This window comes from Micropterus salmoides, unplaced genomic scaffold (genome assembly GCF_014851395.1).
Source record: "Micropterus salmoides isolate LMB-PRFRI ecotype aquatic unplaced genomic scaffold, ASM1485139v1 Ms_hic_scaffold_16, whole genome shotgun sequence".
In the NCBI taxonomy this organism is placed as follows: Eukaryota; Metazoa; Chordata; class Actinopteri; order Centrarchiformes; family Centrarchidae; genus Micropterus; species Micropterus salmoides.
In genome coordinates this window covers 19602612-19730587 of record NW_024040707.1, presented here as the reverse complement: position 1 = coordinate 19730587, position 127976 = coordinate 19602612, and the positions used below count along the sequence as shown (strand labels likewise).

General features: G+C 40.5%; 9 protein-coding genes and 1 long non-coding RNA gene across 17 annotated transcripts; 5 read left to right on the top strand and 5 right to left on the bottom strand.

The window, feature by feature from the left end:
* Window positions 1-16105: 16105 nt before the first annotated feature.
* On the top strand, window positions 16106-27599 carry alx3 (ALX homeobox 3). Its single transcript, XM_038721545.1, has 7 exons — window positions 16106-16310; window positions 16917-17070; window positions 20019-20173; window positions 22023-22338; window positions 26120-26394; window positions 26520-26642; window positions 26830-27599. Exons 3-7 carry the CDS (start codon window positions 20027-20029, stop codon window positions 27175-27177), a joined length of 1209 nt encoding a protein of 402 aa, XP_038577473.1. The 5' UTR covers window positions 16106-16310; window positions 16917-17070; window positions 20019-20026; the 3' UTR covers window positions 27178-27599.
* A 2941-nt stretch (window positions 27600-30540) lies between these two features.
* Window positions 30541-35335, top strand: rbm15 (RNA binding motif protein 15). The gene has a single exon (XM_038722744.1). The coding sequence runs from the start codon at window positions 30698-30700 to the stop codon at window positions 33248-33250; it is 2553 nt and encodes an 850-aa protein (XP_038578672.1). The 5' UTR covers window positions 30541-30697; the 3' UTR covers window positions 33251-35335.
* Window positions 35336-38447: 3112 nt separating this feature from the next.
* Window positions 38448-76836, bottom strand: slc16a4 (solute carrier family 16 member 4). 2 transcript variants are annotated; one of them, XM_038722745.1, is made up of 11 exons: window positions 76494-76836; window positions 76057-76130; window positions 73251-73385; window positions 58798-58930; window positions 57448-57580; window positions 57093-57236; window positions 56767-56928; window positions 55953-56609; window positions 49691-49902; window positions 44335-44428; window positions 38448-41990 (listed from the first exon to the last, which is right to left on the bottom strand). In XM_038722745.1, exons 4-11 carry the CDS (start codon window positions 58912-58914, stop codon window positions 41782-41784), a joined length of 1728 nt encoding a protein of 575 aa, XP_038578673.1. In that variant the 5' UTR covers window positions 58915-58930; window positions 73251-73385; window positions 76057-76130; window positions 76494-76836; the 3' UTR covers window positions 38448-41781. The 2 variants fall into 2 exon arrangements, with proteins under 2 accessions (XP_038578673.1, XP_038578674.1); XM_038722746.1 differs by lacking the exons at window positions 76057-76130; window positions 76494-76836 and adding an exon at window positions 75045-75156.
* Window positions 76837-77265: 429 nt separating this feature from the next.
* On the bottom strand, window positions 77266-86641 carry lamtor5 (late endosomal/lysosomal adaptor, MAPK and MTOR activator 5). The gene is made up of 4 exons (XM_038722747.1): window positions 86483-86641; window positions 86327-86388; window positions 79351-79468; window positions 77266-77683 (listed from the first exon to the last, which is right to left on the bottom strand). Exons 1-4 carry the CDS (start codon window positions 86515-86517, stop codon window positions 77623-77625), a joined length of 276 nt encoding a protein of 91 aa, XP_038578675.1. The 5' UTR covers window positions 86518-86641; the 3' UTR covers window positions 77266-77622.
* On the top strand, window positions 80040-84246 carry LOC119905584. The gene is made up of 3 exons (XR_005444840.1): window positions 80040-80495; window positions 81164-81326; window positions 83300-84246. It is a non-coding gene; the product is annotated as an uncharacterized LOC119905584 (long non-coding RNA).
* Window positions 86642-94209: 7568 nt separating the features above from the next.
* prok1 (prokineticin 1) lies at window positions 94210-96510 on the top strand. The gene is made up of 3 exons (XM_038723667.1): window positions 94210-94336; window positions 95330-95455; window positions 95759-96510. Exons 1-3 carry the CDS (start codon window positions 94262-94264, stop codon window positions 95876-95878), a joined length of 321 nt encoding a protein of 106 aa, XP_038579595.1. The 5' UTR covers window positions 94210-94261; the 3' UTR covers window positions 95879-96510.
* Window positions 96511-98195: 1685 nt separating this feature from the next.
* Window positions 98196-101074, top strand: LOC119905579 (pepsin A-like). Its single transcript, XM_038722741.1, is given in 10 exon segments — window positions 98196-98251; window positions 98434-98476; window positions 98478-98576; window positions 98853-98970; window positions 99346-99464; window positions 99579-99775; window positions 99866-99982; window positions 100078-100222; window positions 100428-100526; window positions 100631-101074. Coding segments are annotated over 10 exon segments (1131 nt in total). The 3' UTR covers window positions 100769-101074.
* Window positions 101075-101581: 507 nt separating this feature from the next.
* On the bottom strand, window positions 101582-103371 carry LOC119905580. The gene is made up of 6 exons (XM_038722742.1): window positions 103146-103371; window positions 102753-103064; window positions 102375-102501; window positions 102161-102279; window positions 102001-102047; window positions 101582-101873 (listed from the first exon to the last, which is right to left on the bottom strand). Exons 1-6 carry the CDS (start codon window positions 103177-103179, stop codon window positions 101703-101705), a joined length of 810 nt encoding a protein of 269 aa, XP_038578670.1. The 5' UTR covers window positions 103180-103371; the 3' UTR covers window positions 101582-101702.
* A 527-nt stretch (window positions 103372-103898) lies between these two features.
* Window positions 103899-115184, bottom strand: LOC119905577 (zinc finger protein 335-like). 7 transcript variants are annotated; one of them, XM_038722737.1, is made up of 28 exons: window positions 114899-115184; window positions 113125-113321; window positions 112686-112962; window positions 112493-112570; window positions 111064-112206; window positions 110770-110952; window positions 110515-110679; window positions 110145-110412; window positions 109875-110052; window positions 109671-109783; window positions 109553-109571; window positions 109260-109376; window positions 108932-109008; window positions 108588-108748; window positions 108250-108470; window positions 108010-108109; window positions 107824-107912; window positions 107458-107714; window positions 107229-107343; window positions 106948-107145; window positions 106506-106648; window positions 106222-106385; window positions 105984-106081; window positions 105764-105850; window positions 105533-105616; window positions 105375-105434; window positions 105124-105229; window positions 103899-104622 (listed from the first exon to the last, which is right to left on the bottom strand). In XM_038722737.1, exons 2-28 carry the CDS (start codon window positions 113317-113319, stop codon window positions 104501-104503), a joined length of 4818 nt encoding a protein of 1605 aa, XP_038578665.1. In that variant the 5' UTR covers window positions 113320-113321; window positions 114899-115184; the 3' UTR covers window positions 103899-104500. The 7 variants fall into 7 exon arrangements, with proteins under 7 accessions (XP_038578665.1, XP_038578662.1, XP_038578666.1 ...); XM_038722734.1 differs by lacking the exon at window positions 114899-115184 and adding an exon at window positions 114282-114753 and having other exon boundaries at window positions 110145-110406; XM_038722738.1 differs by lacking the exon at window positions 114899-115184 and adding an exon at window positions 114270-114752.
* A 270-nt stretch (window positions 115185-115454) lies between these two features.
* On the bottom strand, window positions 115455-119976 carry mmp9 (matrix metallopeptidase 9). The gene is made up of 13 exons (XM_038722740.1): window positions 119634-119976; window positions 119100-119338; window positions 118769-118917; window positions 118499-118627; window positions 118208-118381; window positions 117916-118089; window positions 117655-117828; window positions 117397-117552; window positions 117104-117308; window positions 116867-117003; window positions 116626-116776; window positions 116292-116395; window positions 115455-116185 (listed from the first exon to the last, which is right to left on the bottom strand). Exons 1-13 carry the CDS (start codon window positions 119769-119771, stop codon window positions 116061-116063), a joined length of 2055 nt encoding a protein of 684 aa, XP_038578668.1. The 5' UTR covers window positions 119772-119976; the 3' UTR covers window positions 115455-116060.
* Window positions 119977-127976: the final 8000 nt, after the last annotated feature.

The following is a 127976-nucleotide window of genomic DNA, read 5'->3' as shown; positions in this document are numbered from 1 at the left end:
TAGCGTGTCAGACGATGAAGGATATCCACTGTTTGCTTTTCAACTGATAACATCTTGACTAGCATCATAGAATACAAGCCCAACATTTGAGTTTTGTGTCAGTGTCAAACTACACATCATGTTCCACCCTAAACACTCAAAAATGGAGGAACAAAACAGTTATGTACTTACAGTAAAACTTTTGAAAAGTGTTCCTTCAAAGGTACAATATTGTCTCTCTAAAGAGTACCTCCCAATCAACAAGCATTTGTACTCTTTTAAGTACACACCCGTACTTCTATATCTGAGTATGCAAAGTAACCTACATAAAAAAATAACATAGAGGACATCCTAACCCTGTATGTGCCAGGCAATTCTCTAATTATCTGCTTCCATCACAAGACACCCCTGAAAAACACACTCTCCTCACACACACTCACACACACACACGCACACACACACACGCACGCACGCACGCACGCACGCACGCACGCACACACACACACACACACACACACACACACACACACACACACACATAGGTAAGTAGTACCGCATCAACTGACAACATGCATACACAGTATGCTTCCTGTCTCCTTCAATTCACTCATGTGACTCACTTTCCAAGGGCTGACTGCTGGGATCAGTTGCCATGGCAACCACAGATCATATGATGGTTACTCACCCTGTGAGCATTTTTCTTTCTTTTCTATCCCCCGTCCGCCTCCACTCCTAGCACCTACAGACATTCTGTAGTACGGCTGTGAATGAGCCACTGTAGTACATCCTTCCTCCCCTGTACAACACAACTTATCACTGGGTTGGTTTTCATGCTTGCAGTTCATCAGTTCTGATGTGTGACTTGACTCGTAAACATATAGTTTATCACTCCTTTAAATGATGTAACAGTAGACAAAATGCACCCCGGCCTGCTGTCATAGCCAGAATTCTGCTGCAGTATTACTCACCTTAAAGCTTCATGAATAACCGCAGGTCATAATTCTCAGAGTGAGAGCACTGGATCATTGAGGCAAGCACTGTGGATATGGATTTTATAAATAGTGCCACAGGAAAAAATTCACTCACATATCAACACAGCTCTCCATCAATACAGCTCTGACCTGAAACAACTTGACCTTGAGCTGAGTGATTTTTATTTTTATTCGCCTCACACGGCAGAGAGTGTAGTCGAGGGAAAAGCTGCAGGGCCCTTGGATTCAGCCTTAATATTTCACATGTTGTTAAATTGGAGCACAGAATGGAGGGGTAATGAGCTGTCAGATTGGGTTGTGATTTACTGAGCCATCTATAAGAGTTTAGTTCTGTGGAGTCGGAACTGCTAAGAGCCAGTAAATAGAGAAGAGACAGACAGTCCCCTGAGACTGATTGCAGTCAAATGCAGCAATATAGTCCAAGAGGGCCATTTTATTCTGATGTGAAATCTGGCATTGGAACAGGTGGGAGATAACATGTCTCCCTACCACATTGTTCAATGGGATGGGATGTTATTCTTCAGCTTGAGAGCAAATTGTGAATGGTGGTGATGTTTATACAACTGATAATATTGTGAGAATCCTATTCACCATCAGTGGAGCACCAGCCGTATCTCCAACCTCAGGAGAGCCAGGTTGCCAGGTCACAAATTAAACATGCTGACGAACACCGGCAGGCAAAATCTGATTCGCGTCTCGGGGGGTGTTTCTGTGCAGCTGAGCCTCACAATTCAACTTCCCCTCTCTCTGCTCCCCCCTCTGCCTGCTATTAATGGTGCAGTCCCTTCTCTGTCAACGTACTGGCACCTTTGCCTACTGCCCTTCTGGGTGTGAGAGTGCCGCCACAGGAAATAAATGGACAAATGAGGAGGGAGGGATACTAGTCCCCTGACTGACTACCTGCTGCTTTTCTGTCCGTGAATAAGGGGAAAGAAAAGGCTGCAGGGGAACTGTAACCACGCTTGCTCAGGTGAAACACCAAAAGAGCACAATGACCTAAAGCCACGCTGTCCTCTTTTTGGAAATACTGATGATGCAGCAGCACTGAAAAGGTTGTGTATCTCACATTTGTTCATTAAAACTTTAAAAATCAGTTCACTGTTTAGCATGCTATAATCTTCCAATTCTTCTAATATCTCATTATGTACCTCCCTTGCCCTTTGTGTATTTGCCTTTAATCACCCATCTCTGCTTTTCAAGTGACAACAGGCTCATTAGCACTCTGGTAAAGCATCAGTCCTCTTCCTTAGATAAAGATACATACACAAAAGTCACGACCGCGAGAGGATAAGCAGGAGTATTGACACCTGTGATGGATGTGCAGCGGTAAAATCGATGGCAGAGATTTGGCCCCAAGACAGTGTAATAAACACAGAATTAAGCTGATGATGCACGATGGGCGTGATGGTTCGACACAAGACACCATCGACAGACAGCATTTATTTATTTAGTTTGGTTAAATAGCATCTGAATTTGAGGCTGTTGGATGGATACAAAGACGTCTGGCCTTCACCTAGAAGAACAGACAATAAAAACTGTTAGATAAAATCCGGGAGAGTGAATTTACTACTGAGGTAGCTTTTATGAGCTCAGAGATGTGACAGTTTGATTGATATTGCTGGAAGCAAAAATAAAATCACCATGAAATCCTGACACTAGACTTTTCATGATTCACCAGGCATTTCATCATTCAAACATCTCAAAATCGCTGATGTTTACAGCCCCTCTTGCTACGGTCCTTTCTTTCACATTAATCCAAAATGTAAACATTGTTTCATATTGGTTTAGTTCTTTAATAATGATTATTCACATTATGAGGACTTGTTGCACTGCAAACCACTAATGCCAACTTCATCCATTAGTGCCTTGAGTGCCCTGAGGTTACCCATAGCATGTGTGTATGGGTGTGTGAAGAGAGGGGGCTGCTGAAAATAAATCAGACAACTGATGTCAGCATGAGGACCACATCACGGATCGTTCTGTTCTGGTCCTTGAGGAATATGTGATGCAAGTATTGTGCAGCGTGTTTTGAGCAATTGGTATTATGGCATAAAGGCCTGATTGTGTTTTTGCTTTGCAAAAGGCGGATGCAATTATGAATGTTCATTTCCCGGGGGTAAAATCAACCAATTGTGAAATGAAACAAATGTGTTTATAATAATTGTTTATAGTTTGCAGCGCTTCCACCAGCCGCTTTAACAAATTCTGGTTTTATTGTAGCTGTCAAGGTCATAGCAAAAGAAAAACTCAAAGAGGGTTGAAGTCATCCCTGTAGATTTAGAGGTTGTAGTGTTAACACTGTCCTACTTGTCTTGTCCTCCAGTATACCAGATGGCTGTTCAGACCCCTGCTGTTCGAGGCTGTACAGATATATATATACGCAAGCAGCAAAGACTTCCCGCTAGTTCATAGATCAATGTGCATTCATCCCTATCATGCATAATGAAAACTCATTGAGCCTTGTTGGTATTAATGTGAACGAGACAGATTTCCCTGATATAGAAACAATAAAAAATCAAGTGGGAGCTGTTGTTCGACAGGGTTTTGAACCGTGTGAGTAAATGTTAACTCACATTATTGAAAGTTATGATTACAGTTTTTGCTTTATTAGGCAACATGGCTACATATAGAGCCTTTACTACATCTGCAGTGCAGTGATTGTGACTAGAGGACTATTTCTAAACACGGTGACATGATATACCAAAACTCCACAGACCCTGTGAAAAGTCCACCTCAGACTGGACAGTTCTTAGCCACCTCATGATGACTAATCCACAGCGACTGGTGCCAGAAGGGTATTGCAGCGCTTAAAGAAACAGAGCATGCACCGTGTTTTATGTAACAACATAAAAGAATGAATAAAATGTTTGCACTGTAGCTGTTGTGACCCTGTCAGCAGCATTTTTGTCAAACAACCGGAACTTCCTGAGGACGATCGGGATGTGCTCATTTGTGTGTGTTGTGGGTGTGCATCTATCGTGGCTGATGGTACTTTGTACAGCTGTATTAACCAAACTTCCTGCATTTCTGCTGTCTCTTTCTCTCGGTTAAACAGCCTCCACCACAGCAGATGCTGCAGTACAATTAAGAACAGAGATCTGAAGGAGGTCTTTCTTTGTCATATTTCTCTAAAATCCACTTTCACATCATGTTAATCAAATTTCTATAATCACCCCTACTACAATAGATGTTTACTTAAATTTATATTTTTATACACAAATCTATCTATGTAGCCTATTGTGGTGGCCATGGCCACAGCCACACAAGAAAAGGTTTAAGGTTTCACATACTCACCCACATCATTACCACATGTACAGTTATTTTTATTTGCAGTCAGTTAAAATTACATAAAACTCAATCACTTTGTTTGGCTAAGAGTTTGTTTATTAGCACCTTGAAAGTGCACAGTTTTCTGGATAAGTGCACACATTTAGTTTACATTGTTTGTCATGTTGCTAGTTGGCTTGATTAAGTTGTATTAATTAATTTCTTTCTGCCTTCGAGTTACCTTGCTGCTGAGTTCTTCTTCCTGGTCTGACAAAAGCTGGGGCTGATTGTGGAGTCTGGTTTTAAGCAGAGGCCTAAGCATACCATACCAAGAGTGTGGAGGGGATCGGGGTCTCTTTGTGTTGAGTTTTAGGTATCGACTGTGTTGTCCTCCCCTGTGTGTGTTTATTGGTTTGATCAACCAGTATACATATGTTTCTCTCACATCTCATTCTGTTAGTTAACAGCTTGTTTTGTGAGCTTTAATTTTCAGTAGAGTTATGGTTTGTTGACCTTCTAATGCCGTTAATTTAGTTGGCTTCAGTCACACCATCTAAATTAGGAGTCCAATCTTGGATGACATTATTTCACTCAGCTCCCATGTCTACAGAATTCCTATGGAGTGAGGAATATTTATTCATGGTTGAACTTCTAATGGACCTATGCGATTTTAAGGCCAGTGCTTACAAACAGACCACAGGGTGACGTATGCTCCTGCCTCTAATACCCTAGCCAGCACTCTGTAGGGACTTCATGCTAAAACTAAGCTTATTGTGTTTTTACTTGTGTTAATGTAGAGTGGCCTTTGCAGAAGTCAACTTGACCCAAAGCAAGCTAATTCAAAACCAAAACATTTTTTAAGTAACATGACAGAAATGTAAACAGCCCATTTTCACATTGTCACATTAATTGCTGTTATGTCTGTGCATCATTTATATACACTTCCTGGCCACTTTGTTAGGTTAACCAATGCAATCTTATGCAAACCACCACAAAATCCCTGCCACATATTCTACCTTTACAAAGATTATAATGCCTATATATTTTTTATCAATGTTGTAGTTAGTGCTAGTGTTGTACTAGACTGCATTATATTGAGATGGTAGAAGGTAGAAGGTAGGTTTATTTGTCACATTACAACAGGTTGTACTGAGAATTCAGATTTGTAACTCCCTTGTGCTACGTAGCAGACAATACACAGAAATACAAAAGTAATCATAAAATAGTAACATAGAAATAAATAGAAATATAAAATAAATAGAATAGAAATAAACTATATTCAATGGAGCAGTGCTGAGGATGAATTAAATGTAAAGTTTTTAATATTGAGGGGTGGGTAAAACATTACAAAACACCTTTCAATATAATACAGTCAACAGATACACTCACCTAAAGGATTATTAGGAACACCATACTAATACTGTGTTTGACCCCCTTTCACCTTCAGAACTGCCTTAATTCTATGTGGCATTGATTCAACAAGGTGCTGAAAGCATTCTTTAGAAATGTTGGCCCATATTGATAGGATAGCATCTTGCAGTTGATGGAGATTTGTGGGATGCACATCCAGGGCACGAAGCTCCCGTTCCACCACATCCCAAAGATGCTCCATTGGGTTGAGATCTGGTGACTGTGGGGGCCATTTTAGTACAGTGAACTCATTGTCATGTTCAAGAAACCAATTTGAAATGATTCGAGCTTTGTGACATGGTGCATTATCCTGCTGGAAGTAGCCATCAGAGGATGGGTACATGGTGGCCATAAAGGGATGGACATGGTCAGAAACAATGTTCAGGTAGGCCGTGGCATTTAACGATGCCCAGTTGGCACTAAGGGGCCTAAAGTGTGCCAAGAAAACATCCCCCACACCATTAGACCACCACCACCAGCCTGCACAGTGGTAACAAGGCATGATGGATCCATGTTCTCATTCTGTTTACACCAAATTCTGACTCCATCTGAATGTCTCAACAGACATCGAGACTCATCAGACCAGGCAACATTTTTCCAGTCTTCAACTGTCCAATTTTGGTGAGCTCTTGCAAATTGTAGCCTCTTTTTCCTATTTGTAGTGGAGATGAGTGGTACCCGGTGGGGTCTTCTGCTGTTGTAGCCCATCCGCCTCAAGGTTGTGCGTGTTGTGGCTTCACAAATGCTTTGCTGCATACCTCGGTTGTAACGAGTGGTTATTTCATTCAAAGTTGCTCTTCTATCAGCTTGAATCAGTCGGCCCATTCTCCTCTGACCTCTAGCATCAACAAGGCATTTTCGCCCACAGGACTGCCGCATACTGGATGTTTTTCCCTTTTCACACCATTCTTTGTAAACCCTAGAAATGGTTGTGCGTGAAAATCCCAGTAACTGAGCAGATTGTGAAATACTCAGACCGGCCCGTCTGGCACCAACAACCATGCCACGCTCAAAATTGCTTAAATCACCTTTCTTTCCCATTCTGACATTCAGTTTGGAGTTCAGGAGATTGTCTTGACCAGGACCACACCCCTAAATGCATTGAAGCAACTGTCATGTGATTGGTTGATTAGATAATTGCATTAATGAAAAATTGAACAGGTGTTCCTAATAATCCTTTAGGTGAGTGTATATAGTTAACATGACACCTTTCTGACAGCGTCAATGAAAACTCAACATTATTATCTTTGTAAAGGCAGAATTTATTGCTAAGCTGTTGTATTGGATTGTATTAGACTTTATAATATAATATAATAATAAATTGGCCACTGAATGCAATATCCACCATAACATTGTTGCACCCTCTACTGGTTAGAATTATTCCAGCACCATATAATGTGAATTAAAGACAAACAAGTGCTGAAAGATACTTTCAATACAATTAGGATCCTCTGTATACCTGCAGTGTGAAATAGGGGAAGTGGCCAGATTAAACATGTCCACACTGGTGTTGAATTATAAAAAGGTCCTGTATGCTGTTGTTTCATTTACAGTGGTTTATTTAGACTGCAGTTCTACCTAATAAATAAATGACATGTATTGATTAGCCGTTTTCCACAGATTTGCACAATCAGTCGCATGCCTCAGAACAATTAGTACGGTAATCCTCTCTCCTCCCTCCACCTCCTCTCCGGCTGTCGAGGCAGGCTGCTGAGACCTCTGCTGCGGATGGAGGGCTTCACTGCCATCTGGGCTGCAGCAGGGAGTGGCCACCAAGACATCAGCACCATATACACATGCAAGCTTTATGTACCATCGAAGACATGTGGAGGAAGAAGAGCTTCTTTCTCAAGTCTGCAGAGCTAATGATCGAGGATAACCAGAGAGGGCAAAGAAAAGTAAATTAAATCCATTTAAATAACCACGATGGCATGTGTGGTTAAAATATAAATGAAAGGCATCATCGCTAAAAACATTCAGTTTCAACAAAATAGATGCTTAATTCATTGTTCAAAATGGCCCAGCTTTGCATAGTACCTCCTTCAAGGTCTGTTGTCAATTACTCTAGGATGACAGCACACTGTATCAAAAAAGGGCCTATGTTTACTTTAGGAACCTCAAGAAAAAAAGCTATTCTTCAGTGTGAGTCTGAAAAGCTTGAGTCTTGAATCTTACGTCTCTTGTGTTACAAGAGACGTAAGATGGTAGTGCATTCAGAAAAGCTCAATAAATAAACAAAAACTAGATGATACTCTCTTCTCAAATAGAAGAGAATACAGAGGTTTGTGCCATTAAAATCACGGGTTATGAATCTAATAGCGTGCAGTAAGACTGAAAAAGACTGGATTTTTACAGCTAAGCACATGGCTGATACAACTGCCCTGCTCTCCCAGCCTGCTTCCCTCTCCATGTTCAGATTCATGTCTTTATCAGTAACAACAGTCACTGTGATAAATTCTGCTGTTGTTCAGACATGCTCATACAGAGTCTGGCCAGCTGCCAGCTCCATCAGCAGACATCTCTGTCTGCATACCTCCTCCTCTTTCTCTCTCGCCCTCTCCTGGAGACAAACGACCTCATCTCTGCCATCGCTCTGTGGCCGCCATCGATTAACCCTGCTCGCTGTCTCATTCTCTCCTCGCCTCGCCCGCCCCTTCTGCCTCATTCAATTTCTTGTTTTCTTCACACCCTGTTTCGTTATCGATTCGAATGCAGGGTGACAAGAACTTAATGTCTCTTTTTTAGCGTGCTCTTTTTGTTTTAATACAGCAATAGTAAAGTGTTCCTGCAGGCTAAAAGCATCGATAATAGCTGCAGGAGCCATGGTCTATATATTAACATGCTTTTCACAAGCTGTTGGTTTGACAGGATGGTTCAAATGATTAAGCTAGAGTGTCATTCTTGCTGTAAAGATGCTTAACTTTAGGGTCAGCGGCATGTTTCCTGAGTTAAAAAAAGCCACCGCAGCCATGAAACCTGGCAACAGTCTCCCATTAAAACCATAAACAATAGAGCAAAGGGTGAAATGACCTGGTCATAAAATCTGGCTAGTCACTGGGTTTGATGTACAGTTCTGGGCTCTATAAAAACTGCCTTTGCTCTGAGCTCCACGGCCATTAGTGGGAATGATTATCGCCATATATTTCAAGCTGTAGTCGCCTACTGAAGTTTTTAGGTAATAGCAACTCCAAGGTCTTGCTCGTGACAGTAGAGAAAACAAATGATTATTATAAGAGGGTAAAGGTAATTGGCCATAATTCACAAGGCTCACAAAAGAGTTTCTGGCCATAATCAAAGCTGGTTTCCATACAGTGAAGGTGCCTGTTTGACAGGCCATTTGTCTGGCTGCATGGAGTTATTACACTCCCAGCTCTCGATACATGTGCCAACTTTAAGAAGAAAATGATTTTAAGTTGCATGATTTTGATGATGTTAGTTCAACAGTCGCCACAATGTCTAAACGCACATATAGGCTTCAGGGCATTTATCAATTACAAGACCTTGTTCTAACCATTTACAGGATATAGAAGTGAAATGCAGTGCCAAAGGGAACATGTCGATCCTTCACTCAGGTAAAGTACACCTACCTCAAATTTGCTCTAAAACTGCAGTCTATGGTTAAATGTACTTTTATTTTCCGCTACTGGTGAAATGTTCGAAGCTGATAAAAGTTTCCATTGACTTGATTTTTACCCTTCATATATTATCTAGGCATAACTGTGTACAGTTAAAGACACAGACCAATGGCAAACATTTGTATTCACTCTTTATAAATCAAAAACAATGGATACATGTTCAAGACATTTCATTCTGATTGATATAACCATTAATCACCACTAGGTGGAATCCTTAATGTCACTGGGATCCAGGATGTGACATGATGATGATGATGACTAGCTGGCTTGAAGCTTGAAAGTCCATCCACATTGCAAATGTTAGTCTGTTGCTGCTCACTTCAGAGACACAAGCAGAGGATGGGTTGTCTTGCTCCAAACCAGGATGTCATCATCTCAATACACACAATATATGTGTCAGCTTCTTGTGAAGTTCCTTGTGAATCTTAATTTAATGCCCTGGCTGACTGTAAAGAGACACAGAAAGAAGACTGAAAAATGGGCATACACACTGATATCTGATATCACCTATATCTACAACTTGTATTCCAGCACTGAAGTTAGCCGGCCAGACAAAACAAACAGAGATGTCTGGCTGTAACCACAGATAGCATGAAATTAATTTAAGCAACCGAAGTCAGATTACTTGTGTGTGTGCAGGAAATATATCGCTTCCTACTAAAACAGCATAAAGCAAGCAACACTTTGCTGCAAATCTGCAATAAAACTTAATGGTGACTTCTTTTTTTTTAAGTTTTTTAAAAAACTAAAAAAAACCAACACTTTCTTGAAACACATGGACACACACAGACTTCAAGCACAGTTGCCAATTTGATACACAAAGGTTGCTGCTCTCTAATCTTTTTCCTTGGGGTCAAAGGTAAAGCCCTGACCTGGTGAGGCCAACATGCCCTTGTTAATAAAACAATAAACAGCAGTCTTCTCTCAATAACCCCCCAACAGGAACCCTCACCAGCACTGTTAGCTTTCTGAAACCCATACTTGCATGCATTTACTCTTAACTCAAAATACAACTACAGGCATGCAAGATGTCGTATGCATAAACATGTATTATTTTGTTCATGCATCATCATTCCCACCACAGGAATATAAGGCTCATTATCATGATGCATGCTTAATCCTGTTTACACATGTGTGCTAAAGTGGAGTTTAATAAGACTTTATTTACTCTTTGCCCACCATATGTGATGTTCCCGAGTGTTTGAAATCTAAGATCAGTCACGGGGGGGGCCTGTGGCTCCCAAGACACCCAATACTCTGCGTGCTCCAGGGCCGGTGAGAAGAAAAAGAGCACAATTGGATTAGATACCAAAATAGGGTCAGTGTTTGTTTTAATCAGTCTGGTGACACAGGGAGCTCTTAAAAGCACGGGGGAAAGACAGCCTGGAGAGAGAGAAAACGTGAAGAAGAGGAAGGGAGAGAGTAAAGGAGACAGAGAGGGAAAGAGAAGGAGAAAGGGAAAAAGAGAGGCAAAGAGGGCAGCCGGAGCGATTGGTCCCCAGGCTATGGCTGGATAATGGAGACTAGAGGCAGTAGGGGAAGCTGTCTGGGAGGTGGCTGGCCTTTCAGAGTTCACTGTCAGGTCTCCAAACCATAGCGACAGTGGTCACTTCCACCATCCAACGTTTTCCAAACATGCGGTGTGGCTGGTTTGTTTTCCACACACAACACCAGCAAATCATCTGACAAAAAGTGCCTCTGAAGAAAGGAGCACCCATGAAATTGATGAGTTATCTGTTAACAATGATTTAGATCCACAACAACTCATTGCTTTGTTGGTTTTGTGTTGAGGGGGGATTCAAATGAAGTTGTTGAAATCCGAGACTGGGAACGTCAACTGCCTTGTCTTAGTGTGGGCTATCTGATTACCAAATGTTTTTGTAAACTTAGGCACACTGGAGAAGAAGATTAGAAAGTGAGAGTGCTGAAGCTTAGGATTGAGAAAGATAGTATACACCATCAGGCGGATCAAGATCTAGTGTAAGAGTTAGCCGTTTTTTTTTTTTTTTCATCTAGGTTGATGCAAGTTTACACTCCCTCACCAACTCAGTGAATTCTGGCTCTTGGGGAACGATTTGTGGTCGCAGCTGACTAGACTTTCCATGGCAGGGTTTAAAATCCTTACTGGGATATACCGCTGAATTTCAGATGTCAAAAATGATTTTTCCTGTGTCCAGGGACAAATTCCGTTATCGGGGGAACATTTACTTATTGTTTCCCATGACAGAAACAAAAAGAGCAGCATTCTTGGCCAAAAAATCTGTGATGTCACATCTGCCTGAACAGGAAAAGACAGGAAGGTCAGTGTATTTCTGAATCAAATAGATGTATTTTCTGGTTCATTACCAACCTCAGTCTCCAATTTATGGTCAGTGGAGTAGCTCCAGACTGTGGATCTAAGTGGTATTACAGATTAATGTTTTAGCTGTCTGGCTTTGAGAGTTACTTGGTTATTTAGATCCAAAATATCCAGTGAGCCATGACATATATAAATACTTAAAATGAGCACTATTTCCCTTTCAATGCCACCCATGAATAGTCCACTGACCTAAGAGTTTAGCTACACATACAAGACAGGAAGAAAAAACAAGAGCCCCTAGATCAAAATAGTGGGGAAATACAAATCCTCACATCATTATTCCAGTGTAAAGTTGCACAAAATAAGTTGTAGTGTCATATCTTTTAGTCTGTTGAGTGAGCATGTGCATGTTTGTGGGCATGTCTCTACAAATATACAGTATGTGTCGGAAGCAGGCGAGAGACCAAGAGCGAGAGTGTCCTAACTTCTGCATATTCAGCCTTCTCCGTGGTGTTTGGTAACAGTATCCCCAGGTCGGAAGTGCAAATCCAGCTGCTGCGAAGTGGCCATAAATTCGATTTTCTGAAACTTGGTGCAGACAGGATCTCCAGTGTGTCGTTCACCGGAGCGCGCTCGCCCGCTGCAGCTTTCATTATTATTACCTAAATCCCTTAAACGTCGCTGATCGATTGTCACATACCTCAAATTATCTCTATTGGCAATCAGCTCTTTTGTCTGCTGCAGGGCTGCTTTCCTGCAAGTCAAAGCAAAAAGTTAGTTTCAGTTCAACTTGAACTTCCAGCAGTGCAATTTATCTCTTTTAGAAAAGCAGAGACATGTTGAAAACATTATAACTCATGCTTTTGCTCTCTGAGCCTAGAGGTTAGTGTGATGTGCCTGCTGAAAGCTTTTCCAAATCACAGAGAAATCAACTGAGTAAGTTCAGATTTTTGCAGCTGCTTTCTATTCCTCAACGTGCAGAGTAATTCCAAACAGTTTATTTTCTATCCAGCCACTTCAGCCCCCAAGGTCATTTGCTTTTTCTCTTTCTAAACAGGCAGAATTCTCACATGTCCTGTCTTGGTGGTACTCCACTCAGTCTAATTCGCTATGCTGGTCTGTTCTTCCCCAGAGTTTTCAGATGTGTCAGGGTTCCTTCAATTTACAGACCTCATCTTTTGCCTGAGATCTTCTGATAATGAAATAACAGGGCCGGTTTCAGCTGCATGCAGCCTTTCACACAGACTACACAGCTAACAGCTGAACATTCAGTGTATTATATCTTTTCTAATTTAAGATTCAGAGACTGCACAAACAGTAAAGTGCTTTTAGTGTGAGTTGCATGTGGTTAAATGTTTGTGCATATAAACACTATAATTCTAAATGTCCTACATGATGAAATACAAACTTGAAAGAGGATGATGAGTCAGAGAAGAGACAAAACACCAGCCACCATATCTTCAATTAGCTGGGGGTAAAGGAGGGCATTATGGCCAGTGTCTGTGTGGCTGCTTGGGGGGCCGTGCTTTGTGCCCAGGCCCTCAGGGTACCAGTAGCAGGATGGGCCCGAGCATCCGCTGAGAGGATGACCCCAGCTATCCCTGTGTAGTTTGGCTTGTACAGCTGTATCTTATTGGACAGGAACAAAGGGCTGCACTGCACCAGGGGGTTTAGCATTCAAGAGATAGAAGAACGGATCCTCTTAGACAAGACTCACAACTCCTATATTTTTACTATATAAATAGTCTATATTCACCACACTGAGAATGATGGGGAAAACGTTTGAAAGAACATGTGTTTAAATGTGCAAAATGTTCATTTGTGTTCCTGCAAGACGAGTTAATCTTGACGTTTTACCATCACTGCAATTGTTAATGTACATTTTCAGACTTATTTTCTAGTATAAGAGAGTATAGAGTATTGTGGTTTGTACTGTAGTCCTGTAAGCAACAAGAACAAACTCTTACATTTAATCATTGTACTGGTCAACTGAATAGTCCTTTATGTAAAATCACTAAAAAGAAAAGAAAAAAGGAAAGGAGTTTTGCTCAGAGTCTGTTGAACTTTTAGTTCTTTGTTCATGGTCTGCAGAAATGTTTGTCAATGCAAATGAAAACTTGTATTGTTTATCTGAATTTTTGTTATCAGGCAACAGTGGATGCTGCCTGATAAATTTAAATATCTATCTATCTATCTATCTATCTATCTATCTATCTATCTATCTATCTGTCTATCTGTCTGTCTGTCTGTCTGTCTATTATTTCACGTTGTTTGGGGCTTCTGGAAAATACAGAGAGTACCAATATCCTTCACACTGACTTATTTGTAAAAACCTATTAAATATCATAGTCCAACAAATCCTTCTGACACCCCTGAAAGCAACAGGGAAATATGAGCACGTTAAACTGGATATGATTTCTGCAACTGTCACCCATTCCCTCAGCTGAACTGCAAAAATAGATTGATTTATTGTGAGGAGCTCAGAAAAAAACGCGGTTTTTCTGAGCTCCTCACAATAAATCAAGTAGTTGATTATGGAGTACTTTCATAAGCATTTATCCAGTATATAGCTGACAGGTTCCGTCCAAAAAATGTGAGAAAGCTTGTAGGCTACCGGAGACCTCCTGTGCGTCAGGAGTGTTCTCATCTGATGCGCTGGAGACGGAGGCCGCTGCCAAAGCCGCAGGTCCTGTCTGGAGCCTCAGGATTACAGACCTGTGTGTGTGAGTGTCTGTCTGTACCTCTGTCACAATGCCAGAGCAATCACTGTCACACACGAATGTAAAGGCTGCAACATTTACTAAGAATGATACAATTTATCACCACTATCTTAACAAAAGTCGAATGCGCTGTTAGAAATGTACGTTTTCGCCATCGAACATCCTTTTTTAGTTTTAATAAATGTAGGCTGTATATGGTAGTAGGCTACTTGTTGTTATGGAAAAAGTTCTGTAATATTGCCTTAACTTAAAACGTGAGGGAAAAATATATTATGCGTTATTCCCCCACAATTTTAAAACGGAGACCAAGCTGTTGGCTTGGCGAGGCCTATTTATGATAGGCTAAAGGCTAACGTCTTCAAATATTGTAAACACAAAGGAGTAATTTCACTAATTTTGTAGGCTATTTCGTTTAGCAATAGCTTCATAATCTATTTAAATTAAATTCCTCTCAGACATATCAGAGCGGACATATTTCAGTTCTCTCAATTCTTATCAATTCAAAATAATTAGCCAACAATAATCAGAGTTCAGATAAAAGGCTACATTTGGCCAATAAAAATTAGCCACGCAAATATTTTCTCACTCTAAGTCGTTATTAATAAGCAATGGAAAGATTAAAACCAGAAAAGACGCTTGTTTCCTACAATCACCAGTGAATAACGATCTTATCTCCGGGAAATTGTGCCAAAATGAATCTAGCCTACTGGAGATGTAACTAAGGGTAGTTTATAAGCTAAAACAATAATCTGCTTCTGTTCACTTTGATAGAGACGGTGAAAAAAAGAAACTGGCCACTAATGCGTGTTAAAGTAGCCTATTTATGGCCAAATTTGAAACTGAAAACAATGACAAATTCTGCTGAATTCTGTTTATTTAAATATCCGTTTATTAGTTAGTCCATGCCTGTGTCCAACTTAGGCCTAATTAGGCTACAAACCAAATTTATATGTCTACCTATTTTCACTATTTAGGCATCAATTTCACTGTAATGTCAGGTTTTAACTTGCATGAGTAAAATAATAACAGGCGTTTGTAAATTGGTTAAATGATACAAGCTTTGTTCTATTTGGATATACTAAGTAGGCTTACCATATAAAATAAATAAATACTAAGTTGCAACAACTAATTTAAATTCCCCATCATTATAGCATGATTGATTAATTGTTCTATTTTTTAAATACATTTTTAAATAAAGCTTCACTATTGTGGGCTGACAACTGAACACCCGATTAAACGTTCTTCCTTGAACACAGGCGCAGCATGTGTTGATAACATGAACACATTTAATCTACTCACCGGAAACCCGCAGTGGATGACGATGATGAGGACCCGAGGAGGTTCCTGTTGGTCCTCTGGCTCTGGACAATGACAATTCCATTATCTTAAATCCATGCTGTCCATCCCACAATTAATTTAACTCCTTAGGCCTACATTAGCCGAATATCCCCATTATATCTCTGCGGATATAAAATCAGAATCATAGGCTGATTTATGACCTACCTTGACCTTGGCCAATAATATGTCAGACAAATAGCTGAGGCTACATTTTCCCAAAGAAATGCAGATTAGGCTTTCACCTCAAAAAAACTGCCTTTATTGGCAGTTTCTAATCCAATGCTATCTTATATTAACCTGCGTCAATGATGAGGTTGATTAGGCTATTAGCCAGCTGAATTTTAACTTCAATACTATCTAAGGTCATATGATGATGATCCATAATGAAATAAAGTGTGCTAAAAGTGGGATTTGTGTTTATATGATATAGCTATTAATATGAACAATACAAATTAAATGTGGTCTAATATTTTGTCACACATGCTGACAGTAAACAAAAGGAAATAGCAAGACTATTTTTTAGTGCACTCTATTACGCATGCGTCCACGCGCAGGCCTCTTAGCTTTGTCCGCTACAGTCTCCGACACATTTAGGCATTATTTATTTTTAGCTCTGGCGTGTGTCCGGTGTACCGGGGCCTAGCTGATGCACCCAGGTGGTTTTACTAAGGTGCATGTTTAGGTTTTCCTGGAGATTATGAGTAAGGAGCGTGGCTGTGCTGGTCTGTCCTTCATTAAGAGCTAGTCAGAGCAGAGGCATTTATCACGACAGTCTGAGCTTTCATAAACCGGTGTTCCCGCACACACACAGCATCTCTCTCTGTGAGCTACTGTGCCGAGCAAGCCTCCTCATTCAGCTCTCTGTAACAAATATGAAAGAGGTTATGTGCTCATATGAAAATGCTAAAATGTCTGAGCTTAAGCTAGCACCTGTGGGCTATGGGTCCTTCAGCTTGTTGCTATGACAACCTCAGTCAATGCAATCAAGTCAAGAGCAATTTTTTTTTGTAAGCCTATTTAAAAAAAACTGTTTGATAGGGCTCAAATAATATCTCTCATCTGTATTTATCCTAGGGCTTGGCGATATGGACCAAAAATCATATTCTGTTATTTTTAGGCTGATTTCCGATACATAATTAATATCGGTATTTTCTACAAGTGGGCTAAATGTTCAGTTGTACAAAGCCAAATTTGAGATGTAGTGTCACACATCTGATCATTTAAATCGAAAATGTGCCCAGATAACAGAACCACTGTTTTTCTTTTTACAATCTAGGTCTTCTGTGTCTCTCTCCATGTTGCAAGAGAATTTGTGAGCTAGAGGGGGTCTACGCACAGACGCAGAGGGAGAGACAGAGGACCAAACGATGGCAGGACTTTGTGGGGAAACGAATTACTTAAAGCAACATCAAACTACATTGGTCCAAACGGTATTGTCAATTTTTATATCTCTTTTGAAAACTGGCAATTTTCAGTTTTCGTGTTCTGTAGTTTATCTGTTGCAAGCCTTTTCTGTCTTGGATTTGTGCTCCCAAAGCACAAACTACAGTAAAAGTTCTAAAACTACAATAAGAAAGCACCACATAGCATGTGTTGCAGTATAAAATATTTTATGATAAATCAATCATGCAAGAACTGTGTCCAGATTTAAAATCACGAAGTATGCAGGACATGTCATTGGTCTGTCTACACTGTCAAACATCAAGGTCCTTTGGTTTGAAGATCACCAGGGGGTTAATTAGGTAGCTAAATGTGTCATGATCTTTCCAGCAGTGAAATTAAAGGAAAAACTTTCCCTTTTTAATGTTTTGTGGTTTTGCAGAGCAGTGCAGAAAAAATAATATTTTTGTACAGTAAGATTCTAAGCAAAACAATACCATCGCCCATTTGAAAAACGTTGGTCTGTTCTTCTGAAAGATACGTACCCAGCTCATCTCGTGTGTTGTGGCTGTGGATCTTGACACTCACTGGGCTCCAGTGTGCTCCATGACGCCTCGTACGAGGTCAGACAGAGGACAGCAACCCCACTTCCCATTTCCCTTTCAAAACCTCAACCCCCATCGCTACAGCAGGCCAGCTTAAGTTCCCAGAATGCACCTCTCCAGCCGGCTGACCCCCGGGTCGGCAGCTGTCAATCACATCCTCAGCTGGCTCTGGCAGCTTCTGGACATGGAGCGGAGGATGTGAGGGAGGCCTCTGAGAGGAGCACTGCCTCTGCATAAGGGATCATCTCTGTGCATTCATGGCGGGTAATTGAATTAGCTATCCTTCTCCTATTCTAATGCAAACCTCAGGTTGAATCACCACCCTGTACGTGAGAGGAAAGGCCCCAGGCAGTGATAGCCAGAGACAAAGACAGCCAGCTTGTATGAAGTACAGAGTTGTACTTCATTCTCGCTGGCTGTCTATGTTAGTGTTCATCTGGCAGGTCCATATTAATAACTTTTCCATCTACATGCTATTGGACCATCACACAGATTGTCACTGGAAAAGGTCAGATCTTTGTTTACTCTCTACACACATGACAGATTTTGTTCACTATTATAACATCATCAAATTATTACATAAACTTTTAAAAGTCTGATTTTATGTAATAAAGAAGATTAGTGCCCGATTAGTTAATTTATTTGGATTAGAGTTGTGTCTGTGTGTACACATATTATAAGATTTCCATAGAGTTCCTTTATTGATCACCCGTTGGGGAAATTCAAATTGGCCCAGCAGCAGAGGGGATATAGTGACTTAAAGAAAGAATAAAATACAGAATCAAATATATGAAATGTACAAACTATATACAATTAAAAGTAGAATATGGTATTCTTGTGTATATCTGTACATGTGCAAAGTTTCAGAGGTAGTATATCTCTGCAAGCCGAGGATGTGCCAATAAGTTGTAAGCGAGAGGATGTAAGGTGTAACAGGGTGTGACAAAGCCCTGCAGACTGACAGGCAGGCAGAGAGGATGTAGTGGAGGGAGGGGTGGAAGGCCGCAGGGTCACCTTTATCTACGCTGTCTGTGCCCAGAGCCGGGAGGCGGCAGGGGGAGACCTGGGACTTCCAACAGGCTGAACTGATTTCCTGTGCAGGGTCATGCTCAGGACAGGCTTGGAGGACAAGGGTTTAGGACCATGAGGAGTGGTGAGTGGAGCTGGTCATGGTATGGACAGCGAGTTGATGCTATTTTCTGCCATTTCCCTGCTTTTAACCGTCGCTTCTTTCCCTGTGTGGGTGAAGATAAAATGCACACATCTCCTTCACATGATGTGCTTATTTTATAAAGGACAATACTCATTTTTGTTTGATGTGGCAAAGATTTCAATGTCTATTTTGAAAGATTTGCAAGTCTTGGAAAGTCTTTTCAGTGCCCCCTTCCCCCCTCAAGCATAATTAAGCAAGCCACAGCACACAGACATCCACGCAGACTCATAGGAGACTTTGATTCCTCAGCAAATAACATACCCATAATCCTCTACATCTTATGCTCTCTTGATGCAGTATTCATATAAACACTGGTACCTGCGGCAGCTCTGAGATCATAGCACAGCCGTTCTTCCTTTTGCCCACATTTCTGGAATGCATTTACTCAGCTGGGTCCGTGAATTCAAGAGTGCCCTGCTACCTCAAGCTACAGAGGACATGCTTGTCACGAGATTTGAGAAACATATCCGTGTCCCCCTGTGAGTACATCTTAGAACTTCTACTCCCCTCTAATAGAATTATGAGGTTTTTAAATGTGGATAGCCAGACAGTTTGATAAATGCTGGCAACTACACCTAGGCCGAAGTTTACGGGGATGAATACACTCAGAATGTGGGAGGGTAAAAGGTGGCACTGTGGTTGTGATTAACATGACAGCGTGGCCTTTTTTAGCCTCTACGCTCTACTGACCCAAACATGTTAATCTAAGTCATGTTACTCATGTCATTAGGCCTAATATCTAAGGACACTAATCATTTTAAATTTAAAGGACCTCTTCCTTTCTGCACAAGCAGCCATGTCTTTGCAATTTGTCTCCAGATGCAGACTGGAATTTTCATTTTGTTCATACGCTTTTATGACTCTCTTGGTAAAGAGAGGAATGTAGTTTGAGAGTATTGTCTGCACACTGGAGTATGAATAAGATTGGTTGATTAATGAAGAAAATGGTTTCCTGTTGGTTTATTAATGCCGGTTCATTGACAAGAACATTTGGTAGGTTTGTCAGCTTTTCGCTATTTGTTATTGAAATAATGATGGAAGTTAGACTTCATACCAGTAAAGATTCAAGCAAGATTTTGAGCTCACTTGGAACCATCATTCACATGCCATCTTAACTCTGTATTTCTTTCTTCCTACGCTTGGATCTGTAACATGTACTGTGGACACATTTAAATTTCAGAGCTCAAAATGGAATCAAATGGGGCTTATGAGGCCTCTCAAACCAAATGGACCTCATGTTTACACACTTGTCCTTCAGCTGAACTGCGTGCGGCCTCAGGTATCCTGACAGATGGTGAGATGTCCCCAAAACCAGCGGTACCGTGTCTGAACCTGGTAAGTACACTGTGTTTAGAGGATGTTTGTTGAGATTGGAGATAAGGTGTCAGTCTCAAAAGCCTTTTATCTTAATGCTGAGTCTAACGCTTTCTGAGGGTAGTCAGTCTGTTTTGAGCTGCATGGTATAAAATCGTGTGCTCTGTGTCATGGGCAAAGCAGATTTTTCTGCTTTCACTCTAAATGTTGTTATTATTTTTATATTGACTCTCATCAAAACAGTTGTCAATTGAGTTCAAGGAAAAGCCCCACAAAGATTTAAGAATTATAGTGCATTAATTAAAACTGTATTTCACTGCAAGCAGGGGATGTTATGACCTTCATAGTAATTGTTTTGCTGTTTCCATCATTTTTGAAAGACATTCAGTATTAATTTAGTGCAACCACAGGAAATCAGCAACATAGTTTAAACACAAGGAAATGGTGAACTACTGGCCTATATGTCTGGCAGACGCCTGTAATGTATAGTACCGAAAAGAGTTTGTTTTTTTCCCTTTTTAGACCTCCCATTGGTCCATTATACTTTAGATTGCCGATCGAATATTCATTTTGTTTAAATTAAGATTTTAATTTGAGAGTCCTTGGTTTAAAATTAACGTTAATTTAATATATAATTAGAATACAATTTCTTAAGTTATCTCTATATCTCTGTAGCGTAAATACGATATAGGCCTAGGCCTAACTGCCTCATATGCAATTACATCTATTGATGAATGCCGGCGCATTTTCAACTGACCATTATGGGTCTGGGTCTGTTTAAAAACAAAGCCAGCGAAAAATATAGGCCATCAGGTGGACAGTTAGATAAATGATCTCACTAGATTTTCACATTTTGTTTATAGCAAAGCCTATTCAATTATGATAATTGCGTATGGATTTGGGTCTCAATTAACCTATTATCCAAAATGAGTTTTACCTCTGCTGATTTCCACATGCTATGTAGGCCTAACTGCGTAGTAAGAAATCTTTTGTATTTTTCTCAGATTTTCTTCTCTTTTTAATATGAGTCTTTTCAATAGTTTGATGAGTGTGCTGAATTTTAATGTAAAATGCAATGTCTTCACTTTCTGGTTTAGCGGCAGAAGGACACCTGTAGGCCTGTTTATTGACTTTAGAATAATGCATCGAATTGATAGGAAAAATTTTTTTAAAATCGCTGTTAAACTGATCGAAGACCATAGTTCGTGCAGAAATGTTTAATAGACTAAAAGGAAGAAAGTCTCAGTCTGATAGAGAGAAAAAATCGCGCCCGTTATGCCATGGGGTGTAAAGTTTTAAAAAATAATGTTAAAATGAAATGAAATAGTTATATGAAAAAAGTAAAAAAAAAATAAAAATAGACTGTCATCATGGCATTCAGTAAAAAAGTGTATTTTTAGTCGGTCAGTTTCCCTGCCTAAACTGTTGCGTGTGCCGTCTGCGTCTCCTGTCCTGCTTGATTTGGTGATTAGGCCCATAACAATATATGAAATAGGAATTAAATGGTTAATTGGAGGGACAGAAACCACACGTGATTGAATTTTTGGCGGATTATATCAGACTGCTGGTTGATGTAACAACACCCCGCCACACACACACACACACACACACACTCTCTCTCTCTCTCTCTCTCTCTCTCTCTCTTTCCCTCTGTGTCTCTCGTACACACGCACGCACACACACTCCAATCCCGGTTTCACGGGTCTTTGTTTCTGATCTGTTAAATCCCACCCACTTGACATGAACACAGAAGAGGAAAAAAAAACTCTCACTCAGGCGCCCACACTATCAGCGCCCAGTCGCTGTTGTCTGTGCTGCCTGCTGGACCCGTAAGATGGACACGGAGAGTTGTTTGCCTTTCTCTTCGCAGACCAGCAGGAGGACGCCAGAAAACTCTCCGGGACTGGAGCACGGCGGCTCCGGCTCCTTTCTTTCCTGCGATGAGCTGCAGAAACCCTCGCACCTTCCCCCTCCTCTTCCTCACCGTCTCAGCCTGCGGGGGGATGTGTATGCTGCCGCCATGGGCAGGTTTGGTGATGCTGCGGCGGACTTTACGCACGGCGCTGCGCCGGCGAACCCGCCCGCCTCACCATCCAAACACAGCAAGTTCTTGGACAGTATAAACCAGGATCAAAAGGGGACGGCGATAAGCGGCAAGCCGACGTTTTACGAGAGTAATTCGGAAGGTAAGTTTATAGAGAATGTGTGTGTTACAAAAAGAAAAGAAATGCAACTGACCATATGTAAAAGTAGGCGCAACAACAATATCTTTAATAACAACGATCTTTGCTTGTTTTTCGTATTTGTCTGAACTACAAAGCGCCTTTGTTTGACAGGACACTGTGTTTTTTTATTAAAAGGCATTTAAAAATTAAAGTAGTTTTTATAGCCTACAAAACTTTCTTTTGTGCTGAAGACAATCCCTGCATTACCATATTTCCCCCCTTTTTTGACATTTCCAAAATAAAATAATGGCCATCCCCTACAGGATAAGTAAAAAAAAATCTAAATGAATTGATGAATGGATGAAATAAAATATGAGAACGATAATTATCCTTGGCAATGCCTTGTTAAATTTTATAAGAATTAAATGACACAAATCTAGTGGATCAGTTTTCCAAGCTTTTTTCTTCTTCTTTTTTTTTGCAGTCTTCAATTTGCTGTTTACAGACTTTGTAGCCTAAATGTGTCATTTCAACTAGCAGGCTAATTACAAAAAAGTGTTACTTGATTTTTACTGGTTATGTAAATGAAAGCATGGTTGTGATAAAAATGTCAACAAGATTTCTTTAACTTGACAGTCCATGATGTAAAGTGAGAGAGGTTAAAGGTCAGCCTGGCAGCAAGTTGGGTGTGTCATTAGGCTACTAGTCAGCTATCAGGCTTTCAGGCCAACGTTCAGCTTAATATTTCTGTATTTTAGCCCTTAGACTGATGTTTCTCATTCTCATATTTTTAAATTTTTGGTAGTCTTTACCACATCAGGAGTGAATTTTGCAAGCTGGCGTGCTCCCAAAGGCTGTCAGCCTAGTAGCCTGTAAATGTCCATCTTTGGAAGAAAACTAATGATTGGATATGTTGAACTGCAGCCTGAAGAAATGTTGTTGTCCTTCACTTTATTTATTGGTGTTGATGATTCTGCAAAGCAACAGAGGATATGAGTGCTGATAAGGTCTTTGTGATATCTGTGTCCAGAATAATATACAACAGCTTGATTCATGTTACTGCCAAAGACAGCCAATAGACTTTTTTTCACCATTAGTTATGATAACTATATTCCAGTTTAAAGTGGACTTTTATTACTTTTCCTAGAAATTGTGTTTAAATAAGAGAAGGCATACATGGTTTCCCCATAACTCTGTCGAGCATGCGCTCACCCACACATATGCGCATATGCAAGTTTAATTTAACTTATTATTAAATTACTGGGTATATCACTATAAGCGATTAGGGCTTTGCATGTATGCACGTGCACAGTAGATACTGCGTGTTTGCATGTAACCATACTATTCACTGATGTGTTTTTGAGTTTGGGTTCAGACACCTTCAAAGGCAGACACGTCTTCCTGTTTTGTCTACAGTGAGAGGAAAGTTTAGTGATGGTGGGACAGGCCAACACATTTATAACCCTTGGATCATCTTCACACTTTGAAATTTTAATTTAGTTTTTTAATTTAGTTTTAATCAAGTTTGTTGTTTGCAATCAATTTTGCAATCGTAATACAGATTTTGTCATTTTTTAATCAATGGGATTGACTTTGTTTTCATAGAATTGCTTCTCCATTGAATTTTTATAATGCAAACTTGTATTTTTCCAATGAAAAGGGCCTAAATGTTTCTCACTGTTACAAATAAACGGGTGTCTGAATGTAAAAAATAATAATTTTTTGCGTTTACTTATTTGGGAGATTTTACTCTTCTTGTTTATTAAGATATGTCGTACTGTATTTGCTATATTGCTAAATTCTGGTTTACATGTATGATGTTCCCAGTGTGAGATTTATTTTTTGTCTTTATATTTATGGCATATCTGACACCAAATATTCCAGACTAAATGTATCCATGGGCACAAGAAATCTCTTGCCTTATTTATATTGTCTTGTATAGAAATATGCACAAACAAATACATCTTATTTCTCCAATAAAATAAAATAATCCTTCACTATTTAAATAATTTTGTGAACTCAGCAGCATGAACTCAAGTTCAGATCTTGCAAATCCCCAGCTAGATGCTGAGATTGTTCTTTTTTAATTATCTTCTCTTTTTTTTTTATCTGCTAAAGTAACTACGGCAGATGAATTTAAAGCCGGTGGATGTTCTACATTTATTAAAGAAACAGGATGAAACATATGGTTTAAAGTTTTGCACAAACTGAAAACCTTTATGTATGAAGCAAGAGGTCTGGAAAAGAAGCTTAAATTTCTACCACGACTATTTCCGTGTATTAGAATTGATCCCCTGTGCTCACAGCATGATATCCCTACCTATACATTTTGAATGTATCCTCTATTTGCCTTTTCCCGCATTTCACATAGATCTCCAGTTACGCTGGAGTGGAGGCAGAGCGGATGTGGGTGCTTGACAGCGTAAAAGCTATACAATGTCCTGCAGCCCCAGTTTCCAATTTTAACGGGGAATATTTTCAGCATGAATTGCGGTGTGAGGTGGGATCTAATGGACACGAGGAAATTAATGTTGCAATGAAAAGTGCTCTCTGTTGGGCCCCATATTGAATTAGGAAAATACCAAAGTAGTGTCTCAGCTGCCCCCAGCGAGTGAGTGCCTGCAGATAGATGGAGAATGATTTTGTTTTGGAGCTCAGGGTTAAACATAATGAACATGGACAACAACATCCAAACACTGCAGGAGGGAACAGCCCTTTCCATGGCCTGTTAACAGGAAAGGAAGTAATACTTTCAGATTTCCCCTTACTGCTGAATGTAAAGGCCAGAATGTATATTAATTCAAACAAGCATAGGCTGTATCAACAGATAACTCTGTCATAATAATAATTCAGTGCTGTATCTTGATTGTCTTACTCTTAATGTGAATATTTTGACGTGAACATTGCAATAAGTTTCCCTTGTGTCTGTGTGGAAGGTGACCCTAAAAGTTTCTTTTCTATATTTCCAAATGAAACAAATCAAATTTTGTTTTTCACTTATCGCCCTGTGGGTTTAATTCAAGCCAACAAACAGAGAGTTCACTGCCTAAATATGGGTTGTCTGAGCTAATTAAATTATAACACTGTTGGGTTGAATTAGTGTTGTGTGTTGCTTTTCTCAGGCATCTCACAGGCTCTTATGGCAGTTTGAGTTTGGGAATTAAATAGAGAAGCTTAAAAAAACAAGCGGGAGATTAATGATTTTCAGTGATACCTCACAAACAAAATGGTTGATGTGATACCCTGTTTCATTAACAGCATGCAGGATTATTGTGTGTTGTTATTAAAATATTAAAACCAATGGGTGCCAGAACCATATCCAGGTGAAAATGTGCCAGTTAAAAAAAAACAATTTCTCAGGCGGTGAAAATGGGACTGGTTGATCGTTCAGCTGTTTGCACCGGTGCCTCACATGCAAAGAGATTTGATTTTCAGCACTGACCATTACTATACAACAGTCGTGCGTTTCTCTGGCTCCAATTTCCTCACAATTCTAAAAGATATTTAAGTTGCCTATGGGTGTCAATGTATATCTGTTATATCCTGTAAAAAAAGGCTGCTGATTTGTTTGTGGTGATTCTCGGGGTCCTGCACGATCTTTCTGCAATATTTTCCACAAAAGAAGTACACCAGGGGTATCTTTAATTGATCCTTTATTTAAACACTGAGATCAATAATATTTTTAAAAATGTTTAATCATTTCTAAATTGATGCTTATGAATTTGACAATAACAAATGCTAGAATTTGCATATGAATTTAAAAACACTGTCTGCCTTTTTCTGTGTGCCCCTCATGCCTCAGTCAGAGGGAAAGGAGCTCCAAAGGCCATGGGCTATCCTGGTATTGTCACAGACTGTTGTGGCAAACTCAAAGAGACAGGCATCACTTTACATGGGGACTCTATCGCTGACTCCATCGACTTATCAGGCAAGAACAAGAAGCGGCGCAATCGCACCACCTTCAGCACATTTCAGCTGGAGGAGCTGGAGAAAGTGTTTCAGAAGACGCACTACCCTGACGTGTACGCCCGGGAGCAGCTGGCCCTGAGGACTGAGCTCACAGAGGCTCGGGTTCAGGTCTGTTAGGGCAACAATCTCATATTTTACAACATTTCGTTTTATAACTGTAGGCAGAACAGAGTTAATGGCCTGAACAAGACCTGTAATCTTCTTTTGATACAGTATTTTTTTGTATTTGAAAGGTTTGGTTCCAGAACCGGAGAGCCAAGTGGAGGAAACGGGAACGCTATGGGAAGATCCAGGAGGTCCGCAACCACTTTGCCACCTATGATATCTCTCTTCTCCCTCGCCATGACACATACCAGGTGGGCCACTGCAGATCTTAAATGACGTACATGTTGTGCTACACGTAATGAATGATCCTCCTGTGTGTTTTTTATGCTCAATCCCACCTTTGCTGATATTATATAATGATTTGGTGTGGTGTGGATTTGTTGATATTCATTCCACCAAATTCCAAATGTGATCTGTCCTAAATCTCTCATTGTCCAGATGCAGGGCAACCTGTGGCCAGGGGCGGCTTCAGGAGGAAGCGGTGGCTCAGGTGCTGGCTGTGTCCTGGGAGCTGACTCCATCCCCTCGTCCTGCATGAGTCCATACGCTCACCCCCACAGCAATCTGCAGGGCTTCATGGGCATGCCCACATCCCCAAGCCATCCCCACCACCACCACCCACCACACCATCCGGGCATCAACGGCCTGTACTCGCTCCACAGCTTCCCAGGAGGCCTCGGGTCCCCTTCCATCGAGGGGCCCGACACTGAATATAAGCCGACGGGCCTGGTGGCGCTGCGGATGAAAACCAAAGAGCCAGGCAGCATCCTCTCCTGGCCTACATGACCACAACAGTGCCAGCTCCCCATTATGCACTGACTGAGCCAAAGCATATTACATTTCTGACCCATACACAACCCCCAATGTACACACCCACCTCAGCATATGAATAATATTTCCTCTTAACAATTATATAAGCCAACTCGGTGACGTTAAACATTTCAGAAGATAGTGGAACAGGAATGTCATGAAAATTGAGGGCATTGAGCCTCTTGCGCAAAAACACCCAGCGTATTATTAGGTACTTTATTGTTTCCAGTTTTACTTTGATATCACAATGCTGAGACCAAAGAGGAAAAACTATTTAAGCATGTAAAAATTGTAATTATCATATTAATCATTTTTTTTGTCTGTCGTGCTTTGTAGTGTGACCATTAATAAAGGCCTCAATCTAAATAATCTGTCTTATTCAGTAGGAAACTATTTTTGGGAAAAGAGATGGAACAAAATCAATCTTAGACAGAATTATTCTAGCCTTGACATTAAAAAAAAAACAAAAAAACAAAACGATAACCAAAAGTCTGTGTCACACATTTAACTGGGAATGCGGTGGCGAGGCAAAAATGCTTTGCAGGCTGTGGTTGCCATAAACACAAAGATTTCTGCTGTGCAGGAAGTGAGCTTCTTTGTATTCGGGAAGTGCAGCCTTCTTGGCTTGGCTTCAAGAGGCCTTCAGGTGGCACTTCATGTATCAGGAGCGAGTGGCAGGTTCATTAATGGAAAGCTAACTCAGCGACCACACTTCAGTATTGATGATAAAGTAGAGAGCCTCCCACAGACGGCTGGCTTTCCATTGAGACAGGCATTTCACATTCACATCTGGCGACAGTGGTAAACCCGAACAACTGAGTAATGAGTTACAGTTTAATCGAAGAACTTGGGGTTACCATGGACCAGACCGTATTTTGTTTGGTAATATTATTCACAGAAGCCAGTTCATCTGCTTTCTGCTTTTATTTATAAGTATGTGTGTGTTCATGTGTTGTCTTTTCAAAAAAAACTAATACAAATATAACAAACTAAATATGCTGCTGTAGCTTACTTGGTCTCACATGTATTCTGAATGCATTTCTAATAATTGTTTTCAGGAAAACTCCTTGTTGTGCTTTACCCCAAACTGTTTACTTTATTGTCAAGGAAACACTGAATTGCACGGTACCATCCCATCTGGTGTAAATTACTAAATACCAACATATTCATGTCAGATGTGCAAACATTTCAATCTGTGTGAGATTGAAAATGTAACTTGAATTGAGGTAAAAGTTCCACTGGTGGACAAAGCCCTCCCAAGCTCCATTTACTCCCCGGGAGTGTACATGTCTTATGGGGGAATATTGGCTCTCCTTTCCTTCGCTTGCTTCACAGTGACAGCCAATGCAGGGGCGGATTAGCTGCCATTCCCTTTAGTCTGTGCCGGGGTTTTGTGTGAGCCACTAACATGTGGTTCCAATAGAAGAATGCACAAACCCATCAGAAACAATTTCCACACCCACAGCTTCAAATTCCAGCCAGGCCCTGGGAGATGGCAGTCCTTGCTGCAGTTACATAGCCTCCCTTATTAAATCCCAGATTAAGTGGAGAAGATAAGAAGACCTGTCAGTAGGGATAAGGGATTGAGGCGATGGCCATCTTTAGGAAAGCTGAAGAAATAGCAGATGGATGGATCAGTGCTCAATTGTAATATTTATTCTTAGATAGGGAGCAGGTTAATCAAATGTATCTGTCCAGAAACACAAGAGGAAACTTGGTGGCTTAGTGAATTTGATATATTAACTCTCTAACACTGTCAGGACAGTTGTAATAGAATAACTTACAATATTATAAATCTGGTATTGTTTATTCCACTTTCAAAAAGGAACAATTACCTCTTCAATAGGCAGTCATAAGTTTTAAGTTGTCATTCTAGTTACAGTGGTGTGGCATAAGCTTTTATCTGTATTGACTCAATATATCAGGCTACAAAAGTCTTGTATGATTTGTCAGAAAAGAAATGAAAAAGACTCCACGATGCTGGGGGTATTTATTAACTAAGCATCACTCTGTGTCCCAGGGTCATTGGGTGAAAACTGTCACTAGAGTCTGGAAATTACTATACCCTTAGCCTCCTGGACAAAAAAAAATATGATTTAATGCTCATTAAAATCTGTAAAACTGCCTGCTGGCCACTGTTCTGAGCTTTGATCTCAAGATTTATCTTGGCCTTGAAGTGCAGCTATTTTGACACAACAGATCCTTGTATTTGAAGTAGTCAAACTGCATCAACATGTCCCACTAAGCTAAACAATGTGGTAGCACAGTGTGGCCAACTCAGTAACACAGTCAAACAGTGGAGTGAGGCAAGTTCAACACAATTTGTATTTGGCTGCTACCAGACATACCATCAGTATTTCTTCATTTAGCAGTTCATCAACTACAGATTAATAGGCGCCTATTTGCATTTCATTGTACAGTGTGCACAAAATGTTTTCACACATCCAGAAGTGCAAAAAGTGGTTAATAGGAACAGTAAACTCAGGTGTGTTATTTTATTTTAGCATGATTCAAGTAAAGGTTTTACTCATAAATAGGGGGGAAATAACTAAAATAAAGCACAAGGAAAGGCCAAGTAAGGGTAGTCTGTTTTCATTTTGCCTGCAACTTCAATGGTGTTACCCATTGAAAGGCACCAACAAATGTAGTGACCTAAAATACCTACAGTATTTAACTTATTAACTTAAAAGGCTGTTCATAGCACATTTTATCTACACAAAAGTCCTACAATTATGACTGGAGCCTACATAAGAGAAATTACAACTACTTTGTCAACACCTTGCTTTGTCCACGGAGAAAGGCCATGTGCCTATCCAAGGTCATTTTTAAGGATTAGTTAAGGCCTTATGGGCTACTGTGCCCTTTGAACTGCTGTTCAAGTACTGCCACCTTGTGGTATTAGGTATATCCCTCCACACCATGATAACCCCCCCCCCCCGTCCTCCTGTCAAATTCTAGATTATGGTTTATTATCACAAAATCTAGTCATTACACATGTTTCGTGTGTGCTCTCCATAAAAGGAAATAAAATTGAATGGGGATGGGCAAAAAATTGATACATTCAAATAGCCCTGGGATAAATTGTAAATCTCTCTCTAAATACTACCTTGTTGTGTTCAAAATATTTAGCATTGTGATGTATTGTAGGTGTCATGAAAGTGTTGAATTCAGCATATTGTAAAGCGTTCCAGTTATCTTGTCCACCTCCTTCACTTCGTTACAAAATTTGAAATACAAAACACAAATAAAATTCGTTTACATTTTAACGTGTCAGAGGATGATTGACACCCGTTTTAAAGTTTTCAACCCACTTTTCCAACCAATCAGGTCGAAGGGGCGGGTCCTCACCTAAGTCTTTACAAAATGGCGACTGTTGTTGTTTTGCCGCAGGGTCAGTGAATAAATCCGTTTTTTATTTCAGTAATTTTCTGCAATATTTTGCAGAAACTGCAATAAAAACCCAGACGTCCCAAGGGTCGGCTCCGTGTGGACTGAAATGAAAGGTAAAGAGCGGTCGCCGATTAAAAAACGCTCTCGGGCCTTGGACGATATTCGAGACAGGGGAGGATGCCACCCGACCAGCAAGAAAATGGGGGCTCTCTCCGTTTCCAGTGGGAGTAATAATGGAAATAGCTCGACCAAAAGCGACGGCGGGTCGACGAGAAGGAGTCTGCTCGGTGATAAAAGAGACCGAGATTTTGACGGTCATAGTCGGACTGGAAATAACCACAGCTGTCAGTCTGCCGCTGCTAGCTCCCTCGGTAAAAACCACAACCTAAGCCTGACGCTGGATTTAGCCTCACCGAGGACCACTTCACGGGGGGAGCAGCGGATTCAGCCGCCCAGCGCCGAGAGTGAGTACAAAACCCTCAAAATAAGCGACCTCGGCACCCAGCTGAGCGACGAAGACATAGAGGACGGACTATTTCATGAATTTAAAAAATTCGGCGATGTGAGCGTTAAGATAAGCCGTAGCAACGACGAACGGATAGCGTTCGTGAATTTCAGGAAGCCGGAGGACGCCAGAGCTGCTAAGCACGCCAGGGGACGGCTGGTGCTGTACGACCGTCCGCTGAAAATAGAGGCAGTGTACATAAACAGGAGGAGAAGCCGCTCCCCTGTGGAAAGAGACTTGTATGCTGCAGCACAGAGCCATAGACATTTGCAGAGACCCCTCTCGCCCACCGGGCTTGGATATAGAGACTATCGGCTACAGCAGCTGGCACTGGGGCGGCTCCCTCCCCCCCCGCCGCCCCCTTTGCCCAGAGAACTGGAACGGGACAGGGAGTTTGCTCTGTTTGAAGCCAGGGCACGTCCAGCTTTCATTGCAGAGCGAGCAGCTTTTCGTGAGGAGGATTTTATATCTCCAGAAGATGACCAAAGAGCCAACAGGACATTGTTTTTAGGCAATCTGGACATAACTGTTACAGAAGCAGACCTGCGGAGAGCTTTTGACAGGTTTGGGGTCATAACTGAAGTGGACATTAAAAGACCCACACGAGGACAAATCAGCACATATGGATTTCTGAAATTTGAGAACCTTGACATGGCACACCGTGCTAAGCTTAGTATGTCTGGCAAAATAGTGGGCCACAACCCCATAAAGATAGGCTATGGGAAAGCAACTCCCACCACACGCCTGTGGGTGGGTGGACTTGGACCCTGGGTTCCTTTAGCCGCCCTAGCAAGAGAGTTTGATCGCTTTGGTACTATAAGGACCATTGACTACAGAAAGGGGGACACTTGGGCCTACATTCAGTATGAAAGTTTGGACGCTGCACAAGCGGCATGCACACACATGAGGGGCTTCCCGCTGGGAGGCCCGGAGAGAAGACTTAGAGTGGACTTTGCTGACACTGAGCATCGTTACCAGCAGCAGTTCCTGCAGCCTCTTCCAATCCCACCTTTTGACATGGTAGCTGAGTCATTTGTTCACCGTGCCACTCCTGAACCTCTGAGGGTCAGGGAACGAACTCCACCGCCTCTTCACTTCAGGGAGAGAGAGCTCTTTCCTGGAACTGAGTGGCCCAACCCAGCAATTCGTGATCGGGTACGGGCCTCACCCTTTGAGCCTCTGGAGCACCTGGAACGTGAGCGGCGGGCACGGGAGCCCTGGTCTTTGGAACAAGAGCTGCAGGGACGAGAACCAGCACGCAAGCGGCGTGTAATGGAGGATGGACGCCATATAGACCACTCACCTGACAGCACTGAGAGGACTGTAAGGCGTAGACGGGCTTCTCCAGATGGTAGTCCTGGAGGTAGCAGCAGAGATGGAGGCCGCTTCAGTGACTCAGAGCGCCCGCTGCGGGGTGAGAGACCCTCCCCTGCACGCGAACATCACAGCAGCCTGGAAAGAGCTGGGGCTGAACGGAGACTCAAAAGCCAGAGTCTATCTGACAAAGGACCTTTAAGCAGTAACATTTCAGCAGTTGGGGAGCGCAAGCGCAAAGCAGGCGATGGTGGTAAGGGGCCGGCCAAGAGAGAACGTTCTGAGAGCAGTTCCAAGGGAGGTCAGCCATCGAAACCAGATGGCACCAAACTCAGTTTGGCCTGGCATGGTATGCTATTGCTCAAGAACAGCAACTTCCCGGCCAACATGCACCTGCTGGAGGGCGATCACAACGTAGCCAGCGACCTGCTTGCTGACGGCACAACAGGGAGGCAGGTGAGCGAGCTAAAGATCACCCAGCGTCTCCGTCTGGACCAGCCCAAGCTTGACGAGGTGTCCCGGCGCATCAAGGTGGCGGGGCCAGGAGGCTACGCCATCCTGCTGGCAGTTCCTGGGACCACAGAGGATATATCTTCGTCTGATCCCGCAGTCTCAACTCAGCGGCCGCTTCGCAACCTGGTGTCCTACCTCAACCAAAAACAAGCAGCTGGAGTCATCAGCCTACCTGTGGGAGGGAGCAGAGATAAAGACAACACGGGGGTTCTTCATGCTTTCCCTCCCTGTGATTTCTCCCAGCAGTTCCTGGATTCCTCTGCCAAAGCTCTGGCTAATAGTGAAGAGGACTATCTGGTCATGATTGTGGTTCGTGGAGCATCTTAAAAAAATCAGAACACACAAAGTTCAAGTGGTGTAAAAAAAAAAAAAAAATTCTGTATGTCAGTAACTATTGCATGCTGCGTGTTCTGCATTAGGGGGTACACTAGTATGGTTCCTGAGTGTTTGTATGCTGCCATGTATTCCACTAAAAGGACAAAAAGTGCCCTCCTACAAAACTAAAAGGGTGTGTTTTTTTGAAATTATTTTTTTTAAGTGCTCACAAAGTCATTAACCTTCAGTAATTCAGTCAAATACTGTAAAAGAGTCAAATATGAGGAGCATTTGTTGAACACATTTCAGTTTCATTTAAGAAGAGATAAGTCGTATAGAAAACACATTTTTGTTTTTGATTTACAGTTTTAAAATAATAATAAAATAGATATCAAACTCTACAAGAAAAAAACTAAAACGTTTAGAACTGCCACGAGTGGACACAATAACACCTCCGTTACAATATAACTACAAACAATGGCATCAGAAGCTACAATAGTGTCGAAGACACAGTTTTAACAAAAGCTGAAAATGACAAGCTTAACAAAGGTCATGTTTTTTTCTGGGCTGTTATTCCTTATTGCTTTAGATTGTATTGGTGTTGTTATTTTGTCTACCTCCTATACATGAGGGGGAATCGGAAAACATTCTGTTTCAAAGCTCTGAATTACAGTGCAATAATCTTTTTACTATAATCACTTTTGGATGGAGACACAAGTGAGCATGACATTTTTGAAGTTCTGGTTTTCAGTAAAGGTGTTATGAATGATTTGGTACTGCAGTTACAAAGCTAATTTCTTTGGAGAAAGATTTTGAAGGTCAAAACATATCGCACAGCTCTTCTCCAGGGCACCACATGCCGTGCACCAGACGTAACCACCCCGACAACAACGAGACAGCATTAAAAGTTTGGTGAATGGAGTGTGGCGTACCAAAGAAGAGTTGTGCAATGTGTTTTAATTTTGATGGACTTGCATTGAAGCTCCCACTGGCCTGCCTGTGTGCGTTCTCAAAGTTAAAACATTTTGAAGGTCACTAGTTAAAGCTTCTCTTCACATACCTATGTTGTGAATTCTGTTTGAAATTGAAATTATGTTCAGGTTCATCATGGTTTGCATTTGAGTGTATCTTAATCTTAATGTGTTCCTCAATATTGGAACACCAAATTGCAAGACAGACAATGAACTCAGTGTATGTCCACTGACAAAGTTAAATAGTTACTTCAACTTTATGTGGAATGCTGAATACTAACAGATATGAGATTTCTGCCCAGGGAACAGCCCGTAACACAATATGCATAGCATAGTAAAGCAAATACTAACATGTTTTACAACATTTTTTTACTTCCTATTTTATTTTGTGCATCCCTACCTTAGAAATGGTTGTGTAATGTGATCTATGAAAAACTACAGTAGTAATGGATAAAAAGCTTAGAGAGTTTTGTGTTGTTTCATTTATTGCTCTGAAACCAGTAGGTCCTCCAAGAATAATAATAATCAGTATCAGTAAGGTGTTGGTACCAAGTAACAAAAATATGCTATTTGTTCAGTAAGTAGGTCTGTAATTTTAAAGTTTTAGAAAATACCATAACAGTTAATGTATGAATTTCAATTTTAGAGGTCTAAATTGGACAATATTTTACTCATGCCTGCCAACATGCTCCCAAGGCCTACTTACAGTGCTTTGTTTTGCCATTGTATATTTGTCATGCAATAGTAACCCACCCCGAACTATAATTTGCTGAATTTTGGTTTAATATGTACTGAAAACATTAACATGTTGGAAAATTGTCATGTGTGTGAACATCACACCCACCTCAACGTTGGACTCCTGAGGAGACGAGTGCAGAGCTGAAAAACCTGCAGAGAAGGCTTCCTAGTGTTTGTGAGTCCTCACTAATGAGGCAGCTTTTAAGTTGTGTTATCCCATCTGCACCTGTGATGGCTTCTGTTTTAAATGGAAAATTGAGCAATGTACACTTTGATGTCATGGGAAAGGAAAATCCGTAGAGCCCATGCGAAGCTGTTCACATACCTGCAAGTGCGTTTGGGCACTTAATGTGACCGATTATCAATAAATTGTTCATTTGAAGGGAAACCTGTTTCTTCGATGGAAGTGAAATTGAAGAAACAAGCTGCCTTAGTGTGTCTCGAAGGAGTTGTCACTTGAAATTTTGTTTCTGCACACGAAAAAGGGAGACAATTTGCAATTTTGTTTAGCACCAGTGAAGAGAGACCCCTGTACCGTTTAAGGATCGCTGTTTGCTTACTGGCTTGTTCTGAGCTCCTAAGTTTCCCATCATAAATCACTCCCCCATGATCCCTTATTATACCCTCAACTGTTCCTGCTGGCATGTGAACACCTAATCAGGATGGAGGAGCCTCTGCTGCCCCTTGTTTACAGCCAGAATCCAGTTTGCAGCGTGAGATGCAGATGCAGACAGCGTTGCAGTCCGGGAGTCGAGGGTGGCAGCAGACACCAGCACGCACCAGTATCCTGTTGGTCCTCCCTGGTCATTACACTAAAGAGTTCATGTGCATTGTTCCTGGTTCTGAATAGGACCTGAGGAAATCCCATCACCGCCTGTCACACACTCCACTCGGGAGATTGTGGGTGACGCCGCTCTGAAATTTCCATAGCAGCTACAGTTCAAGCTGAGTCTCACTGCAGAGGCCAAGCTGAACCACTGGGCTGATTTGTCTTTATTACACTTTGCCCAGTTATGATTTAATTTGACTAAATGTTTGGCTCAGGGAAGAGGATTGGCCCAGACCTCAGCTAGGAATATTGTTTGGTCCCATCTTTGTGCTCTCCTCTGTTTGAACCCTCTCCGAGGAGACAAGTGAAGAAGTGTGTTGCTGTGCTGACGCTGTATTCGATCATCATCTGAGGTCTGCTGCAGCATGGAAATGAAATACGAACAGGCCAATTTGTTTACTTGTTTTTTTTTTACAACACTGGAAGGAACCCACACTGAGGACCCCAAGCCTTCCCCCAAATTCTTCTAGGAGACCTGTTTACTTTGCCAATGCCCTTTTTATGTTTATGGCCACTTTACACAGGAAAGAAAGTTTTCCATTTCCTTCTACCATCCATTTTAGTCATATTAGTGTGAAAGCAAATGCTGTGATCTGTGCTGAGACGGACCCCTTACTCCACTAGAAAAACATTGCCATCTTGAGGACCAGGGAGCTCCTGCCTTATCCTCTCACAGTCTACCTGACAAATCACACTCATGCACACCAGACATCCTGGACAGAGTTGGTATCACTGTACGACTACTGTATAGAAACAGCATGAGGGTGAGTAAGGACAAAAAGGGCTGCCTGTCAGGTCTGTATCGTGGCTTAGGCAGCAGTGGTAAGTATAAAGTGTCAACACCACATGTTTTACAATAACATGCTGAATAGCACAGTCAGTTATTTCCACATGCAATTAACACAACAAAATGATAAATTACAAATGTAAGTAATGTAGTAATAGTGAACATTTTAAGACTTTAAAAATTTATACTTTTTTTGATAATCATGCAGAAGCCTTCGTTTACATTCACTGCAAAATTTATGTAAAAGGTTGAAATAAAATTTGCTGAGTTTTTACAGTTAGGCTACTGCAGCTGTTGATCCGCCCGTCCAGATGAGATGTTTTTGCAGCCTTAGTAGAGATGGAAAACCAAATGGGGATTACTGTCATACAAGTATAAAGGCCTAATTGTTTCATGGAAGACCAAAAATAGCTTCAAGCCACTGTATTCTCTCTTAACATTAACATTGTCACTAAGCCACTACCGAACACAGATTCAGTTATTGATCCTGCTAAAAGAAACCTTTTTTAGATAATTTTTTGTTCAAGCCTGAAGGCAAATTTAATTTAAGAGAATTGCAATAACACAAGAAAGCTTCTGGCACAAAATTGTCTTTTGCATTATGATGTGTTAATAAGTATAGGCCACAAATTATAACATCCAGATAATGAAATGGAAAATATTAATGTGAAATTTAAAGGAAGCCCAATCCTGGTGCCTGTATATCCATCACATGCCAACAGTTAGGAATAAAATGTAGCTTGTGAAAATAAAATCAATCTGGTGATACAATACTTGACCACAGAATCTGGCACTTCACTGATACCTGTATGCCTTTTACTCTGCTCCCATAATATTGAGGCTGTATGAGCATGAGCAGCTACATGTGCTGTTTGTCATACTGCCGCAGTGTCAAATAACGCAGCGAGTTAATCAGAACCAGAGAGACATGCAACTAAATATTCACACCACAATATATCAAGCAGCAATATGATGCCTTGCAAGGTGTTATGTTAAAAATTAGATAAAAGCTTCTAACCTTCGAACAAGGAATTTTAAATGTTCACAAATTTTGAAAGGTTACGGGTATACTAAATTTGGTGTAAGTGTCACCAGATTTCCAAATACGAGCTATAATCCTTTGTGAATGTACCATATTATAATTTTGCACCAGTGTTCGTAAGACATCTTAACATTTTGTAAATGTAAACTGGTGTACAATGGCATTGTATAATCACCTCAGTTCAACACATCCCATGTCATAATATTTTCTCATGCATTACTGTTAGAAAGATAATCTGATTCACTGGTGAAAAAACAATAATCTATATAAGCCAAAAATGTTGCAACTACAATTTCACAATTGATGTATGTTCTCCGTGCTGATTGCAATGCAGTTCATTGTAGTATAAAACACTCACTTGGCTATTACGTCGATCACTATGTAGATTTCTAAAAGACAAGCACTAACAAGCATTTTCAAATAATTTACACGATCATAAGTGAACATTTAACACTGTAAAGATTAATACACGTTGTATGTTTCCCATACAGAGTTCCACTGGACAGCTGTTGGTACATCAGTTTGTTTCCAGGCATCAGTAAACACACCACCACGTGTCACCTACTGTGAGTAACCTGTTTGCTTTGATTAACAGCACATTAACTGCCTGAAATTAAATAAAATGTGGTTAAATAATTACAAGCATTTGTTGGGTCTACTTTTAAACTAAAGATGCAAATTAATGTAATGATTGTTTATTCACGTCTGTGTGTCTAAATAATGTGTCAATAAAACATGTTAAAGATGTTTCAACTTGTGAGTGTTATTTGCAGAGAGGTAGAGGTTGGCCTGGTGTCAGTGCATTTATTGCTCTGGGTTGTCTGAATCACACAACAACAGACTTGAGTCATGTGTCAGTTTATTACAGCTGACTGCGCGCCATTACAAGGCATCAAAGCGAACTTTAATGGCTTGGAACAGAATATCTATGATTGGTTAAGGATATTTTCTAAACTATCAGTTCCCAAATCCAGGAGCCAAAGTAGTGACAAAACAGTGCTTTACCCATAAATGCATTTCCTGCAACATAAACACAAGATCAAATGTCATCAAACAGAACTCAGTTCCTTATCAGTGGCATTTGAGACATAACCAAAGGGACATACACATTCTTTCAAGATACAGCTCAAACTTACGTTTCTTTAAATATCCAGATAACTAACAAGAAAAATAATCCCAACCCAATATCTACTTGTAAAGCAAATACTTTTCATATAAGATTTATTATGGTACAAAATAGTGGACCTCTGTCACAAAAGCATACTGGTGGTGAATGCAACTCGTGAGCCAAAAGAGCTTTTGTGCATGACTGTCTGCACTGACTGTTATTGAAGCAAATACAAAAGGCCTTGCTCAGTATTGTGAAAGTGAGTTGAGGAGGAATAATTTGGTACTAATTGAGACAGCATTCTTTGAGTAGAAGCATTCCTCTGCCACAAGAGGGCAGAGTAACAAAACATGTCCATCCCTGGATTCTGGGGTCCTCGGTTAAGACTTGGAAATGATTGAACAATAGGGTGGTTGTAGTGGTTTAAATTATATGAACTTTTTTTTTTTCCAAATATAGTAAGCTTCTAGTTGTAGGTAGGTTTCTAATGTGTCTTTGGCTGACATCACAGGGAAGTTAGTAAAGATACATTACAGTACCTTGTAAGGCAAACTGGTGAAAAACAAGGAATCCACTGAAAACACAAAAACCTCCTCTACATAAAAAAACAGATTCAACATCAAACAGACTCCCATATACAAACACAAAATAATTATAAGTTGCGTTGCCATTAATTGGCTGCCTGCAGGCACTGTAAAGGCTGGGCAGCTGTTTTCCTACCAGTCCAGTTGGGGCACCATGCATCTACATGTATGTGGGAATCATCAACAAAACATCTTTGTAACACAGTTACACCCAGAGATTTACAGACATACAAGGTCGTTAAAATGACACACAATCAAAAAATCTCGACCACACAGGAGCTGGCATCTTTGCTACAGTTAAAATGAGGTGCAAGTGAACTGTTAATGACAGGAAAATCTCTCTCTCTGTGCATTTGCATAGAACAGCTCACCAACAATGAGCAAGGTGTGAACAGTCTCTCATCTATAGTTGCTGCCAAGTACTGCATAATGTCAATGTTTAGTTATTTAAATGTGTATTATCGTTACTGACCTTCAAAAGGAGAAAGGCAGTTTCTAGTTTGTTGTAGTATTTAAAATTCACAGCTAAGGTTTAGATTTTTTTTTTAAAATCTGAAGTAAATTAAACATGCTCGCTTGCACTGAAAACTGCAGGTGCAAACACTGTAAACAGCTTGAAATGTCATTAAATGAGATTTAAGGAGTTAAGGTGTCAGTTGAATCACTGAAATTGTTTGAATTGTTTGTTGAAGTGTGAGCATTGAAAGGTGTTGAGGCGTCGGTTAGGACAGTTAGTGTTAGAGCTGAAATTTCATTTTAAAGTTTGTTCCCTGTCGGCAGCTATTTGTATTCAAGTGCTGAATGTGGATAAACTGACAGCTGACGAGTAAAAGATAAAAGCAACTGAAGTTTATGAGATGAAAACAATTCAAATTTCATGTGTAATGCTGAAAAAGACAGTTCAATTGTCAGATAAACTGTTAACAAAGAAAGCACATACAAATTCAAGTACTAGAGCAAGTTGGAAGTGTGAGCCCTGTAAAAAAAGAGAGAGTTTTGAGTGTTAGCTGGTATGTAAGCAGTGACAGCAGTTGGTTGTCGGTTAAAGTAGTCGAACGGTCAGTTGAAGTGTAAGAGATGAAAGCAGTTGGAATGTCAAACGATATGTTTACTGCTGAAAGTGAGTAAATCGAATTGTCTTTTGAAATTCAAACAATGACACTGAAGGCCGTTGAAATCAGGTTGAAATCAAAGCAGTGAAAGGGTTACTTTATGCGAAAGTAGTTGAAGAGTCTGTTAATGCGCAAGTGCTGAACGAAGCTGAGATTTTAGCTCAACTTCCCACTGCCCTTGAATGCTCCATTGCCAGAAGTCAGTGTCACCAGCACACGCATTATAACTTCTGAAAAGCTCTAAAAAAAAAGTTTAAAGCTTCAACTGTGATTCCAGAAAAACTGAGAGGTATGAAAAACAGAACTCATGTCATTAGGTATAAAGGGTAGTATTTAGATGGCAGTATGAATGAGATGGCTATGAAGGGGTTCCAGAGGAAAAGAAAATGTCAGACTTTGAACATTAAAAATATCAAACTATCTGAAAAGAAGTACAGATGTCCTAAATAGGCTGAACATTTTGATGTTTGAATAGTGTGTGCGTGAGAAAGTGAGCTGATGTAATTAATGGGTAAAAACCGGGCAGAATAGTAATTAGAAGATATAAATACTAGTGTATGAGTGCGCATCGTAATACCTCAAAATACTAGCACATGCCATACAATCTACCCACGTGGCTACAATAATCGTGTTGATACGAAGACTTTTTTTCTATGTTAAACTACTGAAGCAGTTGCTGCTTTTTGGCTTCAAAGAGCAGATTACACATCGTGTCATAGACGCAGGCTGCAATTAAGTGGTTGCTCAGTATCCTAACTATCTGACAGTTAAAGGTCAGAGGAAATGTCATGCAGCATAATGACAACTTGGCCCAAAGTGCATATCAGTGAGTACAGGTTTACAGACACAGGTAAAGGCTTCCAAAGAAATCAGGGGGAAAGTATTCCTTCACGGATATTTGCATCTATTAATGTCATCACAGAAAAAATAGTTGAAGAAAGGACGCTTTGTTTCCAGCCATGTCATGTGCAGTGACATGTTTTGTTGGTGCATTGGAAAACTGATTTATGTATTACGTTTTAATAAGTTATGGTTGCAAATATGCTAATATTAAAATGTGCTGGATGATGTACAGTATGTGGGCAATTATCTTCGGTTTGGATGCATGAGCCGCTGATAAGAACAAAAATAGGGGACAAAACAGTTTGTAGAACAAAATTTTGGCTTTTTAATCATCTATTCACCTCTTCTTAGACCTCGTGTTACTGTGTTCATAACCTTCTTCTCCATGGCCTGTGTTATGCTCCTGCAGAAAATTAAGGGCCACTTGGGTCACTACTTTAAGCTGGAGTCCAAGGTCCAAGGCATGCAGGCACATGGCAAGTTATGAGCATGCTGGTTCAAGATGGAAGGCCTTCCTTGGGTTTCATTCCTACACAGTGCCGTTCTGCAGGCGGTCGGGTGCGAAGCAGCCATTGGTCTTACAGCTGCTCTCTGCTCTCTTGTCCCTGGTTAGTTTGTTCCTGGCTTTCCAGCGTTGAGCCAACGGCTCCATGAACAGGGAGATGGAGGAGAGCAGATAGCAGAGCCCAGCCAGGTAGAAAGAACAGTCGTATGTCTGAGTGTAGTCGTACAGGAACCCTGCAAAACACAAACAACACCGGAACACTTCAAGAGGTAGTCTCTTCATCAGCAAACACAATAAGCATATTTTCATTGATTTCAATGAAAAAGGCACAAAACAAGTTGGGATAAAATCACTTCAGATGTAAATAGACTGCTATATTTGTGTGTATAAATAGTGAAACAATATTTTTTCCAACCCTGAAATGTTCTATTATAGTTTTTTGAGAAAACATTTTGTAAATGTCTGCAAGAGCCTATGTAATTATTCTTGTATTTAAGGTTCTTGGCTTAAGTCGGACCTGTAGCTGAGACTGTGCTGAAAAAGGATGCCATGCATATGGAGTAAGGATAATATTAAAAGGTGCTACACAAAGACAAAAAACAATGCATAGAAAATCAGCAAAAATTAACCAAAATAAACTTGCATTTGAGTTAACATAGAAAACACCATTAAAGAAAAATGAGGTACCACTATCTAACACAGCACACTGTTTAAGCCATTTGTAAATTGTAGCAATAATATATCATTATTAAGCCATCAACAAGTTGCCAGGTTGTGAAAATCCACACGGTTGATGTTTATTGTCTTCTAGCAAAACACTTATCTTTTTGGCTCTTTTGTTCACAACGAAAACCCCAACAAGTGACAGTTTGACCACTGACCTTACAGAAAAATATAGTAGACATTTACAGCTGTGGACTTGATGGATTAATGAAAAAACACTTCATTAATAACTTATTATCATTTATAACTGCAGATTGCATGGCTTATTAGAAAGTGAAAACCCATTAGTATTTATTTATGCTCTACATTTATATCTGCATTATTACAAAATAAAAAAAGAAGACCACCATCAACAGTTTTTTCTCAACCTGGCAATCCAAATCTTCTTATTAATGATCTTATGACTGCTTTATAAAGCATTAGTAAATTGTTTAGTAATTCATTAACCATTTAATAAAGATGGTAGTTAGAACAAAATCCTTTAATAAGGTTGACTTATTAGAAGGCAGTACCAAAAATTACACAGACATTTGTTCATAAAATGATTTTTGAGGAATCATATTCACATATTGTAAACTTAATTTCAGGACTTGTTTTCTTTAAATGAGCAATGTTGAAATTTCACCTCAGTTACTTGCTGTGAGACAAGTTGTTGGACCAGACAAAAAGCAGACATGGCCACACAGCTGCTGAGAGACAGTTAACAAAGAGCTGACTATCCTGAAGAACTGGATGTAACAACAGGAATGTTATCACAACCTGTGGCCTGAAGGAGGACCCATAGCTTGCCTAACATCAGTTTCTTACTTGAACTGCAGGAATGGTAAATAGAGCCACATGCTATTTCCGTACCACCGTCAAGGGGGTCATTAGTCGCATTTCACATAGGGACCATGTCACTTGGTTCAAGGGAACCCCCCCCACTTTAACTGCAGCCAAATGTTATCCATGAGGTCAAGAAGTTTTTTTCCTGGAAATACCTCAGATGTTCACAGAGTGGGAAGAATTGCTCAAATATACGTGTTTATCATGATGAGACATGCTGTATACGTTCTGTGCAAGGTTCAGGGTTCAAACTATTAAAGAAGAAAAATGGTTTGGGTCACATCAGATCATGTGTTAAGCAGATGATTGATGTCTATTTTTTTGGCTGCTCCAGATAAAGGCGTAGTCCATTAGAAGGAATCAACTTGATGTAACAAAATCACTGTAATAAAAAACGGATCCCAGATTAGAAACAGCTCTTCAAGATTAACATAGCCAGTCTGCCATCACTTAAACAAAGTGACTCAAACCCAGCAATAAATGCAACACTGGTATTAAAAGGATTAGACTTGACTAGCTTGTAGGCAAGAGGAAATTTGCCCCAGTAACCCCTGTACGCGATTTCGTCAAAGCAACCCCAAACCCCTGTCTGCAGTGGGGCCTGCACTAACTATAGGTTGTTTTTCTCCTGTGGGTTTCAGTTTTCACACTCCACAGTGACTGCATGCACACAGACAGGCAGACACACATTTGGAGGCATTGCAAGGAATTCAGGGCCCCATGAAAAAATGTGCCGAATCGCCACCCAAAAAAATCTGTGTTCATAAGAAAGACTTATCAACCCATTCACTTATCCCCCCACACACTCAATCCATTTGAAGCGCTTAGGGACAGACCCACACACACACAAAACATTCAGAAACACATGTAAAAATTCACCTTCCCCAGTGTGTAACAAGCCACTTTAAAACAGTGATGTAATGGCTTCAATTCTATGCACATGCAGTGCATATGTACGCGTTTGCATGTGGAAAAGTATGTTAGCTAGATAGGTCAGACTTTTGAAGGTTTTCCATGACATGATCTTACCTGCCAAAGGAGGCCCTGTCAGGCAACCCAGGCCAACAAAGAACATGGAGAAGCCCATGGAGTTGTTGAGTTTCTCTGACCCCACGAGATCTACCTGCAGAGCAGAAAATATTCAAACTGAAGCTTTTCACACACTGGGACTTGTAACTGCAATCTTCTTTCGTATTTGCATTTTAAGCTAACAGTGGTTTGCATGCAATTTATCACTGTACAAATCACATATACATCACATTACTACAATATTATAAGAAAAAGTTTCCTAAACTATATAACAGTTGTAAATAAATACCTACCAGGAATCTGAAAACATTCAGCCATTTAAGTATGGTGTATAAAACATGATGGGGTAACCTGTCCGCAAAAGTTTAAAGCCCTTAATGGTCTGGCACCATCATGTCCTCAAGAGTAACCTATTACCCCACTAGAACACTGTGCTCCCAGAATATAAGGTTACTTGTGGTTCCCTAGAGTCTCCAAAAGTAGAATGGGAGCCAGAGCCTCAGCTATCAAGCTCCTCTCCTGTGGAATCAGGTCCCAATTTGGGTTTGGGAGGCAGACACCAACTCCACATTTAAAAGTTGGCTTAAGACTTTCCTCTTTGATAAAGCTTATAGTTAGGGCTGGCTCTGGTGAGCCCTGAACCATCCCTGCTACGGGCCTAGACAGATGGGAGATGACGCACTGAGCTCTTCTCTCCTTCTCTCCTCCTCTCCTCCTCTCCCTCTCCCTCTCCAGCTGTATACATTCCTATGTCATTAATGCACGTTTCTAACTCTATATCTTTCCTCTCCCTTACTTTTGTGCTTTCTAATCTCTCTCCTCTCCTTCTGTCTCTTTCTGCAGGTGTTTCTGTGGTTGTGGGCCACCTCCTGCCCCCATGTTCCTGCTTAACACCTGCTGCTACAATTATTATTGGTCCTATTATTGTTATTATTTTTATTATGAAAGGAGACCTATTATTGTTCATTTCCAGTCCTATATTGTAGTTCTGTGACTCCTGTACAGCAGCTTTGCATGATTCAAAGTTCATAAAAATAATTTTCTGTCTTATACTGCCTCTTCATGTAGGCCTTCATTTCAGACCCTGTCTGATACAAGCTGTAGATTCTCCTGTCTCTTAAAGCCCCCCTCTCAAAGCCCACTGTCTTCTGATTGGCCAAGCCATGAAGGGGCGAGTTCAATCTCAAAACGTTTTGCAATGGTTTGCAACGTTTTTTGGATTGAATGGCATGTTTCGTTGCAACGTTGTGCAATGTTCCACAACGGGCTTCGAGGTATTTTTTCTTCTGTGTGGTGGGCGTGTCACAGGTGTTACCCAATCAGCGGTGATAAGTTTGTAAACACAACAGTGTTCAGAAATGCAGTGAGGGCGTGTACACAACATGCAGGTCAAGGCACTAACATTTCTGTTGAAAAAAAACTTTTTGTCGACGCTGAACTCGCCCCAGGCTGTTGTTGTCGCTGAGCGGTGCCATAGACGTTTTATAAAGGAGACACACAACTCAATCACAACCTCAGTAAAACTCTATGGGGAAAGCGGTAACCCCCCCCCCCCCCCCCCTAATTTTGGGGCAAAGTTGTCAAACTTTTTCAGTGATATTTATTAGATTTTACTGCTGATTCTATTCATATAGTTTTCATGTCGCAGTGACAAGTAAAACTGAAAAAAAAGTGTTCTGTTTCCCTCCCCATTCATTCAGATAGGAGCCTGGTCTTGTTAGTCCAAAATAGCTGCCCGGAGGCGTTGCCATGATGGCAGCTGAGTGGCATGACTTGCCTATAAGGACTTTGGAAGTACAGACAGACTGAGCGTAGCAAATGACCATATATGGAATACCGACTTCATCTAGCGCTGTATGTCGTAGAACGGAGCTGTTGGTAGAAAAATCAGTTCAAAACAGAGTGTTCAGAACAGGAGAAAATCTGAGAATTTGACTCATTATTTGAAGCTTTGGCCATGTTTAACATGAACATCCAACATTGTAGATAAGTCATAAAATATAGAACAGCATAATAGGTCTCCTTTAATACCACCACAATTACTAATACTTTACAGCTCTATGTAGAACTTCTTTCTCAACCCAACCAGTCGAGGCAGATGGCTGGCCCTCCACCCTGAGTCTGGGTTCTGCTCAATGTTTTTTACCTGTCAAAAGGGAGTTTTTCCTTATTAGATATTTTATTATATAGCACCAAACGTTATGTCTGTTATGACTTGGTGCTATATGATAAAATAACTGAATAGAATTTAAATATCTGTATGTTACTTTATAAACTGTATGGAAAACAATAAAAACTAATACATGGACAATACCTAGGACAAACATCCTAAAAACTAAAAAGTATAATAAGCTTTGGAAAATGGTGGGTGTGAATACTTGACTTGTAATAAATTGTCTAAAACCTGCAAGAAGCATTTGGAGACTTTTAGTTCTGGCACCACACATGGCAGCAGCTTGTTGATGAAGCAATGACCTACACAGAACATAGCTAAAGTTATCGATTCGGCTTTGATTTTTATCATCAGAATAAGTCAATACAACAGAAACTCAAATGGAAAAACTGAATACCTCCAATGGGGAAAAGAACTCAAAACTTTTTCCAACAATGTAAAATTGGAGAATGCTAAAGCTACCCTACGCGATTTAGTGCAGCCATACTGTCAGAAAATGTTCAGAAGGGAGAATAAAAAGAAGCTGGCAGTAGTGACATCGCTTATAACTTCCCTTGAACAGTCGAGAAAAAGGGAGATGGTCTGAACGATGCAGAAAACCTCCCACTATTTATACTTCTTGACTACTTTCTTTATCTTTCTTTATATTTTCTACACACTATGTTTACTGTTATGCACCAAAATACCAAAGCAAATTCCTTGTATGTGTGAACCTACTTGGCAATAAATCTGATTCTCAGTGCCAGCCCGCCCTATACGCTGAATACGCAATTGAGTCCCGCAAATCCTTTTACATACATAGCCAATCGATGGCTCTGACCCAGAAAAGGGGGTCCCCTCCTCAATGGATAGATCATGTCAAGCCAATCAACATCTCTGTTGGTGATAGCACAAGCGCTGGAATCTCTGACTGCATCACCCAAAGCGAGGACAGAGAGAGAGAAAGGAGCATGCAAATTCTTACATTAATCTAAAGATGTATTTTCTGCATACACAAAACAATTACAACGCCATATATAAATGAACCATTCAGACTATTAGTGCAAGAATGATCCTATTTCTTTCGAGATGATTCTGAATTGCATGACAGTGCTGCTGAGACCTCTGATTTAGGTCTGAGAACATAATTTACAATATCAAAGGGTTGTCATATTGTCTCATAAAACAAATTGTTTTATATAATTATATATATTGTTAAACTATATATAGTTAATAGTTTCATTTCAAGGTTCTTGGCTCCAGGCAAGGATTTTGATTCTCATTGTAGGAGATGTAAACAATTATCTGTCCTCCTTTTCAAACGCTCTTTGAGAAAAACTTGGTCAGGAAAATCAGTGTTGAACATCAGAAGGCAGGGACAGAGCAGAGCTTTAATACAGGTTCTTATCTGATTGAAGAAGAAAACTGGTTTGACTGGTTCTTCCATTCACATTCAGATAAAAAAAAATCACAATTGTCAACATGTAGGCCCTGAGGCATGTCCTGGCCTTTGAGACCACGCCATTGGCAAGGGAAATCACACCACATATGTCCTCACGTTTTTGTTTTCAGCTGTGATATGACCTGATGATACTGGATACTCGCTGACTTAATATGTTGTTCCACCCATAAAGGAAGTTGGGAAACATTTCCATTTGTCTGCTTCAAGGATACCTTTCCCTTTCCAGTGTGTGACACAATGACGTAATGAAGCCAATTTTTCATGGTACAAAAGTCCCCGCCACTCAAATAGTTACTGTGAATTTACCAGGTTAGAGTCTGATACTGAAGGGGTCTTCCCTGGTAAATGAACTACAGACTGATAATATACAGACTGGATTGTGGGAAAAGTCAAATAATATTTAGAGGATATCATAGACTGCAACATTTAACTGCCTTCACTGACCTTTATTGACATTTCTAAAAGATTGTTTTCACTTGAAATTTTACACTCTGCCTTGTGTCTGTTTGAGACAATATTTGAATTTGCCAATGAAAGTTAGATAACAGTTTATTTTATGTGTCTGGAATTTCCTAATAATTTACTTGTAAAGAATTATATGATTTGGCACATGATTTTGCCAATGAGCACTTGAGGTAAAATAGATAGTTCTGAGTGATTTGAGTTTAGTTGTGTTGAATACATAGGCGCTGGTTGGTTTCTAGTGGAATTTTATTGAAAGGACTGCTGCATTTTTGTTCAAGTACATATGAATTAATTTTTACCCATGCTGTGTCGGTCCACCACTTTGGTCCATGATCAAATATCTCAGAAACTATATGGTCATGGTCTTCAGAGGATAAATTGGACTGATAAAGACATGTGCTGTCATTCTATTTATCCATATACACTTTGGTTTATGGCCATATATCTCCAAAACTAATAATATTCTAATTAGCCTTACTTACCACCCTTACTTACTTATTGTTAATTTGCAAATGTTTACATTCTAATATGCTAAACTAAGATGGTGAACATGGTAAACACCTGTGCCAAAGTACAACCTCACAGAGTCGCTACCATGGCTGTAGACTCTAAAGGCCCTATTTTCTTGGCGATGCAACAACCAGCACAATCAGCATTCCGACCGTTTGGTATTTTCCCGACCTTAAAATTCGCTTTGAAATTCCAACCGTTTTGATTCTTTTAGTAATTAACGTCCAGGGTTGGATGGATGAAACACTCCCCAGCCAGTAGCAGCCTTTAAATCCGCATTTAAAAAGTTGTGTTTAATGTGATTAAAGCGGGAACATCTGTAAATCGGTTTGCATTTATCTTTAAATTAATATGAGTGATTCTTATACTTGCATCTGTTGTCCACAGCTGCTTTATACTTACTTATACTTATACTTATTAATCACCATACCCTCTGATCTATACTCCACTTTACCCAGCCATTCTGCACTTTGCGCTGCTCCACCTACGTGAACCAAAATAGCATGCATGCTTGGATATGGCCACACAGTGAAATAGTCTTGTCTCCATTTCCCTACAATAAGTACCAAATTAGCCCACTCACTCCATTCCACAAACCTTCCTATGAATTTGAAGTTACATACAAGTTATTTTCTAGGAAATTATACAAAACAATGGGACCTGTAAAGTAAAGCATTGTTAAAAATGACACCCCTACTAGTAATAGAGGTTTGTTTGTTTTAAGAGTACAAATGCATAGCCATGTTCAGATAGTGTGATCTCCTTACTAAAACGGGCAGCAGCAGTGCCATGTATCCACCACAGAAAATTGCAAAGAAAATAGCGTAAACCATCAGCAGGATGTAGGAGGTGGCCAGCGGGGAGAGCAGGTTGACCAGGCCACAGAGGATCAGGTAGGCCTTGTGGTAGTGGTATTTATGAAACAGGTTCCTGTCTGCCACCCAGCCTGAGGCCAGCTGGGCAATGGTCTCTGTGATACCTGCAACGGACAAAGAAAACAGCGTAAACCATCAGGAGAGGCTTATAAATTGGGTGGATGAGAAACTGGGAGAGAGTGAAGAGTGAGATTAAATATTTACCATATTTAAAAAAAATATTCCCTGAGATTAAAGTGGTAACTTTACAAGAAAAACTCAAAGTTCAAAAAATTATACATGACTAAGGTGTGACACATGCTGACTTTGTTGCAGTCCCTCATATCTGCCTAACTGTCTGCACTGACTCTTGTCTTGTATTATTAATGACTTTATCACTTTAATCTCAGAGGGTTTTTTCTCTTAATCTACCACTTTAATCTTGGACATTCTGTGTTTTTCTCTGAATATTACCCCCCTCCCCTGGCTCCGTAATTGATTTATTTATTTTTGCCTACAGTGGCCCAAATAAGCTGTTACAATGCTTTAATATGGTTGTTTGATTTGGGGTTTTTAAATGTATGTACCCAGAACTCCCAAAAAGCAGGATTGATACTATGTAGATTATTCTAGATAAATAAAGTCAAGTAAGATGTTCCTAAAAGGAAGGAAAAAGAGAAGAGAGGCTGACTGGGGAACACATGCAATAAAATATGTAACAGGAAGCTGCTCTTTGGTAATGGAAGTTTTTGATGGAATTCAAAAATTACATGCACATCTCTACTCTCTTCACCTTTAGATAAAAATGTCTTTACTCAAGAACCTTCACATTTACCTTTTAGAAAACAGATCCAGCCTCAATTACCAGAGCAATTAAGTGAATAAAGCAGCACTAGAAATAAATGTCCTTCTGGAAAGCAAAGGTCTAGGGATTTCTTTTAAAGTTACTTATGTTGGTTTTATAGGGTAGATGCATTAAAGAGTAACTTTACCCAAATAAAAACAAAATTAAAAACAGAACCCTAAACGACTCCCCTCCAAGATAATTACATGCAGACATGCTTTCAGTACTATGACATCCATGTCATAAAACAGTAGATACATTTGTTCTTTGAGATAATCCTGATGGGACTTTAGTACAAACACTGCTTCAGCAGACCAAAGTTGTCAGAGGTTGAGAGTTAAATGTCAAAGTCAGCCACAGCCAGGGGTGGACTGGTAATCTGGCATTTAACCAGGTTTCTATAATGACACTAGGCTGGCCCAATCACATCTCTTACTGGGCCGGCCCCAACCCTCCCCCTCTGCCCTCTATACATCTCGTGTCAGATGTCGTGGTTGTGAATGTTATGCAGCAACAGGTAGAAGGAGGAAAGCTGGCAGGTCATGGCCACTGCCAAGCAGAGGAGCAGGAAGAGGTGCGGGTATGTGATAGGGAAGCCAAGGAACAGAGGGAGTGTAGTTGAACCGGTAAGCAGAAGTAGCAAGCATGGAAACAGGGACTCTCAGGGAGGGTGCAGGGAGGTAGTGTGTGTGTCATGCCACCACGACAATGATGAATGAAGATTTATTCAATTATTGATGATGATAATAAGATAAGATAAGTTATCGTAACACTATAAGGTGAGACCGTCTGCTGGTGCTCACTCAAGTCAGTCAATGCCAAATAGCGTAGCAACTTTATTGCTGGCTAACTAGTTATTGACCTAGGTCCATATCGTATCATAATATTATTTAAGTTATTAGACTAAGGGTTCCCTTGATATAAATGTATACATGTATAATAGGTTTCATCTGGTAGCTCTACTGTGCTAAATGCATGCCTGCTTATTTATTAACCTATGCAGGGAAACATAGTTTTCATTTCCAACAACAAGCAACCAAGTTGTCCTGTGTTTATTTTCAGGTAGTTATTAACTAACTGGTAACTTTTATGATACATATTTTATGGATTATTGTTTTTACTATGTGTGGGGTAACGTAGGCCTACATGTAGCCTACTTCAGACCGTTCTCCACCAGTATGTTCAAACTGTTGGGTGCTGCTGTCTAGTAGGCATACATTTGCATGTGGAAGGCACATGAGCAACAGTGCACATGCGGAGAGGTCAACTTTAGTTCAAACTCCCCAAACAAGCACACTCTTGATTCCATTGCCCTATCACATACACAGGTATATTACTCCTCTCAGACCATTAAACACTTCAAAGTCTTTATAGGCAAGTCATGCCACTCAGCCGCCATCTTGGCAACACCTCCAGGCAGCTATTTCGGACTAACAAGACCAGGCTCCTATCCTATGAATGAATGGGGAGAGAGCCAGAACTGCACTCTTACTGGTCACCAGGACATAAAAACTACATTTGTCCACAGCACTTACTACTCAGCTTTGAAGTGGTCTGGTGGAATAGTACAGATAAAAGGGCCGCAAGGATGGTGTTTGACGGATTGTGGGGTGCCAGTCTGGGCCAAAAGTACAGGGGCCAAATTTTTGAAGCCATGGCCACAGCCCTGCAAAGTGTACTTTAAGTTGCAGCTAAGGCAATCAGTGAAGGTATTACCTATGAGTGTATGTTGTTCCTTTAAAATCAAGTTGTTATTTTATGCTTGATGAAAGCTAGGAGTGTGCATCTACACAGGGTGTGTGTGTATGTGACAGACAAAATTACACTTTGCAGCACAAGTACACACGCTGCATTAGTGATGTCTAGACATGTCTATTTCAAGTCCTTGTTGATCCTGTTCGTTGTAATGAGAATGTTGCCAGAAATAGTGTCTGGCAACATATCCATTTGTTAACATGTGCATTAAGCTGGTAACACCCAGTCAAACCATGTGCAAATCACACACTCCATCACAACTGATTGATTGTGTTAATCCAGTCGGGTATGATGACTCGGCAGATATGTGCTGCTCTCTGCTGAGGTCAACTGGAACTCGATAGGCGGTGCAGAATCTGCAGTGGTGTATTGACCGTCGCAGGAATAGCTACAAGCATACGCTGCTGAGCCACTGATCAATGAAACAAGCTGGTTCTATGCAGATCAGAGTGTCCCATACTTTGCTCAGCCTCTGCACCACAACTGCACAGGCTACAGCCGCTGACACTCAACTTGAACTCATAACAGATGGAAATTCTGCTGAATATGGATGAGTTTGCATATAGTATGTATTACCAAGTAAATAATGCATATTCACCTTTACTGTGAATAAAGGTTACATTAATCTACATAAATGAACACAGGGATGTTTTTAACCATGATCAACTACATCTTCACTCTTAAAGGCTTTGAATGAAGTTCAAATGAATAAAGGATGAACATGCCTCTTTAATGAACACTTCTGCTTTTCTTACACAACAGAATCTAAAGAGTTTCTCTCTTCCGAGGTTAGAAGGATGACATGAGGCAGCTGTGCTGTGTTTATGTGTCCTCCTCTAGCGAACCCAAGACAGTATCCTGGGGTGTCCCCTGCTTGCATTCAGACGAGTTTTGAGTTTGTTTGTGTGTTTTAGCCTCAGCAGGTTGGTCCAGGCCTGCAGCTGTTCCTGTTGAAACTAAGCACAATGTAGTTTAACTTTGGCCTCTCCAAGTAGCACCTTAAGGCAACTGCCTCAGGGACATTATTAGTTCTGATCATTTCTGTCTGTTGTGCTGGCAGGTACAGAAGTTGGATGTGAATGTCCATTGACATAAACGGACCTTGGAGGGATGCCATTCCCTTTGCTTCAAAGAGGGAAATTTTGTCACTAGATTCAAGCATAGGGTTATAAAAGGCATATTGGTTTTCCCAGCTTCTCTGAGGTTGCAGTTGGCTTGTCTTGCCTCCTCTTTTGTACAGATTGCTGCCTCAGTGCTCCTCTGCAAAGTATCAGCCACTTTAGAGCTGGATTCGAACAAAATTGGGAGCCCCTCTTGTCACCACGCCAGCAACTTTACTCAGCTAGCTGTTGCTTAGCGACTCCAGTTAGCTCCAGAGTTGGTGACTGAGGGTTGATGAACAGACAGACCCGGGCCATAGTGGCCTCTTTCAAGTCAATGGGCCTCTATGACAAGTGCTGGGTCGGGGAAAGGGGGGCAGCAGGACAGCAGGACACCAGGATGGTGGCTTTGTGGTGTGGGTGGCACCCCCTCTCTCTAGCTCTGTCTCTCTTTCTCTCTCATTACAGGGCACATGACCAGAGAATGTGACAGAACAAACGTGTCTGAGTGAAAAGAATCTGTCAGTCTTGCTGCTCACTCATCGCTGGCATGAAGCTCATAAGTTACCCCACAGACCATCAGGGAAAATTTTGACATCTATCGAAAATAGAAAACTGTAAAGATGGATTCCCTTTTCCTAATTTTCTGTAAATTGTAGTGCATAATAGTGTTTAGTCTGTAACATTTATACAGCATGTTATTATTTGACCCCAATTTCAGTTTTAGCTCAAACCATAAACGTTATAATCACTGCTGTGTTTCTTGTGTTTTCAGTAATTTTCCCCATTTTCGCCAGCAGTGGTGGTGTCCTGCTGCTGTTGCACACCAATGCTGACAAAGAAAAACCTATGTTTACCAGGCCATCTACATACTGTACTTTACAATGACTTGCTTTTCAGAATGCAGAAAATGCTTAGGCAATCTAAAACAATTCCTCAAAAGCAAAACCACTGATGCATAATTTAAACGATTATATGTCATTTTAACACTAAAGAGATGTGATAAAAAAAAAAAAGAGTGGATAAAATCATGAAGCACTTCTTGTGTTAATATGACGGTAGTATCTCTCAAACTCTCTCCTATTATTACATCTTGTGACATAGGTGAATGAGAAACTGTGACATCAAGTGACAACAGATTATTATTCTTATCTAAAATACACCTTTCATCAAAAGGTAATACTTTCTGTCTGCTGAGGACTGATTACCAAGGGAAAGATTACAAAACAGAAGCATGTAACTCATAAACGCACAACCCCATCTGGAGCATTTCAATTATTCACAAAGTCTGACCAAGCACTCTTAAAGAATTACATGCACATGTAGTTGGTGGTCAAAATGTTAATGCTGTTTTCTGTTCATATGTAGTGGCCTCATCAATGGCATACTGCTGAACCCACCCACCCTGGCCAGTGGACCAAAGTTCAGCTTTTATGTAAGCACATTCATTACATAAGACTGCAGCTTACAAATAATTAATGCCTAGAAGTTGACTGAGGATGTTTTTGCATTGCTTCTCAAACACAGTCTTAAAACCTCCCTCTTCTCAGTCACTATGAAATCCACATTTAAAGACAAATAGCAGAAATCTGCTGTCTATTCAATCAGGAGCCTGCAGGTTAATCATTTGGCTACATGCTTTTTCCAAATTTCAGACACAGTGAAATGCATGACTGGTGTATAAAAGATGAACTTTGTGCAACCTTTTGCAATGCGTTTCATTGGTAAAATCCACCAGTTTCAACTTCCATAAGAGACATCAAGCAAAGAAGTGCATTTAAAACGGAGACGTATAACAAAAATGAACCAGTACAATTAACACAACAGCAAACAGGGTCCACTGAAATTCAAACGTGACCACAAATAACTTTGCTATAGGATCATGTGATTTTAGACCAATCAAATTGCTAAGGTGGCAGTCAGGTGAGGGGTGGTACTGGTGGTGGATGTGGGGGACACCATATATGGTCCACAGTCAGTCAGTAAGTACTGTACCTAACAGAGGTACCCAGAAGGGGAGGTATTCAAAAAACAAATGCCTCCAACAATTGTGACATTGAAAATATTCCTAAAACTGTAACTCTGTTAATTGCATTATATATGAGATGACCTTTTTTTTTAATTTGTTCATGCTTCTGTTTAAAAGATGACCTTTATGGTCGAAAAACTTTTTGATTTTGGGAAATACACTCATTTCTTTTTTATTAGTTGGTTGTCTTTTATTTTCAAACACCGTTTTAATTAGTGACCTGTAAAGGTGCTGGTTGGAGGATTTTGTTTGGATCAAGCCAGGATAGCCATAACCACATTTACAGTCTTTATGTTAAGCTACGATAACTAGCTGCAGCTACAGATATGAGAGTGGTATCAATCTTCTCATCTAACTAGAAAGCAAATGAGCTCCATTTCCCAAAATATCAAACCATTCCTTTAAGGTGAATCATAAAAACAAAGTAGGAACTACTGTGTGCCTCACCTGCCACAGAGATGATAAAGGAAGCATCCATGGCATCGATGCCCAGGGTTCTGGCACGGGCAGACAGGTGGAAATAGGGGATGAAGTAGGCCAGCTGACTGAAGACCAAGGACCAAGTGTAGATGCAAAAGAACGGGTCCCTTAGCAGGGAGAAATCCAGTACTTTGGCTTTTCTGACGGTCTCTTCACTTGGTGTGCTGGCATGTGAAGGAAATCCAACAATGGTCGATGCATTCATGCTGCCATTGAGCTCCGCTGAGCGGTCTGGAGTTGTGGGTTTACACTGACCTAAGTCATGGTGGGGCTCATGGCCGTTCACACCATTGAGGACCAGCCTGGTCAGTTCAGGGTTCACTGACTGATCCTTGAGTCCCTGAGTACATTGTTGCCCCAGGTTCTCAGTGTCCCCGTGAGGAGGAGGAGGAGGAGGGGATGGGAAGGAGTCTGATTTAGAGATACCATTGGATAAATGAGAGGAGCCATTCAAGCAGCTCTTAGTGTATTCCTTCTCTGAGGAGCTCTTAAGGGAAACAGCAGGGCTCTTTTGGATGGGAGAAGAGGTAGGGTTAAAATTGGAAGGCTTCACTTTGATGGGTCGCAGAAGCATCCCAGTGGCCACCAGATTCAGCATGAGACCGCCAAGAATCAGCATTGCCCCTGTGGGGGACAAAGAGAGCTCAGAATGTCTGCTTATATGTGCAGTATTTATTCTCACACAAAAAAGAAAATACACCAGACTTACATACATTATACATTGAGCACCAATTAAAGAAATATATTAGGGTCGTCTCATTAATAGATTTTTCCCGCCTACCTTGCCAAGCATATTTGTCCAGGAGCAGCTGAGTGAATGGTGCAAGTGCAAAGGTCAAACCCATCCCAGAACGCCCGATCGCATAAGCTGTTGCGAGCCTCTTTCGGAAGTACAGCGCCGTGACCACTGAGAAGGATTGGTATAGTAGTGCAAAACCCATTCCTAAGAGGAGTAAAGAATGTACTTATTATCTAACATTACTTGTCAAAGCTATGTGGGCAGACAAGAGAGAAAATTGTAACCAATGACCTCAAATAGATTTTCTCATGCGGAGGATGACTTTGGTTTTGCTTTGTGGTTTCAAAGTCATCAGGAAAACTACTCACCAACTATCACTCCCATACTGACGTAGAGGAACACCACACTGTTGGCAAAAATACTGAGGAGGAAGCCTCCGCTAACCAGCACTGCCCCAGCAATGGAGGTCACCCTGGCCCCTAGCTTGGCACAGGCCACAGAGGCAAGGGGTGCTACAGGAGAGGAAGCACAAAGACATAGAATCTAAAAATGTTTCGTGCAGTGGAAGAGTGGCTTCAAATGATAAAACCTTTCCTCTGTCCTTACAAATTGATTGGGCACATGAAGAAGACACAATTATACAAGGAACATTTGAGGAATCGTTATCTTTACATCTCATTGATGGATTCAACACAGAGCTGTGTAGGGGACACAGTTACGAACCTCCAGACAGACGGAGGCTTGACATGATGGAACCGATCCAGCTGATGCTCTCCGACGAGCCTCCAAACTCATCTTGGAATGCCACGAAGAAGATCCCAAAGCTCTTCAGTGTTCCCATCACCAGGACGTTTACCTGCGCAAGCACACACACATAGATGCAAATAATGGGAATGAGATGAGTAACACCTTGACATCCCCCATTGGTTTGTGGACTACCATCTACAAAGTTTGGCATCTCAGTTTTTTGGAACCATCTGTAATTCACATCCATCCATCCATCCATCCTCTTTACCTGCTTATCCGTGCAGTGTAAAAGGGCGACATTGGGTGAACTGGCGTGGAACACCCTGGACAGGTTACCACTTGTAAACCCACATCACAGGGCTGACATAGAGACAAACAGCCTTACACACTCACATTCCCAGGTTTCACAGGTTAAATTTAGAGTCACCAATTAACCTAGCCTGCATGTCTTAGGACGATGGGAGGAAGCCGCAACACCTGGAGAGAACCGACGCAGACACGTATGAACATGCAAACTCCACACAGAAAAGCCTCCGACGACCAAAGTTCGAACCTTCTTGCTGTGAGGCCGCAGTGCTATCCAGTGGGCCACTGCGCTGTCCTAATTCACATTAACTGTGATATTAATTGGTATGCTCATTTTGGCTAGCTTAAAACCATGAACGACAAAAACAGCAACAGAACCCAAAAACAAGTTCACGGCTAGTTGTAGTTAAGTGTACACAGTACAGTGGATACAATTCGCCTCTTTCCTGATTGACAAGTCACCATGGTAGCGACTTGACAGTCACAAGGTAGCCATGCCCTAAAGCAAACCCTGCTTCACGTAATTGACCATCATGCTATATTGAAGAAGACTTGAAACTAGCGATTGAGACCATAAACTCAAGTACTGAAGAAATAAAGTAAGAAGTTGCGAAGTAATAAAGTAAGAAGTTGCGTCATTTTGTCATAGACTACAATGTAATCAGACTTCTTTTTGCGGCTCCACAGGTTGCTGGCTATTAAAAAAAATGCAGGTTTAAGGCACTTCAGCCTTGGCTTCACTTGGTGCTGCAAAGACTGCATGTGAGGTAAAGTAAACGCTCTCATGTTTGATTAGTGTTCCTGCTACAGGATGAGCTCGGTGAAACACATATGGAGACTATGGAAAAGGAAACATGAAAATATTAAACTGACTATTTTATTCTAAGTTTAGTCTCTCGTTAATAGATATGCATTTGATCGCAGTGGTTGGAAAACTAGCAGTGGAAGAGCCGTTGTGTATGGACAAAATATTTGCATGTTTGTGAGATGAGGGATTGTAAACACCCGAGGTGGACCTACCAGGAAGCAATGCAGCACTACCATCCAGCCCCAACCTCCATCTGGAGGGTCCTCATACTGGATCTCTTTTTCTTTCTCCTTCTTAGTGGTCATGGCATCCTTCCTGAACAGGTTCATGGCTGCCTTGGTTTCACTAAGAGACAGAAAAAAAACTATCAATAATAGTAAAATCTCTTGGGCTGCCTAATCAGAAGCATTCATTGCATCACAGGCCAAATATATTCTAAAATGCTGTGGATGTTCACATGTGGATATGAAACACAGTGTGGTTATTACAGGGCGCGAGCATTTTAAGGTATGGCACTGGATTCACTATAAAAGTAAAATACTTGTGTAATGTGTGTTTAAGAGACATTCGATGCATTTGTGTTGTGTGATTAAATCTCCGTCTCAAGCAGATTCTTTCTCAAAAAGAAAAAAAAGCTTGATAATTTTCTAAATAAAGCAACCAGTGATTTTCATCTTCAATACAGTGTTTTTGCTTCTAGCAACTTTACAGGAAACAGTTGACCAAAAAGTAAATCAAATCATTCTGAACCATTCAAGCAGACAATTGAATGTTGACATTCATTTCTTATCTTTATCTCATGGTACAGAATTATCCTATAAGGGTAACTGATAGTAGATAGTAAGGCTGTATTATCGTGTGCAGTCACTGAGCTGTGAAACAGGCCAGTTACAGTACAGCAACCTGGTTACTTTTCCACCTCTTTTGCCCTTATTACAGATGGACTGGACTGAATGTCTCAGCAGTGTTTAAATGATGTGTGTCTATGTCGCAGCAAGTGCAAATATTTAATCGTGTGTATCTCGAAGTTCGGCATCAGCACGTATCAGCATGTCCTCGGCATGAAGGTCTAAAGTTTGCTTTGTTGATGAAGATGATGATGATGTTTTAACTTTGTGATATTTAAATTTGTGAACCAGCAAAAAAAACTCAGAGGCTCATTCCAGGAGGCAGTTTTACTGACTTATCTGGATAACTTTGCAGAGTAAAACCTCTGAAATCTGCTCTGGCTTTGCAAAGTTATCCCTATAACTCAGTAAACATGCTTCTAGGAATTGCCAACTTGATTCCATGCAGTCGAAAAACATGACTGAATTGCTGGAACGTACGCAAGTTGATGTTTTACTTAGATTTAGGATTTAATTATTTTGGATACAAGGATTTGAAGCTACAGTAAGGACGTTACATCCCATGCTGTCAGCTCCACTTTCACTGTCCAGTTCTTTGTCATGCTCATGCCTTCTTTGTAAAAAACTGTGTTAGAAATGCAGTAAAAGGAATTCATGGCCAATAAATACATTTTCTCCAGCAGACATGTAGCTGTCAACCAGGTGTCTTCTAAACCTGACTCACAAGAACCCTTTTTGACCACTGATACTGTAATGGAGCAATGTTTTTTTAGAGTGGGACATGGGTGACATAATACGCAGTCCCGCCGATGGTTTCTTGCTATTCCTCGACTCAACAGTTGGTGGCTGTAACATGTCACAAAATGTACCAACGCACCAACAAAAGCAGGGAAGAAGACTGCTGGCAAACAAACAGAGATAATTAACAATAAAGATTTCAAATTCTTCCAAAAGTCAGGTTTACAAATGCTTCATAAGGAAGGTGACACGTTCCACGTGAGAACAGTTGAAGTAAACGTAACTTTCTTTCTCACAGGGTACCAATGCATTTTGTTGAACCTGATGTTTAGATAGTCAGGTTACTGGAGAAATCAGAAAAAACAGGTTATTTAAGTGCTGGTAAACACACTGATGGTCAATAAGATAATGATTAAAGATGAGGGATTCCAAGATTCCATAAGAGTAGCTGAGGATGAGTTCCTGATCACAAACTTGGATCTAAAAAAGTAGGACTGTTTGCAAAATAATATTCAAATAATCTTCAGAGAGGACTCTAAAGAAGAGGTTACCACATTAATCAACAAGAACAGAAGAGGAAATATCAGAGTTATTCTATGAAGACGAGAAGAAAATTTAAAGGATCCTTATTGGTAACATTAAGATAACTGGTAAGCTGAATATAGTTCAGCTTTTCTGTGAGCTAGAAAAGCTAGCAAAGTAAATGGTTACCCTATCTCCACTGCAGTAAACAAGTGGCCGCCATGGAAACCAGTCAGCAGACATTACAGCAAGGACATTGAGCACCCTGCTAAATGTAAGAGTGGAACAGCTAGGGTGAAACACAAGGAAAAGACACTGTGTAAAAACAGAGAGATCCTCTTCACTGACTACACTGAACACAAAAAAGGAAGGAAGAATAACAACCTCATATTCTTCACTGAGCCCTGCGATGGACTGGCAACCTGTCCAGGGTGTACCCCGCCTTTCGCCTGATGTCAGCTGGGATTGGCTCCAGCCCCCCGCGACCCTGTACGCAGGATAAGCGGTTGACAATGGATGGATGGATAGATGGATGGATATTCTTCACTGATTCCATTAACATCTAGAAAGATACTGTGCCGCAATTATGCATGTGTATCCAGCTAGGGCATGGGCTCAGGGGGCAGATAAAGGATCTGTAAGGATTAACACCCTGACAAGGACGACCCTCCGCTTGTCATCATATACTACACCAAAGGAAAGGCCATGTCCCAAGGGAATGAAGCCTGAGAATCAATGTCCCCTCTGACAGTGAAGATGATGAGAGCCCAGTAGGGAACCCCACCACCTTGTCCATCTCTGTTCCTCCCACACAGGCTGTCTGACCCCCCAGACAATACTGCAGCAGCTTAAAGAGGAGCTCCAGCAGCTCAAGAGAGACAACCAGACCTAGGCATCTGACCTCAGGGGAAGTCTAGAGGCACTCAAACAGGACAACAACACGCTTGGTACGCAGTTAGCATAAGGAGGATCCTGAGAAGAGAAAAAGGAGCTTCACCAAGCAAGTTCAACGCATGACAGACCGACTCTCATCAGTCCCTACAGGGGCAAATACAGAGACACATACTCTCCCCTGCCTTGTTTCTGCCTCATCCTCTCTGCCCTGTACCCAGCCCAACAACACCATGCTACCTTCTGAGACATCCACACAGCCACCTGCCAACAGCCAGCTCTGCCCATGCCAGCTTCCCTCGACTCAGCCTGGAAAGCAAGCCCAAAAGCACACACAAGAAGTCCTGCTGGCCGACTCTAAAGGGAAGTTTCTGGACACAACAGTGTTGTCTAAATGCTGCAGCACCACAGGCCAGGCAATGAAGCTGTTGAAAAAAAGGAGACCCTCAATGCCTGGTGATCCACACAGGAACAGCAGAGCTATGCTGCAGTTGTAGCCCAGCCTACTGCCACAGCCCCTCCCCCCTGCTTCCTCTGAGCTGGTGTGATGCTGCACACCCTGTGCACCCGGCCTCTTTTCAGCTGAGACACATACTCAGAATCCCTTCTCACCTGAGAAACAGAATGATGGCAAAAGTAGTTGTAAGTACAATGGTAATATTGGTGAAAATAGTACATGCCTCCATGGAATTGTCAAATTACACTCACCTAAAGGATTATTAGGAACACCATACTAATACTGTGTTTGACCCCCCTTTCGCCTTCAGAACTGCCTTAATTCTACGTGGCATTGATTCAACAAGGTGCTGAAAGCATTCTTTAGAAATGTTGGCCCATATTGATAGGATAGCATCTTGCAGTTGATTTGTGGGATGCACATCCATTGGCACGAAGCTCCCGTTCCACCACATCCCAAAGATGCTCTATTGGGTTGAGATCTGGTGACTGTGGGGGCCATTTTAGTACAGTGAACTCATTGTCATGTTCAAGAAACCAATTTGAAATAATTCAAGCTTTGTGACATGGTGCATTATCCTGCTGGAAGTAGCCATCAGAGGATGGGTACATGTTGGCCATAAAGGGATGGACATGGTCAGAAACAATGCTCAGGTAGGCCGTGGCATTTAACGATGCCCAGTTGGCACTAAGGGGCCTAAAGTGTGCCAAGAAAACATCCCCCACACCATTAGACCACCACCACCAGCCTGCACAGTGGTAACAAGGCATGATGGATCCATGTTCTCATTCTGTTTACGCCAAATTCTGACTCTACCATCTGAATGTCTCAACAGAAATCGAGACTCATCAGACCAGGCAACATTTTTCCAGTCTTCAACTGTCCAATTTTGGTGAGCTTTTGCAAACTGTAGCCTCTTTTTGTAGTGGAGATGAGTGGTACCCGGTGGGGTCTTCTGCTGTTGTAGCCCATCCGCCTCAAGGTTGTGCGTGTTGTGGCTTCACAAATGCTTTGCTGCATACCTCGGTTGTAACGAGTGGTTATTTCAGGCCCATTCTCCTCTGACATCTAGCATCAACAAGGCATTTTCGCCCACAGGACTGCCGCATACTGGATGTTTTTCCCTTTTCACACCAGTCTTTGTAAACCCAACAACCATGCCACGCTCAAAATTGCTTAAATCACCTTTCTTTCCCATTCTGAAATTCAGTTTGAAGTTCAGGAGATTGTCTTGACCAGGACCACACCCCTAAATGCATTGAAGCAACTGTCATGTGATTGGTTGATTAGATAATTGCATTAATGAGAAATTGAACAGGTGTTCCTAATAATCCTTTAGGTGAGTGTATTTTTTAGTATTGTATATGTATAGTTTCATTTTTATCTCACGTTACAGATTTTGATTATTGTTAAGGCAGTCATTTCATGTAAGTTGCTGGAAAATTCAGGGTCTCAACTCCTCAACCTTCGAGCTGAAGAGAGGAAACCCTGAATTCATGAAATTTATTAAAAACATAGATATAATTGTGTCATAATGATCTGGTCACTTATTGTCCTCTACGATATAATGAAGTCATGGTGCCCTTCATAAAATAAAATAAAAGATACACAAGGGCAGAACATCGAATGGGATCTTGGTACACTCAGATCTCACCAGTAAAACAGGGTAAATCACACATCTGGTTCAGATTAGACCAAACCTGGGCATAACCAGATCCAGACTGACAGTAAATTGTCCTTACATTTTTGAAACTCCCCACTCAGAAATCATCAATTTCCAGACTCAGGGAAACGTGGTTCCTAACTGGAAATCTGAATGGACGAACAAGAATTGAACCTGATGTCATCGACCCACAGGGTAACAACCATATATTTGGTCAGTCTCCCCTGTTTACCACACCAACCATCTCCCATTGGAACAACCTTGACTCTGAGATAAATCAAAAAGGTAGTGCATCTCTGTTGGACCTTAGGCCTGTAGATAGTTAACGGTAGGTTCAGAGCAGACTCTTTCGGGAGATTCACATCCTCCTCAGCTCTTGGGTCTAGTGTAGTACTATGCCATCCCTGACATGGACACTGACCCTCCACTATCAGTGCATTCACTTTCAGAGCAATCCCCCCCTTTCAGACCACAACTAAATAAATGTGTTCTTTAAACTCTCGGGTCAAATGAGTAACACAAAAGGGAACCCAGTAAGCTCTATAAATTAAACCCTATTTAGACAGACAGTGGAGAAAAAATAATCATGACCTTGATCTCTCACCTGATGAATATCAAAATCTGTCCCTACCAGAGATGGTGAAAACAAGGCAATTGATATCAATATCATATATCTATTCAGCTATTACAGTTTTTCCTCGATTGCTTAAACACATTTCTTGAAATGATGCCTCTTTTTCTCAAAACTCTAAACACAAATCCACAACGTCACACCCAATTCCCCAAACATCCTATTTTCAGGTCAAAATGAAGCTCTCCACTCAAAACACAAGCCCTCAAAAACACACACACTACAACACAGTCTTACACACTGGTGAGATACATTCAAAACAATACTACAGAAACTGGTTATTAGTAATGTTGCTTGTGATTCTCCCCCTCGAAAACCTTTTCACATGATGAACACAACAAAGAAATAACAAATGTAAACATTTACACATTTTTTAGTCCTTAGTGCACTGTACAGTACAACACACCAAACAACAAATTATTCTGCCCCAGCGTCTTGGCTTTGGTCTGGGACAGGCCAGAGATTCTCATTCTCCACCTCCTCCTCCCTCCTTCCTCCTCCGCCCTACTCCTTATCTTCCTCCTATCCCATCTCCTCCTCCCCCTCCGCTCTGGTGTCCTCTACCTCTTCCTTCACATTTCTCTGGATCCATTGTTCTATAACTGAATGAACTGACTCTGGCCCTATTATCTATCTATTGAAGGTTTTGATTGGTGTGTTATCAGTTATGATATTAATTATGATGATTCTTTGTGTTTCCACCTGGGTAGCTGTGTGTTAATTGAGTGAACAATATTGAATGTTAGTGTTTTCTCAATGACCACATGGTGCAGGCAATGAGAACTGGAGGGATTTGTGTGTAGAGGAAAATTGGTGTGTTTTTTGAAAAATGGAGTTATGGTTTTGAAATTTTAATTCAAAAGCCTGATAATAGTGTTTAAGCAATTGAGAAAAACTGTAAAGCTGACATTATAAAACAAAAACGGAAGCCTGTTAAAAGGCAAGACGCAGACAAATGGTTTGACCAAGAATGCAAAAAGACCTGAGAAAAATGGCAAGTGAAAGGAACTGCCTTTTAAACAAATATATCAAAATCAATTCTGGGATATGTGGAAACTTTAACACAAAGCAACCACAAGTGCTACCACAAAGACACAACCAATAAATCTGATTAATTCAAATCAATGTGCTATAAAAGCAAAACTCCAAACAAACTGACCACACAAGAAAAATCATTCCAAGGAAGGTTTGTGGCCCAGACTAAATGCTCAAATGCAGCAGTCCAGAGATGCAGGGTGCAGCGTTGAAGTTGTTCAATATCGTATTACAGTCAGGATGTTTTCCTGACATCTGCTGCAAAGGGGTCATTTCCCCCTTCCATAAGAGTCGGGACAAATCAGTCCCTAGTAACTAACGTGACATCTGTGTCAGCAGTTGTCTTAACTTATTCTGTAGTATTCTAAATTAAATAATATCAGATTCCTTGATGTACACTCTTTTTAACATGTTTTAGTGAGAGAATACAGAGCAACTTGACAAAACAGTGTTGAGGTTCTTCCCTTTCCCTCTTTTAAACCAGTCTTAAATAACTCAACCCCGTTGGCCACCTCGGTCCCTCCTCCACCTCTAGTGCCTAGAAGGAGGCAGTCAGTATGTGGGGAAAGAATTCGTAAATCTAAATCTGCAATGTTACAGTACTATATACATCTCTATACATACCATATATATACACATGGAGACACCCCTACATGTATTATATATGTGAGAGACGAAAAAGAACTAGCTAAATAGGTAGACACTGAGTGTGGAGTAGATATAGACACTGAAATGTAGACAAGTAAGACTAGAGGTCCTTGCTGGCACTGACATAGATGGCATAGTAGAGATGCACACAGTATTCAGAAAGCTATGGAGTGCAAGAAAATGGTAGCACTCGGCACCCTTCTCACTTGTTTTATTGTTACCAAGAAAGTTTTCGACTTTGAAGGGCTCCATTATAGACTTCTACATTGCGGTACAGGTGGCGGTAAATCAACATATTTGGAAAATAGGTGTGCTGTTAAAACTGGAGACAAACAAACTGAATTCTTCATTCACAGAAGAGGTGTTGGTCAGGGTTGCAGTTTCAGTCGACTTTATTTAACGTAGATATAAATGAACTTCTTCTCCCTACAGATAGAGATGTTAAGTCTCTGTTTTATGCTAATGACTTTGTTCTACTGTCTCCTACAGAAAAAGGACTACAGCAACAGCTGGACAAAGTAGAAAAGTCCTGTTCAAATATAGGCCCTGGCAGTAAATATGAAGACAGCTAATGTCATGACTTTTCAAAAACACCCCAGATGTAAGAAGAACAAATAACAGTTTACCATAAATAATCATATCATTGAACATAGTATGAGTTACACCCACCCTGGTATAATCATAACAGCATCTGAGAGTTTCACTGAAAGAAAAAGCTTGAAGACAACATTTAATTATTTTCATGTTCCATTTAAAAGTCTAGCTTAAACTATTTGATAATGTCATCCAGCCCATTGCTCTAAGTATGGGGTCCACTCAGTCATCATAACTGTCCAACACAATCTTTACATGCAGAATTCTGCAGATATATTTTACACATACACATAAATACAAATGCATGTAGAGCAGAATTAGGTAGATACCCACTGATAATTAACATTCATCTGAAATCCAGCCTCCTTCTATTCCAAAATCCCTCCTAACCCAAGAGCGAAGCCCAGGAAAGAGTCCCCTATTTCAGCTGGTGCTGCAACTAACTGCCCCCTCCCCGACACACTCTGTACAGGCTCTCAATAATAATGCTTTAGTAAACCACAATATAAAAAACTAACCTATTAAAAATAAGAAGAAACTAGAAACTAAACTCGGTCGAGGCAGATGGCCGCCCACCCTGAGCCATGGTTCTGCTCGAGATTTCTGCCTCTTAAAAGGAAGTTTTTCCTTGCCTCTGTCGCCTAGTGCTGCTCTTGGTGGGAACTGTTGGGCTTCTGTAAATAACATCACAGAGTACGGTCTAGACCTGCTCTTTTATGAAAAGCGCTGTGAGATAACTGTTGTTGTGATTTGGCGCTATATAAATAAAATTGAATTGAATTAAAAGCCACAATTGATTAGAATGTTATCTGGTCTTAAAAATAGAGATTATGAATTGGCAGAAAAGCTATCAGGGTGATAAAGGATTACGGTGTGCATTGATCATAATGCAAACTTATGAAGTTAAGTCGCGAGGGCTTAAGCTACAAGTCTGCAGCTTTGTGAAATGAACCTGTGTTCCTGTTTTGAGAGGATTCACAAGCGTCCTGTTCATGCCTGTGTTGTGAGCCAGCTATACTGCAGGTTTGACATGGCACCCGTGACCTTGAATTACTTTGATCCTTTCTTGTAACATGCTTTGAAAGGATTCTCCTCCTGAGACTTTGACTTATATCAGCAGATATTTACAGTTTTTCTCGATTGCTTAAACACATTTCTTGAAATGATGCCTCTTTTTCTTGAAACTTTAAATAAAAAAACACAACTTCTCACCCAATTCCCCAAACATCATATTTTTAGGTCAAAATGAAGTTATCCACTCAAAACCATTCAGTCTTATTAAAAAACCAAACTTTGGCCTCAGACATGACACACAAGCACTCAATAACACACACACACACTACCACACAGTCTTACACACTGGTGAGATAAATTCAAAACAGTACTACAAAAACTGGTTATTAGTAATGTTGCTTGTGATTCTCCCCCTCAAAAACATTTTCACATGATGAACACAAAAGAAATAACAAATATACATTTGCTCATTTGCACACATTTGTCATTACTTAGTGCACTGTACAGTACAACACACCAAACAACAAATTATTCTGCCCCGTCTTTGGTCTGGGACAGGCCAGAGATTCTTGTTCTGCACCTCCTTCTTCACTTCCTCCTTCTCTAACTGCCCTAGTCCTGCTCTGCCTCATCTTCCTCCTATCCCATCTCCTCCTCTAACTCAAACTGTTCCTCTTCCTTCACCTCTTCTTCCTCTCCGAAATGCTCTTCGTCCTCGTCCTCCTCTTCCTCTTCTTCCTCTCTCATGTCCTACACCTCTTTCTTCAGATTTCTCGAGATCCATTGTTCCAAAACTGAATGAACTGACTCCAGCCCTTTTATCTATTGAAGGTTTTGATTGGTGTTTTATCACTTATGACTCCTTGTGTTTCCACCTGGGTAGCTGTGAGCTAATTGAGCTCACCCTGTGCTGATTGAGTGAAAGTTTAGGGAAACGGGTGTGCTTTTTGAAAAATTGAGTTATGGTTCTGAAATTTTAGTTCAAAAGCCTGCGTATAGTGTTTAAGCAACGGAAATTTTTTTTAATAATCCTTGAATCATTTCTGATGATTGAGTGATGCCTTAAACAGCACTGGCAGTGGCAATAAGCAAACATAGCTATTTACTGTATGTCCTATGGATCAATCATTGCTGCAGATTTAAAGTCAAGCAACTGCAGTGAATCACAAGGTCACAGAAGAATATGCACTGCAGGTGATTAGTGATGACCATTGCTGATGTGCATATGGTGTGGCTTGATAAGAAGATGTGTCCTGTCTGTTCTGCTTTCCGTTTTTTAGGTAAAACCACAGAAATGTAAAACTCCTGCTGTGGTGCCTGTTCACTGTCACAGGCAATCTGGTTTCCACAGTTCTCTGGCACAATGCCACTAAGTGCACTTTCAGTTAGCAAGAATTGATTGAGCAGCACACTTTATCAATCTATTTATATTTACAAGTTTAGTGTCTATGCAAGCTTTGGTTGATGAAGCTAGCACACGCCTTTAAAAAGTCACCTCACCCAATCCACAAAAATATATATTGTATTTTTTCCGCAAAAAGTGTTATCAAGCCATACAGATACTTTTCATTCTATTTAACAGCATTTATGTATCATCTTAAAGGTATTATTATTGCATGCATATCCTCACAAAGCATAAATTCAACTTGCGAAAAGGCAGATCATCTGCACTTTAACATCATGTCACTGTTATTTCACCAGCGTGATGGTTGTTTTGTGAGTAGCTGTACACTTCAATGTTTAAGAATGCCATACTGTTAAATCTGTGGAGCTTCTTCATTTAATAGTTTTACTTTTATACATACCTGTCACGTGACTAAATTCTCATACGCAGCATTTGCATGTTACACACTAAGCAGGTTATTGCAGGTAACCACTCCCACTGCCATGTTCTATCATGCTGCTGTGGTATAGTGTTGTTTTGCCTGTGCAGCAGGGCAGAACTGAATAGTGAACTCAAACCTGCCAGGAGATCGCAGCAAAGCAGGGAATCCTTGAATTTGTCTGTTGTACAGGCTTCAATGGAAAGGAAACAGGAGATGGAGTGAATATTTGCAAGGTCAAACTGTAACTTGACTTTGCTTAAACGCATACAGACAGATAACTATTCACACCCATGGACAATTCACAGTTTTCATATCACTGCGGGAGACAAAACACACAGATACAAAGGGAGAACATTTAAAAAGGCCCCAACCAGCACCATCCGGACAACACATTTGGAACCCACGACCTTCTGGCTGTGTGATGACAGTGTTAAAATCCCATTTACATTTATTCATTAAGCTGGCGCTTTTATCCAAAGTGAGGTCACACGCCTGTGGAACAACTAGGGGTTGCTAAATGTCTTGCTCAGGGACACATCCACTAATGTATGTGTGTGTCTCACACCAAAGGCATGTGTCTTATCCACTGCACCATCACCACCCCACACCATAACCCCATAAAGAAATTAAATATGTTTCATACAATACATGTTGATCTTAATAAAACAGGAAAAAAATCAAGACGTGACACATCTGTAACCAAGGTCTCAGGGAGATAATCAGATCAGATCAGAGTAATAATTGAAAAGGTCCAACAAAATGAAATCTTGGTTGAATGTCTTATTAAAACCTGCCCTTCTTACCCGCATTGTAGACACAAGGAGAGCATTACATATAACCTGGCTTCAGATGCTGGAAAGCAAAGTGACCCTGAAGAAATAAGAGGAAGATGGGGTAGTAAAACTGTGTTTATGACCACTCTTTTGTAACCTGCATCACTAACTCAGTCTGACTTAGACATGTATAAGAAGCCGAGACCAAATTAGGCAGAGAGCACAGAGCGGATTAAAAGGGGAATGAATTGGGCCAGTGTACTGTGAGGAAAGTATTTCCCCCCATGTGCTGTTCACAAGTTGTCCTCAGAGTATGCTTAAGTGAATGTTTGTGAATGTGCCGGGGGTCTGCGGGTTTGAACGATGGAGATCAGCATTTTGAAGTGTGGCATTAACACCATGTTACAGCACACTTCCACCGGGAGATTCTGTCTCCAAGTTTTACATTGTGCTTCTAGTTTAATATTGGATTTTACTAAGGAAACTTGGTGAATGATGTTCTCCAAAATTGTCTGCATTTGACCTACGTACGAATTATAGAGGTATAATTTAAAAAAAAGATACAACAACACCACAACCAGATTTCACCTCCACTATCTGAGGTGGGTGGTTGCTCAGGATGTGTTTAATTGTTCGATGTATTCATATCACATATGTGTGTGTTATATGTGTATATAGTCACTATAACCCATCCAATAACTTGGGGAATAGATCATTTTGACAGAAAACAAGCTTGTGAGAATCCCGACCTTGTAATGAGAAATGCAATATTCATTTCATGAAATGACTAGTGATGCAAAAATGCGATCATGTATTAAACAAAGAATTTCAGGTTTCACTTACAGCCAATCAAATTCAAACTTTTGTTTTCACCTCAATTGTCATACCTCAACAAGTATTTAGATTGTCTTTTAATGGAAGGAGGCCTAGATGATTCATATATAATTTGTCAATAAAGAACCAATAAAAGAGAGAAAACAAGTCCCAGACTATCAGACATCAATCCAAATTTATTATATAGTGCCACCATTTGGGGTATCCATAGCATGTTTACAACTTACTGTTAATAATCCTATAATGCAATGTGCAGTTTATAAATGCAGTAGTTACTGTTTTGTGACATTACACATGTTAGTGATGATACGAAAGGGGATCATTCATAAGTGTCCTCAATTTACTGCTCACTATAAAGGAAACTACTGTTAATTACATAAAGAAAACTGCAAAAACTGCCAGTTGCATTTGTTGGAAAGCACAATCACTGCTTGAAATTGCAGTGGGACGAGCGTTTTGCCACTGCACACCTAATTAATAGTTTCTAGAATTTCAGAGATGGAACTGTGCTTCAGTTAAATTACAATCACATTACTATAAACTTTCCAGTAAATAAAACACCCTGCATACCTGCTGAGGAAGATTCAGACCAGGATTGAGCAAGATCACTTTTAGGGACTATTTAGTAATCAGTTTGTTATTGACTACAATCATTTTTTTTGAGTCTCTCTGCAGTCTCTCTCTCCCATAAATAACAATTCTTAATTATATTCACACCTAAGGTAACTAGTACTGAGAAAGTAAAAATCAAAGGCTGACCTTTTCCAACCATTACGTTTTATAGCAAACAGTGACTCTTAAACCATGGCCCTCTGACCCCTCTTCCCTTAAATAACTACCGGCCCCAACTTCTGTGTCCTCTCATGTAGTACTGCGATAAGATAAATAAGATGCTAACTTAGCCCAACCAATGCAACGAGCAAACAACAAGGAAGTAGCAAGAGTTACCACCAATAGAAAACCCAGCTAATTTCTTAGGCAAAATTTATATCACACAAGCTGTATGTACACTTCAGCAGAATAAGGGTGCATGACAGCCATCCCTCCTATCACACAAAGCCAACAAAAGAGCCTACACATCTCACACACACACACACACACACACACACACACACACACACACACACACACATCACAGCCAACATTAGCGACATGTGCATATTAATGACCATTTTCCAGTGGCAGCAGTGGCCAGAATAATATCAATTTGGATGGCAGTTAAAAAAAATTTAACTGATGACTTTTTAAACAGTAAGAAATAACTGTGTGATTATGTGCATTGCACTCAACTGTACAGTTGATCTGCTGCTAACAAGGCATGTAATTTTTCCTGTCACAGAGTAGCTTACACACTGGTACTTAAACACATCGGGACAAACAGCACAATATTTTTTATACTAAGAAGGAAATAACTTCATTACATTTGCCAGTGTTTCACAGAGTTTCTCCTAATTCAGCAGCTCACAAAACTGTGATTTTTTAAGGCAGTCTGTGGCAGATTTGCTGCCCCTTAAATAGTTCACTTGCAGGTTTTGCTCTGGAGGACAGATATTCAATCTCAAAAGAGAATAACAAGAACACATTGAAAATAACAGGTGTAAACATCTATAAACAAAATCGGATTGCCTATTATCCAGATAACTTCCCTTATACAGATCACAAATAACATCTTCTGTGACACAGAGGGGATCATTGAGCCGCTCTGAAGCAGTGAAGGTGGGCATGAGGTCCAATGAGGTTTAGTTAGGTGTGGTAGTTTTGAAAAGAAAAAAACGTATTTTAAATAAATACAAACATAACCATTTAAAAGTTTTATGTCCCTTCCCTATTGCCAAAATAAAAAACACCAATCCCTCCCCAGTGCTTCAAAAATGATTTGACGTGCCTCTACCGTTTTGCCAGTGACTTATGTGCTGCGTCAGGCTTGTTTATTGGTATAATAAGTATCAGAAAAAGCTACCACTTGTAGAGGCTAGATATGAGCATCTCATACATAATTATCTTTAAACTGTTCCTTAAAGTTGCAAAATTTCACAAATGCAAAATGCCACAGAATTGAGTGAGTAATGTACACAGTTACACAGGTAACAAGAATTGGGACAAGAATTCAGGTGGGTCGTTAACTCGAACAGTGACAGCATCATCAGCATGTTGTAAGAGATATTCTGACTAAACCAGAATGTTGAGTTACCTCTAACAGTGTTTCGGTTGTATGCCTGAAGGTTCTGGAAGTGACGAATAAACTCAGGAGTCCTATTCTCTGAGTGTCATTCTCAGGTTGGTCAAGGGGCACTTGACTACGGCTGCCTCAAGATTAGTGTTAGACCTGCAACAAGAAGTAGACAATGCTCAGTGAAGTAACAAATAACAAAAGATCATTAGAACAAAAAGATAAAAGTCAGGGTAGGTGCACGATGATATCTCTGTCACCTGAAAGCAGAGACATAGGTAGCACTCTCCAGAATCAGAATCAGGTTTATTGACAAGTAAGTTTTCAAATACAAGGAACTTGCTTTGGTACTTCGGTGCATAATCGCATAATAAATCGCAAGTAGACAATTATTTTAAAATTCTTATCAAAATATTATAAAAAGGATGTACAAAAAAAAATCTGTTTTTAGAATTGAATTGAATTTATTCTGCTAATTTGTAACAGAAGTTACCTAAGTGCACTTTTAACCGAGCAGGTCTAATCTCAATCTCCTGCTATAGGTTGATTTATGGGTGTATCATCCGCAAATTTCAGGAGCTTGACAGACTGGAGGTGCAGCTGTTGGTGCGCAGGAAGACAAGCTTTTTGGACACAGTAGTGACATAAGCTAAACGCTAATGCCAGCATGCTAACACACTCGCAATGACAATACTAACATGTTCTTGTTTAGCAGGTTGTCTATAATGTTTATCATGTTAACATTATTAGTTTAATGCGTTATCATGCTAACATTTACTAATCAGCACTAAACACAAAGTATAGGACAAACTGAGATTTTGATCTCAAAAGGTTCATCAAAGCTATTACAATTCATCCTGAGGGAGATTTAAATGTCTGTACCAAATTGCATGGCAAAATTTGTCTGTCAGCATTGGTGGCAGAGATGCAATAGTAATCAGGCTCTTTGCTTGATTTTAATCAGGGTCATTGCTCAAACGTCATTATTATTAGGCAACGGTTCAAAAGATTACCCTGAAGATAAGCAAGAACCTTAAATACTTATCTTGTTTTCAGATAAGAATAAAATGCCCCCTCATTCCCAGCTGTGTTCATGTCTTTTCAGTAACATGGAAACAAAAATTAAAAGCACATATCAATTTGTGATTTTCCTGTTTCTGACTTCTGAGCTCTTGTCACATCCTCACTGAAGAGCAAACCTACCTGAAAGCTTTCAACACCTTCCTGTCCTACATTCTATGTTAGTGTGTTGTACAGCAGGAAAGATTAGCTTTGCAAACAAACACGTATTCTGTCCATGTGTTTTGACAAAAGCACTCACTGACGCCGCTGCATGGATACAGACATTGGCGGATAGCTCAGTGAATTTTTCTTTCAGTTTTAAGACAAGAGCTACCAGAAAAATATGCACAGACATGTCTTCAGGTGAAAAGAAAGTAGTAGATTAGTAGTAGTAGTAGAGATTTTTAATTTGACAGTTTTGTTTTTTAAATGGGCTGTCCGCAGAGGCTTACAATCCAAGAAAATTAGCTTTCGTAGTTGAGCATAAGAATTGTACAAAAGGTGGGTCAAACTAAGACCCCACTTCCAAAATAGTTACAAATTTCACTCTAACACTGTGAAAAACATTCAGTTCTGCATTGTGAAAAAGTCTGAAAAAAGGGGTAGTTTGAGAATACACACTACCTCACGTCTGTTGACGTCACTGTAGAAGTATTATATACAGTATACACCATTACCGCAAAGCAATACTGGGTAAAATGATACATCTGCAGTATTATTGCCTTCAAATGTAGCCTGTAAACATTTACTCACACAGTTGTGATTGGAGATTAATGGTCCTGTTCGGGCTCTCCATGTGACCAGAATAGGAGAACAGGTGCATGCTTTAATACTAACAGCATAGCTGTGAAAAGTTAAAAGGCTCACCAAAAAGATACTTATTTACTTACAAAGTAAAATATCAGGATTGTGGGAATGTTCCAACCCTGCCAATAACCTGCTTTCCCTCCCCTATGACCTTCACTTCATTAGCTTAGCAGGGGTGTCGCCAAAGGGGGGGCCACACCCTCTTGATTTAATTACCACCCACATATGCATAATGTGCTTCTGAGTAATGAGTACTACTGTATGCATAATGCTTATATGTGATATTTTAATATATCAATAGTGTTTATTTATAGAGCATTTTCAAAATCCATGTTACAAAGTGCTTTACAAAGGCAGCATAATAAAACACACAACTCCTAAAACCAGTCAGGTTTTAAAAGAAAACAACGTCAAAAAACAAGAAAAACATTTTAAGAAATTTAAAGACAGTTGAAACAAAATTCAAGTAAAAATCAGGAAAGGCTCACCGATAAATGTTTTAAGAATGGATGTAAAGGAGTTCACCAACTCAGCCGACCTGATTTCTGCGGGCAGGCTGTCCCAGAGCCTCTGTACTAGGTACTATTCGTTTAAATCAATAATGTGTACTTTTCATTGTTCATGTGTAAGAAATACTCTTTTGCACGAATTTGCATTTCACTCATGGCTTTACAATACTGACAACTTGAAAAAAATGACTGAAACAAACCAGTAACATTCTCAATCTGTTATTTTCTTTATTTCTTACTGTTTGCCTGACTATTTCAACCACCAAGATAACATTAATTCACAACCTGGAGCCACTAACTGGAGTTCTGACTGAGGAAAGCAGTCCCAAAGGAATTGTGAGATTGTGTAGTAGTAGTGTGCAGGGTGTTTAGCTGAAAAGCTTTTGGCTTAGTCCACAGAGGCATACACAATACCGTATTATTGAGGGGAGAAAATAAGGAGGTCTTACCTTGTGGAGCTGTGAGCTATTATTTATCTTCACGTCACAGGCCTGTTGCATTGTGCCTCTCACTCAACTTAACACTGCAGGGAAGGCAAGAAAAGAGTCGTTTAAGCAGATGCGAAAATTCAGGCACACTGACACTTCGGCGGCGAATTTCAGGATGATGTCATCTGCGTGCCATCTGACAATAAGAGGCCTGCAAACCTGCACTGAGGCAATGTGGGTAAAAAGTTTTAAAACCAAACAATAACTTTGACGGTCAGAGACTTGGATAACAGTTTGGAGGTTGACTTGAGCTTAATCTCTCAGGTTGGAAAGGTATGCTGTGACAAAAGTATTTCACCAATAAAGAAAATAAATTCCAATTTAATTTAGTCATAACAATATGATTTTTAATAATCGATCCATGTGTTGATTTATGTAAATGTGCAAAACGTCCATACCTGAAATATCCTTCAGTAGATGCGCTTCAGCCCCTATTTTTAGTTTAATTTGACGCGTAATTTGGAGTCTTCTCGCTCCGCAGTTGTGCGTCCCAGGGAGGCTTGCGCGTCACCAGCGAGGGACTTTTTGGCAGAGAAAAATTGCTGCGGGGCCTTTTTCTCAGAGGATGACCGTGCCATAACTTTGCCTCTATAAGCGAGTCCCTCTGAGTTGCATCTCACATCTCAGCCTCAACCCCGCTGGCTCTGCTGACGAGCCGCAGAAAGCAAACCCTTCCATGAGGAGAGCCACGTGACTGAGGCGTAGCGGTGAACCTCATCTGCGAGCTCAGAGGGAGTGAGGGAGGGAAAATGCTCTGCGGTTAAAACACCAGAGCCACAGCAGACTTTACTCAGGTTCTGGTCAAAGGCAGTGCGCCACCAAGACGCACTGCACTGTCTCTACACCGCAGATCGGAACGATGTGCTGTGAGCAGTAGGACACTCATCCAGAGAGGAGTTAAATCTCCCCGGTGCATCAAAACCTGCATACACCTGCCACCCCATGGTTACTTATTCTACATGCGCCTATGGCCTCTACAAATGCATGAGATCTTATCACCAAATGTGACATCAGTGTGACCCCTATAGCAGTTTGAATTAATGATTGCATACTCTGGAACCTGTTTTCTTTTTTCTGGAATGAACGTCATTCAGCTGCCAAAGAATCTCCATGAAACACTGAGCAAAGGAGAAAATAATGGTTACTTAACACAGAAGAGGGCACCACAAAGTCAAGTTAAATTTTATTTAGAGTATTCTGTTGGATTGGATTGAAGGATATAGATGTGAACAAAAGACACACAAAAGAATTAATGTGGCTGGACATAACATGATTCAGGGCCTAATCATTACATGGCAATAAAATAGCATTACTTACAGATTGGTATGTGTATAAATAATAATAATCACCACACTTTAGGTATTAGAAAGTTAGCAAGCATGTTTAAATGTGGGATGAAACACAACATAAATAGAAATTCCAGATTTTGTTTGCAAACATAAGTTCATTCAAATTGAGTGATTATAATCGTGTGTGTTCGCATGTACATTTCTTCACAATAAAACTCCCCAGTGAGTCGTGTGGTCTTCAAGATGCTATCTTGTGAACTGCCACTGTGATGGTCCCATGACTCCTCACCAGAATGTTCCTACAAAACAAGCAAACATAAACAATGCAATAAGGCAAACAATCATCTGATAAACAACCATCAACATCTGAGAAAAGGGCAGTTTTGGTGACATCTCTGCATAGAACTGTCGCTGGTGCCCATGATGGTAATGGTGACACTAAAAATAACAGTTTTAGTCATAACATGACCAATAACAATAATGTACATTTAAGGAATTTGGTTAAAGAGTGTAATATTGATCAGTCAATACTGACCTTTAGCAGATCAATCATATCAACCTGTCTGTTGCTCACTTGCGATATTTTGTATGTGCAGTTTGACTAATAATTGTAGGACTTATCCATACTACAGGCTTTAGACTATTATTTTTAGTATCATCATTATTTGCATAAATATTTATTAAGTAGAAATATCTAAAGATACTGAATGTCTGCCTTTAAGCCATTTCTAATGAATAATAATCAGAACAGAATAATCACCTCATCAGCTGAGGATTGATAGCCAGTCACATTTTGTTTTGCCATGTAATATCTGTCACGGTCATCAAGTCATTGATTTACACTTTGATGACATATACTGTAATCCTACCATACTCAGAAAGCATCCCACAAGTCACAAGAAAGCAGCGGGCTCATCTACAATATGTATCCAATGACTTAAAGGTCCAACATTCAAAAGGATTTCATCACAATATACAGTATATATGTGGGAGTTGAATTCACTGAAACCCATACACCAAGGGATGTTTCACAAAGTCCAGAAGGTGGCAGCACAGCCACGCAAATGAAAAACACCTTTGTCAAGACTATGGCCCAATCCCAATATCCACACTCACAGGGTTAGGGCTGTCCCACTGTCAAATTGTCAAGTGTGCGAGCGTTTTGAGCTCTATTTAAACCCTTTTCGTAAGTCTGAAAAGGGTAAGCCTGAGAGAATTGCCCACAGTTCATAGCTGTATGCCGTGAAACAGAGGGGTTACCAGGGTTACCAAGGGACACCCAGAAGCGAGAGAAATCACGGCAAAACTGCCTTATAAATGAAGAAGAACAGTAAACAAACAGGCATGGAAACCAACGGTGATGGTACAACTATTAGAATTTTTTTTACCATCGATTTAAGATGGTACATAGAAAACATTAAGTTAGAGGAATGCAATCACCTTATTACACACTTAGTTTATTTAACTATTTATTTTATTATTTGCTTAATGATTGACATGTAGATAGACATTTACCTCTCCTCCACTCTGTAGGACAAGAGCCTGCAAGACTTAAAAATCAGTCAAAAACATAAAATAAAAAGTATACATCGTGTTTCAGCGTCGTCAAGGTAACGTGGTAATGTGACAAAGTGCTGTCCCGTTCCTGTTTACAGCATTTTGAGGCCTTGCAGCCTCCTGCACCCAATCACTTTCCAAGTGACGTCAGTAAAGTCTGTGAGGGTTCAGGGCTTAGGGGGGACATCGGGATTGGGCCTTTGAGCACAGTGCGAGGTACAAATAATGGACACTCAATCTTTGACTTTGGATCCCTTTCAACAGGTTTTCCTAGATTTACTGATCCCCGTGAGTATTAATCAAAACCACTGCAGACAGACCTCTTAAATTCACTGAGGTGAAGAAAAGGGAGCAAATTGCAAGTCAATCAATCAAAAAAAAAGGACAAAAATGTTGTGTCAGTGCTCACCCTGACTCAGATTCCAGGCACACAGTCGCAGAGTCTGTTGGGTCTTTGGTGAGAGCTGCAGCTTGTTTGGACAAAACTGACACAACACCGCCATGTTCATCAGACAGGGAGCCACGGCCTGGGGATTGTGAGATACAAAAGAGTGTTACTGTACAGAGCTGAAAAAACGTCCAAACAAGCACTAATTCAAATTTCTCCTGAGGTAACTGAAGTTAGACATTTATCCATCCAACTATCTCATTTGAAACTTCTAGGCATGTCTCTCCAAAGATGAAAGCAGCATGTTTTTGGTTTTATCAAGTTGAATCTTTTTAATCAAGGAGACAATTGGATTGCATTTTCACTGTTGACCTGTGAGCCTAACTGCCCCCACTTGAAGGACAACAAAACTCCGACAGGAAGTCACCACAACAAAAAATAAATAAAAATACTTGCTGCTGTTAAAACTTTTTCTTCGCTGCATATTGGGTACATTTACAGTTTTAATGTGTTTTGAGTTTTTCTTGTTTAAATCCCCCCTCCAGTGTATTTTGACATTTCTATGATATTATCATATTTTTCCTTCCTTACAATGTTGATTACCCACATAGTTTGCCAAAAAGCTTAATTTTGTGCTCAAAGTTGCAAAGTTGTAAAAACGGGGTCATACGTCATTCTCCAAGCTTGCGCAGGCGCATTGTCATGCCTCATTAAAAAACTGTCGATAAACATCGTTGTGAGCTAGCTAACCAATTTATCATGTAATTTTCCTAGAACTTACAGTAATTATGTCTGTCTGTGTCTGATGGTCTGTTTGTCTTTCTAATTTAGTTAACGTTAGCTAAGTTAACTAGCATAGTTATTGCAGAAAGTTAGCTAACCGAGGGTCTTCATTTTATTTTTGAGTTTCCTCCTCTTGGTTTAGTGTGCTGTTCATTTTCATTATGGCATGTGTGCGTGCGGTGTTGTAATGAGTGGTGGACATCTTGGGTTGGAGGACAGATGACAGAAAACGAGTCGCACTTTCACCTGCAACCTTTTTATACAGTCAGCAATAACGTTACGCATTTTACTGTCGGCCGTTTCACCGATGCATCGGCAGAGGAAATGGTATCAGAAGTCTGGAGCTGAGGAGCGATGCTATCACTATCAGCGTTGCTGAAACGGTGAGTTGTGCTCTCAAATGATTTATTCACACTAGTGAACTAACGTTAGTTGACGAAGTAAAAACGTTTATTAACATGACGTGTTGTCTGTGTGTTTGAGTGAGTATTACATCCTAATAATTAATTCATTTCAATTCGTGAGGCAGGTTTGAATCCAGCCATGGGCTTCTGTGTGTGGAGTTTGCATGTTCTTCCTGTGTTCATGTGTGTTTTCGCTGTATAATGTGATATTTCTAAATGTGCACTGAGTTTTGTAGATATGTAAATGTATTAGTTTTATAAAGGGAGCACTCATGGCTTTGGCCATGCAAGAGGCAAAGAAATGACAAGAGCAGCTGCACAATCATAGCTAATAGCTACTCTGATGATGAAAACTTATCTGTATCAAAACTTTTGGTAATTTTTTAATAATGAGCATTGGCATCACAAGTGTGTGGCTTCTCTGCTTGTTTTTGTCAACTAGCAGCTCATTAAATATGGAGGTCCTGAAGCTCAGTGCACTGAAACATTAGAAGACACATTATACATACATTTTATTTAACCCATCTCAGACTAAACATCAGCAGAGACAGAACATTATAAGCTTCGTAAAGGTTGAACTTATGGCAGAGCTGATGGTTGTTACGTTTAGTTTGGCTTTTGTTATAATTACATTTTCTTCTTTACAGAAAGGAAGGACCTGAATCTGTGGAGACCAGCCATTATTAAACATTAAAAATGATCTGTACTCGACTGCAGCTTCTTCCACTCTAACTGAGATGTGATGGTGAAGCACGTTCAGAACATCCATGAACACAGCACGCTGGAACCAGCTACAACATACCTTATACGGTTTGTGGTTAAACATGATTAGCGGTCCAGTCTTCAGTGGTGCTGGTTGGTGCCTGGTTTAATTTGATTTCAGTGCCTCCAAAAAAAACATATTGTGGAGGTAAATTTCCCACATTGTGCAAAGAAGTAGAATATTTTTATAAATGGAAATGCATCACATCAACATTTGTACTGAAGTAAATCAAAGCTAATTCTGTAGAGTAAAGATTCTGTTTTGAAACAGCCATTTTATTTATTTTTCTGAACTCATTACTACACAAACACAATCCCAGGTTTCTGTTTAAGACTGTGGATCAGCTGGTAAACCCCCATTTTAAAACGGCTTGCGTGAACCCACTTTTAAAGAAACCTGGTTTAGATCCCTCCCTCCCACATAATTTTAGACCAATTTCAAAACTGCCTTTTATTGCAAAGATTCTAGAAAGAATTGTGTCCAAACAGCTGCTCACTGTACTGGAAAATAACAAAATATTTGAAAAGTTTCAATCTGGTTTCAGGAAGTACCACAGCACTGAGACTGCCTGCTTAAAGTCACCAATGACCTTTTAATGTCTGCTGATGAAGGTATGTGCTCAGTCCTGGTACTCCTGGACCTTAGCGCTGCTTTTGACACCATTGATCACAACATCATGTTAGACAGACTGAGGCACTGGGTGGGGATCTCTGGTACTGCCCTAGAATGGTTTTCATCCTACCTGTCAAATAGGAAGTTTTGCGTGTCTGTAAACAACTATGTCTCTTCGTTCTGTCCAGTTAAATATGGTGTGCTTCAGGGGTCGGTCTTAGGACCCATTTTGTTTTCCTTGTATCTGCTTCCCCTTTCCTTGTATCTGCTTCCCCTTGGACATATTATCCATAAACATGGCATTTCTTTTCATATTTATGCTGATGACACACAAATATACTTGCCCGTCAGATCCACAGACCCTGGAATGCTGAGTTCACTTAACAACTGCCTTTGTGAAGTAAAAAAAATGGATGTCAAATAATTTCCTCCAGCTGAACTCAGACAAAACAGAAATCCTGGTCATCGGGTCCCAGCAGATGGCAACAAATACTGCCATCTGCTGGTTCCCTAGTAAATCACATTAAGCCTGTGGCAAAGAACCTTGGTGTTTGGTTTGATAGTAATTTAAATTTCGAGCAGCACACCACAAAGCTTGTTCAATCATGTTTTTATCAACTTAGAAATATAGCAAAAATTCGATCCATGTTAACTTTTAAAGGACACCGAGACCATTTTACAAGCCTTCATCTCATCACGCCTGGATTATTGCAACAGCCTTTTCACCTGTTTAAGCCAAAAATCTATTGATTGACTCCATACTGTCCAGAACTCAGCTGCCAGGCTTTTAACCAGAACAAAGAAATATGACCACATTACTCCTATTTTAGCTTCATTACACTGGCTCCCAGTATGTTTTAGAGTTGACTTTAAAATTCTATTGATCACTTTTAAAGCTCTTCATGGCCTCAAGATTATTATTATTATTATTATTTTGGAGATTAAGAGTAAAAACAAGAACAAGACATTTTACAATTAAAAAAAATATTACTAGCTTCATGAAGATATAATTTATTGCAGTGCTGTTTTACTAGACTGCAACAGTTTTAGCTTGGTGTATCTTATTAACAGAAACTAGTATACATGGTTCCCCGCGACCCTGTACGCAGGATAAGCGGTTGACGATGGATGGATGGATAGTATACATGGATATTCTTCAAAAGCTAATGCCACTTTTTAGTCACAAGGTGGCAGCATTGGCTCACAATACATAAAGAATTTGGTCTTACAAATGTTCTATGTGTTGTCTTTACTTCTGGCTTTTTTCACACATGTACAACTTGTGAACTGCATGATCTGCCTTTTCCACAGGTTTCTCTCAGTAGTTCTGCATTTCTACCACAATGGTAGCTGAGAGGTTGCTGTGATGGTGTGTTATATTCTACAAACATGTTTTTTCTTTCCCCAGTATACGCATCAGCCCTCATGGAGTCCACTGCACCTTCCCCGCTTAGCAGATTGGCCAAAAGATCCTCATGGATGGATGAGGCAGTCGGCCTTTGTCGGTTAACGGTTTAACACTGGACATAAATGTGAAACCAGCACAGAAGTCTTGGTTCACGGTTTTCAGGTTAAGATCTTTATTAATGAAGGCAAAGCTAGATCAGTCCTACAATTAATATTATCCTCAGCCAAAGACATACTCAGTCACATTTGTCTATTTGTAAGATATCTAAAAAGCATCTCTAAAAGAGAGATTTAGATGAAATCTAATAAACAAATATGTCTCAGCCAACGCTGGAGGTGTGACTTTTGATGTTCTCAACATTGCAAGAAACTATTTTGTTTTGTCACTGTACTCAGTCAAAAGAATGGTCTGTGGGTATTTTCATGTAGAGCCAGTAATTGTTATTTAAAATATTTTCTATTAATAAAAACTTGAGAATTGTACAGCTTTGGTTTGCTGTTGAGTCTTTTCTAGTTTAATATGTTTCATTTTGACCATACCCATTTAGTGCATCAACACATATTTTAAAAAGTTTGTGTTATTGTTAATTGCAATTCATGAATATTAGATTACATTAAATGTGATTAATTTTATTGTCAACCTAATGAGGCTGTATAAAATGCTTAAATACCCCATTCTTCAGGACACAACAAATAAAGGTAAGGACTTCATAATGTGCCTGCCTTAGGCCTGCCTAAGCTGTATGACATGCTTAGTACTATAGGGACATAATATCTACAGCTAAAGCTGGTGAAAATATCTGATAGCCTACATAAACAGAACTCCGTTTTAATCTCTCCAGTTTACTATTTATCCTCTTAGTAAAATTCACAACAAGTCAACTTTACATGCAGAAGATCAAGTATACGGTTGTATTGTAACTGTATAGACAAAAATAGCACAGTTGACCCCCCCCCCACCCCCGCAGCGGGAAAGTAAGTGCACCATAAAAGGTAGTGGGAGTTATCGTGTGCAGTGCGTGTATGATTGATGACAGCTGATACTTGCACATTAGTTTCGATCATGGGTAAATAATAGATGCTCCTGCCAGACAGTAAAGTGTATTAAACTTTACAGTGTAGTGACGTTAACGCAGCATATCGTTAGCGAACACTCCAGCCGGTCAGTTTCTGGTTGTCATGGTAATTGATTACGTCCGACTATTAACCACACCCCCATTCTTCTGTTTGAGAAAGAACGTTCACCAAAAACGGCAGTTAAAACTGGCTGGAGGGGCTTTAAATGTGTTTAATGTTTTATGTTTTACCACCAAGGTTACTGAACACGGATTTCTCCACGAGAAATTCCCAGTAAAAAATTATTAACTCTGGGAATATGATTGACTCTGTACAGATTATGACAAAGGTTGACACAACAAGGGGAGTAGCAAGTGGTTTGTGTTATACACAACTTAACTTTTTTAAACGTGCATTTACCGTTTGAAGCATTCGTACTTGGTTTTGAAGATTTGAGATTTTCAAGGGAGCTAACGATAGTTTACCTACAGTTTTTCTTTGTTGCTTCCGGGTAACTGTCAAATGAAAATCACTATATTATCATTTATTAACACATCTATTTTTTCTCATGACAGCTATATTCAGGCAATAGCCTATGTGATCAAAATTGATCACACTGCTTTTATATAGTAACTGTTACTTTCAGGTGTGCTCACTGTCTGAAACTAAGTGTTATGTAGGTACCACACACGATGCAGCCGTGCCCGGTGGAATCCAGGCAGAGGGAGGACAGGGACTCTACTCCGTCTCTGACAACGTCATAGCAGAGACATGTAGGAAAAGGCTGCATCATGGCAAAGGGTGTTCTTGTTGCGAGAATGTGTTGTATAGAGATGTGTTTTGATACCTTTGTCTTTTTCTATTATCAATTTGACATTTCTGTTACATACAGTGCATATACGGTGCTCACTGTGAACCAGGGACATACCAGAAAGGTGAACACTGGACAATGAGAAACCAGTGAAAAGGCAAATGAATAAACTGATGTTTCCCTGACATGAGTTCAATCTGTTGGCTGTAGATTATATTTTACTTTGGGTTGCTCCATGTAAGTCTCAATAAGAAATGACATAAAGAAACCCTAGTTTAGTGTCTTCTGTCATACTGACACTATTCAAACATCTGGCTGCCTTGGCTTAAGTAATGATAAAAAGGGACATGGTGGTTGTGACGAGACTCTCTCAAGTTAATTGTTGTGAGTTGGACTGCAACAAAGGTTTATTTACATTATCAAATAATCTACCCATTGTTGACTCGATTAGCCGGCTCCTCTGTAGATTATCAGCAAATAGCAAGAAAAAAATCTTATCCTAAATTCCCAGAGCCCATGGTAATGTCTTAAAAAGCCTTGTTTTTTGTTCGACAACAGTCCAAAACCCAAAGATGTTCAGTTTACTATCATATAATGCCAAGAATATCAGGAAATATTCACATTTTAGAAGCTGGATCGAGTGATTATTTGCTTGAAGACCACTTAAACAATAGCTGCAAAGGCCTTGCTGTAGATCCAACTCATCGACTAATCGGCTTCAGTTTGAGTGAGTGCAGCGGCCTTTCGCAGGACGATTGAGGTGTTGTGCTGCTGCCCAGTAGAAAATTAAGTGACTGGAAATTTCAGAAAATGTTTCAGGAATCACATTTGTTTCTGAAAATGTGATTATCAAATTGAGAGAAACTGTAAACAAGTAACATGAAGTTATTAACTAGTGGACTAATTATGACTCATAGTTAGTTAGCTGTTTGTGTTATTCACGTGTAGAAACGCGCATTTTCTACCGGAAGCATTTGTACTGATTTTAGGGGATTGGGACGATTGTTTACATAAAAGGTCTGTTAGAGTAATTTTACTGATCGATAATTAACCCTATCTCTGGCCAGAGTTAACGGCCAGTTTGGTGTAATTTATTTCGAGAAACATTTTCCTGTAAAACCTCAGACATGACTATGAAGAAGTAACTCGGTGTTCTCTTACAGCCCAGGTTGTGTCCTTGCTCATCCGTGCAGAGCACACCGACAATTGCTGGATTTTTCATGCTGCCAACAACACAAACAAATCGCGATTAGTTATCTGCCTTTGACGTCCTAACATTTAAAATACAAACTCAAACACGGACCGGTATTAACTTACGTGTCATCAAGATGCTGTTCGAGGGTCGACTCCATTATCAACAATAAATAACTGCAAACTTCAAGTTTAGTGTATGAAGACTTTTTGTTATGGTTGTCTGCTTTCTGAAAGCTTCCGGCTTCCGTCAGCTGATCATCACGTGCACTAAGGGTCCCCGTGAGGATAAAAACACACGAAGAGCGCGAAGAATAAGAATTCAGTATAATACTTCTTCTTCTTCTTCTTCTTTAATGGCGGAACAACTTTTAAGTGCATACCGCCACCTACTGTACTGGAGTGTGTAACATCATATCACTCAGCTATCAACCTCAATAAGGTGCTCTCATATTCTGTTCACCAACCCAGTGTCTTTAAGAAATTTAAATAATGCCTTCCTGGTGATTCTTATACCCTTTTCTTCTCCTTCTGTTCCCAATACCCCCATCAGATTCCATTCCCGCCCTGCTTCCTGAACCCTATCTTGAAATATCCGTCTTTCCAACTCAAACAATATGCAGTGCAAAATGATATGTTCAACATTTTCTTTAACCCCACAGTTTTCACTTTTTTCACTATTCCTTTTCCCCAATAAAAACAAGGTGCCATTCAGTCCTGTGTGATCTACTCTTAGTCTTGTCATAATTTCCTCCCGCCTGCTCCTTTCGCTATAATTTTTATTACTGACAGACTTTTGTATTTTATAGTAACTCCTTCCTTTCCTGTCTTCCTCCCACCATTTCTGCCATATTTCAGTACCTTTCTTCTTAATGGCTGTTTTTCCTTCTCCTTTTCCTAGCAGTATTTGAACTGTTATTTCCTTTTGTAATGCCTCTTTTGCTAGTTTGTCTGCAATCTCATTTCCATTTACTCCCTCATGAGCTGGCACCCAGCAAAACTGAACATCTATCCCTCCCCGATGTAATCTTAATAAGCTGTGAAACATTTCTATCAGTAGGTCTTCTCTGACAGATGTCATTGACTGAATGCTTTTAATAACTGCTAAGGAGTCTGTGCATAATATCACCCTATCAGGTCTGACCTCTTCAACCCACTGTAATGCTATAATGACTGCCACTATTTCTGCTGTATATACAGATAGCCTATCTGATAATCGTTTTGAGATATTTATTTTGAATTCTGGTATATGTATTCCAATTCCCACACATTCCTGTTTGTTTTTAGATCCATCTGTATAGATTTTTAGATAATTATGGAAACTGTTTCTCAGATAGCTGCTAGTCCGTATTCCCACTTCCTCTATTCCCCATCCTCTTTTCTTTTCCAGTATACTAAAATCTGTTTTTACGTCTGGATAGAGCCAAGGTGGATTGTTACTGACTGGATTGGGTGTGCTGAAATCTAATGCTTCCATTCCATATTCCCTGACTCTCTTTTCCCCCGTCCATCCAAACCCATGCCCCCGAAACTTGAAATATTCCCAACAATCCTTTGTTATCTCCTTTGCAGGGTTTTCTTTCCCACTTCCTTTCAATCTGACCCAATATGCTAGCGCTAGTTTCTCTCTTCTTAACTCCAGTGGTGTCTCTCCAGCTTCTATGAGTATTGTGTTAAGGGGAGTTGTCTTAATGGCTCCAATGCATATCCGTAAGGCTCTGTATTGTAATTTATTAATTTTTTCCAATGTTGTTTTTGCTGCTGCATCATGTACTATGCAACCATAATCTATTGATGACCTCATGCATGCTCTATATATGTCAATTAGTGACATTAGTGGATTAGTGGTGTTTATCTGCACCCCAGTCGCATCCCGCCACACCGCTCTCAGTAAATTAATAACTTGTTTACATTTAGTTTCCAATTGCTTTATGTGTGTTTTCCATGTGTATTTACTATCAAACCACAATCCCAAATACTTAAATTCATTTACTTTTTCCATTGGCTGCTGATATAGAAAAAGCTTTTCTACATGACACTTTACTTTTTGTTTGTGAACACCATATAACAGGATTTGCTTGTTGATATTTTAAATCCCCACTTGAATGACCACTTCTCTACTTTCCCTATTGCTTTCCTAATGTTCTCTAACACATATGTCTCATTTCTTCCTCTCATCCATATGGCCCCATCATCTGCATATAACGCTGATTTGATGTGTCCATCTAAATCTGAAAATATATCATTAATCATAATGTTGAATAATATAGGGCTAATTGCGCTCCCCTGGGAAACGCCATTATTTACCTTAAACTCTGTAGTAATTTCTGATCCAACCTTTACTCTAATTTTCCTATCTGTTAAAAAGTCTAGTATCCAGTTATAAATCCTTCCTTCAAACCCCATTCTATTTAGTTTAATAAGTAGTCCTTCCCTCCACATAGTATCATATGCCTTCTCAATGTCAAAATACACTATTATCATCAGCTCTTTCATTTTCAGTGCCTTTTCTACCTCATTACTTACTCTAACGAGAGCATCTGTTGTGGAGCGCCCTTTCCGAAATCCATTTTGTATATTACTCAGTAGTCCTCTCTGTTCCACTACATGTGATAACCTACGAACTATTATCCTCTCCAGCCATTTGCATAAGTGTGATGTCAGAGCTATGGGTCTATAATTACCAGGATTGGTTGGGTCTTTACCAGGTTTGCTAAACGGTAGTATAACTGCACTTTTCCAACTTCTCGGTATTATTCCATCCTTCCATATTTTATTGAACAGTCTTAACACTGGGCTTATTTGACCCTACTGGCAGCTGTCGGGGACATGGCATAATATAACTGGTCTTGTCCTGGGGCTGTATATCCCGTGCCAAGCAGAGCTATATTGAGTTCTGTTATTGTAAAATCCACATCTAAAGTTGTTGTACCATCCTCCCTCTTCAGCTTCACGTCCTTATTTTCTCTGAGTGCCAGGTCTTTCTGTTGCTTATGAATATCCATAAGGTGATCACCACTATGCACAGCCGCAAAAGCCCTACCCAACATCTCTGTCTTTTCTTTGTCTGACACCACCGTCTTTCCTCCATCTATCAAAGCTGGGATTTTAATCGCTTTCCTTTTCCCACTCATTCTTTTAAACATAGACCATATATCCCCTAACTCTACACCTCTACCTATGGTGGAACAGAACTCTCTCCAACTTTTCTTTTTGGTTAACTTAATTGTCCTACGTGCCACTGCCCTTTTCCTTTGAAAATCCAAAACACTCTCTTGTGATAAATTCTTCTTTAATGTTTTAAAGGCTTTGTTTCGTTCTTTTCTAGCTCTGCTACACTCCTCATTCCACCAGGGGACCACTTTCTTCGTGCCCTTTGTTGTTCTTTTTGGAATACTTAAATGTGCTGCATTTATAATGTGTTCTGTAATTTGCTTTGTGCATTCCTCTACATCACCTTCAAATGTCACAAGGTTTGCTGACTTCGTACAACATAACCTAAATTTTTCCCAGTCTGCTTTCTCAAAGCACCATCTGTTAATTGTACTTCCTTCTAGGAAACATACATTTGTGTTAATAATAGTGAGAACTGGAAAATGGTCACTTCCTATGGTAGAATCATTCATAACAAACCATTCACATGCTTTTACCAAATTATCTGATACCAGTGTGATATCTAAACATGATGTTTTACCCCTATTCACATCCATTCGTGTTCCCTGTCCATTATTAATGCAGACCAGTGATCTTTCTTCCATCATTTCTTCAATTATGTCCCCATTATTATCTGTGTGATTGCTGCCCCATAAGCTGTTGTGTGCATTGAAGTCCCCACACCATATTTCTTTCCTGTATACAGTCCCTGCCATTTCATTCAGTTTATTGATATCTAAGTTTTTGCATGGGTTATAGAAATTAATCAATTTAATGTTTCCCACTTTCCTTGGGCTATAGATTTCAACTATTATACATTCTGAATCTTCTGAGCTTGGGAATTCCCTGTAGGCCAACCCAACCTTGATAAAGGTGATGCACCCTCCACCAGTGTGGTTTTTAGGTCTATCGTACCTTATAGAGCTAAACCCTGGTATCACATAATCTAGTCTGTCTCGTAACCAAGTTTCTTGTACACATATTGCATCTGGAACAACATCTAATTCATGAATGTACTTTTTGAATTCTTGACCATTAGCTATAAGACTTCTTGCATTCCACTGTAGTATGTGAAGAACCATTATAAGTGTCCTAACCCTCTGTTTGTGTATTTCCATTTTCAGTTACCGTCAACAATGCATGTATTTGATCTGCTTTGATATTTTTCATATCAAGAAGCTTTCCTGCTGCTTCTAGCCTTAATTCTGTCACTTTTCTTTTTCAACTGGGACGCAACATTGATGGTGTGACATATGAAACCCACAAAGTTCACTTTTTTCACTATCAACGTATCATCGTCAACTTTACATTTATGCTCGCAACCATTCTGTGTGTGAGCTGGAATCTGGTTTTGTGTCTGATTAACTGGTGTTACAATTCCACTGGAGTTTTTGTTATTTGATCCTGTTTCTCTTACTTTCTTTAGAGCTTCTGCATATGATACTTTGTTCAATATCTTCACCTTTTGGGCTTCTCTGGCTTCTCTTTGCACTTCACATCCACCAAATGCAGCACTATGCTCTCCTCCACAGTTACAACATTTAATCTTTGCATCCTTTTCACATTTCCCATACTCGTGCTGGCCCCCGCATCTAGCACACCTTAGCTTTCCTTTGCACTGCTGAGCTGTGTGCCCCATCCTTTGACATTTATAGCATCTGATAGGGGGAGGGATGTATTCTCTCACGCTGTAATTTATGTATCCCATTTGGACTGACTTAGGGAGGGTTCTCTCAAATTGCACAACCACAGATAGTGTGTCTTTTAATGATCCATCTTGTTTGCTTTTTAGTCTAGTAGCCTCAACTGCTTTGCCTCCCTGAATCTCATTTTTAATATCTTCCATTGACATATTCAAAGGGACTCCTGATATAACTCCTCTAACCTTTGCTGTTGCTCCTGGGATGTGGGCCTTCATCCTTTCCCCTTGAAGTGTGGACATACTAAGAATCTTTTCTTGTTGTTGTTTGCTGCTTGCATGTATCAGTATCCGTTTATTGTTCAAAAATCTTGCAAATTTGATTTTGCCAATCTCCTTCTCAATCGCCTTGGTAAGTTTAATTGGGTGATAGTGTCCACCATCCTGATTGAACTCAATTATAACTTTCCAATCGTTTCCTTGCACTTTCTCCGTTTCTCAGGATTCTGTTTCTCACTCTGGCTAGATCTCAGTTTCTTGTTATTACTTCCCTCGCCGGTCTCGCTATGTTCTAACCAACTTTTCCCTCCCTCTCTTTCTCTCAAGTCCCTTTTCAATCTTACAGATCTGGACATCATCCACACCATCTCATCCCCATCTGAACTATTTGACATGATGTTACATTCACAGTACAGTTCATGCAGATCCGCCAACAAAGTTCGATCCTACTATGTTTTCCGGCCACCGTTCGTTCACTCTCTCCACGTAGCTCCAAACCTCCGCGCCTTCCCGCTCTTCCGCTCTGCTAATCGATCAGCTGACCTTCTGTCCTCGTCCCAGTATAATACTTGTAGACGAGTATTATTATTTTGTGTACAATGTGTACTAATGTAATAATGTATAGATAGATAGATAGATAGATAGATAGATATAGATAGATAGATAGATAGATAGATAGATAGATAGATAGATAGAATAAAATATTATATAAAAATAAAATATAAGAATAAAATATTCCTGGCTTCTTCTATGTAGCAAGGTCCTCATACATTAAATCATAAATGCATTTTCTAAACTGGATTACTTATGTAATGATCCTGCCTTTCTGTATTACATCGTTCATGTGTCACTCTCTTCCTCCCAGCCCCAGTGAGAAATCAGATTACTTATTATTTTTAATCCTGAATATGTTGATAATCCACAGTTCAATTTTCACAATTCACAGTTCTGAGGCATTACACAGGCGGTCACAATCATATGACTTACCCAATGAACTGAGGTTGCCCAAATAAGTTCTAATGTCACATGTTCCTTAGTCACAAAACAGTTATTGGAGAAGCATAAAGTTTTTGTTCGACACTCAGAGAATTTAAATCATCTTTAGAGACAAAATCTAACATTGGTGCCAACATTATTTCAGCAAGATAAACACAACATTTACCAACCCAATGCGGTCTTTACCAATGCCTGAACTTTATTGAACATAGAATATAGTATTAATATTTTGAGTTTAAATCAGTTTCTCGCAGCCTTTTGTTGATGTATTTTGTTAATGTCTTTTCTTCAAAAGTTAGCTGGAGGCCACCAGCCAGGCTTACCTCCCTGCATGATTTCTGCTGCCTGTCCCAAGAAAGTGAGGCTTCAGAGCTCTTGCTGACAGGGCAGAAATGGGTGAATGTAATTATGTGGCCACTGCATTGGAGGAATCCATCACCTGCGCAGCAGCAGTGTAATGTGCTGCTGACTAACCCATGGGGTACAGTCCCTCTTCTCGCCTCTAATTCTTCTATCTTCTCCTCTCCTCTTCATCCACTCGTATTTCTCTTCTCACAGCATAAATCAGATCCTGGACGCGCTTTCGCTGACAGCCTGCTGCCCATCACTGTCCAAGCACACACGTAGGCAAACACACGTATAGATGCAGAATAATTCACAAGGTCCACATACACGTGATATCTTCTTCCCTTGTTACAGACACACATACACAAACACACAAAAGGAATCTTTCATCTTGTACGAAGGGAGTTTGGCATAAACACTAGATCCCATTTTTTGCTGCATATGGACACTTTACAACCAGAGTAAATCTCCAAATGAGCCAAACCCAAAATAGAGATCTGACGCAGACTCGGTGTATCATCACCCAACCATATACTGGATAATGCCTAAAATAATTCAGGGGTTTCAAATGAAGTAAATTTAAACAGCAAATTAATGAAAGAAACATAATTTAAGACCTAGAAACCAAGTGATGCCTTCACTCAAAAAAGGCCACATCGGACAGAAATATCACTGTCAAAATTGATATTTTTAATAAAAAACAAACAATTACTTAAGATCACATGCATCACAAGAATTACAGAGTATATATGTGTGATGTGACAAAGCAGATAAGTGTTTCAAAAGATAAGAGCGTCTCATTCTCTCAGTGTGGATGAACTGGTGATGCTAAAGTTGATGACAGCTGGCACAGTGCAAGGCATCCTGGCACACATATCCCATAATAAAATAAATATAATGTAATATGATAAAATATTACTTTCCAGCCTGTAAATGCTTTAGATGAAGCCCAGTCTGTGAGTCAGGCTGTGGTAATTTCCGTAAACTCGTTATATGTCTTTGATGTTGATTTGTCTTGTCTGACTGACAAATAACTCTGGATTTCATGACACCTGTGCCCTTTTCTCACAAGGAGGTGTCGTATTCATTTTAGTTCATATGAATGCCATCAATTTTTTGTGTGAGCTTGAACCACTTGAGTCATGGAAACTCTGTCAGCCTCTGCTTTGAGCAGGTGTGTGGTCAAACCCTATGTAACAGACAAAGACATACAAATGGAAGGGACTACAGTGAGCTTCCATCAGCCGTCATCGGGATGAGTAAGGTGACGAAGCTTCTGAGGAGACAGACAGAGAGGGGTGGGGAGATCTCAGACATGGGGAGGGAGGGAGGGAGGGATGAAAGGGGGAGCATTGGGTGGGGGTCGGAGGTGGATAAAGAGAGGGAGAGAGTGTGGCTCCCCCCTCTGAGGAGTTCTGGGAACCTTTATGACTGACGGTAGAGCCGGAGAGACCGTTAACAGCTTGAGAGAGTCCAGTTCTCCTGTTGCTGTCATGGGCTTCAGGGCGGTGCTGCTGTCCTTCCTCCTGGTGTCCCTGAGCTGGTCCAGAGGAGCCGTCATCACAGGGGTGAGTGAGAGGTTTCTGGCTCTGCTGCACACGGTTAAGTCCTTTTTGTTCTGTTATTTTAAACATTTTTAATTAGTTTTTACAAGAGTGTCCAATTACTTTAAATGACTAATTACTCCATTAATTATAAGTAACATTTTACATTGTTATTATCTTCCCTTTCTGTGATTGTCTTGTATTGAGGAACAATGAGATTTTACACTCAAATTTAAATACTGTTAAGGGCTACAACTAGCAATTATTTTCATTATTTCATTTTTTTGATTACTCAATTAATCATTTAGTCTGTAACACGCATCACAAGATTCCTGAGCCGAAGGTGACATCTTCAAATTGCTTGGGTTTTTTTCTGACCACCAGTCCAAAATGCTCACATTTGAGAAGCAGGACCCAGCAAATTTGAACTTAAATAAATGACTTAAACAGTGAACTTATCATCAACTATTTATTATATTTTAATGAATTAATTGACTCTTTCTTTTCAGAATTCATTCTGTCTATGCATTGGGAAGCACGCTTGCTCTCTCAACGTCTATATACATTTAAAAAATACTTTTACTAGCCCTTGTCTTTTGACTTTTGGTTTAATTTTCTTATATTCAAACTATAAATATGCAGCACAGCTCTCTTTACTGGATAATTTCCTAAAATGTGATTACACATGAATGACAGGAGACCACATCCTCCTCTGCTTCAAGTCCACTGGAAAAACGAGAGGAAATTATCTCAGTCCTCTGATTGATATTCATTCGTAAATGGATTAGGGAGATGACAGGCAATAGATAAAATGGCTTTCACTGTACGGACATGAGAGGGCATCCCTATTACAATAAGTAAAAGTGAAATAGATTCAAACATAAAAGGGTATGTCTATTAGCATAAATAAAAATAAAACGCATTCACTGGCATCAAAAGAACTCGCCTTGTCTGTGTCTCTTTGCCTCTTTTATTCTTTTCTGGCTGTACCACCTCGTCTCGCTGTCCTTCCTGCAGGCCTGTGAGAGAGACGTGCAGTGTGGTTTTGGTCTTTGCTGTGCCGTCAGTCTGTGGATGAGGGGTCTGAGGATGTGCGTCCCAAGAGGTGTGGAAGGGGATGAATGCCACCCCTTTAGCCACAAGGTGGGAAGAAATGTGATGTCACTAATGTTCCTGCTTCACGCTCCTTCTACACACACACACACACACACACACACACAGTCATACTCCTTTTCTTTCTCGCTCACCATTGTTTTTTTGTGTTAGTTTAATTTCAGATTGTATCAAGTGCTGGCAGGTTGGCTGAAGCCTTAGAAAAGCTGCTGATAACTGCAGAGGTTATTGATCTTCTCCACAGTGAACCGACCTGCACCTCCACTTGTCAGCCGATAAAGGATTTAAACTGTCAGATTATCTCACCCCCACTCCTCCTTTTCACATTTTCAGGTGCCCTTTCCAGGGAAAAGGCAACATCACACCTGCCCCTGTCTCCCCCACTTGCTGTGCACCAGGTACGCTGACAGCAGGTATAGATGTACTGACGACTTCAAAAACATGGACTTTTAAAAGACGGCCAAACATTCAGATTAAGAGAAGCACAGCAGAATCAGCATTTCAGACTGAAGACTTCAACTGGATGTGGATCCGAAACACATATTTAATCTTCACTGACTGTATCCTTCATTTGTGTACTCTATGCACTATAATACATAGTTTGGATTCTATCAATCCACACACCAAGGACAGAAAATATCAAGACTGTATAACCTGTTAACAAGAGCCTCAGTAGACATCAGATACTTTTTACCTACTTAAAACAAGGAAGCTATTTGGGAACAATTGAAGCATTTGCTGTTTTATTTTCGTGCTCGCATTATGTTCATTTATCAAGAAGTATTTATAAATATTCTTGTCAATAAAAGTATTATAACAACGTTGCCGTTGGAGACTTGCTCTGTAGAGGATTTGTTTCTGTGTTCACTTTATTTTGCTTGATTAAACATAATGCGTGTTATGGGATGGAAGTGTCAAGTGGTTTTAATCGTAGTCTGATTATGATGAAGGTGATAATGAGTCTCCTTTACTTTCACAAGCAAACTTGTGACTTGACCTTGCTGTATAACGAACGAAAAGTGACGACTAAAGGCATCTCACTCGTGCCAAACATTTGACCCCAGCAGATGTAAAATAAAGGGCAATTCCACAGAAGATCTAAGCCGTTGTTGTTTTTTTTCAAAATAGACATTTCAATGACGTTTGGAGCTCAACAAGCGCTAACAATTAAAAAATACTCAAAAACACACAAATACACATTACACAGCAATGTGACGTCATATTAATGTGCATAAGATGGTTTGAAAGAAAATGCGACATTCATTAGAAACAGTTGCTTTGACAGTGGTGGAGTGTAACTGGGTACTGGTCACTGGGTATTTATTGAAGTGCTATTATGAGGTGCTTAATGTTACTTTATACTTTTATGCATATCAAGTTTTATCCACCTGAAAAATCAGCTCCGCCTCACCCAGCTGTAACATAAAAAGGTGCTTATATAATGCATATCTAATAATAATAATCCAATAATATGATGCATGTAACACTGACAGGGGCCATTTTTCTGCAGGAGTACTTTCACTTTTGATATTTTAAGTACATTTTACTGCTAATACATATCTACTGTGACTTGAGTTATTTTTTGAATATAGACTAATAGTATTTTTGACATTGTGGTATAACTACCTTTACTTCAGTAAATAATCTTAATACTTTTTACACCACTTTGATAAAGGTTAATTTCCCTGTTTCAAGGAACTATGTCACTGCAAAAACATTTTGTGAAACCAAATGCAACCCAAAGTTATGGAAGCAATTACAAACACTGGATTTTTAATTTGAATTTTAAAATGAAATGAAATATGTAATATCAACTGTGTAAATATGATATGAAATTAACTTTCCAATCAAAGTCAAATTAAAATATGTACATAATTTTGAGTAAGCTTTTTGAATTTCTGAGCATTTTGTTGTTCTTTATTCACAGTTCACGCCATTTTCCTGTGTCTTTGTGTAATATTGTTATCAGTAACCTCTGTTCACACCCTTGGAAACCTGTGGAAAGTTTCCATATCAACGTTAAACAGAAGCTCTGAACACAAATCTCCTGAACACATTAAGTGCGCAGTGTATCTATTAAAAGTATTTTAAATATAAACATTATAACAGATAAACATTAGCATTGTTACCTTACTTTTGCATGAATGATTTCTCTTCAGCGCAATAAAACACAAAGTTTTCATTGAGTGGCTGTTGCACAACATCAACCAGAGTTTAAGATTAGATAAGATAAGATGTTCCTTTATTGATCCCCCCTTGGGGTAAATTCAAATTGGCACAGCAGCAAAGGGGAATGTGAAAAAGACAGAACCAGACACCATTAAAGTGTTTTAACACACAATCAAGTATAAACATCAGTATCAAGTATGTAAAATATATACACACTATATGCACATTACAATCACTACAATCAAAATAGATTCTCTTAATTGTGAATATTATAACATTATACTGTAAAAGCAACATACAAACACATAAACTAATCCTCTTTAGAAGGCATTCTTGATGTTACAGTAATGTATTGCCACAAAACATATTTAAAATTCATAATGAAAAAGTTTTCATTGTTCAGTTGTTTAATGTAATATTTGCTCCTAGATAAGAGGAAACTTATCACCATATTGCACATTTCTTATCTCCAGCTAATACATGATATCAAGTTATGTGGAAGGGCATTTTGGAGACACAACCTTCATATGAAGTATATAAGGACTGGACTCTACAACCAGAACGTCACTCGCCTGAGTCCAACAGAACAGTTTTTGACATGATGAAGTGGCTCATCGTCCTGACAGCCCTCGTGGCTTTCTCTGAATGCCTTGTTAGGTAAGTTCTTTGACTTTTTACACCTCAATCGGCTGAGTTGTTGACAGACAATCTCTCCACATACTGATCACACCTTTCAAACTTAAAGCTCTAAGAAGAGTTTATTTGACTGATGTCTTCAGTTATGAAATGCTGGACGTCTGTGCATTTTGCTGATTCTTTATTCACCTTTGTATTTGTAGGCTTCCCCTAATCAAGGGAAAGACTGCCAGGCAAGCCCTGAAGGGAGAAAGGACTATGGGAGAAGTACAGGAAGCAGCATCCATACAACCCACTGGTTAAGTTCCTCCAGACTGGTACTGAGCCAATGACCAACGATGCTGACGTAAGTCCAGACCACAGACAGTTTAGACTTGGTTGAGCTTATTGTTTGTTCTCATAGCCTCTGGTTTAAGGACACACACACACACACACATGCACACACACACACACACACGCACACACACACACACACACACACACACACACACATACATATACATATGGGTGAAAATTATATGGAATAAAATTGTTGCTGAAAAACAGAAAGAGACCCACATATTTCAATCATATTGAATCAAGTTGTCTGCATCTGTTAATTTATCTTCCTGTACCCCTCTAGTTGTCCTACTATGGTGTGGTCTCCATTGGCACCCCTCCTCAGTCTTTCATTGTCATCTTTGACACCGGCTCCTCCAACCTGTGGGTCCCCTCAGTCGGCTGTTCCAGTCAGGCCTGCCGTGAGTATTACTGAGACTAACCACTGCAAGCCAGGCTGCTATTCAGGAGAGACCTCAGAGATTAGATCCAAAGAATACAAGAGCACATGGAACAACAAACTTTATTAAATTACTTACATTTCAACACCATGTGCGTCTTCATAAGAGTCGGACAGAACACAGTCTTGCATTGTCTTACATAACGTCTCCTAAGTAAGAACTCATTCAGCTCAGGCTGGGAGAAAAGGGAGCGGACCAAAAATGCTTTTAGGATGGGTCAACACTTCTGTTTGGGGGTTAAAATGTTACCTGATATGATTCAAATATTTGGGTAGTGTTTTACACAATGCATATTTCTAAAATGCACATTTAATAAAAAATATCATTCCTCTGCAGAGAACCACAACATGTTCAACCCACAGCAGTCATCCACCTTCCAATCGAACGGCCAGTCCCTGTCAATCCAGTATGGCACTGGCAGCATGACCGGATATCTGGGCAGTGACACTGTTACGGTAACCAAAGTTCCTGGAACAAAATGCAAAATGCAAAAATGTCTATTTAGACTTCAAACACGCATATCCCTGTGGTCTGTTGAACTGTGACTGACAGCTGTCTTGTTTGTCCAGGTGGGCGGCATCTCTGTGGCAAACCAGGTTTTTGGCCTTAGCCAAACAGAGGCTCCTTTTATGGCTAGCATGCAGGCTGATGGCATCCTGGGATTGGCCTTCCAGTCCATTGCCTCTGACAACGTCGTGCCTGTTTTCGACAACATGATCCAGCAGGGACTGGTGTCCCAGCCCATGTTCTCTGTCTACCTGAGCGGGTACTGAAACAGAATGGAAATCTTTTGGCACATGTGTGTCATTTCCTATAACATTATGTTCATATGTACTTTTGTTTTTTACTCTCTTAGCAACAGCGACCAGGGCAGTGAGGTGGTCTTCGGTGGTGTTGACAGCAGCCACTACACAGGACAAATCACCTGGATCCCTCTGACCTCTGCCACCTACTGGCAGATCCAAATGGACAGGTTAAAAAAAACATAAACAAAATGCTAACTGCAAACAAGTTGCATAAAGCTTCCTAGCTTGACCGTAATCCACCTTCTGCTGTTCCTCCGCACAGTGTTACCATCAATGGACAGACTGTGGCCTGCTCTGGTGGCTGCCAGGCCATTATTGACACTGGTACCTCCCTCATCGTTGGCCCAACCAGTGACATCAGCAACATGAATTCCTGGGTTGGAGCCACAACTGACCAGTACGGAGATGTGAGTCATACCGTCATACCATACCGTTTCAAGTATATTTCCCCCATTTTCTGAACCCAGATTAAACAGACATTTAATGGTCCGGCATTAAAACTCTCAAATAAAAATATTTAAGCAGGATTGGTTACTTGCTTTAGCTGGGCACCTGTAAAATAAATCTGCTGCTACAAGGTATTTCACTCTGTGTGTGATGTTCTTCTCACAGGCTACAGTGAACTGCCAGAATGTCCAGAGCATGCCTGATGTCACCTTCACTCTCAATGGAAACGCCTTCACCATCCCTGCAACTGCCTACGTCTCTCAGGTCAGATAGACCCCTATTGCAACCGCCTACTGCAACAGAAACGTTTACAGCACTATCATGAAGATATGGAGGAAGTAAATATATTTCTACTTGTCTCTCCACAGACCTCCTATGGTTGCAACACTGGCTTTGGCCAGGGTGGCTCTGACCAGCTCTGGATCCTGGGAGATGTCTTCATCAGGCAGTACTACGCTGTTTTTAATACCCAGGGTCCATACATTGGTCTGGCCCCATCTGCATAATCAGTGAACGCAACTGTGGATAATCTATAAGTGTGTTTTCCCCTGTAAGGGCTTGTCCGATTGAAGATTCAAAGCAAAAAAAATGGGAGATTGTGGAATGTATACAGGTGAACATGTTGTAGCTACATTTGCATTAAATAGATTATAGCAACTAAAAGCATTCTGTGTAAATTTTTTGTGCATGTGTAAGAATGACTGTGGTGACTACAATGAACGTCATAGATCAGTACAGCAAAAACACCTTTAGAAACGTCTTTAGTCGCCTTAGTTTGGTGTTACGGTGTTACATTAAAATGTCACACGAATAAGAAACAGTCCAGTCTGTTCATTCATTCCCAAGAAAAACCTTTGACCTTTTACAGGATACAAAAAGGATTGGCACCAGTTTTTTTGTGTAAAGGAAGAACAGACCAAGAAAAGAATATCGAGCGGCTCTCAGAATAGTGGAGGGCCAGATTTCCACTAAGGTTGTAAGCTAGAAGAGACTGATAAGGACAAACACTGATTTAACAAAAGATAACCTGGTGACATGATGTGACAACTGTGCTGCTATCTCAGCCTGTGAATAGGACCATGGTGTCGAAAAGGACTCAGAGAAAACCACATGGAAGCAAACACAAATGCTTTGTTAAGTTTTCATTTCACATAATCTGTTCAAAAATGCCATTATCACTTCATATCTATGTCATTTATCATTTCCCCAAACAACACATGCTATATACATTTAAAAGGGTAGTTTAGTGATTTAATATTGCACCAGAAAATTTAAATTTGGGGGACTCAAAACAGACAAAAGAAAAGTTAAAGCAGAAGCAGCAGATATTTGTCTTTTTATTCATTTTTCAAATAATCAGAGGAGTTCCCTTTAAAAACACTGTGGTGTAACAGATAAAATGGGTCCCATCAAAATCAGAAACTAAACTTTCACATGAATTCACTGGTGGATTGCCAGTGTGGAGTACTCCACCATCCCATCATGCTCTGCACTCCAAGTCGAGTTGGGGCCTCCCGCTTGTGTTTCGTGCATCCTAAGGTTTGCATACAACTCTGTCGGTTTCTGGTGAGCTCTGAAGTCTACTGTTGTGTAGACTATGCCACTCATTTCCTGGGGGAGACAACCCTCGTCAAGAGACAGCGTTGTAGAGGAAGTTGGAGGCATAAACATTCAATCTGCTTTGTAAAACAAGTGACAATGAATCACAGAGACTACATGTTCCCTGTTTAGCACTTACCGGGGCCTCTTGTTTCAGTGACTCACACAGAGTTTCTCCATATTTGTCTGCAAAGAAAAAACAATATCACTGATTCTGTGTACCAATTCCCCCCAAAAATATTCTTCCCCAGAAACATTGATGGACACTTTGTGATCATCAATTTAAGGAAACTGCTTACTCGACTGTTTAGGTTTTGCCTTGACTCTGCACAAAACCACACCAATAACTGAAGTGATCAAAATCATCACTGCAATGGACACAATGACAGCTAGAGGCAGGCCAAAACTCCAAGAAACTCTGCATAGGAAAAAAAAAATGCTGCATTATTTTTTGGTCAAACAATGCTGTTTGGCCGGTGAGAAACAAAAATGAGTAATCTGCAGAATGAATACCTGGGACCGTCAACATGGTCCTGTGCCAGAACAGGCCCAGTGGAGTCTGGGAGTGTCGTGGAGGTGTTGGGGGCTTTGACGGTTGTTGCCACTGAAGGCTGAGACTGGCTATGGTGAAGTGAAACCTCTGCAAAAAGCAAGAAAATCAAAAAAGCTTCCAGAGTAAATGCCTAGAATTAACTTTTGAAATTGTTTCCCTATTTTACTAGGGAATAAACTTCACTGGAATATCATTTTGCAAGAAAACATTTATCTTATTAAGCTGTAATAACGCCATTTTTGCCCAAGCACTATTGCACACACACTAGAGGCTATTCCATAATGCACATTATTTATTATTTATAACTTCACATTAATGAAGATTATGTTACTGCTCACCAGACACCTCGACATAGTAATCACTGTAGATGGGATTTTGAATTCCCAGAACCATACATCTGTAATAGCCTCCATCCACAAACTGCACATCCGATATTTTAAATTCTATCCAGCCATCATTCTCAGATTTCGTAACTCGTCCCTCCAGTAAATCACAGGTATATCCTGTGCTGTCCAGCAGCTTGTAACATCCTCCTGGATAGAGTTTACAGCAGGATTTGTTGTAACTATTGTAAAACGAAGGGAAGGTGAGTCTCAGCAGAATGTGCTCAAACTCCTCAATCCTCTGCTGCCCTTTTAGAGGAGGGATACCTGGAAAACAAACATTTCTTATTAATATGGCATTACAAACACCGTAGAACAGAACATTGTCAAATTTGGCATTCACCATACCTACTAAAAGGAACAAGACAAATGAAAACTTCATCTTCAGTGTAATGCTCACTGAGGCTGAGCACTTTTTGACTGTTTTCCACTCTCTTATTTTTTAGAGGATTTGAGGCCCCTCCTTGCTGAAGAAAATAGGAAGTAGTCAGACAGATGCGTCCTTAAGGCTGCTGGCTTTTTGAGGATTGTTGTGGCACACTTTATATTTCCAATATATTTCCTTTTTAACCTCTTTATTAAGTAGATTTTAACTGTTTCCATATTGCTCATACACAGTGGGTGGACACAGGAACAGGAAAGTCTGTATATTATGAAACAACCTAACACAATTAGCCCGTTGAAACTAATGATGATGACATTGTCAGAAGGATGTTAACTAACTTTTTGAGGAAGTAGTTTGTGGTGTTTGTACTGGATAACATAACGTTGTTCAAGTGCTCTTGCCATTGCCTCATTCCCTGTACTACTCTATTGTACAAATGTGGACACATGCTGGAATTGCACATTATAATGCAATATACCACCAATTACAGCCTCACAATAGCTAGGCGTCCATCCAAATGTGTACTGACATTAGGTTGCATCAACTAATTTCTGAGAAAGTGGCACAGAGTGATTCTTTTGTAATGGTTTTGCTTTTATTGCATCTTATTATAACATAATGGTATTTTAAAGAAGATTTATATACCTTCAAGAACAAAACCCAATTGAGTAAAATCTGGACATTTATAGACATAATAATAGAAGAATATACACAAGTATACACAATGTGATTTATTTGGTGTCAGCTTTCAGCTTATTAAACACTTAATTTTCAATAAATCAACAGAAGACAAATGCAAAAGATATGTACATATTAATATTTAGTAAACACAATGTTGCGGCATTCTAACAATTAGCATATCTTATTACAGATCAAAAATAAACACTCCCTTTTGATTTCACTCCATTCAAAAACTAAAATGTTGACTTGGATGCTCGGTATAATTTCTAAAACATGACATTTGATTTTCTTTGATAACATTGTCTTGCAAATGGAAGCAGTTGAGGCACGTAAACATGAATTGTTTTTTAATAATTACAGAACAGACAAACCTTGCTTAAATTAACTCTTAAATGCACAGCCCCTATGATTAAGTTAGAAGCAATGGGTGCAATAATTTGAATAAAAAACGCTGTTGATCCTATTATTAAACAATGTAACCGCCACCAAGCAATTGATTCTGTGGAGGAGAGAATGCTTTAGTTCACAGCCAGCTGAATGCATAAATAAATTGAGGTCACTGTCCTTGTCAGCTCATAGTGGTTTGTGTTGGTCCTACTCTGCACAGTTTTGTACCCCGGTAGAAATAAATAGCTGTCTATTCGTCTGTGAAGGTTATGACGTCATAGTGGATGCCTTGCTGCTGCAGCTGCTCCAGCTGTTCCGGTGTAGCTTCAGTGTAGACTGTCTGGGTCTGCGCCATGGCTGCATCTGCTACGGCTACAAGAACAAAGATTCTCCACTTAGTTTGATTTGTTGTCAGCGTGCTGTAGTTATTATTGGTTTTCATCATACTGGTGATTTCATAGTTTATCAGTAGACCACACAGGTGGTTTGGTATGCGTTAGCCTCTTACCTATACATGATGTATGTTCACCATTTTCCAAAGCATCTACATTTCAGGAAGCAATATATTGTCCTTCAGTTGACAATAGTTTAAAAATCAACTTGCAGAGCCCTTAGCCATTGTTGCCTCCTTGATGGTGTGTTCAGGAATACACCAACATCACTGTTGTCATTTTTCTTTATCTTTTTTAAGTTATTTTTTTTATCTGATAGATTTTATTAATAAAGTGATAGGAAGTCAACAACTAAAACGTATTTATAAACCTGAAAACTTGTGGTATGCTTTGGAAAATTCTACATGCAAAATCATAATAGAAAATCGACCAGGGTACTGGAGGACTTAATATAAAGAATCTGTTCCCTAAGAGAGCCAACCTGTGACAGCAGAGTGGGCAACAGCCTCCAGATCTTCAGGATTCACTATCTGTTGCTCCGAGCTCACAGGTAGGTACTGGATCTGACCGTCGTGACTTACAGCAATCTGAAGACATAAAGAACACGGAGCAGTGAGCTTTTGTCAAAACTAATCCCTCTCACTGGAGAGCATTTTAGGTTATCTGCCTTGCTTTGTTAAAACCAGTTTGAACTCAGACTGTAGCATTCTAGACTATCTTTATCTGCCTCACCTGTTGCTCCTGCAGAAAGGCCCCGTCATGCTCATACTGGATGATCTGTCCATCTGGCATCTGCGGAACAGAAAAGCAGTTAGAATGAGACATTATCACCGTAAAAGACTGCATTAATCCATCAGTTATAGTGAATTCTTATGAGGGAATACGCTGACCTGTATGTGGTTGCCATCAGCTACAACTACATACTCCTGAGGGATCAAGTGCTGCACTCCATCCTGCGAGATAATATACTGAACCTGAAACAGAACACGTGACAAATGAGTTCAGATGAATGTTAAAGAATATAATAAGGGCAAATGTTATAAACATATATATCATTTTCTAATATTCCATTATTGTCATTTTCATAAAAAACATTAAGTGGTATAATCTACGGCTCTTACCTCAGTGACCTGGTTGTCTCCTGTCATCAGTTGCTGAACTGTCTGTCCATCTATGGTGGTGATCTGCTGGATATATGTGCCCTCCTCCTGATTAATGTACACAATAATGCATTTAGTTATAAAATGCAGAGTGTCTAATATGCACTGTACGCAAAAATAAACCATTTTAGAGAATCATGTTAAGTTAAAAGTATGTCCAGTATAGTGTGAACGATGGTACCTGGTCTGATAGCGCCTGTTCTTGTGCTACAATAATGTGCTCCTGTCCAAGGGACTGCAACCGCTCAGGGGTGATGACTGTCTGATGTGCCTGCAGGGCTGTAACACACACCCACACACATTAAGTTTGAGGTTTTTTATGATTTTTAAAAAAACTGAATGTGCTGCTGTTTATAACCAATAAACCTAGTATCATTCATTCTTATTTTTTTCAGCACAAACTAAGCTGCAAGTCTTACATTGTGTTATGTTGTGTCCCTTACATTGTAGTGTGGCCAGGGCCTCCTCATCACCGTTGACTATGATGGTTTGTTGAGATGTGGCGGTTCGGCTCTTGCGAGTGGCATGATCCTGACTGTGGAGACGCTCCATGTGAAACTTCAGATGGCCATTACGGTTAAACCTGAGACATTGGGGGGGAATGTCAACACCAATAGCTGTTAATTACCACTTTGCTGTCTAATGTCGCTCATGTTGACCAAATACACTTTATTGTGACAATTCAAATTAGTTGTGCTCCCACCTTTGTCCGCAAAGTTTGCAAGAAAACGGTTTCTCATTGGTGTGTGTCATCATGTGTCGGCGCAGGTCTTTCTTGTTCTTGGAGGCAAAGCTACAGTTTGGACACTTGTGAGGGCGTAGATAAGAATGCAGATCCATGTGATTCTAAAAAAACAACAACAAAAAAACAGCATATCTATCTCTTTCAGAAAGACTCAACACCAGAGGAGGGGTTTGGGACAGAAATGCTTTTGTGACAGAAACCCCTGTGAAATTTCATGAAGGTGCCTGGAAATGTGTTGTCTGTCAGCCTGTTCAAACTTTATTAGATAAGCTATAAAATACCAATGATCAATTTGTGGCAGCCCAGGACTTTAGTCTGTGCCTTTTCAATGAAAACAAATATATTTTGATTGGAAATGTTTTTGTTTTTTAAATAGCTTAAATAGCTCAGAGAGCCTCACCTTGACCTCTGGCCAGGAAGTCGAGGTGAAGTCACAATCAGGACACTTGAAGGTGTTAGGATCCAAGTGCGCCCTCTTGTGGTTCTCCATGTCAGAGCGCCCGTGGAAAGACTCCATGCATATTCGGCAGGAAAACCTCTTGGTGCTCAGACTGGGAGAGCTCACAGCAGAGGGAGAGGCTGGAGCTTCGCTGCTCAACTGACAGAAAAACAAACAACTCCGTCAGAGAGGAAGGATACTCAGATCTTTGCACGCCAAAACAACCGATCTCCCACAGTTACCTCAACCTGCTGCAGAACACCATCAGGCAGTGCTGAAGTAAGGTAGTACTTGTCACTCTTCAAGCTTTCTGACCCAGATACTTCTACAGCCTGAGAAGGACTGCTCTCACCATTACTGCAAAGACAGCAGGTTTATGACATTACAGACTCATCAAAAAGTCCTACAATCAATATAATTTTCATTCCACATCTGTTCCTCCCAGTCAGAGAAATTCAGACTGTGTGTTACCTGTATTCAGGGCTATGATTCTCTTCAGTGGCCTGTTCCACCACACTGAAGTCCCCTCCGCCCTCGTAGGCTTCGATGGCGATCTGGGTGAGCTCTCCTGCTTCAGAGGTGGCTGCCTCGTAGGCCTCCTGCAGCACCGTCTCACCATTCTCAGACACATGAAAGGTCACAACTTTTTGGGCCTGACCCGGTGCTGTGGTCACCGTACTCCACGTGCCCTTTTCCAAAGCTTTGCCTTCTGACTTCAGCACTGCCACCTGAGGAGCAATTTTTACACTTTTTTACTTTATTTCCAAAATGCAAGGACAATTCCCACATAAATGTCGCCCTGCTTGGGTCAAGTGAAATTTTTTGATGAGCACCAACCTGTAAGGCGTTTCCAACCAGTTCCCGGGCATTGCTCATATTGAGCAGCAGGTCAAGGGCATTCTGGGCGGATAGGTCACTCGATTCAGCTGAGGAGCACATGGAGAAGTCTTCAGCATTTGCCCTTAAGGTGACATACATCACCAGAAATACTAAAAAAGCCTCCTGAAGAAGAAGAGGACTGACCTTGTTCGTAGATAATGGTAGTGTTTCCCAATGCATCCTGGGACACTGAGGCATTTTCCATCCCCTGCATGGCTTGTAGTGTCGCAGAATCCACTGCAACCTAATGATGGAGGTAGAAAAAAAACAAACAGTTAAAGCGTATCATCTCCCAATGCCCCAATGCCACAAAATATAACACATGTGAAAATCACATCCAAAGTTGGCCTGAGATAAATAACAGAAGACCTTTAACAGACTCACAATAGTGTCCTGCAACTCCTGTGTGTCGTCATGTTGTTGTTTGAGCTCCTCTATCTGCTGCAGGGTGAAGAAGGGTCTGCGGCGCCTCCTGACAGGCTCCTCAGGGTGACTCGAAGACCACTCCTCAAACGCCTCAGGGTGGCGACACTGCACATGTAGACGTAAGTTCTTCCTGTGCTTGGTCATGAAGTGACACATTTCACAGGAGAAAGGCTTCTCTCCTGTAGAGGACACACATTAATAACAGTGTTCAAAGTTGCAGTATTACATTAATGAGGTGAACGTAACCACATGCTCAGTTTAAATAAACTTCATGAAAACCTTCCTGCCACACTGACCTGTGTGTTTGATTGCCAGATGGGAGACCAGGAACTCCTCTTTAGAAGTGGAATATTTACAGTAGTCACACTTGAAGGGCCGGTCGTTGGTGTGGGACAGCTGATGGTTGAGCAGTAGCTTCTTGTTGTCACAAGTGTAATCGCAAAATTCACACTTGAACCTGGCACATACACATCCAAGATGAAATCATCCTTCGTGACATCAAACAAAATGACTAATGTTGATTCCTTCATTAAGACATATTCTTGCCTGAATTGCTAATCAGACAATTCTCTTACATTAATGTTTTTTCTAAATGATACATGACATAGCAAGAGATGGAATAAAAGTTTTCAATACTGACTTGCTGTCTCCAAGACTCTGGATGTGGGTCAGTAGGTGCATTTTGAACGTGTACCGTTTCTTGAAGGATTTTCCACACTGTAAACACAGAAAGGCATCTTCAACAAGAGTTTTGGAGAACTCCAGAAAAGTCCATACAGTTATGTGTGCACTCACTTTCCTGTAAGGACTGTCACACACATATTATTACAGATCAATAAGTGCAGACAGAGACTGTATGAAAAATCACAGGGCGTAACAGGTAGAAACATCTTTTCTGTAGTTATCACATCTCAAACACAGCAACATGTTAGGCAAGTGTGTAAAGTGTACAATCTTTGTTATCTGACCTTATCACACATGTGTGGCTTCTCTGAGCTGTGGGTCTTCATGTGCTGGGTCAGTCTCTTTTGCATAGGGTAAACCCTGTGACACACAGGGCAGAGGAACTCGGACACCTTTGGTGCCTGTAAGAATAAGCATATAAGTTGACTAGTTAAGTGGCCCAAAAGACAGCAACAACCAACCAAACCAGAAACAGACTACAGTTACTGTGCTACGACATTAAGAAAGCATAATATTATTATTATACCCGAGTAGGCTAATTAACATTTAACCATCATTCAAATATGAAATGTCTTACCAACTCAGTCTTTCGTTTCCTGTAGGATGGACAATAGAAAAAATCAGTTATAATATTTATTTGAAAAGCGTTCTGTATTAGAAATTTGCATGTACTGTATGTTGTCTGAGTTACTTACTTATCTTTGTTGTGGACTGCTGAGTGGCGAATGACATCTTTCCTGTAGACACTTGTATAATCACACTCCTCACACTTGAACGGCTTGGTGCCTTCATGATTGAACATGTGTTCCTGCAAAAGTAAGTCCCGAAAGACTTTTAGGACACTGTGCAAAAACCAGGTTAACCTGCATGCTGTGACCTGTTTTTATTTTGCCACTGACCTTGAGTGAGGACCAGCGCTTGCAGCGATAGTTGCACTGGAGGCACTTGAAGAGCTCTGGGTCATTGCCTTCATGAGAGTCCACATGGAAGCGCAAATCTTCCTGAGTGAGGAAGCGTGAGCCACAGATCCAGCAGTTGTGAGGTCTCAGGAGCGGTTTGAGGGTTTTATAGTACCGACTGGAAGATAATGCAGTGAAAGAAGAAATTAGCTTGTTGTGAAAGTGATGTAATAGTATTTGTAACACGTTATTTAATAATCTGATACTTACTTTCGATTTATATACTTCTTATACTTCTTGCGCAGGAAACGCTTGGAAGGTCGGCCGCGTTTTCTCGAGAAGAACTCCTCCTCTGGCTGTGTGTTTGATGAAGGGTCTTTGTTCTCAGAGTCTGACTGGCTTATTGCCACCTCAGCAGTGTCTCCATCTGTCACCATAGCAGGACCATTGTTTAATCCGGAAGAGCTGGCCTCTTCAGGTGCACTGGCATCCACACTAACCCTGGGCTTCTTAGCAATACTCTCTCCTCCTTCTGTAACTAACATGAAATAGAAGAATGAACACACAGCAAGCTGAAGTGTAAGTTTTGCAATGTAGGCTCTCCTGTGCAGTGTTAGACACAGTCAAAACTGAAACCGACCTTTGCCGCTGTAACCTTCTTCAAAAAGGCTGTACTTCCTCGGACGTCCAACCTTACGTCGAGGACGTCCTTGAGAGGAGGAAGATATAGGAGGAGCGGGCTTCTTCAGAATGGCAGGTGGTCTTCCATTGCAATCCTCTTCTGCTGGGTTGTAGTCACTATCCTCTGGGGATAAAGTAGAATGTAATTACTTTCCTTAGACTCGTTCATTAAGTCTATCTGCTTGTGAGCTTAATGGAAAATCTCTTCACTGACCTTCAGGATCATCAATAGCACCAGCATCTACAATATCATCCTCCTCTTCTTCTGCTTGCTGGGGCTCACCAGCCTTCACCTTTGCTGCCTTCCTCTCTTCAGCTTCCTCCCTCTCTGCTTGCCGACGGGCCAACGTCTCACTTTTAGGAGGCCGTCCACGTTTCCGCTTCTTTGGTATGTCCCCTGAAAACAGGACAGTACACCACAAACACTTTTTAATTAGAAAATCTGAGAATTTACAGTCAAAGTGATATGTCTTTGTGATACATAATTAACTATACTACTGTACCTTACCTGCAGGTCTGAAGTGTCTGTCTCTCATGTGGTTGATGAGTGTGTCTTTGGAGGCACTCTTGTATGGACACATTTTACACTTGAACTGCTGTACAATCACTACTTCCATCATCTCCTCCAACTCAGCCAAGTTTGGTGGTCTGTTTCCAGAGCCTTCTGCCACTGTTGATGTCTCCATCTCCATCTTCAGCCCAGCTTCATCCTGAGGCCCTTGGGAGCCTTGGGGCTCCTCTTGGCTGGGTGAGCACTGTTGGGTCTGCTCAGGCTCTGGATTAGAGGTGTATGTTCCACTGCTGCTGATGTAGGGCCCAGGCTGGCTCTCGCTGCACTCCAATGCCTCAGGAAGCCCGCCTGAGCCTGCCGTGTCCGCCAGAATGTGGTCCGATGAGGAGCTGTCATCGGCGTAGATAGAGGCCTCTGGGCCATTGCTGCTTTCCATGTAGCAGGAGTGCTGGGGCTGCTGTTGGGAGTGCTGCGGCTGATCTGGATCCTGGTTCTGCTCGTCATCTTCATCATCGTCTCTCGCTTGATACCGAGAACAACCTGGTTGCTCAGAGTCTGCAGCTGCAACACACTCCCCTCCATACTGGGCCCCATACTGGGCCCCATACTGCCGACTTGTCTGCGTTCTGTGGTCTGCACTACTGTCAATGTAACTGCGTGAATGATGTGGTTGCTCTCCATCGTCCAGTGCACACTCGAGGTACCCTGCACTGCACTCCACCACATAGTGACCCCGGCTGGTAGGATTCGAGTCAGCCCCGCTGCATTCCACATAACCAGGCAGGTCCTGGTCACTGTTATCCCCGCTGTAGTCAGGGAAACCCGACTGGGAGCGCGTCTGGTCAGGTTCCTCGCCTGAACACTCCACATAGGAAGACGAAGACTCCCCTGTCTGGTCTGGACCATCTGCACTGCAGTCCATGTACTGGGAAGGGTGGGAGTGCTGGGGCTGATCAGGCTGACTGCTGCTGTCCTCTGGGTAACCCGAGTGACCTGGCTGATCGTCAGGCTGGTCAGGTTCGAGGTTGCCCTGCAGGTCTCCCTGGTCCAAACAGGTGGACGTGGGGCCTTCTGCAAGAGCTTCTATGGCTATACGATCAGAGAGAGCCGAAGATGACATGTGGGCTACCATAGGAGCACCTATAGCGGACAAATACATATAGATGGATTGTATACAATTTATCAAAAAGGATTCCAATACTAGATTTTAAATTACGTAACTATAAACTCCCTTGACTAAAATAAAGTTGGTTCATAAGAAGTTGCCACGGAAAGGTTAAATCATTTATCTGTTCATTAAATTAATGCTGTCTGAGTAACATCCCACCAGATTTTCAGTATACTGTTTCTATTGTATATTAACATGGCAATACTTTTCTCATTAACTTGTTTTGAAGAATTAATGAGCTAGCAATAACACACTTACCGTCATCTGGTCCTTGTAGTATCAGATACTGGGTTGTCTCTGCACCTCCATCTTCAGCACTGGTCACAGCTATGCAACCTAATGGAAGAACAGAATCAGATATCTGCCACTTCATGTTAAATAATCAAACTGATACAACCTTAAAGCTGGCCAGCCTAGTGTATAACAGACAGTGGAAGATCAGGGGGAATACCATTCATGATGTCAGGGCCGATGGTGGACTCTATGATCTTGTCAATGGCAGACCCCAGGTCCGACGAGGTAGAAGCAGTTGAGTCAGAAACCATCATGGCTCCTTCTGACACAGCACTGGAGTGGACCATAACTTGGGCTGACTCAGACACCAGCACTGACTGAGTCACAGTGGAGACGCTGGACACGCTGGTGGACTGGGCCACTGAAGAGGAGTCTGGGAGGTGGACTGATGAAACTCTGACGTCTGTACTGGAGCTGGTTTCTGGGATGAACACCTTGACAGGGAGGGGCAAGAACATGACGGTTTTATAAAGAAACTTCTGTCATGACAAAAGTCTAACTGCTATATCTGCTCTTGTTGCCTTTAGTATATTGTTTGATATATAGATGTTTTCTCCCACATATGTACTCAAATTCTTCTTTAAAAAAAAGTTTACCACAACTCCCTCTGAGCTCTGTCCCACATGGCAGTCAGAATCTGGGGCCTGTGCATGAGAGGCAGCAGCAGCATCACTGCTGTCTGCAGACATGGCCTCCGAAGACTCCACACCCATGCCGCTTTCAGACGGCTCCTCCATCCCTGAGGGACCTGCATCACTGCTGCTTTCCACCTCATTCTCCTCCGAATCCATAACTATTCAAAAAAAGTTAAACATAAGTTCAATAGCACAATTTATTTAATATCAAGTTTGTGTCATCTTTACCAGCAAGTTCATTGTGTTAAGATGATAGGACCGCTCTGTTTGTCATTAGTGCTACTTATACATAACTTCAGATATTTTATACTTCCTGCTAATTTCTTACTAGATGAAGTACAGACACTTTTGTATAGATACTTTTAAAACAATTAGTAGCTGTACACAGCCTTGATGGAGAAACAGAAGCAATGTATCAAACTTTCTCAACTTTGAACTAGTAAAGAAGTACAAAGCTGAAAAAGGCAACTGAATTTAACAAGATAAGATGTTTTATCAAACACAATATTGTCTTTTTTTCTAATGTTACCAGTCAGTCATTAACTCCAACAGATGGACAACTAACTAGCAATTAACTCTGGAATTTTTGTGGTCTATTTTCCCACTTTTCAAGGTCACTTTAAATTGTGTACAAAGTTTACATTTACTGCGTCTTTATGAAATATTTTATATGGAATATGTCATACCAATCATGTATTTATAGGAATGTATATGTTTTCATATCAAATGAAGTGCACATGGACATGACAGCTTGAAATAGCTAACTGAGCAATATTACTATCCAGAGGTGGAAAGTAACAAGTACATTTACTCAGGTACCCTTTAACGCAGTTTTGATGCACTGATACTTTTAATTTGTGAGACTTTATACTTTTATTCCACTAAATCTCAAGACTGTGAGTTCGTTCATTGGTGATACGACAATTTAATATGTCTAGACCTAATATATATATATATCTTTCGCTCCACAGTAATTTATACATGGTTATTTTCATTTATTACTATCAGTAAAGGGAGTACGCTATCCATGATTTGTGTAGTGTCCACAAATGTTTATTTCGTAAAAAAATGCTTAACGTGACTCCAGTTGTCTCTGCTCAACTAACCTTAGCATTTACCTAAGCTAATGCCTTTCCTGTCCGTCTTCATGAGCTAAATCCATCCTGTTTTCACTCAAGGTAAGTGAATTAACGTTACGATTCATCTTTTCACTAGTCAAGCATGATTGTGCTTGTAGAATGACACCAGCCGATAACGTTAAGTTATTTAGAAAGGTGATGTCAACGGGAACTAACGGGAACTTATGCTCACGATGACCCAGAGCAGCTAACGTTAGCTTTTAGCTGGCTAACTAGCGTTGTTGACAGTTCAGAGTTTGACGAGGATGCAAAACAGATATAAATGTTTTCTACGTGTACTTTTGTATTTTAAGTGATTAAACGGGATTATGCTATTTAATGAACAAGTCACTAGTCTACCCATGTCGACATATCGGGTGTAACAGCGTCCAACACAACGCGTGTTAGCCGTTTTAACACGGGCCTAGCTGCCCTTCGTCCTGCCTGCTCCACGTCGCCATTTTACACCAGGCAAACCCTTTTACACTCAGGCATTCTGAAAGCTCTACTGGGGACCTCGAGGGCCTCAGCTGCCGCAGACCGCCCAAACGCTCTCCCTGAAGAAAATGACAATAATTTACTTCTCTGGCGCTGGAGTCTCCACGCCCTTTTCTTACCTTGTATTTTCGAGTAGAAAAGTATCTTTCAGTGTAGGTGCGCTAAACACAACAGAAATTAGTAACCGATAATTGTTGCTTCTTTCTAGTCGGGCGCCATGAGACTCTCCTTCTTCCTGTCCGTGCAACCGGATCTTATTTATTATTTTTTGTTGACATGTGCGTTATTTAACCAAGCTTTGATTTAGTTGCCAGTTGTAACTATTTGTTTTAAACGATAGATTTTTCGTCAGATGTTACTTCATATATACGGTAAATGTGATGTGTATTATCACTTAGTGGACTATTGTTTTTAGAGGAAGGCGTAATACGCTACTGGATGCGGAGTAATATCTATCCACTCGGCTGTTGTGTCAGTGACTGCAACGTTAGATAATGAGTACAGCACAAAGTAATGAAATTGCATTACTGTACCCCAGGCAGTGTCTTACCCTGCATGTTTTTGCTGTTGTGTGAACGTGGATTAACCTGTCGAATAATATAGATGTTGATCATAGTCCTTGTGCATGTTAGTTATTTAAGTATTAGAGTCAACGATTGAGACAGAAGACAGTGGTAGGTAGTTATCATGGAGTGTTTATTGCATTGTAAGTTAAAACTTTCATACAAAACACATCAATCTCATAAATAGTTTCAGTAAAGGAGACATGCCTCGTCTTCCAGTGCAAGTAATTGACGTTGAACCATCTTCAGAAATACACACATAGAATTATACAAAACAAAAAAGCTCTAGGACAACAAAATAATATTAGTTACTTTATTACTATAAATACCAAAATAATCAAATACTGTTAGGAGTCTGAACCTGTCAGACAGAAAACCTGGAATACTGTACTCCAGATAGCTTTTGCAAATATTTTTTCATGTGCTTATGGGTTAAAGTTTAAACCATCATAACCTACAGTTCACAGATTATCAGACAGAGGGCAGTGTCAAAGATACCAACTTGCTTTGCGTTCCTTTGGGCCTTTGACTTATTTTTAGATTTTACAATCATCGAACATCAATGATGGCCAATTATTCACATCCAAGAAAGCACACACATCATAAAACAGGTGCCATACACAAACAATGCATCACATTCTCCCTGTCACCTGCGCAGGAGAGAGAAATGGGTGCCATCACATCACAGACGATTTCCAGCTCATCCATGTGTGTTCATTCAGTAGCGAAGGTTTGAAGCATCTGAGCACTTGAGGAGGTCATATTTCACATAGCCAACACGATCCACCTGCTTGCGGGAATTCATTCGCCAGTAGAAGCGGTCCCGGCAGAAGTATATGTGACCTAAAGCACAAATTATCAATATTAAATCACTAGAATGATTAGAATTATTTGCTTATTTTCTTAATTGGGCTCAGTGGATAAATATTAGGTAAATAGGTGTATTTACCATTGTACTGGAATACATCATGAGCATCATTGGGGACGCCACCAAAGACCACGTCTGTGTACTTGGGGTACCCCTTGTCAATTGTCTGGGCCTTCACATCCAGCCTGTGTTGATCATAATAGAGAATGTTATTAAAACGTGCAAAAACAATCTTAAATCTCAGACATTGATTATGTTGTAAAAAAGATTATTTCAGCAGTCAGGTTGACAGGAAAACCACAGAGGAGGTGCAATTTAACTGGCTTGTTCAAAGACTATTGTCAAAAAGGAGACCGATGTGCTTCCCAACCTGATTTCCAGATTTAACCATGCTAAAAGCACAATTTTAACTCACCTCCAGAAGTTCTCCCCACTGAAGAGCAGCACTTTGCCTTTCCCCCTCTGCAGTGCTCCCTCCACTTTCTGAATGGTATTGGGGAGGCCGAGCTTCTCTATGCTGCGGGGTCCCAGAACACTCTGCCCTGTGTACACCCAGAATCGGTTCCCTGTAGAAAAAAAAAGATCATTATGAAAATTGTCTACACTTTTGCTTTAAGTGTTTGTGGGCCTTCACACTTTGAATGAAGCTTTATTACCTGAGAAGAAGTAAATTTTCTTGGTCAGAATGTCCTCAAAGGCAGAATCAATGACTGCTGGCACAGCTGGCCACCTCTCAGAAACTGAAAATGGTCCTTGATTTCCATCATTTCTGTTGGACATCTTCCAGTAATGTCTGTTGATCACACATTTAATTAACACATCACCACTTGCAGTTTTTGTTTATTATGCTGCTTTTACCTATTTTACAAAAAGTAACTGAATGATTTGCTCACCCGTCCTTGAAGAAATGTAGTTCTCCCTCAATCACAGTGATGGTGTCGAATTTGGTCAACTTGCAGGCATCATTGGCTGGATCAACAGGTGTAGTGGTGGTGGGTTCAGTGGGTCTAGGATCATTTGTGGGGTCAGTAATATCAGGATCTGGGTAGGGGACTGTGGTGGGTTGAGGGGGTTTGGGATCGGGGCCTGTTTTGGGTCCTGAAAAAAAGAAATTGTGTTGGTTGAGAGAAATTGTTGATTTTGATGTGACGATTTTGCATGACAAAGAGGTTTGTCATGACCTTACCATAGAGATATTGAATGCCTTGAATGTCATCTTCATGCAGGGAAAAGTCTTCCACGTAGCTGTACATGGGGTACATGAGGGCATCTCTTATGTTGGAGTGATCCAGTCCAAGGGCATGTCCAAACTCATGGGCTGCCACCAGGAACAGACTGTAACCTTGAACGCATATAGTAAGGAATATTAATGAATGACGAGGGCAAATACGTGTCTATAGCAGTTTACCTACTCAACTTACTGTCTTTTATTCATGTTACTCACCCTGGTCAGGACAGAAGCCCCATTTCTTGTGGTCATCATAGTTGTCAGTGGTACTGCACCACAACTTGCCATCTCCTCGTCCCTCGCTAGTGCAGGAGTCATACGTTTTACCCAGGAACACAAAGGGGAAGTGGCAAGGCTCTCCCTCAGAATTTCCACCGATTACAGCGGTGTCTGACCAAACAAAGACATAACAGTAAGAAAACAAGCCATCGTTGCAGCCCTCTACAATGTTTATGCATTGTGGTTCCTGTCACTCACCACGACTGGGACAGAATCCATATTTTATGTCCTTGTCAAAGTTGTCTGTGGTGGCACACCAGCGGTAGCCATCGCGGCGGCCCTCTGTGGTACAGCTGTCATACTCCTCTCCCAGAAAGGTGAAGGGGAAGACACACGGAGCTCCATCGGCATTTCCTCCGAATGTGTACAGAACTGTAAGGATGAGAATAAGGGGCAAGGATGAGAGGATGAAGCAAGTGAAAAGCAAATGCCCTCGCCTGGTTGACCTCTGACCTATGTTTTCCCTTGCAGAATAAATTGTCAAGCTTACGTTCACTTGGGCAGAAGCCAAATTTCTTGTCTTTGCTGTAGTCAGCTGTGGTGGCACACCATGGCAGGTTGTCGGTACGACCATCAGTGGTACAGCTGGAGTAGGTTTTGCCCTCGAAAGTGAAGGGGAAGTGGCACATGGCACCATCCGCATTCCCATAGCGAGTCTTCACAACTTAGGCAACAGACAAATTCACACATTTAATACACTGTATAACATGAACACCAGGGGGAGACAACCTTGCAGTAATTGTTGGTGGTAGAGCAATATCTCTTGATCATGTCCGCTTACCTGGTCCTGTTCCCAAAGTCCAGTACTCATCGTCATCGAAGTGGGCATCTCCCTGCACACCCTCACCAGGGGGATAAGCATGGGCCAGAAGGCCATCCTTACCATCAAATGGATACGGGTCTCCATGGTCTGAATAGAAAATAAAATTACCATATCAGTCAGTCAGTCTTTTTTTTTTTTTTTTACTTGTGTTAAGTACAAAATTACAATTCAACTATGTGACACTAAAATGAACAACACAGATTAAATGACCACTGTGCAAACACTCACCTGCTTTTCCAAATGATATCATGATGTCAGCCGTCCCATCAAACAGGCGGGTAAAAGTAAGAGGGGTCACATCACTCCACACCTTGAAGGCTCTGGCAAAGGCGTCATCGGTCAAAGCGCTGTCCATGTCCGGGGAATAGTTAAGGATCCTGTGGAGAGGAGCAGAATGACACTGTTATTGATTACATGTTCATTATAATTGACAATTTAATACTTGGTGATATATCTCCATCAGAGACTTCTGGACACCCTTTGCATGTGGTGTTACATTGCAAAACGCGAGCATTATAATGCCATCAACTCTAATAATAGATTATGTCTCTCTACTCACCTATAAGTGACATCCTTATGGTCCCATTTGAGATCTCCTTCAAATGTTTGGTAGTTGGCCACATCAGGAACCCCACAGCGAGGTTTTTTCATGGCCTCTATGGTAGACTTATCCAGCTCTCCGGTTTCCTCCAACCCCATCTGCCTCTGCATCCTCTTCAAAGCCTTAGAAGTGGACACCATAGACTGGAAGCCACTGCGCTGCAGGGTGTCCATGTAGCCAAACTTCTTCAGATAACCCTGGCAGGGCAAACATGAGAAACCACATTAATGAGTCCAGGTAGATGATCATGTCACGTGATAGAATGAGCAAACTTTAATTTGGAAAACAAATCAATTTCTGTCCTTTTTGTGACACCTGTTCTCATTGTAACACTCTCATATAGCTTTAATTTAGAGAAAATAATTGTTTTTTCATTAGGAATATGATAGAGATAGATCTATGTTCAGTTAATTACTTCCCCTCACAGCTTGATTGTACACTGTTTTGGGAATTTCACTCTTATCAAGACAAAATGAACCATCTGCTACTCACTTCTGCCAGCTCCCCATCAGTCATGTTTTTCATGATGTCTCCCGGGAAGGTGACAAAGACGGACTTGAGGGGAAGGCTCCATCCTTCCTGCATGCTTATACCCAAAACTAAACACACAGCTAAAGTATAGCACCTCATGATGAGATCTACTATAGATTGCTGTAGAATAAGACGAAAAAAAGATAGCCCTTGCAGCAAACGAGTGCTCTGTAAGACAAAGACAAAAATCAAAAGCTTCTCCTCTGAAGATCAGCAGCGTTTCTCTGTCAGTGTTGGCTCCCTTCTTTGTTTTCACTGGTGGCTCTTGTTTTTGCCTCTGCGCTGTGCTCATGGTTGGGGTTGTGGACCTTGTTTTTATGCATCGTAACGTCTTAGTCACTTCACCCTGATCCCCGCCTACTACTAACCTCAACCCTCCCACCTCGACAGACTGTGTTGGTTGAATGGACATGGGGAATTACCCATATTTCCACATTTAGCTTTACCTAACATCTAATGAGTGGTTTACTAATTGTTCTTTTTTGGAGATATTTCAAGCTGGAAGGGCGTGGTATTGAGTGAACAATGGCAATGGTAGATGAGACAAATAATGGCAACTTATTATGGTTACATTCATAATATGTTAATAAAGTAATCCATGCTTCCTGAAAACTCACACAAATGACAAATCGCTTTGGAAGCTCTTAATGCTGCTATTATCTTAATTATTCACATCATCATAACTGGTATCAAAAACATTCAGGAAATAACCTAAAGAGAGCATAAACAATGCTTAACTGCTCAGTATAAGTTATCCTTTTAATTCACACAAAAAGCTCTTCTTGACATGTTCATTTATTTTTACCTACAACACACTCATCATGGGACCCAGCCAGACACTTAGTAAGTAGTGATATAAAAAAAAGTTTGGTTCCACTTTTTCATAAATAGAGATTTGTTTCCTCTTAATCTGTAGTTGGATACTGAATAAAATGTTAAAGTAGAAAGAAACCAAGAGTAGATTATTAAAGAAAAAAATTAAAAAAATATAAGCTGTGTTTTATTTTTTAAGAGGTAAACCACTGATCGTCTATGACAAATTATTGAGGTTATTGAGAAATTCTCTCAGTTTACTTCTTTTCAGTATTACGTTATTGTTGTTGGCCAGCTTTTCGGGAACTACCTGCTTCATCATCACACTGTTGCTGATGCAACATCCCAAAATGACCCAATTTATTAGCAATGATTTACACTCCTCATTTGGCAAAGAGTGTTTCTGTATTTTTTCTTACAAAGATGTCCTTACTTCTCTGTCTTTCCCCTTGCACATCTCTGTTACATAACTGTTTGAGCCATGTGTAAAAAACAATCTCACGACATCTTTTATTCTACAAAACTACCTCGGCTTTGGCTAATCTGTAATCTCAAGAGTTCCAATTTGTATGTGTGTGTGTGTATGCTGGATAAACTGTATGTTGACATTTGTGGGTATCTGAGTATCAAGGTGTTGTGGGCATTGATGTGTCTGTTTTGTTTTCTAAGATGGTAAACCTTTGATTGTATATCTTGAATGAAATGTTTTGACAAATGTGACCGCCCAAGAGCGTCTGTCTAGGGCCTTTACACTGTGTGTTTGAGAGTGTGTGTGTGTGTGTGTCAGGTCTTAGTGACGGGCAATTATGATAACAGGGAGCCCAATGCCATGCAGAGACCTTTGGAAGGTGCTCAAAGTATAAAAGGAGCACATGGAACAAGGCTGTATATAGGGCTGCTGGAGGTGATCTGAGACTAGAGATATTAAAACAAATGTAAGAGATATATTAGCTAAATAAACATTTGTTATGTGACAAACTTCGTACATTTTCCTAAAAATCTACTAGGGTCATACCTCCTTCACTCTACACTTTGATTTCAATCTCAATATTATTTATTTTAAAATAACACTGACATTTTTAGATGTATTTACAGAGAGATATTATTGAGTTTATATAGTGGTTTTGCTGTTGGAAACACTACTGTTGTAGTAGAAAAAATATTATTGTCATATTTAAAATATAAATCTATTCCAGTCCTGTTCTGAATTGAATGACAATTTAAAACAACACTGATAAGTATAATTGGTATCAGTAGGTACAAGCCTGTTATACCAACGCTTTTTAAATAATACTGTACCAATAATATGTAACAATAACATGTAACAATAATAAAAAGTTCAATCGGTTTTAGTCAAATTACATTAAAGAGGTGGTTTTATGCTTTTTGGCTTTTCCCCTCTCCTGTATTGAGTTATATCTTTTTGTGCATGTAACAGGCAAGGTTTGCAAAGGAAAAAGGAAAAGGAAAAAGCCCAAAGTCCAGTCCAAAGGGGGTCCCTACACCCACAGAAAGCTCTGCTCTGAACCGCTTGAAAACAGCTCGTTTGTAGTCCAGCCCTTCACTTCCTTTACTTGTGACATCACAATGAAAACGCATCATAAAGCTTGCCAAGCGGTTAGCGGGGTCAATCACGCCCTCAAATCAAGCTAGTCTGAGCGGAGGCCCTTTGACCTGCCTTTGTTTGGTTTTCCATTGTAGAAATGTTGTACCTGTACCTCCTTCCAGGTACTTTTTTTTTGTATCACCTCACCTCAGTCGAGGTTCCAAGCGAGCTGAGGGATACTAAAATGTAACGTGAAAACACGACAGACTGCTGATTGGTCAGAGAGAATATTCACTATTCACAGCATCATCATTGCGTGCAGCAGACAGAGGCCAGCAACAGAAAGTTTTACAGTTTTTGTATGGAATTTCATCACTAAATCCACTTCTGAGAAGTTTTGAGGTGAGAAATCAGCTGTGTAGATTTCGAATGCTGACAGTTTTACGAGAAGTGATGGCGGGACAAAAATGTGCTTGAATATTTTCGGAGTTGAGGAGCTCCGCGAGGGGGAAGCCTGCGCCAACCCGCAGGAGGAGCGTGTGAGGCCGGCCAGCCGTCCGCTCACAGAGCCCTCTGCTCCCACCGTCTCACAGACCGCTGCAGCAACAACGGCAGAGGAAAACACAGCTGGAAGGTTTTCATACCGCTTATCTGTCTTTACATTCTGAGGAATGTTTTAACTTAAAAAAGAGAAAGCTGTGTGGATCGCTGGTGTGTGTGTTGCATTGAACATTACGTCGCGGCAGTTGTGTGTGGCGTCGCTATGACAACAAGTTATGTACTATCTCTGGGTACTGTCTGCAATGGAAAACAGAGCAGGGCTGAGTAGAGTTGAGTCTATTTGCGCTATGGTAGCATTTTTCAGCAAGGCAGCATAGATCGTGGGAACACCGGCAACAGTTCAACGTTTAGTCCTAAAAGACTATGCAACTCCGACTCTGTTTGGGCCTGGAAATTCATAGTCACAACCTGTAAGTATGCTTTATTGGTTATGAATTATATTTAAAACACGGCTATGTAACTTCACAGACTGAGTTGTTGTAAACGTTGGCTAACACAGCTAAAGTTATAACTATAATGCTAATGTTACACCTGATGTGAAAGCTACTGAGGAAACGTTCAAATTGTTCGGCCAATTTTTATGTAAAATTTAGTTGAAATACGGTGATTCTTGTAGTGGTTTATGGTAAGATGTGGAATAATGATGTTGTGTGGTTGTGGACTTGTGAGTTACTTATACCATCTGCTAGGTTACAATCGCAGTCTGAACGGCTTTAATTTGGATTAGACTACCATGTTTCTCACGACCCGCCCTTCTCTGCTTCTGATTGGCTAGTAGTCCTTACCTGGGAACTGCGCATGTGCAACACCCAACAAAGAATTTGTACAAGTAAGATGCATCACTCTGTAGCTCAAGAGCGGAGCATAGCGTACAACACATAGGGTGAAAAGAGGAGCGGCAGCAATGTGCAGTATGAGAAAAATATGGTGTTTTTTGAAAATTAAACCATGTAAACCTGTTCTGGTGCAACCCCTAAATAAGATTTTGAACCTGAAAATGAGCATAATACCACCTCTTTAAAGACCAGACTCCTCGACAGCCATGAAACCTCTCTCGCTCAAACAGCAAGAATTAAACAGAAGTGAACAGAGAACTTTTGTTGACTGTACGCTCTCTTTCACGTCGTTCTTGTAAAATGAATTCCAGAAAAAGCACACCGCTGTAAACACCACTTACCAGTGGTATCGAAAGTTTGTTACGTCTAAATTATTATTCATTCTTTTTACTAATAGTTAGATTGGGCAGGCCTTCACAAAAGGGCCTTTACAAAAAAAATTCAATAATTAATAAAGGATATTTTGCCTTGACAAAAGTTCCCTTTGGGCATCAGGGGGCATTTAAGCCTGCCTACCCAGACCCCACTCTTGGACCTTTCACTGTCCACCCAGCCCTGCCCGTTCTGTTGTCCTCGCTATGCTTCATTTGCACTTACAGCATGCACACACGCAATAATCATTGCACACATGCATCCTCTTACACTACTGATCCTGACCTCCACTCCCACTCCGGTACCATTTCTGTTAAATGCCTTTACATTTCAGTTTTTTTAGTTATACCTGCATCTTCCTTCTTTGTTGTGGCCTGCGAGCTGGGCGCAACAACAAATGATTGAGAAATTCCCATGTATGTCAATTTGCTTCTTTGCAGTATTATGTTATTGTTGTTGGCCAGATTTTTGGGAACTATCTGCTTCATCATCGCTACTATACACTGTTGCTGATGCAACACTCTCAAAATTACCGAATTCAGTGGCAATGAATTGCACAACATATTTGGTGTCTCATTTTTATTCTGGAGAACTACCTCTGCATTGGCTAATCTGTAATCTTGAGACACAGTAGTGTGTGTATGCTCGATATGCTGTATGTTGATATTTTTGGGTATGTGAGTATCAAGGTGTTGTGGGCAAGGATGTGTCTCAGCCAGCATATCATGATTCACTGTGTTCCCACATGAATGACCAAAGCTGCAGAATAGGGGCTTTTTTTTCAGTGAGCACACTGCTGACATCCTTCCTCCCTGTGCAAACATGCTCCGCTGCATTTTCAAATGCAGGAAAATAAACAACTCCTTTTAACTGATGTGCCAAGTCAAAATACTCCATGTTTGCTCCTGTGGCTCAGGAGGTAGAGCCACTGATCACAGGGTTGGCGGTTCAATCCCAATCTCCTGCTGTCCACATGTGGAAGTGTCCTTGGGCAAGACACTGAACCCCACATTGGGCCTTGCACCTTGCAATGTAGCTCGCTGCCACTGGTGTGTGAATGGGTGAATGAGAGGCAAAATTGTAAAGTGCTTTGGAGAAAAGGTCAATACATAAATACCATGTGAAGAGCAGAGAGGGTCCCCTCTGTAGAATAATGGTTTACCAAATCATACAAAAGCATTCTCTGCAGTTGAGACAGAGAGTTGCAAATAATTAAATTAAGCACATCCGCTTTTACAGATTCTGCTATTTATGGTAAAAGAAAATTGTACAAATAACTGTTGTAAAAAAGAGGTCTGACGATTTTGCGGTTTGATGAGGTAGATATCCTTCCCCGTATTTGAATGGTCGATTTCCTGATGTGGTTGATGCCTCATACATTTTGACAGAGGCGTCATTCACCCTTGTTTTGTACGTGTCTAAGAAGTGTCATATCTTCCTCTATTCTAATTTTACCTGCTGTGATTTTCTCAAGGAGAGCAGAAGCTATGATAAGACATATCTTTTGCATAGTTAGATCAGAATGTCTTCAGAGCTGCATTAAAGTTTAAATCTATCGTGGATGTTCCCAGTCTTGTCAACACACATACCTCTCCAGATTTTGACAATGATACTGACAAGACAAACACAAATGTTTGTACAGGGGATTTAAAAAAATCATTTTATGATGCTTGTTTCCCTTTAGCTGACTCTCATTGCATATGCATAATATTCACAGAGTATTCTTTTTAACAAACCAACATGGATTAGATGTCTTTCAGAATAAAGCAGCTATATCCTGCTTCAAATACACAAGCCCTCTTTCATTTAATACAGTTTTTTATGCCCATTCAGACACAATCATAAGGTTATTTCTGTTTATATGTGGCTTGTCACCGGATCCCCAGGCCTCATTTAAAAACATCTGCCACTGATTTTACATGGCGTCAAAGGCTTAACGAATACGGCTCCATGCATTTTAATAAATGCCACATTTCATTGGGTTACGCCACTCTGCTGGCGTCTGGCACAGAACCTCGAATAATACACATTTATGTGTGGCATTCTTCTCAAAATTGCACCTCAATCACAGAGCAGCCTGTTGGCACACACCATATAACAGTACGAGGTGGCCAACTGCGTCATCAGAGAGCTGGATAATATCATAGCAAAAGCTGCAAGATCCTCACAGTTCACAAGGGCAGGATGTTTAGGTTAACCATGCTGGAACAGAGCCATGAAATATCAAAAAGTCATCATTTGTGACCACTCTCTATTTTTTCTGTGGCTGCTAAAACACAAAATCTCACTATTGCATGTCCCAGACATGATCTAAATGTTGCCATTTTAAGGTCAGCAATAGCTCAGGGTGAATTGGAGCTTTAATGCTCTGATTTTCTGTAGTTGGGACTAGATTCTTCAGTGTTAACAATTCAGCGAGTTGCCTTGCCCTGAATTGTGACATGCCCTGTTTAGCTTCCAACTGTCTTGTTAAAGCAAACTGTTAATGTCTTATGGTATGTTTCTAGCAGGCAGCTATAAATGCAGAAATCACTTCCTGTCTGCCTCAGTTGATGTGGTTCTTTGGCCAGCTTCGTTGTTCAGCTGTGTTGTGTTTTATGATGACTGGTTTGTTGACATGTGGTGGGACGCAGAGACTGTTCAACACACACTCTGTTTCATGTGGAGGGAACACAAACCCATCACCACGTCCAGGTACTTTACCCGTCCCGGTTGAGTCTGCTGTGCATTGCAGTTATTCTTGGAATAAGTTTGCTTTTAGACCCCACTAAACTTTTTTAAACAGTTTTTTTTAAATTTCCAAGAAGTGTTTCCTTTGTTTTATTTTTAATCGTTCTGTGTTGTTCACTTCATTATTACAATAACAATAAAACTAAAACAGTATTGAAAAGCATGTCTAATGTATTGTCTCTGAATATATTTGTAACACTTTTTAATTTGCCAAGATAATGTGCATGCTTGTGGCTGAAATTGGCACACAAAGATCCTAGAGCACAACAAAAATAACAAGTGACACAACCAAAACAAAAACAGATCAAAACAAGCGCTCGGCAGGGCGGAAACCATGTGGTGCCCCGAAGGCTCTCAAGGGTCACTCACATAGCATCATGTCTGTAATAAGTCATAAGTCAGCATGATATGTTTGACAGAAATAATTATATAAACAAAGTTGAAACAGTTGCCATAAAGTTGTCTACAGTCATATGGATGGGACGTAGGAGCATAAGAGACCACAGCTTTGACTCATGCCTTCTTTGGGCAGCAGACAGGAGTGTTACTTCTGCTTCCCACACGCTTTATCAAAATCTAGACTGTTAGTCACATTTCTTGCTTACTGTGCCAACACATACACAAACAATATTTGAGTGTAAAAATCAAATTTTCTGCTGTGAAGACAATCCCATTCATGATGAGATAAAATGAAAAAAGTCGGTCATACAAAATAACACAGAAACATAAACATTTGTAGATGCATTATAGTACTTTCAGAGGCTGGAAGGGTAATAATGATTATCCCTCATAGTGATGTGTCATCCAGCCCAGGATGAACAATATAAAATTCTAGGTTAGGTTAAAGTGGGTCATTCCAAGATGACTTGCTGAAACCGAGACTAAACTAAATAAACTAGCCAAACTAAATGTATAATATAGTTGTGTCCATGTGATACTGTTGAAACCTTGATTCAATCTCAAGACATCATCTGGCTCACATTAGCAGACTTTTCTCAATCTGATATGGGCAAATGAAGTTCCACCACACAGCCAGGGATCAAAGCACCGAGCCATGTCAAGATGATCAAAGCTGTCATGCATATAAACCATTACTTCTTATCATTGTTTTCTTTCCCATTGCACTGGCACCAAGTCTTTCAATGTAGCTGCAGACGAAAATTGCCTACTTCCCATGCTTCCACTCAGGTACTCTACAAGATTGGGACACACTTTTATTGGTGAGTGAAACAGGATATGACAGGGAGTCCTCAAACCAAAGAGGTGCATGTGTGTAAGTTGTGCAATGAGTTTGTATGGATACATACGTGATTATGACACTCGTGGTGCTTTGTTGAGTAAGTTGTGGCTTGAAGAGAGTGAGACATTTAATCTTAGTTGTGTACTTGTGTTGCCTGAGATATTGAGAATGTGAAATGATCATGGCAGAAGTAAATGAGGCATGTA

What these genes read in the sequence shown, in the direction of transcription:
- prok1 (XM_038723667.1), top strand. Translation starts at nt 94,262, where the DNA reads ATGGGCTTCAGGGCGGTGCTGCTGTCCTTCCTCCTGGTGTCCCTGAGC. An exon ending in GAGGAGCCGTCATCACAGGG is followed by an intron (nt 94,337 to 95,329) that starts GTGAGTGAGAGG and finishes TCCTTCCTGCAG; the next exon opens with GCCTGTGAGAGAGACGTGCA. An exon ending in GCCACCCCTTTAGCCACAAG is followed by an intron (nt 95,456 to 95,758) that starts GTGGGAAGAAAT and finishes TCACATTTTCAG; the next exon opens with GTGCCCTTTCCAGGGAAAAG.
- rbm15 (XM_038722744.1), top strand. Translation starts at nt 30,698, where the DNA reads ATGAAAGGTAAAGAGCGGTCGCCGATTAAAAAACGCTCTCGGGCCTTG.
- alx3 (XM_038721545.1), top strand. Translation starts at nt 20,027, where the DNA reads ATGGAATCAAATGGGGCTTATGAGGCCTCTCAAACCAAATGGACCTCA. An exon ending in CGGTACCGTGTCTGAACCTG is followed by an intron (nt 20,174 to 22,022) that starts GTAAGTACACTG and finishes TTCTCTTCGCAG; the next exon opens with ACCAGCAGGAGGACGCCAGA. An exon ending in TCACAGAGGCTCGGGTTCAG is followed by an intron (nt 26,395 to 26,519) that starts GTCTGTTAGGGC and finishes TGTATTTGAAAG; the next exon opens with GTTTGGTTCCAGAACCGGAG.
- LOC119905580 (XM_038722742.1), bottom strand. Translation starts at nt 103,179, where the DNA reads ATGAAGTTTTCATTTGTCTTGTTCCTTTTAGTAG. An exon ending in TGTCTTGTTCCTTTTAGTAG is followed by an intron (nt 103,065 to 103,145) that starts GTATGGTGAATG and finishes TTTGTTTTCCAG; the next exon opens with GTATCCCTCCTCTAAAAGGG. An exon ending in GACCATGTTGACGGTCCCAG is followed by an intron (nt 102,280 to 102,374) that starts GTATTCATTCTG and finishes TTTCCTATGCAG; the next exon opens with AGTTTCTTGGAGTTTTGGCC.
- slc16a4 (XM_038722745.1), bottom strand. Translation starts at nt 58,914, where the DNA reads ATGAACCTGTTCAGGAAGGATGCCATGACCACTAAGAAGGAGAAAGAA. An exon ending in CTTTATCATCTCTGTGGCAG is followed by an intron (nt 49,903 to 55,952) that starts GTGAGGCACACA and finishes TGTCCGTTGCAG; the next exon opens with GTATCACAGAGACCATTGCC. An exon ending in CACTGCTGCTGCCCGTTTTA is followed by an intron (nt 44,429 to 49,690) that starts GTAAGGAGATCA and finishes TCTGCTCTGCAG; the next exon opens with GTAGATCTCGTGGGGTCAGA.
- mmp9 (XM_038722740.1), bottom strand. Translation starts at nt 119,771, where the DNA reads ATGAGGTGCTATACTTTAGCTGTGTGTTTAGTTTTGGGTATAAGCATG. An exon ending in TGGCTTCTGCCCAAGTGAAC is followed by an intron (nt 118,090 to 118,207) that starts GTAAGCTTGACA and finishes TCATCCTTACAG; the next exon opens with TTCTGTACACATTCGGAGGA. An exon ending in AGTGGGGAGAACTTCTGGAG is followed by an intron (nt 116,396 to 116,625) that starts GTGAGTTAAAAT and finishes TGATCAACACAG; the next exon opens with GCTGGATGTGAAGGCCCAGA.
- LOC119905577 (XM_038722732.1), bottom strand. Translation starts at nt 114,312, where the DNA reads ATGAAGACGGACAGGAAAGGCATTAGCTTAG. An exon ending in CGGCCCTGACATCATGAATG is followed by an intron (nt 112,571 to 112,685) that starts GTATTCCCCCTG and finishes TTCTTCCATTAG; the next exon opens with GTTGCATAGCTGTGACCAGT. An exon ending in CAGAGTCTTGGAGACAGCAA is followed by an intron (nt 108,749 to 108,931) that starts GTCAGTATTGAA and finishes TGTATGTGCCAG; the next exon opens with GTTCAAGTGTGAATTTTGCG.
- lamtor5 (XM_038722747.1), bottom strand. Translation starts at nt 86,517, where the DNA reads ATGGAGTCGACCCTCGAACAGCATCTTGATGACAC. An exon ending in GAACAGCATCTTGATGACAC is followed by an intron (nt 86,389 to 86,482) that starts GTAAGTTAATAC and finishes TGTTGTTGGCAG; the next exon opens with CATGAAAAATCCAGCAATTG. An exon ending in GCAAGGACACAACCTGGGCT is followed by an intron (nt 79,469 to 86,326) that starts GTAAGAGAACAC and finishes CACAATCCCCAG; the next exon opens with GCCGTGGCTCCCTGTCTGAT.